This window comes from Pongo abelii, chromosome 1 (assembly GCF_028885655.2).
Source record: "Pongo abelii isolate AG06213 chromosome 1, NHGRI_mPonAbe1-v2.0_pri, whole genome shotgun sequence".
Taxonomy (NCBI): domain Eukaryota; kingdom Metazoa; phylum Chordata; class Mammalia; order Primates; family Hominidae; genus Pongo; species Pongo abelii.
In genome coordinates, this window is record NC_071985.2 from 179906158 (window position 1) to 180022874 (window position 116717).

Below are 116717 nucleotides of genomic sequence, written 5' to 3' on the forward strand. Positions count from 1 at the left end.
AGTGAGCTCAGATTGTGCCACTTCACTCTAGCTCGGGCAACAGAGAGAGACTTGTCTCAAAAAAACAAACAACAACAACGACAACAAAAACAAAAAACAACTAAAAACAAAAACAAAAAACACCTGTATAGATTATGGAATAATAGATACATACAAAAGAGATGCATGTTGCATTTTATGAGAAATAAGTTGGCCAAAATCATTTATTATCTACATTAGGACCTTTCTGAGAAAGGAAAGGCTTGCACTGAATAATTATGTTGAGACAATAGATATAAACCAAGATTGTCCTAGAAACACCAAATGTATGGCCATCATTATGAAGCATTGTAATAATGAACACCTTTGAACCCAACTTCAACATGAGAGCATGACCAATGCTGTGGGCTTCTTCCTTGTCCCATTCCCCTGCCTTCCCTACAGAAGTAACTACTATCTTAAATTCTGTGACTCATTTTCTCATTAAAAACAAACAAACGTACTTTTATCACATATGTATGAAAACCTAAACAATATCATTTAATCTTGCTTGTTTTGGAGCCTTACAAGTGTTGAATCCTGTTGTATGCAGTCTTCTGCAACAGGCTTTTCTCACTCCACATTATAATTCTACGATTCCTTCTTGTAGCCAGCCACAGCTATGTTAGACTCATTGCCACTGCTGTATAGGATTTCATTATATGGTGATGCCACAATTAATTCATTTTACTGTTAAGGACATTAGGGTGGTTTCTATGTTTTTACCATAATAAACAGCACTGCTATGAATATCCTTGCACCTGTCTCTGGGTGCTTGCATGCAAGTGTATCTCCAGGGTTTACACTTGGTAATGAAATCGCAATATTCTAAAGTGGTTGCAGCAATTTACACTGCATTAGGAGCATATAAGGATCCCTGTTGATTCCTGCCTCTCCAATACTTGCCACTGTGGGACTCGTTTTCCATGGAAAATCTTCCTGTGGTCTTAATTTACATTTTTCTGATTTCTATAAGGCTGAGAATCTTTTCTTGTGGTTTAGTTTTCATCATATTTTTCTGCTATGAAATGCTCATTCACATCTTTTGCTCTTTTTTAATTGAGTTGTCTTCTTACTGATTTGTAAGAATTCTTTATGTATTCTGGAGAGTAATGCTTTGTGAGTTATTTGTGCTATAATATATTCTCCCAGTTTGTGGCTTGTCTTTTCAACAATCAGAAAAAAAAATTAACTTGAACAAAGAAGAGATTAGGCATGGTGAGAAACACTTCAACAGAAACAACAACAAAACATTACTAACATCCTCAAAGAAATAAGAGAAAATATCGCATCCATGAGAAAAGAACGAGATACTCTAAAAAAAGGAATAGTCAAAGAACAAACAAAAGGCTTTTGGAAATATGATAAGATAAATTTTTGAAAAACGACAAAAAACTGTTGAAGAGTTGAAGAAAATTTCCAGAATGAAGAGCAAAACGGGATGAAAAATAGGTGAAAAACAGATATAAGAAATATAGAGAACTGGTACAGGAGGGCCAGTATTTGAATAATTAAGGAGTTCCTGAAAGAAAAAATAAAATCATTATAGAGCTACTTCTTTTAAATTTTCTCCAAAATGAAGATGATTAGTTTGTCCGTGAGGACTCACTGGGTACCCAGCACAGTGAATGGAAATCGATTCACTTCAAGACACACTAAGGCTGAGCAGGCATGGCGGTATGAGCCTGTAGTCCCAACTACTCAGGAGGCTGGGGCAGGAGGATCCTTGAGCCCAGGAGGTCAAGGCTGCAGTGAGCGATGATTGTGCCACTGAACTCCAGCCTAGGTGGCAATGAGATCCCTTCTCTTAAAAGAAAAGACGCACTGAGGACACAGCTTCCAGAAAGAGAGAACAGAGTCTCTATAAAAGATTAGGAAACAGAATGGCCTTAGACTTTTCAGCAGAAACTGGAAGACAATGGAGCAAGCCTTCAAAATTCAGAGGGAAAAATATTTCCAGTTTAGAAATTTATACCTGGTCGAACTATCTGATTAAATGTGAGGCACTTTTAGAAATGCGAGGTCTTAAGATTTCACCTCAAACACATCCTTTTAGAAAAGTATAGGTATATATGGGGCCAGGCGCAGTGGCTCATGCCTGTAATACCAGCACTTTGGGAGGCCAAGGCGGCTGGATCACCTGAGGTCAGGAATTTGAGACTAGCCTGGCCAACATGGAGAAACCCCATCTCTACTAGAAATAAAAAAATTAGCCAGACATGGTGGCACGTACCTGTAGTCCCAGCTACTTGGGAGGCTAAAGCAGGAGAATTGCTTGAACCTGGGAGGTGGAGGCTGCAGTGAGACGAGGTCACACCATTGCACTCCAGACTGGGCGACAGACAGAGACTCCGTCTCAAAAAATAAAATAAGATAAATAAATAGGTAAACAAAAAATAAAACAAAAAGAAAGCTATGGGTATATGTTCCCCCAAATAAGGTAGTCAACCCAGAAGGGGAAGACATGGGATCTAGGAATTGAGGGGTTCGACCCAGGAGAAAAGTGCAGCATAGTCTCCAGGTGACAACCAGGGCAGCTGGCCTTGCCATCAACCAGTCCAGGACTCAGCAGTCAGAAATCCAAAGGGAATTCTTCAAGAGGAATAAGTTGGTAGAATACAGTAGTCCCCCATTATCCTCGGGGATGTGTTCCAGTACCCCCAATGGAACCTGATTGCCATCAATCAGAACACGTTTCTGTTCGTGTCTTGCACCCACAAATTTAATGGCTTTTCCATCATTACTAAGCACTCATCACACACAGGTGTTGTAACTTTTGCAGCTTGAGGTGCAACAGCAAAACTAGCACAAATTTCTTTCCTTCTTCACGATTTCATGAATAGAATCATTCTTACTGTAGATCTTAGCAACCATAGCATACAATTTTGTTTTTCAAATTTTCTTATTAAGTCAAGTACTTTCACCTTTCTACTTAAAGGAAGTACTTTACAGCTTCCCTTTGGCATATTGGAATCACCAGCAACACTCCTCTTGCGCTTTGGGGCCCTTAATGAAGTAAAATAAGGATTACTTGAACAGAAGCACTGCAATCCTGTGACAGTTGATCTGGTAACTGAGGCAGCTGCTGAGTGACTGATGGGAGAGTAGTGTCTATAGCGCGGATCCACTGGACAAAGGGATGATTCACATCCCAGGTGGGACGAAGCCGGACAGCACGAGATTTCATTGTGCTACTCAGAATAGCATGCAACTGAAAACTTACAAATTGTTTATTTCTGGAATTTTCCATTTAATATCTTTGGACCGTGGTTGACCTTGGGTAAATTAATCTGCGGAAAGTGAAACTTCGGATAAGTGGGGATTACTGTATTGAATGTGGGTGATTGTAGTAAGAGGAGATTTACACAAATGAGGGAGAGTTTAGGGAGGAAAGAGAGATAAATACATAGAAAGCTAAGAAAGAAATAAAGCAATAAAGCAAAACATAACAATTATTAATTCCAGGGAAAACACAAAGGAAAAAAGTATTAATCATGGCACACTACAAATAGCATTTATTGTATTATGATCACATAGAAGTATGTTCAGAATATGACACCAAAAGCACAGACAACAAAAGAAAAAATAGATTAAACTACATCAAAATTGAAAAATTCTGTGTATCAAAGGACAGAATCAATAGAGTGAAAAGGCTGCCAATGGGATGGGAGAAAATATTTGCAAACCATATATCTGATAATAGCTAAATTATATAAAATTATAATTATATAAAATAATATAATTATATAAAATAATATATAATTATATAAAATAATATAATATAATAAAATAATATAATAATTATATAAAATAATATAATTATATTAAATATAAATTATATTTAATAGCTAAAATATATAAGAATTCCTACAACTCAACAACAAAAAACTAAACAACCCAATTGAAAAATGGGCAAAGGACTTTAATAGACATTTCTCCAAAGAAGATATACAAATGGCCAAAAAGTACATGAAAAGATGCTCAGTATCACTAATTATCAAGGAAATGCAAATGAAAACCGCAATGAGAAAAAAACCTCACATTCATTAGGATCTGTGTTAAAACAAACAAACAACAACAACAACAACAAAGCAGAAAATAACAAGTTTTGGCCAGGACATGGAGAAACTGGAACTCTTACACATTGTTGGTAGGGACGTAAAATGATACAACTGCTGTGGAAAACACCATGGTGGTTCCTCAAAAAATAAAAACTAGAATCACAGTATGATCCAGCAATTCCACTTCTGAGTATATTCAGAATAACTGAAGGCAAGGACTGGAAGAGATATTTGTACACTCATGTTTATAGCAGCATTATACACAGTAGCTAAAATGTGGAACCAACCCAACTGTCCCTTGATGGATGAATGAAGAAACAAAATGTCGATCAGACATACAATGGAGTATTCCCGATCCTTAAAAAGGAAGGACACTGTGACACGTGCTACAACATGGATGAACCTTGATGATGTTATGCTAAGTGAAATAAGCCACTCACAAAAGGGTAAATATTGTATAAGTCCACTTCCATGAGGTGCCTAGAGTAGTCAAATTCATAAATACAGGAAGTAGAATGGTGGTTTCTGGGGCTGGCGGGGAGGAAGGAAGGGGATTTCGAGGTGTCTCAGGCCTGTACTCCCAGTACTTTGGGAGGCTGAGGCAGGTGGATAGCCTGAGCTCAGGAGCTCAATATCAACCTGGGCAACATGGCGAAACACTGTCTCTTTAAAAAGACTTAAAAAAAAATTAGCCGGGCGTGGTGGTGTGCGTCTGCAGTCCCAGCTACTCAGGAGGCTGAGGTGGGAGGATTGCTTGAGCCTGGGGCTGGTGGAGGTTGGGGGTGGGCAGAGGTTGCAGTGAGCTGAGATGGTGCCACTGCACCCCACCTTGGGTGACACAGCGAGACCCTGTCTCAACCAATCAATCAATCAGTCAATCAATAAAAATATAAAAAACAATTTAAAAAACAAAAACTAACCCAAAATAAAAGCAAACAGAAAAGTACTGAGTCTGCCCCCGAAGGCCATGTGACTCAGCGGGTGGGCACCCAGGGCCTGAGCCACCTGCAAGTCACCTTGAGGAATGCCTGTCATCATGGGCAGAGTGGTCAGGGCTCCTGCCCTCCATCCGTCCTGGAATAAACAGGGAGCTCAGAGCTGATGGCCCTTAGGGAAAAGAGACACATCTGGGTGCACAGAGGCCCATTGTTTATGTGAATAGCCATAAATTTAATTTAATATGTATTGGAAAAATATAATGAGTATATCAAGCCTGTGATTTCATGGAGATTATTGCTTAGGATGAAGCTAAATCTACTAAGTGAAAAGATTTAAGGGGAACCCTGGGATGACAGTAGCAGGTAAGGCGAAATAGAGAAAGTCACTCAAGCGGATGAGAATGGCTGCAGTTACGGGATATACTGACCTAGTTCAGCCCCTCAGGTTAGGGATGGACACCCCAGGCCTAGAGAGGGAGAAGGACCCACTCAGTCTCCTACATAAGACAGTGGAGAAGGAGGCAGTTGTGAGCCCACCCTCCTGAAAGCACACAGCCAAGAGGCAAGAAACCAAGGCTGAGTCTGTCCTGCTTTTCTACAAACCCCTGAACCACCTTCATCCTCTCCTTTCCTCTGCAGAATGAAGGGATTGTGCAGCTAATAGCAATAATGCAGCTAATATTAATGGTAACTGCAGATAATTCTTACAGAGTTCTTACTATGTGGCACAAACAACCACAAAGGCAATAATAATAGCAATGACTTATATAGTGTGTACTTAAGTTCTTAGAAGGGTTTTTAGCACGTAGTACACACTATATAAGTGTATACATAGTTGGCCCTCTCTATCCATGGGTTCCGAATCCTGGATTCAATCAACTGCAGATCAGAAATATTCAGGAAAAAATAATTGCATCTGTACTGAACATGTACAGGCTTTTCATCCTTGTCATTATTCCCTAAACAATATATCATACCAACTATTTACATAGCATTTACATTGTATAGGTATTATAAATAATCTAGAGGTGATGTAAAGTATACAGGGGGATGTGTACAGATTATATGCAAATATTGTATCATTTTCTATCAAGGACTTGAGCATCTGAGGATTTTGGTATCTGCAGGAGGTCCTGGAACCAGTCCCCCATGGATACAGAGGGAGGACTGTATTAATTCATCCTCACAAATCCTATGACACTGTGTGGCAGCCAGCCTCCAAGACAGCCCCCAGACAGACCTCCTGGGAGTCACAATCCTACGTAGTTCCCTTCCACATAGAATAGGGCTGATCTATGTAATCAACAGGATATTGCAGAGATGAGGGAGCATGACTTCCATGGTCAGGTCATACAAGACATTGTGACTTCATTGCTTTCTCTTTCTTTGATCAGTCTCCCTAGGGAAAGCCAGTTATGTGATGTGGACACTCAAAAACAGTCCTCTGGAGTGAGCCACATGGTGAAAAATGGAGTCCTCCTGCCACCAGCCAAAAGGGACTTGCCAGCCTTATGAGTGAGCCGGCCCAGACACTCCAGCCCCAGTTAAACCTTCGGAGGACTGCGGCCTCGCCAACATCTTGACTGCAACTTCGTGAGAGACCAAGAGCTACACCCATGCAACTAAGCTGCTCCCCAATTCCTGGTCCACAGACACTGGGAGAGATAATAAATATTTATTTCTGTTTGAAGCTGCTAAGTTTTGGGGTAATTTGTTTTGCAGCGATAGGTAATTGATAACATTAGGAAACATTAGCTAATGCTAACAATGTTTTGCAGATGAGGGAATTGAGGCATAAAAGTAACTTGCCCCAGGTCACACAGGTAACAAGTGGTTTAAACCATGGCAGTTTCGATCTATGTAAAGTTCAGTAATAAATTAGAATCTCTCTTTTACAGGAATCAGGACACTTTGCCTGCTCAGAGGGAGAGAGGGAAAGAGACAGAGACACAAACACAGACAGTGACACGGAGAAGTGCGCCATGGGCTCACAGTACCATATGAAGGACTGGGGCTGCCCTTGCGTAAAGTGAAGGCGGTGGAGAAGTGAAGTGAAGTGTAAGTGAAGCGGAAAGTGAAGGATGGTGGAGAGCACCCTTGCCCTTGCAGCTTGGCTGTGCTTGGCTTGGGTCTGCTGGTCTCTGACCCTAGCTGGGCTGGTGACACAGCCTAAGGTACCTGGGGGTGGAATCTGATGCCCCTGAGCAGACCCCTCCCTGGCTCTTTTCCCCCTGTGCTGACACTGTCTGTCCCAGGCTCTCTCTGCCTCCAGACCAGAGCTCCTCCAGGGAAAAGGTGGAGTCTTGTTCATCTGTGTCCCTCACCTAGCACAAGGCCTGCCAGAGCAGGCTGGGCGAGGTGAGCACAGAAGTTCCTCTGGCCCTGGCCCTGGAGAGGCATCATCACTGGGGACAGAGTGAGAACCAGGATGATCCTGTTTGTGACCGGAGGAGCTCCCATTGGATGGAGGAGCCAACAACGACAGTCCAGTGTGATCAGGGAGATTGGGACACACTGTGCCGTGGGGGCTCAGAGGAGCAGGGAGGATCTCTGTGGAGGAAGCTAGAAGGCTTCCCAGAGGAGGAGGCATTTGAGGTGAGGCCCAAATGGTAAACAGAAGCCAACCCATGCAGGAGTGTTCTAGGCAGAGGGCACGGCCTAGCAGAGGGCACAGCCTGGCAAAGATCTGAAGCTCCAGTTCCTGGGGGGCAGTGTGAAAGAGTAGGCTGCTGGGGCTCCCATGGCTCTGGAGACCAACATGGGACTTGGGAGTGGCAGGGCGCCATATTGACAGCAGGTGAAATATCACCTACATCTGTCTCATGGGGAATTGATTACATTTCGGGTTGGGTTTGGGAGTTTTCTTTGGAAACTCAGGGTAGGCAGGGTCTGTAAGCTTGAGTCAGCCCAGGCTGGAGAGGCAGGCTAGGGGAGGACTGGAAGTCACTGGGTGGCAGAAGTTTTACCAGGACCTCAGTGGCCATTTGGTGTCTTGTGTGTTTCAAGGACTGAGCTTTCTCCCTTTGCCCCTCACAGAAATTAACCAGTTTATGTACCCTGAAAAATTCCCACTTCCACCCTCTGGGTTCGCACGCTGGCTCAGTCACTTACTAGCTGTGTGACCTCTCTGCTGCTTAGTTTACTCGTCTGTAAAATGGGATAAACACAAAACCTGCCTGATGGAGATGTCGTAAGGATTAAAGAGGAAAAATAATTTAAAACATTTAGAATGGTGCCTGACCCCCAGCAAGTATACAATAAATATTGGCTATTGTTGTTATTTTATGTGGTTTTCTTTTAACTTTTTCAAGTAAATATAACTTACCTAATGCTTATTATGTGTCAGGCCTTGTATTTATCCTCTGAAGACAAAGATGAGGAAGACATAGTCCTCCTAGGGGTATAAAAGCCTTCAATAAAGGCAGAAACAAGCATTGGTCAAATGTGCCCTGTGGCAAGAATCCAGGAATGCAGGAGAGCGGGCTCCTGTCCTCCGGCAGCTCAGAGTGAAGAGGGAGACAGTTGCATGAGCAGACTGTGGCAACACAGGGTGGTCAGGGCTGTGACAAAGGGAAGCCCAGGGACTGCAGGAGCCCAGGGAAGTGGCCCAAAGTGGGTGGAGGCTGAGAGGAGCCAGGAGGACCTCTGCTGAGGGAGCTGTTGAGAAACAAGGATTTGCCCACTTTGGCAACTGGCATCCTTCTCCCTTGGGGAGGTCGGGGGATGCCTGGGCTCAATCTTGATTCTGGGTATTGGAAAGCCATCAAGGTTTTGTGAACAGGGAATTATGTTTGAATAATAGTAACAATAACTAACATTTCTCATGCAGCTACTGTATACTGTATGCTGTGCATACACAATCTCATCTCATATCCTCACCACAACTCTGTGAGGTGAGTACTGTCACCTTTCTCATTTTTCACATTTACAGCCACAGAGATTGAGTTGCCCAAGTTCACATAACTAGAAAGGGAAGGAACAGACTCAGACCCAGGCAGTCTCACCCACAGGCCCATGCTCTCCATCTGTCTCTTTTTTCCTTCCTTCCGTCCTTCCTTCCTTCCTTCCTTCCTTCCTTCCTTCCTTCCTTTTTCTTTCTTTCTTTCTTTCTTTCTTTTTTTTGAGACAGAGTCTCATCCTGTGACCCAGGCTGGAGTGCAGTGGCGCGATCTCGGCTCACTGCAAGCTCCGCCTCCCGGGTTCACGCCATTCTCCCGCCCCAGCCTCCCAAGTAGCTGGGACTACAGGCGCCCGACACCACTCCCTGCTAATTTTTTGTATTTTATTAGAGACAGGGTTTCACCATGTTAGCCAGGATGGTCTCAATCTCCTGACCTCATGATCCACCCGCCTCGGCCTCCCAAAGTGCTGGGATTACAGGTGTGAGCCACCACGCCCGGCCTCTTTTTCTTTCTTTTCTTTTCTTCATCTGCTGCCTCTAAACTTCAGCCCACATACTAACCTTACAGTTGGAATGAACCTCAGAAATTCCTTATCTCTTCCATTTCCCAGATGAGAAAGTGAGACTCGGAGATAGGACTGACTTTCCTAAGACCACAGAGTGGAAGAGGAGGAGCGACTGAGTTGGATAGGTCAGTTTGGGCAGCAAGACGGGCTTCTATCTTTGTCCCACAGTCCCAGGCACCAAACTCCCAGCTACGGCCTACAAAGCCCTGCTGATCAGGGCCTTGCCAACTCCCTCAAGCCTCACCTGAGGCACCCACTCCTTCCCTGTCATCAGGCCCCGGCCCACCTTGAGGCCTCTGCATTGCCATTCCCTCTGCCAAGATTGCCCTTCCCTCTGCCAAGATTGCCCTTCCGCCTAATCTTCATGGGTCAGGATCCATCTTGCCATTCAGTGAAATGTCACCTCCTCCATGAGGCCTTGCCTGATCACCTCTACAGTTACCCCCATTGCTCTCACCGGAGTCTGTTTTGTTTTTTCCATAGAAGTTATGATGGCCTGAAATAATCTTTTGTTTTCCTGAGTTTGTGTGTATCTCTTCCAACTAAGACATAACTGCAGGAGAGCAGGGAGGGACCTTATCTGTTTCCACCGTATCCTAGAGCCTTGAACAGGGCGTTTGGCACGTATAGGTGAACGTACGCCTGCATTTCATTGTCTGTGTGCTAATGGTCTGTCTGCCCACGGGTCAGGGACCTCTCTGGGGCTGGCACCACGCCTGATTCACCTTGGCACCCACAGGCCCAGCACAGGGTTGGCACAGAACAGGGCCTGAAATGCTTGCTGAATGACTGAATGAACAAGGGACAGAAGGGGTGATGATGGCAGGACCACCGTGCCGGGCTCTCTGTGGGTCTAAGTCCCTTTCTGTTGGGGTGGCCACAGACATTGCCACTGGGCTGCCCTTTGGGGGACTAGGGCTCAGGAGGCTGCTGAGGAGACAGGGTGGTTTTCAGGCCAAGGGCTAACAGCACCTGCCCATCCGCGAGGGAGGTAAAGGGGCAAGAGGGGAGGGAGGGTGGACCTAACACTGGCTCTTGGCACCTGCAGGCCGGTTGTTTTGAGTGGCCAATGCCCTGGAATTTATTCTCTAAAGAAGGTTGTGTGGGTTGGACCCGGCTCACAAGTCTGAGGCTGAAATCGAATCCCAGCTCTGCTCTCTGCACCCATTCTCCCCAGCGTGGGTGAGGCGGGCTGCAGCCCTCCAGAGGAGGAGGCGCCTTCTCCTTCCTGCAGAAGACAGCAGGGGCGGACAGCGCGGGCCTAGGTGCGCGGCCCCTAGCGACAGGGATGCATCCCTTCCGTGCCCTCCCCTTCCCCCCCCCACCCCCCCCGCTCGGCCCGCCCCACAGACCTTGCCTTTCTCCATCACAGCAAGGATTCCTTGTCTTCCCTGCGGGCCCCGCCTAGTTGCCCCTCTGCCTAGGCTCCTGGAGCGTACTTAACGACGATGAATAGTCTGTGCACAAGGCCCAATCCACCTGCCTCACGTCCCCATGATCACATGAGCGTGCAACATGCACAGATGCACATGGCACGGAAACCAAACCAGCCACAGGGATTTATAATATCCCAGCCAGAGCCCATGACCGGTGCAGGGGTCCAGCCCTGCGCCCCCAGCTTCTCCCTGCTCATCCACATCTTGGTACCTCACCCCCCCTCCCTCCCTCCCCCGCCCCACGCGCACACTGCACAGGCCTGTTCGTCCTGGAACATCATTTCCCCTCCCGCCCAGGCTCACTCCTAGACATCCCTCAGCCTCTGATCGGCCTGTCACCTCCTCCAGGAAGCCTCTGCTGCTTCCTCTGGACCTGCTACCTCCGTGGTGAGGGGCTCTTCTGGCCCACCCCTGCGTCTGCAGAGCCCAGCACTCAGGCGAGCCCAGAGCAGGGCCGTGGAGCGCCCGCTGAGAGAAGAGTGGACGAAGGACAGGAGGGAGGAGGGCGAGGAGGCGGCGGCAGGGGGAGCGTGGGGCGGAGGCGGCAGCGAGAGGGAGCGCGCGCGCTGGCGGCGGCCGCCCAGGGCCGGGGCCGCGCGCCCAGCCTGAGCCCGCCCCGCCGCCGAGCGTCACCGAACCTGCTTGAAATGCAGCCGAGGAGCCGGGGCGGGCGGCAGCGGCGGCGGCGGCGGCGGCGGGGGCAGCGGCAGCCCCGGCGCCGCAGCAAGGACTCGGAGGGCTGAGGCGCGGCGGCGGCGGCGCGGGGAGCGCGGGGCGCGGCGGCCGGAGCCCCGGGCCCGCCATGGGCCGCCCCGAGCCGGGCGCTCTCCGGCCGCTGGCGCTACTGCTGCTGCTGCTGCGGCTTCAGCATCTCGCGGCGGCAGCGGCTGATCCGCTGCTCGGCGGCCAAGGTGCGTGCGGCCGGTCTCTGACTCGGCTCTGCTCCGCCCTAGCCACCAACAAAGCGCGGCCCGGAGGCCGGAGGAGGGAGGGGGGGTCCCGAACCCGGGGCTATCGGGGGCGCCGGGGAGGACAGGCTCCACGCGAAGCGGCTATTCTGAATTTGCCCTCGGCCCCCCGCCCCCGCGGGCCTCGGTGTTGAGGGCTCTACCCTCTGGGCAGCGGCTCTTGGGGGAGGGGTGCAGGGGGGCTTGGCCAGCGGGGAACTTTGCCGGAGGGGCGGCCATTCATGGTTCCGGATGAGCTGTGTGATTCTCGCCGTTGGGGTTTATTTGACACGCGCGATCCGCAGCGGTAATGAGCAGAGCCGGGCGGCTTCTCCGCTTGACAATGCGTTTCCGCAGACCCTTGCGCGCGGCGGAGAGAGAGGGGGCTGCCTGCCAGGGTGATGTGCCTGCGGCTCCCACTGCGCGTGGCGCGCGGGCGCGGGGACTCCCTATGGGCTGTGTCTGCGCGGATCTCTATGGGTCGCGTGTGCGGGTGAGTGCGTCTGAATGGAGGGTATGCCCAGGTCGTGTGACACTTTAAGTAGGTGCCTGGTCTCGCCGTGCCACCGAGCGGCCCGACATCCACGGAACCCCTGCCATCGTGCCCTCCCTTTGGATGGAGTGTGCCTGAAGCCCCCGGGGTCTCCATAATCGCCCCCTTTCCTCCTCCCCAGCGGGCTCTTCCGGGTGGCCCGGGCTGCATGGTGGGGAGCGGGGCCGAGTCCGCTGATCCAGCTCACGCTCCCTCCCCCACGCAGGGCCGGCCAAGGAGTGCGAAAAGGACCAATTCCAGTGCCGGAACGAGCGCTGCATCCCTTCTGTGTGGAGATGCGACGAGGACGATGACTGCTCAGACCACAGCGACGAGGACGACTGCCGTGAGTGGCGGGCCAGGGAGCTCAGACCCGGGGAGAGAAAAGGAACGGTGGGGGGCACCATGCTTGGCGCGCACGTGGCTGCAGCCGCGGCGCTGCCACCTGTGCGGGACTTGCCGCCGGAACCTGCGACCGGGAAACCGCCTGGGCACCGCCTCCCTCGGGGCCGGGTGGCTCTTAGCAACCCGGAGCGGGCAGGAAAGCTGGCGTGTCCTGGTGGGGCCGGGGCGGAGCCCCGGGCAGTGTGCCGGAGGAGGAAGGCGCACCATGCTGGGGAGACTGAACCCGAGCTGTGGGCGGGGACGCGGCAGTCCCTGCAAAGGTCTAGCTTCCAGAAACACAGCCCTCTTGGACTCCTGCCTCGGCCCCGCGGGACGCGCGCGTGTTTCAAAGTTCCACGTAGCTCCGGGCCACACTACGCTCCTTTTCCTGCTCAGTTTTTGTGAATGAATGGGCTCCCCAGGGCCCCTGATTGGCTGGGCAAGGACCACCCCATAGGCCCCCGTGGCCGGAGCAGCCAATCGCGGAGCAGACGGATGTGTAGTATTCGGGTTCCCTGGGCGCGGGAGCACTGCCCTGCCCCGGCCCCGCCCCGGCCGCACCCCTGCGCACATCCTCAGGGTGGTAGGTGCAGGCGGGGCTCGGGCGCCGCTTTTCTGCCGAGTCACAGTGAAGAGCTTTTTGAGCCACCCTGGTTAGCAGACCGCGCTTTCCTGCTAGCACTGCCCGGCTCTGAGTCATGTGGCACACCAGGAAGGAGGGTACCAGGAGGAAGAGTTTGTTTCCTGGAAGGGGCCCGAGAAGCCCGAGGCCACGCGTGAAACGGCTGCCGGCTGCCTTTGCTGGGCGTGCGCGACTGATTTTGAAGTTTCTTCTGAGAGTGCACAGACTCCCGGTCTGTGGGACCGGGAGCTAGTTAGCAGGCAGTTGCCACGATGGAAGAAATGTAGTGCCGGGAACAGAAAAAGAGGGCTCTCCTAGAGACATAGACCCAGGCAGTCATTCATTCATCATTCGGGAGCATCTGCTGTGTGCCAGGCACTGGGACGCCTTCCAAGACAGGCCAGCCCTGCCAGCCAGGGAGCACTGACAGGGTCTGAGGGAGGAGGGCGACAGGTGGACAGACCCACAGCCCCACACTGCACAGGAAGGGTCGCGGGACACTTGGACAGGCACCCTCTCTGTTGAATCGTTTTGGTTTTTGACTGTGTTTGCCAGTCACCCTCCCGTTCATTTTCAGACCTAACTCAAAGTTGGCTTTGTGTCTTGTGCGTGGCAGAACTAGACTGCCTGAGTCTATGTCTCTAGCACATCTTTCCCTCCTGCCTCAGTTTCCTCACCTGACCACTTGGGTTCACATAATTCCTGCCCCAGCAACCTCATTGGACTGTTTTGAGGACCAGTTCTAGAAGTGAAATTGGAAGTAAAGAGACTAACATGTGCTGACCATTAACTGTGCCAAGCACTGCAGTAAGTACTTATCTTGTATAAACTCCTTTAATCTTCATGACAGTCCTATTTTAGAGATTAAAAAACAAAACAAACAAACAAAAACTGAGGCACTGAACTGTTAAGTTACCTGCTTAGCAGCTACTGGGTTGTTAAGTAGGAGCCTGAACTGAAGCATCTGACTCTAGAGTTCTTAGTCTAATCATGACCCTGGCCCATTTCCCAGTGCTGTTGAGGTTATGAAAATGGCTGTGCCTTGGTAAAATGTTGCAGTGAGTTTCCTCACTGGGAGTTGTTCTGTGATCTCCTTAGAGTGGGAGTACTGAGGATGAGGCAAGGAATAGAAACTGTGCGTTTCTGGGCTGGTTATGCCTTATCTCCCTGGCTCTTTATAACAACTGTCCTTGTGAGGATGGCTGTGAAAAGCAGAAATTTTCTTTTCATTCTACTTTCTAGATAAGGATGCTGCCTCAGAGAAGTTGAGTGACTTATGCAAGGTCACACAGCTCAAGATGACAGAACTTGGTCAGGATCTCTGCCTGCCTCCAGTTCAGGGCACTGTCTGCTGAGGTGGGGAGCGTGGTGCGGAAAGCACCAGGAGTGTGATCTAGGAGCTGGAAATACGGGCTTTAAATGTTAGGCCTGATGCGCTTCAGCTCCATGTGAGGCTTTGGACAAGATGGAGGAGTAAAGTAGCTGGGTGCTGAGTGACGCTCAGGTGGGCCAAGAGAGCTCCAGTGGCCAAGCTGGGCTCCTGCATGGCTCTGAGATGCATGGGGTAGAGTCATAGGCAAGGAGTTATTAAACAAAAGTGAATGATGTCAAGCTTCGAGTGGAAAGGGTGGTGGCGCTGCTGATAGTACCAAGTAGCAATCACACATGGCTTGGCTTTTCTGAGCTTGTTTCCTCATCTGCCAAACAGGGGCAGCTGTCCCTCCAACGCTTGCTGTGCATGTAGACACACAGGGCTGGCAAGAAGGGAATGGATGGATGAGTGTTCCCACCTCCACGGCCTTTAGAAACGGACTCCTGGTAGCCATAAAGGGTAACTAAAGAAACGGAGTGGGGCTTACGTGGCTGTGTTGGTGCCAGGTGCTGGAAAATGTTCTTTCCTCAGCCCTTCCTGCATTCTAGGCCACCTGCCCAGACTGAATTTCTTTGAACTGTTCTCCCTGCAGGAGAGAGAGCTGTTGGCTCATCCCTGAGGAGCTCTTTATTAAACCTGGGATGGAGGGGTGATAGGTGCTGGGATAACAAAAGCTGCTCCTCCCTGAGCAGTCTCCATGCCTTACCCCTGAGCACCTCTTTGGCACACCACCCTGCTAGAGGGCTTGAGCTGCCCCACCTTTGTACATCTCTGGGCCTGCAAAATGGGGGGTGGAATTTGTAGATAGAGTCTGTGTGAGGCAAAATGAGTCCAAGTTCCCAAAGGGGCCAGAATGCAGCCCCTGAATACCATGAGGCTGGAAGGAGGGAACTTTTAAGGAAGCCAGGGAAGGCTTCCTGGAGGGGGAGACAGCTGAACTACGCCTTGAAAGATGGTAACTAATAGCATTCCCCCAGAGTTTACCATTTAAAAACAGGTGGTATGGTTCCTATATTATAAAGGACATAGGCTTGGAGAGGTGAAGTGACTCCCCCAAAGCCACAGAGCTCCTCAGGGTTGGAGCTGGAACTCAAACTGAGGCCTTCTAAGTCCCGAGCCTCATCCACAGTGGCTGGGACTTGGCTCTTTGGAGACACAGCTGGAGCTTGCAGGGTGGAAGAGGGAAAAGCTCCTGGGGCTTTAGTTCCCAGCTCAAACAACCTTCAAAGTGGAGGAAGGAGCTGGAAGCCAGAGAGCCAGGCCCAAGGAAGCCCAGCCAGGGGAAGTCGGGTGGGATTCCTGGCTGTGGGCCTGGGTCACGTAGGCCAGTTGGCCCCTGGGCCTCAGTTTCCTGTTGCTCCCTAGTGTCTGGGGGCAGAGGCAGAGATTCTGGTCTCTGGCCCAGCCTTTACTCCCAGAGTCACAACTACAGTAACCATAGCGCCGATGAACGCTGACTGAACACTTGTTGTGGACCGGGCATCGTGCTGAGATTGTCTACTCATCGCCCCTCGTTCCTCTATTCTATAAAATGGGGCAACACTATGAAGTACCTGAATTAGTCCTATCTCATCGAGGCACAGACGGGTTATGTAACTGGCCCAAGGGTGTAGAACTGCTGGGGTGTGAATGCAGGTGACCAGCTATGGAACTTGTACTGTCTCAAGTACTGGCTGGTGACCTTAGGTAGGTCCTTCCCAGGCCTTCATTTCCCTATCTTGAGATGACATCTTAAGGCTATTCCACCTTACTTCCTCCTCTAGGAAGTTCTGTGCTTCTCGCGGAAAGGCTGGGTGGACAGATGGACCAGTTTTGTGCTCACTGACCTCGACTTTGTTCAGGCTGCTTTGGACTCTTTTGTTATCCCAGCACCCATCACCCCTCCATCCCAGGTTTAATAAAGAGTGGCCACAGGGAGGTCTCCCATGGCTGAGAGTTCATTAGCTGGGCAAGGCCAGGCTGCAGGAGTGCTGACGCTTGCTGGGAAACAGCCTCATAAATAATTAAAGCTCGGCCACAGCTCCCAGCCTGTGCCGTAGCCCTCATCTGGCCCTCAGTGTGCGGCCTGGACGTGTGCTCCTGACACTGGACCCAGCCTCATCTCCTTCATGGATGGAGCCATCTGACAACAGTGCGGCTCCTTTCTGAACCTCCCCGTCTTCATCTGACCAGGCAACTCCACCATCCAGAGTCCTCCTGGGGCTCCCAACTATCCGGAGGATAAAGTCAGTGTAGACTCCTCTGTATTTGGCCCTCTGTGACCTGCTCCTGTTACCCACTTCCCTGCAACCTCTTCCCGCCTCTTCCTGTGAGCCTGTGACACCAAACTAGCTTCTGCCACACTCTCACCTTCCTGCTGCTTCTCACCTCCAGGCCTTTGTGTGTGCCATTCTGTCTGCCGGACACCCTGCTCCCTCACTGGCTAGATTCATTTTATCATCCTAGGAGATCTGGTGCAGGTGTCACCTCCTCTAGGAAGCCTTCCCTGACACCCCATTGCCTCCAGGCTGAGATACAGGATTTGAGATAAGAGACTTAGAGACCCATGTCAAAGTCACAACTCAGACACACCTCATTTTTACATCCCAGCTGTCGCCTGGATGAATGGCCGTGAGGGTGATACTAGGCCCTTCTTTTCAGAGATTAAATGTGAGGATTAAATGAGGTCACGTGCCTGGTAAGCAGGAGGTGTTCAGTGAATGGCAGTGGATGAGGTTGTTCTTGGTGGGAGGGATTTCACTGAGGTCTCTAGGTACCTGACTCTGGTCTTTGCAGGCCACCCCAGACCCCCTGCTTCCCCTGCTCCTGCCTGCTTAGCCAGATGTCTGAGGTTCCTGCAGCTGGTGCTCGCCTCAGCCAGGGAGTTGCCCAGCCACCGCAGAGGTGACAGAAAGCTGCTTGGAAAGGAGCTGGGAGAAGAAATGAGTCAAACAGGCCTAGGGCCCTAGGAGGGGCAGTGGATGGCTTCCCTCTGGCTGTTTGCTGGTCCTAGAGGCTGGCTTCTGTCCTGTCTGCTCCTTTCCTCTTGGCTGTGCCTGGGGAGGAGAGGAGGGCCTGCATCCCCCATGGCACTGCCCAGCAGGCCCTAGCAGGCCTTGGGAGTGTTTGCTGAAGACTTTCCCTTGGGCCCTCCCAGGTCAAGTTCCCCTGTGTGAGTCCCTTGGGCCTCAGGGATGGTTGGCTTCTTCCTCCCCAATTGTCTGCTGGTGGCCAACTTGACAGCTTTCCTCCTTGGGGAAATGCTGGTAGCAGGTGAAGCCAGAGAGAGAGAGATCCCCAGGGGGTAGTGAGGAGCCAGCGCCCAGAGGGCGGATGGAACAGGCACCCCCTCGAGGGAAGTAAATGCATGCATGCTCTCCCAGCACCAGGTTAGTGGTCTGCTCCCTGGCCCATGCTGTCCAAGGGGGCCAGCACTGGGGTCTGTGGGAGGGTGTGGGGTTGTGTCCTTAGGGTTGTGGAGCCAGGCCTTGCAGCCCCAGGCCTAAGTAACGTTGGTAGCACCTGCCCCGAAAATACCCACACATCCAGATCACCCAGGCTCTGAAGGCCTGGCAGGGATGCCACCTCCTCCAGAGATGCCTTTCTAGACCCCTGTCCTCCAGCCCCTCAGGCCCTGAGCTCCCACAACGTGTCCTTGTCCTTCCCACAGTTGCAGATCCTTCTCAACATCATGCGCTCTGCCAGCCTTGTGCTGGGCAGTAGGAATTCCAAAGTGGTTTCCTCAAGGGGTAGCTAATAACAGCTATTGGCTGCCTATATCCCATGCCTGGGACCACGTTGGACAATTCACATCCTTTAGCTTCACTACACACAACCCTGGGAGGGCCAGTTTTTCATTATTCTCATTTCGAAGATGATGAAACTGAGGCTCAGAAAGGAGACGGGACTTGGCCAATGTCATGACCGTTAAGTGGTGGAGCCAGGATCTGACCCAGGTCTGTCTGGTCTGGAGCCCAGACTCTTCTTAAGCTGTTCCCCGCTGAGCGCTGTCTACCCTGGTGGGGTCAGAGGCTGGTGCTTGGAGGGTATGGGAGGAAGTAGGGAGCAGCTGCAGGACTCAGCAGTGCCTCCCTGGGCTACCAGTTTCTGACCTGGGGAGTGGGACTGGGGAGGGACCCTGTTCTCTGGAGACCCCGCAGAGCCCTCACACAGGCCTCCCTTTTCCAGCTCCCATGGGGATGACATTCCAGTTTCCATAGGCTTCTCTCAGCCTTTGCCTGTTAGATGCTGATTCTTCTTCTGACTGTATGGAAGGGGAAACTGAGGACCTGATGATAGTGATGCAGATGACCTCAGGGAGTGTCAGCCCAGGGTCATCTCTTTTACTCTCTGTAGTAACACAGGGCCTGGCTGCCTCCTCGCACCCAGGCTTAGAAAGGTGAAACCACGGCTCTGATGGTCGAATTGGCTCCATTGTCAGTAGGGACCCATTCTCAGAACTCAGGTGTCCTCAATTCTGGGCGGGACTGGAGTCAGAACTGTATGTGCTTCCCCCTCCCACCCCCACCATCTCTGTTCTCTTCTGGATCCGGGAACAGGGTGCTCTCAGGCTGAGGGGTGGACACAGGCCTTGTGCAGTACCGAAGGGCTTTGGGCTCCTGACTGGGGACCTCAGGTGCATCACCCCACTGGGTCCTGCTTGCCCACCTCTGGATTGCCAAGAAGTCATCTAAAATACTCACGTTAACACTAAGAAGAGTTAGGGAGCGAGCTAGTGAGGGGGCTTTCTCATGCAAAACCTCCTTCAGCCGGTGCCTTGAGGTATCATGACTGCATTTCACAGAGGAGAGAGCCGAGACTCTGAGAGATGAAGTCACTTGCCCCGGGTGGCCCCGCTGGTCAGTGGCAGGACTGGGCCATGCCTGTCTGGCTGCAAGTCTGAGGCAGCTGAAAGGAGATATGCATTCTCACATCCCAGTCACGATGACAGTCAAGTGTGGCTTGCGGGCTGTGCTGGGGCCGCTCTTCCTTTCCAGGTGTCCCTCTTTGCCAGCACCTGCCAGTGGGTGTGCCAACTCCCTCCTGAGCAGCCCGGCCCCTTGGGCGCCCTCCAGCATGAGGTGGGTCCCCTGGCAGCAGTTTTAATTATCAGCCCTGCTCACCCCAGCTCCTCTCACAAGCTGCCATATGTCATAGACTCCAGTAATCACCCCGCAGCCGGAGTGGCACGGGAGGGGCTGAGGGCCTTCAGGGGAATCCTGCTTAGTCTTGACCGAGTTCCTCACTGACTGCACCACTCTGACCTCTTTGTCTCTAGTGGGACCCAGCCTAGGTACTCACAATGGGAGAGCCGGGCCTAGCTGCTTTGGGGGCATAGAATGCAGCGTGCTCTCAGTCACCATGGAGTGTCCTCGGGTAACTGAGTCGCCCAGCAAGCCCAGGGCTGTGGGGCTTATGTGGTGCACACAGTTCCCATGACCCCTCATGGCCTCCACATGCCTGCCCCTTGGAACGTGGCACGTGGCAGGACAGACAGCCCAAAGCTGTCTGCCAGTCTGTCTAGGAGTCCACAGGAGTGGTCATCCTCCCCTGGTCACTGGCCTTGAGGTACCACAGGGGACTTCATCCCAGCCACTCTGGAGGGCATCTTAGTTTCCAGCCCTCTCAACCTGCCATAATCCTTGGATTGCTTTTCAAGTTGGTGCCTCACAGGCATGCTCCTGGGAGGCAGGCAGTGCAGGAGTTCATTATGATCCCCATTCCCTGATGAGGAAAACGAGGCTCAGAGAGGATAAGAGACTCACCCAGTTATTGGTAGTTCTGGAGCTAAAACTCACTTCAGCTGATTTTACTTATTTAGTTTTCCAGGGTAAATAACTTCTGATTAGCTGAAAGTAATTTTATACTGGTAATGAAAAACACAGTTAATAAAGAACAGGAGACGAAGGTTGCAGTGAGCCGAGATCGCACCACTGCACTCCAGCTTGGACGAAGGTAGTCCTCACCCTTGCTAGTACCACTATGTAAGCAGCATAGCCTTCTAGAGATTTTTCTCTGCATGTGAGCTCTTGGGCATGAACGTATGTATTTTTTTTTTTTTTTAACAAAAATGAGGCCATGTTATGCCGGTTGTTTTCACATATGGCTTTCTATGGCAATAACAGTAGTTCACATCCTTGTTTTAAAGGGCTAGATAGTATTCTATTGTGTGGCTCTTCCATAATTTAATGACATTTTCTCCCATTGATAGATGTGTGTTTGGTTGCTTCCATGTTTTTCCCTGCTCTATGCAATGCTAGGATGGACATCCTTGAACTCCATCCTTGTGCATTTGCTTGGTCCTTTCCTTAAGATAAGTTCTTAGGAAAGGAGCTGCTGAGTGTGTGCATTTTCATCATTGCCATTCTGCTCTCTAGAGGGGAGAACCTTTCTCATCTCACAACTCTCTCCCTGTATGGCCCCACGGCTCTCCTTTCCAGTGAGGCAGGCAGCTGAAGGACTTCCCTCTTCTCTGAGCACAGGGCCGCCTCATCCTGGTCCCACGGGACAAAGTAGCCATATCCAGGCCACAGAAAGCAAAGCCAGGAGAGAGGACAACAGTGTTCTGGCCCCAAGGGCTTTCACCCCCCCCCAAAAAAAAAAAAAAAAGCAGAAGAGTACAAAACTGTTCCTTCATTCTTCTCAGGATATTGGTAGAAGGCATCTCCTCCATAGCATTCTAATTCTTCTATCTATGCCCCTAACTTGCTGTGTGACCTTGGGCGAATGGCTCTCCCTCTCTGAACTTCATTTTCCCTTCACTCATTGGTCCTTATTCCACCTGCACTGCCCCCAGCACTCAGAGCAGACTGCTGTGCCTGGAGCTGGGTTCAGGGCTGGAGCTGGCCAGTCCTGGCCTAGGGCGGGGATCTGTGCCTTACTACCTGGTGACAGTGTGGGGAATATAGCTAGCTTGGTGGGCTGGATTCTGGGCAGGGAAACAGGGCAGCTGGACTCCTTAGCTCCACTTCCAGAGCTCCACCCTGAGGCCCAGGTTCCTTGGGTGACTTTCCCTTCTGCCTTCCTCCTGCACTCACAATTGGGCCGGATGCAGTGCAGTGATGGAGAAAAACGGAGTGAGGCCCACCAGCTTCATGAGACTTTCCGAAAAGGGGAAAATGAGCCCATATTCCAGAGGTGTGCGGGCTGAGGAAAGTACTTTGCCCAGAGCCTGGCCCTGAAAATGAGCGTTTCCCTTCCCTTCCTAAGCCTGTGATTCCTGCACAGGGAATGGCTGAGTAAAAGGAACCGTCCTCAGCTTTCCTCCTCCTCCACCAAGGACACAACAGGAGGGCAGCGGCGAAATAGCAGCAGGAGGGATTTAGGTCAACTGGCCAGTTGGGAGGACTTGGCTGCCTGAGAGAACAGCAGCTCCTCGGGCTGGGAGGGACTGTCGGAGCCATCTCATCCCACCCCATCTGTGCTGGGGTCCCAGGGTGGCTGCTTCCTGAGTGGCCCGGGGGGCTGGTTAGCCAGCCGGGCCTGCCACGGTAGTTAGCCATGTGGGGCCTTGGTTCCCCAGTGGGTCCGGGCTAACATCAGAGACTTGGCAGCTGATGAGAGGCAGGAAGGTCCTATCAGGCCCAGGTTAAGCTGCCCGATTGAATAGCTAGAGGCCAAGGGTGGGCTTTCCTGGTGGCCTGAATCCAGGGACATTCAAGCCAGCACTCCTCCCCTCCCTCCCTCCCCCACTTCCTGGACCCTGAGCTGCCATCTGCTGCTCTACACTCTCAGAGCCCCTTCTCGGCCATGGGCATGGGTACATGTGCGTGTGCTTGGGGTGTGTGCTTCAGAGGAGGGGGTGTGTACCAGGAGGGAGGTGACTATTCTGGACCCGTGGAGGCTATGGGGCCAAGATGACACTCTTCTCCCATACCCGCTAAGTCTGCCCAGACCAAGCCAGAGCTCCCCCGCCTCCCTACCAGGCCGTCGTGGTGGGGAATGATTTGTAGCTGGAGACGCGCCAGCAGTCTCTCTTCCCAGCCTGCCCCCTGCTACAGCAGCCTCTCCTCCCAAGGCCACGTGTGCTCTGGCCCCACCCGGAGGGCTGCTTGTTATAAACAGCAGCCTTCCTCCTCTGCTCCCACCTTGCCGAGTGGCCATTTGGCAGATGCTTGCTCCTCTTGGGGTCTCTGCCCCTTGGGAGTGGGGCATCTCCAGCCCCTCTCAGTCCCGTTCTGTGGAATTCTTTTGTTTTCCCCTAAGAGTCAGGGATTCACATGGTGGGAGTCTGCCATGGCCAGGCCCCAGGTACGGGGTGCTCCAAGGAGCTGACCCTGTTCTCTGAGGCCCAGGGCTGGAAGCAGCGGGGCAGGGGCTGTGAAATCCAACCCCATGGGGCCCCAACAGGAGACATGGCCTAAACCATACAACTGTTTATTAGCAGAGCCTGCATCTACTGGAGGCTTTTTCCGCCTGCTTATTTTTGTGCTGAGCTCTGACGGGGCTGATTTTTTAATACCTATGAGCCAGTGAGAGCAGACTCTACATCAGCTGCCTATGCGACGCTCTTTTGTCTCCCTCCCCTCCCCATTCCCAGCCTGCCTCTACTGCCTGCTTCTCCACTGTAGGGCCAAGTGGTACATTGGCCAGCGTGGCCTCTCCAGCAGCAGCCAGACCTGGCTTCCAGCTGCAGCTCTCCCACTTCCTGGTTGGGAGGCCCCGGGGCAAGTCCCTTGAATGGAACCCCAGACTCCCGCTCTGTACAACGTGGGTAATAAATAATTCCTGGCCTATGTAAAGTACCAGAAACCTCCTTGGCCCTCAGTGTGCGAGTCCCATGAGCCAGTCGGTTCTTCTTACACCAGTGAATCGGACCAAACCAGGGCAGAGTGGTCTGGCAGCCCATGTGGCTTGAGCCCCTGTTCTCTCTGCCGCCTCCCCCACCATGCCTTGCCCTCCCGTCTGGCCCTTGGTGTCTCCCACCCTTGAAGATCCTATGCTGATGTCTCCCCTCTGCGACAGAGGCCTGATTCCTTGTTGCTGCTGGCTAACTGACCTACCTGGCTGGCTGCCCTCCAGGCTGTCAGCCTCACCTTGTCCCCAACATGCCATGTGACCTGGGTATATTCCTGCTCTGGGGCTCTGAGAGACTGATCAGTGGTTTGCGTCACTTGGGACAGCTTTTGAAATTCTGCCCCAGCCCCTTCCAGGCCCATTTGGTGCGAAGCCAGCTGGGAGGTGTAGATGTGCAAGTCCCCAGGATGGGCCCCTACCTCATCCGGGAGAGGATCTATCATGACATGGATAACAGCAGGGCCCTACCCAGCCGCCTGGGGTCAAGTCCACACCTCACCACTTCCCCGATGTGGGGCCCAAAGCAAATGATTCACCTCACCACTTCCCAGATGTGGGGCCCCAAGCAAATGACTTCACCTCTCTGAGCACCTGCCTCATCTGGAGGATGGAGCCGCCCCTCAAGGTGGTTGTGGGATTGACAGGTGAGTTAACTTCTGAGGCACACTAAGAGCAGTGCATGGTGCATGCGCAGTGCTCAATTCAAGATTGCCTGGGCTGCTTTTGACCTCCTTCTCTGAACCTCCCTCTCCCATCTGTCCTTCAGGAATCCCCATCCTTGCTGGGCTGCTGCACTGCGGGGTGGAGTAGGAGGAGCCAGGGAGCCCCCAGAAAGACTCTTTTATTTCCCCTTCTCCCCTGCCGCTCCAGGCTGTCACTTGCTGGCCCAGTTTAATTAGGGAGAGGCCTTCTAGGGACCTCATTAGGAAATGAGCCCAGAGCCTTAGGGACCTTCAGGAGGGGTGGGGTGCAGAAGGAGATTACATTATGGTTGGCCCTGCCTGGCCCCTGGCTTTGTGCCCTAAATATGCCCAGGAAATTATGGACACTTGGTCCTTTAGTGGCCAGGACACAGGCCTGTGACGTGGCACATGGTCAGCCAGGGCTGAAGGGACCCATGCTTCCATCTCCGACTCCCCCTTGGCTCTGGCCTCACCTCCCAGATCAGGGTGGAGAAGGGTGACAGAGGAGGCTTATCTGGTTCTGCTCCACCCAGCCCTGGTGCCCACTGTCCCCAGCGTGGCTCAGAGCAGGCCCTGGTGAAGGTGTTGAGTGAACGGATGTGTGAGCTGTGGGCAGCATCTTCATTAGGCCAAAGCGGCCTCCCCCTTCCATCCCAGTGCAGGAGTTTCCTCAGCAGCCTAGCGGGGTGGAGGTCAGGGGGTCCAATGTGTCCAGGGACTGGGCACTCACCCACTGACCAAGCAGCTCCCCGCCCCTGGACTGCTCTTCCTGTTAGAAAACCTGCTCTTCTGTCAATCCCAGATCTGTCTCCTGCAGCTCTCCTGCCCTCTCTGATCCCAGCTCTGTTAATGGGGCCTCTGCTTACAGAGTCTGCCCCCACCTTCACGGCAAGCCTGCCCCATGTCCCTTCCTACCTGCATTCTTGCCACAGCCCCCATGCTTAGGGAAGTCCAGCCTGTGACAGCTGACTTGCGGTGTGGGCTCAGATAAGGACCATCCTCTCTGGGGCCATTGCTTCTTTGGCTCCCCTAGCATGGGGCCTGGTGGCGTGCACATTCGCAGGCTCTATAAATGTTAGCTGCATCCTGCGACTTGCCTCCCAGGGCTTTGAGAAGTGGAGGGTGAGGACAGAAATGCCGTGCCTGGAGGCAAAGTTATCGTTATGGACAGCTTGCTCTCCTGGGTAGCAGGGCAGCAGCGCCCAGATCCTGCAACGACTGTAGCACAGCACATAGCACTGGGGGGCTGTGGCTGAATGTCTTCTGCCTCTTGGACTAATACAGAGCACAGGCATTGCCTGGGCCTTGGGCAGGAACCTGGGAGTCATCACAACCCCTCTCTTCCTTCCCCCGAGCCCTCACCTCAAATAGGGGAAGGAGGAAGGTCCCGACACTCACCCTGCCTACCTGCCAGCCTGGGCCTCCCCCGCCCCCGCCCCCCACTGCCATGCCCTTCCTGGATCTCAGCAGCAGCCCCTGCCTAGTTTCTGTTCTGTCCTCCAAACCCATCTTCGCTCTGCAGCTGAGTGCTCTGAGAGATGCAAAGCTACACCCTTTCCTCGCTCAGCTTCTGCAGTGACGCCCACCCCTCACAGGACCAAGTCTTCTTAGCTGACATTCGGAGCCCTTCAAGACCGGACATGCACCTGTCTCCTCTCCAGGTCTCACCTGGCACTGACCCCAAGCCCCAGGCATCTCCTGTCCAGCCACACCCCCAGGAGAAGCCTCAGGCCCCTTCGCATGCAGGCCCCTAGCCTGGAAGGCTCCACCTCTGCTTGTCTGGCCTCACCTGACCTCTGGAGTCACCATTTCCAGGGTGCCTCCTCCCCTGGGTGGGTCAGAGTCTCCTCTGGGCTCTCCCATCCTTGTGTTTCCCCACACTTTGTACCATGATGGCCTGATTTAGAGTCTGTGGTTCACAGTGCAGTCCACAAGCCTCAGGGGGACAGGGACCTGCGGAGGACAGTGGAGGAAGGAGGGGTGGAGGGTGCCTCTGGACTCTGAGTGTGCACTGTGCCCCTGACCCCTTGCTAGGTTTCCAGCCCCTCTTGCCGCACATGACTGGGTGTGGTTTTTGGTGAGTCCCTGGGAAGCGCCTGCTGTGGACTGGAGCCTTTGTGTCCCAGCTCCAACATTCACTGAGGGTTTGTTCTGTGCCAGGTGCCCTGCCAGGACCTGGGGAGGATCTACAGATGGGAAAGCAGGCCACGCCCTGGGAGCACCAGCCCCTAACTTAATGTGTGACCTTTTCTGAACCTCAGCTTCCTCTGCTGTGAAGGGGATGAGGACCCAAGACCCTTCCCTGTTACCTTGGGCACATCTATGCTGTGGCTGGGATCAGACATGGCTCCGCATGACCCTGAGGCTGCTGCTAGACTGGAACTTGCTCTCCACTGGGCCTCTGGAACCCTGGTCCAAGCTTCACAGGAGCAGGGGGTGAGCAGAGGTTTTGCTCTCTTTTCAGCGAAAACGCCCACTTCATTTGCCCAGCATGTCAGCATTGCCGTGTGCTTGCCATGCATAAATTGAACACGGCTCTTCGGCTGCTCAGAACTATCCCAGTTTTAAAACTCAACGTCCTGCATCTCAGGAACCCCTTCAGTTGTAAGCAAACTGGGACACTTGACCAGTCTAGCTGAGCCCCCAAGCCCTGGCCACTGCTCTTTCAGGTCCTCAGGAGGTCCTCCCCATCCCTTGTGGAATCTGCTAGCTGGGCATAGCTCACTTAATTAAAAACAAAGAAAACGGCCAGGCACAGTGGCTTACACCTGTAATCTCAGAATTTTCGGGAGGCTGAGATGGGAGGATCACTTAAGGCCGGGAGTTCAAGACCAGTCTGGGCAACATAGTGAGACTCTGTCTCTCAAAAAAAAAAAAAAAAAAATTAGCCGGGTGTCATGGTCCATGCCTATAGCTACTTGGGAGGCTGAAGCAGGAGGATTGCTTGAGCCCAGGAGTTTGAGGTTGCAGTGGGCTATAGTCATGCCACATGTACTCTGGCCTTGGTAAGGGAGCCAGACCCTGTCTCAACCCCTCCCTGCCAAAAGAAAAGACTGATTTCTTCCTCACCTTTTGGGAGAACTCAAGAAAGAAACAGAGGCTCTTGGAAGGTCTGGAAGAGCAGGGCCAAACATCCTGAGTGGGGAGCTGTGTGGATAGGGCCAGGAGGCCTGGCCACTGTTACAGACTGCCTCTAGCCCAGCTGTGTGATTCCCCTCCCTGGCCTGTTTCCCCATCTCTGCCCTGCTCACCTCGTATGACCGTGGTGAGAATCATAACATTAACAGGCCTGCCTGTGTTACCACCGCCATTTCTGTTCTTCCAGGCATGTGGCTGTCTGTCTATGTCCCATGTTGGCCTCACTCCTCCCAAGTGGAGGGCAGCACTGAGATTGTTGTTCTCATGATGAATAGAAAGAAGCTGGAGGCGCTGGCCACATGCCTTTTATGAGGCTCTGCAGTCGACAAGTCCCTTCCCACATGTTGCCTCCAGGCTCATAGTGGCCCTTGGGAGGTGGGCCAGCAGGAATGACTCCACCCATTGTACAGATGGGGACACTGAGCCCATAGTCCCACAGCATCTGACTCCTTAATGGTGGGGAGAAGGGAAGCCACGTGGGTGGCCGGGCTGTGGCCGTGGTGTGTGGCGGTTACGAGTGGGGTCACCGGTTGGCTGGTCCTCTTCCCCTCCCTATACCCACTCTGTCGATGTCTTCATCAGTAGGGAGAGATGGAGACAGATGGAAGAGAAGGCAGAGACAGAGGAGTAGGGAGAGAGAGAGATGGGGTGGGGTGGGGAGCACGCTGGGGAGGCTGGGGGCAGGGAGGGTCCACACAGCGTCGCTCCTTCCTCTGTGGTTCTCACAGTCTGTCTGCACCGATTCCTGACAGATGGAGGGAGGAGAGAGCTAGTGCCAAGAGGCTGTCACCACAGGCGGGCAGAGCTGGGGGAGGGCGCTTTGTGGCCAGGGCTTGTGTGGGGAGGGGAAGCAGCTGGTGGTCTGGCTGCTGGGCCTCCTTGGAGCCCACACCCCAGGAACTGGCAGGGGACAAGAAAGTGGGCAAAGGGTAAGCCTGCCACCTGCCTGGGACTGGCCGTGCCCATGCCCCTGTCCAGGCAGAGACAGCTACCCCTCCCCCCTACTCACACCCTGCTGCCAGCAGGGCCCTCCCTGTAAACTACGGATTCCTCCTGCGCACCCCTCACTCGGTGTTGGGGATGGGCAGGGGCCTGGGGACTGGCCCTGAGCTGTGATGGAGGTGGACCAGGGCAGGGAGGCCCCTGGGATACTGGAGGGCATGGCAGCTCAGAGCAGGCTGGGGCCTGGGTCTTGCATCTGCTGGCTGGAGCTCAGCCCTCACTGTGCTGCCCTGGGTGTTTCCCAAGCCCCTTTTCATGGCATAGGGCCTCCTGCATTTCCTCCAGGCTCCGAAGCATGTGCAGGGCTGGGCAGGCATGACCCGGGGTCAATTTGGCACCTTTGTCATCTCTTGTGTCTTTATAGTATGGCTTTCTTCAGTCAGGACTGGCTTTCATGCTCTCTTTCCCAACCTCCCAGTGACCATCACAGGGCCCAGCACAGAGGAGGGGCCCATTGTATGCTTGTTGAATGAATGAATGGATGCCCCTGCTTGCATACCTCCTGGGATGGAGGCCTCACTCCTTTATATGGCAATTCTTTCCAAGATTTTCAGCAACGAAATTCTTTCTGGTTCTTCCCGAGAGGCTCCATGGCTCCCAGGCCTGCCACAGGGGCCACACAGAGACCCTAGCCGATCCTGCTGCCTCAGAGCAGCCCGGAAAAGACCAGAGACCTCTGAGCCAGCCCAGCTCCTCACAGGCTCCTGCATGGCTGGGTCTCCACTGCACTAACCTCTGGGTTGTCAGTAATCATAGGTGTCACATATGGAGCCCTCATTGTGCCAGGCAGCATCTCATTCCATTCACATCAGCCTGTAAGGCAGGTAGTTCTCATCCCCCATTTACAGAGGAGAAAAATGACTTCCTCCAGGTCGTTTTTCTGTCTCCACGGCTTAGCAGGAGACAGAACGTCTGCGTCAGGAAGGTGGGAGGTGGGCTGGGGTGGGCTGGAGGAAGACCTCCTGGAACATGGGATTGTGGCAGGGCTTGGGGATACTGGGGGCTTGGCAGTACGGAGCAAGGCTGAGGAGGGGCCCAAGGGCTCCAGCCCAAGGCTGGAGGTGGAATCTGCCGCTGCCCCAGCCCCTGTCTCTTCCCTCTCCTCATGCTGTCCCCAAATGGATCCCTGACACCAAGACTCCAACTGGGGTAGTCCCAGAGGTGAGGCCTGTGGACCTGAAGCCCAGAGACTTTCTTGTCCCCCTGAAGGCCAGGGTGTGGGTATGCTCCGGGGCAGAGCTCAAGGCCACTAAACTAAAAGGAAAGGTCAGTCCAGTGACCCGAGATGTGCAGGGTTACGGCTGGGGGCGTGGGGACTCCCATCTCTGGTGAAGTGTCAGGATAGGTGGGTGGGGCTGGGATTCCTTTCTGCTGCTGCTCAAAGTTGGTTCTGCTCAGAAGCATCCTCCCATTCATATGAATAACGGCGATCACTGATAATAAATGAAGGTGTGCCTGCCCCGTGCCAGGGCTGGGCTGGGTGCCCTGGGGACAGCTGAGAGGAGTCGGAGGTGACATCCATCCCGAGAGCAGGGGCACAGCTTTCACCACCTTTGTCTCATCCCTGGAGCCTGACACAGGCTGGGCCCTCAGGGGGCACCTTAGTAATGCCTTAGTCATTGAAAAACAGGGACCTGCCCTCTCTGACTGGATGCCCACTGCCCAAGGGTACAGTGGTCCGCAGCATGGCCCCGCAGCCTGACCTCTCCCCTCACCGTGGCTCTCTGGATCCTTCAAGGGGCTCCTGCCAGTGACTGTAGTGGGCGGCTGGAGCCTCTTCCCCCAACGTCACACAGCATGTGGGCTGGATAAGCCACCTCCCCTCTCAGTGTCTTGGTTTCCTCTTCTGCACAGGGGCGTCATGGCAGGCCCTACCTCAAAGGGCTGTTGGTTGGGAAGATTAAATGAGATGATGAGCCCCACGCACCATCATCAATGACGCTTATGCTTATGGGGAGTGGGGTGGGAAGCACCTCTGCTCTCCATGCATGACTTCATGAATCCTTTTTTTTAAAAGATGGAGTCTCACTCTGTCGCCCAGCCTGGAGTGCAATGGCATGGTCTCGGCTCACTGCAACCTCCGCCTCCTGGGTTCAACTGATTCTCTTGCCTTAGCCTCCCGAGTAGCTGGGATTACAGGTGTCTGCGACCATGCCCAGCTAATTTTTGTATTTTTAGTAGAGATGGAGTTTCATCATGTTGGCCAGGTTGGTCTCGAACTCCTGACCTCAGGTCATCTGCCCATCTCAGCCTCCCAAAGTGCTGAGATTATAGGCGTGAACCACCGCGCCCGGCCCATGGATCCTTTAACAGCCCTCTGAGGGGGGATTTGTCCTGTCTCTTTACTGATAGAGATGGTGAGGCACAGAGAGGTGGGGAAACACCCAGGATCACATAGCATAGGAGTGGCAGCAGCAGGATTTAAATGCTGGTCTCTTGCACTCCAAGGTCCACGTGTTAACCAGTGCACCAGGGAAGGAATAAAGGACTTAGTGTGAGAGCTCCTTTGGAATTGGAGTTGCGGAGGCTCTGGCTTCCTGTGCTGATCTCCTGCAAGCCTCCAGCCCCCAGTCACGTCTGTCAGCAGCTCTGAGAGCCCTCCTTGGGCCTCTCACCTCCCACATGAGCAGGGAATCAGCAGGCAAGGTCCGGGCGGTGAGGATGGGGGATTTCCCGACTCACTTGAGATCCGTCACAACATTAATGTTAATTAAGCCTTGTTAATTTCAGCCCTCTGCTTACACACGGCTCCTGACAGCAAATTGCTCATAAGCGAGGCAGTAAATTTATTGCTGCTTTTTCCAAACATTTAGCAGCAAAGACGGTGCCCTGGGAAAGGCAGAGGAGAGACCTGGAGGGCCAGTGATGCTTGGTTCCTGCTAGCCTGAACCCCTCAGGATCCTCATGGCCTAGAGAACAAGGTGGGGCTCCCCGGGAGACCTGGGTGAACTCTGGTCCCGCTCAGAGCGTACTGCCTGGAGATGCGGTGAGCGCTGTCTCAGCACTAACTCTCTGGTAGCTCTGTGCTCTGTGAACATCCCGTTCCCTGTGCTGTCCTCCCACAGTGCCTTGAAGTGTGCCCTGCACAGTAGGGCTCAGCAAAGGTGTGTTTGGATTTGGATGTGCAGCCCCGAGCCCACCTCCATGTCAGGAAAGCCTCGCTGCAGTGCAGTCTGATAGGAGAGCCAGCAGCCTCCACAGGGACTGAGCGCCCTGCATCCTGAGGTGTGCACCCAGGGCCAGACCACTCTGCCAGGGCTGCTGGGAAGGGGTCTCTCCCTGTCCTGGGTCATAGGAGCACTGTTGGAACCAGGATCAGGCTCACATTCTGGGCCCGTGACCCCAGCCCCTTGCTAGGCTAGGTATCTACTCACCAGGTGAGGGTGAAGCCTCTCCTGGGTACAGTGGGACCCCCTCATCCTAGGTCCTGCTTCCCGCCTTGGCCTCGGACTGGGTCGTGCCTGGACCAATTGAACAAACCCAGGCTTTGGGTACCTAGAATTTTAAAAAATTAATTACAGCACTAAATGGCAGCCCTCTGGGAGAATCCCACCATCTGGCTGTCATGGGACAGGCAAGAAAATCTATGCATATTTGTCTGCAGTGTGTGAGCATCATATGAAGCCAACTGTGCATGTGTGGGTATGCGGTCTGTGTGCTGCAGTGTGTGCCCAGCATGACATGTGTGTCTGAGTATGTTCAGTATGTGGTGCACACCTGAGTGTGCAAGTGGGCGGTGTGTGTGCCTTGCTGTAGGCATGGGTGCCCATCTGCAAGTACATGCGCTGTGTGCATGTGCCTGAGTGTCTGCACGTCTGTCCGAACATACCTCTGTGTGTGTGGTCCATGCCCAGGCCTGCCTTTTTGGTGCAGTGAGCCAGGCTGGGCTGTGTGCAGATAGGGAAGGGGCTCGTGACTCCTGGCTGAGGTGGTGGGCACAGACAGCTGTGCAGAAGGTGGGACGGGGTAAGTGTGGCAAGTGCACAGCTGGCCTTCAGTGGGTGAAGCAGGGCAGGCATCCTTGCCCTCGTTTGACAGATGGGAAAACCCAAAACTGGAGCCTGGGCTCTGGGGCTCCCTGCGTCGTGCTCTTTCTGTTCCAGCGGGCTGCTGCCCTGGCTGGCACCTGTGCTTTTGGCATCTTTATGCTGTTAGATTTTCACGGTGGCTTGAAGTGGTTCCTGAGAGAGTACCACCCCCCCTACTCAGTATTGCTCAGGGGGCAAGGTCAGGATTCCCACTGCACATCCTGTGTTCTTCCTGTTTCATGGAGGAGATATCAGGGCTGCTGGAGAATGCTGGGCCTGATAGTCCTCTGACTGCTGTGTGACCTGGGCCCATCCTGTCCCTCTAGGAACCTCAGCGGTGATTGTAAGAACTAAATGAGGAGACATATACAAAGGGCTTCGTAAACCACGAGATGAGGTGAGGTGATGTAGACAGATGAGGGCCTGGCCCAGAGATGGCGTCACAATACGATCAGGGCCAAAGCTGAGGCCCAAGGTCATGTGTCCCAGGGTTTCCTGAGGAGCAGGCCAGGAGGTGGGACCCAGGACAGAGGCAGGTGCCCTCCCAGCCTTGCAGACTCTGAACCTGTCCTCAGAACCATCTGCCTGGTGCCAGCACTCTCCTCCAACTCCAGCCCCAGACACATGGCTCATGGCAGTGAAGTAGAGCAGGAACAGACCCAGAGAGCGGTGGGACCCAACCCCTCATCCAACTGGTGTTGACGCTGAGGCCCAGAGAGGGGGAGTGGCTTACTCAAAGCCACGCAGCAGCTCGGGGGTAGAGCTGGGACCAAAACCCAGGCCTCCTGGCCACTGGCTCTGTTCTCCTTGGTACTATACCACTGTCTTTGGCAAGAGAAAGAGGACACAAGAGCTAGTTCACATGCCTGGAGAGCACTGGAACAGACCAGAGCCCCACTTCCTGCATGAATGGAGGATCTGAAGCAAGGCTTCAATGATTACTGCTTTTCCTAGGTATGCAGAATGCTGGAGGGTAAATAGGGTTTGTGTCCTGGGCTGTACATTCTGTATAGATGGAAAAGGCCCAGGCTTCCAGATTGCCTGCATGTGATGCCTTCAGCACACGCTTCCTCAGTGCCTGCCTCCACCGAGCTGCTAGTCTGGTAGAGAAAGATGGTTGAGTGACACCAACACAGGATGATGAGGCTGTGGGTCAGAAGAGGTCTCTGATCCCACATGGGGTCATGGAAAGCTTCCCAATAGAATAGAGAAGGGGAGGAAGGTCCTCCACTCCCAACTCCCAGAGAGTGAGGAATGTGTGCGCCTCAGACACCCTGGCCCCCTGGCAGTCTGGGCCTCATAAGAGCTCATGCTTGGGCAGGCTCACTGTTCACCCTGGAATGGGTGGCTGGGTACCTTCCAGCTTCCTCCCCAGCTCCTCTCCTGTGCCAGGGCCCATGCAAGTGGGTGGAGGAGAGGCCATTCTAGAGGCCCCTGGCTCCCTGTGGGGCTTAGGAGAGACTAGTGTGGGGGCAGGGGTGGAGGTGCAGGGTGGCCAGACCTCCTGTGACCTCCACTCATTGCCTGTGTGTCCAGGTGGGCCAGTCTCGGCTGCCCTGCTTGGCGTTATAACCGTTGTGGTGTTAGCCAGGGACGAGGATTCTGAAGTAGCCTGCACTGTGAGCCCAGCTGGCTGCCAGGTAATAATTCCACCCGCCTTGACCTTTTTCTCCAAGGAACAAGCCTTCTAGTTTATACATGGAGAAAACAAGTCACAGAAGAACCAGGTGGCCCAGGATGACAGAGGCTAGGCCTCCAGATGCCCTTTAAAAATTGCAACAAAAACTTCTTAAGGACTGTGTACAAAGCCTGGTGGTGGGGCTGCCACAGTGGCTGAGAAAAAGGGAGGAGGAACTTCGGTCACTGAATATTTTCTGTGTGCCATCCCTTATGTTGGGCACTGATAGATGTGATCTAGCAACCAACTGCCCTCCGAGTCAGGATCTACCACCACATTTTTAAATGAGGAAACATGGGCTCAGAGAGGTCAGGTAGCCTGCCTGAGGTCGCTTAGCTAGTAAGGGACAAAGGCGTGATTTGAGTCCTGCGTTCCTTCACCTGTTTTGGTGGGAGAATGGCCATGTCAGGCAGCAGACTGGGATCTTCCAAACCTTAGTTCTGGGAGGAAGTTTCACTTGCAGGAAAAACCAAGGTGAGTGGAATCATCTTCAGGCAGCCGGCAGTGCTCACTGGGCAGGCTGTTTAAAAGTGGCTTCCTCTTCAAGCTGTAGTGGGACCTGTCTTATTGGGGGAGCCATGCCAGCTCAGAACCCCTAGGCTGATGGGCACCCCTCTGTAAGGGGCTCTGAGAAGTGGCCGGTGTGGCTGAGGCCTGGGCCAGGATGCCAGTGGGCAGTGAGGGTTTGCTGGGCACATGACCCCACTCCTTTCCTCTTCTTGCCTCCCACAGCCATGTCTGTCCCCTTCTGCCCAGCTCTGGCTTGAGGCGCTAAGCTGGGGCTTGTGGCCATGAACTATCCCCATACTGCTCGCCCTGTGGCTGGCCCTCAGATGGGTGGGTGGTCCCCGCCAGAGCCCCGAACCCCGGCCCTATCAGAACCAACACCCGGAGACATGGCCACCTCCAAAGGTCTTACCTAACTGCAGGGCGTGCCGCATCTAGCAGGGTCCCTCACGCACAGTAGGCCTGCTACTTGATTATTTTGGCTTCCAGCAGCAGAGACCTAAGACTTTCCAGGTAGCACAGGAATCAGCAGAAGCTTGGCCTTCCCAGAACAGGCCTTCCCTGTCCAGGAGGTGTCCTGGACAGGGCCGGGTGAGGGGAGGCTGCTGGTGGCCCCTCACTGAGCCTTTCTGCAGTGGGCCTGGGGACCCCCTCTGCCCTGAGCATTTGCCAAGTGGTCCAGTGGCTGCGCGTGGGCCTGCCTTTCCTCCCCCACTTTGGCATGGCTGTCTCCCAGGAAACGGGGAATTTTCCCTCATTCCCATCATTAGGGTGCCAGGGCAAACAAACAGTCTAATCCAGATGAGCCCTGGGCCACAATCACACTCTCTTTGGGGGTTTTCTCTTCACTTGGAGCAATGTTGAGAAGGCTGGAGTAATTGGTATTCCACCCAGGTTAATAGAACTGCTGCCTCCTCGGTATTATGCCTTAATTTCCTTTATCTCTCAGCAAGTTGGAATTCATCGCCCCTTTCCTTTCTTTTTCCCACCGAAACCTATCACCAGCCTGTCTGCTGGGTAAAGTCATTTCGTGGCAGCTCTTGGCTCCTTTCCACTACCCTGGGAATCTTTCTGACCAGAGCCAAAGAACAAGGAGGGGTGAAAAATCCATTTGTACAAAGTGGGGATCTCCTGTTGAGAGCTTATTTCCCTCCCCGTTCAAGAGGAAGGAACGTGTTCAGCCTCCAGCCAGCACGGCTGACTGAGTCCCCTGTCGCTGAGAGCATTCAAGAGGGTGAATGGCCATATGTCAGCGGTGGGAACAGAGGATTCCTGCACTGGTGGGGGTTGGGGGAAAGGGGCAGGCCTTTGCCACTCCTGGCACCTAGATTAGATTAAAGCTTCTAGGGTTTTGTTCTGTTTGTGAGTCTAAGATTTGTGATTTAAAACTGGAAAGATTCTGTGGCTCCTTGGTCCTAACGTTCGACGGAATGAGCCTAAGTACTTGTAAATTGTGTGTTTTACGATTCTCAGATCCTGAGACAGGGAGATTCTGTTCTGTGATTTGAAGACTATCTTATGATTCCTCAAGTCTCTTCAGCGGCAGTTCTGTTCCTGACTGGGTCTTGGGAGGAGTGGAACTGCTGTGCTGAGGTTGCCATGGCAGCGTGAGGCTGCTGTGGCCCCTTTTCTCATGTATGAAATCCAAGGGCTAGGCCACATGGCCTCGGGGCCCACGTGTGTTCTGCCTGCAGCCCCCTTGGCTCCACCGGAGCCTCCCACAGGCCCTGTGAGGACTGGCTGCTCCCCAGCACCTCACTGGACCCAGATGCTCTTCCAGCTGAGCCATGCCCCTTGCCTGTCTGCCCCCCGCCCTCTCCCATTCGAACAGGGAGGCAACCCAGCTCTCCCCAAAGTCCCTGCAGGAAAGCTGGAGCAGTCAGGGAGTGGTGGTGGTAAGAAATAAGCCGCATGATTGACAAGAGCTCTACCTGCTTTTGTGGGGATGTGCAATTTTACCATGAATTTCAACATTACAACCTCTCTTAATTCCCACCCCCTGAGGTGGTTAGCCCCATTTTATTGATGAGGAAGCTGAGGCTCTGAGAGGTTAAGTCACTCACCTATAATCATACAGGTTGTTCCCAGGCCCTGACTCTGGATCACCTGCTATAGTACGGCTCTAGGCCTCCTGGGCAGCATGATGAAACTGTCTCTACTACAACAACAACAACAACAACAACAACAAAAAATTAGCTGGGTGTGGTGGTGCACACCTGTAGTCCCAGCTACTTGGGAAGCTGGGGTGTGAGGATGGCTTGAGCCTGCGAGGTTGAGGCTGCAGTGAGCTGAAATACCACTGCACTCCAGCCTGGCCAACAGAGGGAAACCCTGTCTCCAAAAAAAAAAAAAAAAAAAAGGCATTGATTGGCCCAAGGTCATATGGCTTGAGGCAGGACCAGAACCCAGGTCATCTCATTCCTAATTCAGTGCAAGCAAAGGAAAAAGCGAGAGGTGGACATTCATCATAGAGTCTATAGCCAAACTGAGGAACAAGAGCCCCGAGTGTAATAGCCATAACCCAGAACAAAAGGAGATGGGTCTTGGTTAGACTCCGGGATGGTGACGTCACTCATCTCCCCTCTCTGGGCCTCAGTGCCCCGGCTGTAAAACAAGGACACCAACCTTGGTGGTCTCCAAGCCCATAGCATGTTAGGTTCCAGCCTAACATGAGCCTGAGGCCGGGAATCTGCTTGTTGGGTGGGGATTGTGGACCACACGCTCACACCTCCCTGTTGGAACCAATCCTGGGGCGGTTAAAGAGCTTCAGAAAATGGACCCCATTTCCTTCCAAATGCACTGAGAAGCCAGAAGCAGCCCTCTCCGTCTGCTTTCAGAATCCACCATTTCCTTCTGGATCAAACAGAGTTCCTCGGGGCAGGTTTCCTCAGCCCCTACTACTGCCAGCCAAAATCACCCCTTCTTTGAGGATCAGCTTAAAATGTCTCTCTTCCAGTCAGTGAACCCTCCCCAGGCCTGCCTCCTCTCCCTCCAGCAGACCTTACTCACAGGCAAGGGAGATGCGGGCTTGGAGACCACCAAGGTCGGCGTCCTTGTTTTACAGCTGAGGCACTGGGGTCCAGAGAGGGGAGATGAGTGATGTCACCACCCCAGAGTCTAATCAAGACGCATCTCCTTTTGTTCTGGGTTGTGGCTGTTACACCTGGGGTTCTCCTTTCCCCAGTTTGGCTATAGACTCTCTGAAGGTAGGTCCACCTCTCACTTTTTCCTTCGCTTGCACAGCATTCAGGATGAAACAACCTGCATTCTGGTCCTGCCTCAAGCTACATGACCTTGGGACAATCAATGCCTTTTTTTTTTTTTCTTTTTAAGACAGGGTTTCCCTTTGTTGCCCAGGCCGGAGTGCAGTAGCATGATCATGGCTCACTGCAGCCTCAACCTCCCGGGCTAAAGCCACCCGACCACCCCAGCCTCCCAAGTAGCTGGGACTACAGGTGTGTACCACCATGCCCAGCTAATTTTTTTTGTATTTTTGTTGTTGTAGAGATGGGGTTTCGCCATGTTGCCCAGGCTGGTATTGAACTCCTGGGCTCAAGTAATCTGCCTGCCTTGGCCTCCCAAATTGCTGGCATTACAGGCATGCGCCACCACACCTGGCCAGTTCATGCCTTTTAAGGTCTTTGCTTCCTAATCTCTCAAAGTGGGTGGTGGCCTCTGCCTCACACCCACCTCACAGCTGCCCTGAGGAGCCAGGCCGAGGAACTGGGGATGGAGTCTCAAACCTGTCACTCAACTCCACACCCGCTAAGGACCCAGGGCCAGTCTGCTAGATTTCTCTTGGGCTCAGGGAGTATCCCAATCAGACAATTTCCTTGTTCCCCAACGCCCCCATGATCCCCACCTCTGAGCCGAAGGTCCTCAGTAGCCCCTGGCTTCAGGGCCCTTCCACTCTCTCCATTGAGCACCTGCCCTGAGCCACGTGCTTTGCTGTCCACATCACCCAGCAGCACACCTGTCTCCCCTCCCGGAGTGGGTGCTGACTACACTGGCCCACACCACTCCACCCCACCCCCCACACCTCGAGCGCTCTCCTGTCCCTTTCACTCTCACCTTGTTAGGTAACCCAGGCAGGCCTTTGAATGGTACACATGAAAACCTGACTCCTCCAATGTCTAGGTGAGGAGGCTGAGGCACCGGAGGGTAAGGGGCGTGTCCAATGTCACCCCAGAGGTCAAGGGCAGTCTGGAGCGGTACCCAGGGCTCCTGAGGCCCAGATTACTGACAGGGTCTGGAACCCAGGCAGGGCCTTGTGGAACTCCCCAGAGAAGCCCTGCGGAGGGCTTTCTCACAGCCGAGGGCCCAGCATTTCACTAGGAGAGACCGGGAAGGGTTTGCATCTCCCTGAGCCCTGCTCTATGACAGTGGCCGAGCCACGTGTCACTGGCTTACTGAGCTGCTGGGATGACTTCTGAGCCTAGTCCGGTCTGGTGGACAGCTCCTGAGGTCTCCCCTGGCCAGTGGGGCCACAGATCTTCATCTCAGCACTGACGGCCAGGGTGGGCACAGCCTGGAAGGGGCTTCCCGTAGGCACTGCCTGGGTCTGTTTGCCAAAAAAACAGCAGCAAAATAAGCACCCCGTGGAGACTCGAGCTTGCTAACGTCCTACCTTTGGTGTTGTGGGCCCTGGCTGGCTCCGGGCTGGGATCCACTCATTTCTGCTCTGTTAGAGGTGGGGGCATTTGGATGGGGGCATCGTCGGACACCATGAACAGCTGATGCTTGAGCTGGCCATCAGGGGTGGGAGAGTTTTGCCCATGGAGGTGGAAGAGGGGCTTCTGGCCTGGTGGAGCTGCGTGAGCAAAGGCACCTGGTATGAAGGCCAGTGGCTTGTCCATAACCATTGAGTGGTTACTGGAGGCAGGTGATGGCCAGGGATGGGCCAGGGCAGTAGCAGGGCAGCTTGAACTGTTCCTGAGTGCTCTACGAAAGCAGTTGGTCATATTCAAGGGGAGATGGGAAGCCAGCAGGCAAGGAAAGATGGCTCTTTGATTATGGAGAGGCCTTTGGGAGGACAGTGACTACTGGGTCTGGATTGGTAGCCCCTGGAGCCACAGGAGTGGACTGTGAGGGGCTGGGGACCAAGCCACAGTTCCCTCCCTCTGTCAGCCTCACTCTGGGCCTGGTGGTGGGTAAAACCATACCTAAAAAGGAAAGGAACTTAGAGCTTATCTCATCCATCACACCATGGCATGAAAGAAAAGAGCAAGGCACAGAGAAGGCCAGAGACTTACATCAAGGCCACAGAGCAGAGCCAGGCCCTCCAGGCCAGGAGTGGCAGATGGCGCATTGCTAACCCCATTCTCAGTGATATTCTTAACCTCTCTCCAGAAAAGCCAGCAGACTCCCTGCACAGGCCTCAGCGATATCACAGTGATACTTTAATCTGCAGACCTTCTGCTGGGCACACAGGTGGGCACAGGTGGGCAGAGGCTCCCTAGATGACCAATGTGAGGCTGGGGGTGGCAGAGAGCTCACACCAGCCTCCTGGGCACAGCCTGCCCCACACTCCCTGGTGAGGAGCCCAGAGCCCAGCACAGAGGAGCACTCCAGAGAGGCAGCAGTCCTGCACCAGGAGAGGGATTTCCCAATAACAGGTGCTGCCCATTTATCACCAGGATGGGCCAGTGGGGCTCCTCTTAGGAAATGCTTCTCCTACCAGCCTAATTGGTGAAAGCATTTGCGTTTTTCACTTAGCCAGGGCTGCTTCCTAGTGTGTGCAGTCTCTACCTGGTGGGCAGAGGGGAGGATGCTGCAGCAACCCACTGCTGACATCAGAGGCCCGAGTGCCCTGCCTGCCTGTGGGTAGCAGCGAGGGACCCGCCACCCCTCCCCACACAGGCAGGGGTCATCACTCAATCATTCGCTCCACACAGGCAGGGGTCATCACTCAATCATTCGCTCCACACAGGCAGGGTTTATCACTCAATCATTCGCTCCACCAGAGGAGTGTCTGCGCCTCATGGGTTCTTGAGTGCCTCTGGCCTGGCCTCCTTGGCCCTGGCTGCAGAATTCTGCTCTGGGAGCCCTGAGCTTCCCACTTGCAGTTAGTGGGGGCCGAGAGCTCAGAGAGGCCTGCCCCGTGTCACACAGCGTGTTGGTGGCAGAGCAGGACTGGAATGAGATCTAGAACCTTCTCCTCAACTGCAAAAGAAGAAACAGAAGAGCTGCCCCTCCTTCCCTCAGGGGGCTGGTGGCAAGAACAGGGCCTGGAACGCAAGGGTCCTTGGCAAGCTCCAAGGTCAGCCCGCCCAAGGGAAGCAGAGCCGTGGACCCATCAGCCCCAGGGGGCCTGGCTGGGGTTAGCCAGGAAGGTCCCCTGGTCAGAGGAGGCCACGTTTCCACTGGGGTATGAGTGGAAGGGGAATGTGAGGCTGGGAGCCTGGCAATGACTGGCTGGAGGGCCTAAAGGGTCTCCTGGCCTTGCCTTCTGGCCTCTGGAAGCTTCTACTTTAAGAATGCCATGAGTTTTCTTCCAGCTGTTTCTCTGGAACCCACAATCCCAGTGCCAAAATCCAGGGTAGGGCTGGCTGGAGCCTGGGAGAGGGCAGGAACGTGGTCATCTTCTCAGCGTGCTGCCTGTTCTCAGCAGCACCCCTTGCGTAATGCTTGGTCCTTTTGCAGGCGCCAGCCAGGGACCCCTGCTGATCCCATCCTGCCCACCTCTCCCCCATACCCACCTCCTCCCAGCCCCTCAGCTGTCACTCGTTCAACACCTCCTGCAACCACAAATCACTGGGACAGGAAGACGCCTTTGTCGGTCTGTCCCTCGGAGACGCTCTTCTTCCCTGTGGTGACAGGGAGGCCTACATACCCCAGCAAGGGCTTGGGCCTCCCTTGGTGACAGTGGGGCCAGGGTCCGGCAGTATCTGAGAGCAGCTGGGATGTACTGGGGCCTGGAGGAGGTGCTTGGCTGTGGGAAGCCCCAGACGACCTCTTTGGAAGGGCTTGGAACAGCACCAAGATCCACAACCCCTCCGTGTCACGGAGTCACAAATCCAGAAGGTCAGCTGGAGGGGGCCCTTAGAGATGTGTTCACCTGAGGAAACTGAGGCCCAGAATGGGAAGGGGTGACACTCCTTCCACCGCTGGGGGCCCTGCCACTGCCTCCCATTTCGTCTTTCCTCGGGCCTCCTGATCCTTGCAACCTCATTTTCATGCCTGGTGTTTTGGGGCGAAGGTGGACCACTTGTTTCTTGTTTGGACCACTTGTTTCTTGGGAAATAAATAGATTTATGGTCTTAGGATCTGGCTTGGTTAGAATTGTGTAACTCCTTAGTGGAATGGGTTGGAGGAGAGAACCCAGAAAATTTTGAGGGAAACTTTTCCCGATATGAAAGCAAAGCCGCCCTCACCAAAAAGTGCTCCTTCCGCTGCAGCCTCTTCATTCCGAATGGGGCGAATCCTTTGGCTCGAGCCCTTCATGTGTCTCCCTCCTCCTCAGCACCTGCAGCTTCTCAGTCTCCCCAGGTGGGATGGGAAGGTGGGGGAGAGGGCGAATTTAGATGTCGCCTGCTGATGGATGATGGTGGCTTGAACCCCAGAGCCCACTGGGCAGCACAAAGCCACACACCGAGTCCCGCCCACCACACGTGGGTGCTGGCTCCTGCACCCTCTGTCAGGACACTGTGGGAACCGTTCGCCTTCTGGGAACCGCCGAGCCTTGAGTAGTCAGAGACTGTCCGCATGTGGACTTCTGGACTCAGATAAACAGTTCCTTTCAGGGAAGGCATCAGAGGCTGCCATCCACAGCTTATCCACATCTGGGACTCCGGCGGTAGCTGTCATGGAGTCTTGTCACAGGGCTGAGGGTGCAAATCAGAGTGTTACAGCCTTAGAACCGTAGGTCCCTACAGTTCTAAGCAGAGCCATGTGGAAGCTGTTTGCAATGTTATAATGGACCCACGGGATCTTTAAACTGAGGACTTTAGGAACATCACGTGTCCAGGGAGGGGTTAGGATTTGAATCCATTGCTGCTGGACCCCAGATCTGCTGGCGATGGAGGATTTGAATCCAGTGCTGCTGGACCCCAGATCTGCTGGCGATGGAGGAGTTGAATCCAGTGCTGCTGGACCCCAGATCTGCTGGCGATGGGCTCTGGGCGTCACCCCCACCCCCACTTCCAACTGTGCAGCTCCATTTTAATCTGTTTTATATGTTGGGGGTTCACTTGGGAAAAGGGTTCCTCTGCTTAAAAATAGTTTGCCAGGCCCTGTGCTGAGCCCCAGCTCCATGCCAGGACCTGCCACAGCCTGAGAGGGTGGCTTTGGTAGTGGGACAGCCATCAGGCCAGGGCCCCCGGGTGGGGTGCAGGTTGCTCTGGGCCACGGTCTCCTCCCCTTCTCATTACTGCTGTGTCGTTGCTGCAGCCAGAGAACACTCTGGATCTGTTGTCCTGTTGACTGGGGTGACAGTTTAATAGTAGCTTCCTGGACTGTCATTTAAATCTGTCTGCCAGGTTAGTAGGCCAGGGGCGGGCTGGCACGCCCCCTGCCCCCACCCCGGATCTTCATTCTGCTGGAAGCGGTCGTCTTGGCAACGCTGGGGCCTGGTGAGCTCTGTCGAAGGGTAACTGTTGGTGGGAGCAGCCCTTTCATCTCCCTGACCTGGGTACAAGTGGCCCAACTGCCTTAGGGCTGGGCTGCAGGACCGGAGCCAGGCCACCCTGTGCTGGCCCAGGCCTGGAGAGGAAGTGGGAACAGCCGAGTCCCTTCCGTGCACCCAGCTCTCCAAGGTGGGGGCTTTACCTTTGCTCTCAGCCTCTCAACTGCCCTAGGAGGGGAAAGAACCTGCCCCAGGTTGCTGAGCAACAATGTTGAGCTGGAATCCACCTTTCTTAGGGGTCGCTGCTCTGCCTTCAGAGAACATTCTCTAGAGCCCAAGACCTGTTCACAGAAACCAGAGATCAGTCAGAGCCTGTAAGGCTGACAGCTCCCTCATCTCCCTGTCCTAGGTGGCTGGGTACCAATTCTCTCTGTCCTTTCCTGGGCCTTCCTCTAGACGTGTCCCTGCCCTGAGGATTGGGGTCTCCAGTGGGGTCCCTGCAGCTTCACTCTGGGCTCCATGCTCTGTGAACACTTTGTTCTATTTTTTATGGCCTAGTGGGGCTGGCCTAGAGACAGACGGCTAAGTATAACTACCAGGCTGCTGTGTGAACGTGGGCCATTCCCTCCCTTCTCTGCACCTCATCTAATCATCTGTAGGATGAGAGGCTTGTGCCTCAGCAGTGTTTTCCTAGGTGTGGTTCATTGGACCACTTGTTTCTTGGGAAATAAACAGATGTGGCATCTGAAAAAGGAGTTCCTTGGTTAAACAAGCTTGGAAGGCTGGAGGAAACCATCAATCAGATATCTTTACTGCAGTCCTTCCCAGGGCCTTCATAAACTGTGGGCATCATGCATCTCCAAGGGGGAAAATAATAAGTGTCTATCCCAAATATCCTGGTGTATGGCCACCGCTGGGCTCTGTCCTGCCCCTTACCCCTCTCCTCCTCTGCTAAGGGCCAATTTTCTGTCTTGCATGGCCTCACGAAATCCCAAAGGAAGCTCTGGCAGCCTGGAGCCCTGGGTTTTTTTGGCTGCTGGAGAGCAGCCCTGTGTTTAGCAAGAGGCTGGATGGGTCCCTGGGCGAGCTCAAGGAAAGCCAGGCCCCTGTGCCGGGCCTCTGCAGGGCAGCTTGGTGCACAACTTGGTGAACAACTCCACCAGGGCGAGTTGTTCCCTGGCCTGGTGGAGCTCCAGGTCGCTTGCCATTTGCCTTGTCCCCAGCCCTTAATGGTCACTCTGCTCGCTCCTCCATGCCCCTAAGTCCCATTATCCTTCCTCCTGGAATGCTCTTCCCTGCTCTCTTCACTCCCACAGTTTGGCTGACTCCTCTTCCGTGAACACAGTGGCCCTCCTCCGGGAAGCCTTCCCTGACCCCTGGGCCAGGTCAGGTGGCCCTCGCCTGGCTTGCTGGCTACAAAGTGGGACTGGGAGTCATTACCTGGGTTCAAGTGCAGCCCTCCCACAGACATGTGCTGTGGCTTTGAGCAGTCACTTCTCACTAGGCCTTGGCTTCCAGGCATGTAATGGGAGACCCAGGTAAGGGGCCTCAAGACCCTGGAATCCAATGCGGCAGGACATTCGGGTTGCTAAGAGGAAGCTGCAGAGCAGTGCCCCTGGGCAGCCCGGACTGATCTTTATTTTGGAGCCTCCTCTCTGCACCGGGGCTCCACGATGCGTGTGGGTGAGGAGCAGCATGGGAAGGATGTATACTGTCTCAGGGAAGGATGTCTCTGGAGGCGGGGGAAGCCAAGAAGTGCTGAGTGATTCTAATAATTTCACAGGATCACAGACACTGAGTGTGGAGAGGGCCTTAAGACTTAGTCAGCGCCACACCTCCATTTCCTGATGAGGAGGAGGCAGGCTCAGAAGGTTTGACGGATGGGCGCAGTGTTACACACACGGCAGCTGGGGCCAGGGCTGTGACTTCACACACCTCTAACTTGGCGCCTTTTTGCTTTTCAGTTCATAAAGCCCTGGGGCCATCCTTAGCTTATTTGCTTCTCACAACGACCCTGTGTGTCCCGTGAAGCAGGGATGGTATCCTTGAGTGCAGACGAAGAAAGTGCGGCTCAGAGGAGTCGTGTTACTTGTGTAAGGTCACATAGCCTACAAGGGGCAGGGCACAGTTTGAGAGACCATGGACTGTCTGGCACTTTCCTTGGCCCGTGTTCTTGTTATAAATAGCATTTCCCACTTCCTTTGTCCTGGATTTCCCACTCTCCCCTACTCTACCCTGGGGTCAGCCCCTCCTCACTGCCCCTAGAATCCCCTAGTCCTTTGTGGCAGCCCATCTGTTGCCATGGCACCAGATTATGATGTCGCAGAGCCTGGTTGACTATGTCTCACTCCTGGGCTGAGGGACTCACAGAGGTGGGCATTGTCCAAGGGGCAGACTGGCATGGGGGGACATAAATCCCTGGAAACAGGGAGCCATGGCCTTGAGCCCAGCTGGGGAATCACCCTGGGAACCAGAGCCAAGGCCAGCAGAGTAGGGGTCTGGCATGGCTTGCTCTGACAGTCTTAGAATGGCAGCATGGCCCTCATCTCATGGCAGGGCTGATATGGTCTCTTCATGAGGGACTACTGGGCTCATTGCACTGAACGGCCTGACACTGGGTGTTCACTAGGATCCCCCAGAAGAGTCTTTTTGCCTTTTGTCCTTGTGACAGAGCTGCATGGGAAAGCCACATCCCCACCTGCCCAGATTCACCCTGAGGTGGCTATGCCAGGAGTCAGTCTCCACTCTGACTCCAGATCCTTCCATATGGTCACACTCCCGATGGGGCCCTTCAGCGTGCTTTAGTCTAGTCCCCACCCTGAAAGTGCCATCCATTAGCGGAGCAAAAGCCATCCCAGGCCTGGGTTTATTATGCTGCACACTTCTGGGCACATTCCAGGAGACCTGAGAGGTGTTTCAGTACATTTGAGGACTCTCTGGGGTCCTCATTCTTAGCCTGGTAACACTGAGATGGCTGAGGGTCTGAGTGGAAAGAGATCAAGCTTTGGCAGCTGCCACACAGAGTTGAAATCACACTTCTGCCACCTAACACCCTCATCTCTAAGGCTTAATTTCCTCTTCTGTACAATGGGGTTAATAACAACAGCTACCAAGATAGCTGTGAGGAGTCACTGGGATATTGAGTGAAAGGTGCCAGGCCAGAGCCAGAGTGGAAAATCTCCAAGCTGGTCCAGCCAGTGAACAAATCTGTTTCCAAAAACACCACCAAATCTGTTCCCAAAAACACCTCTCTCCATGCAGCTGCCATTTCCTGGGCGGGGCTGACCTCAAAGCTGCCCTTTGGGACAGCAGTGGTGTTTTTGGCTGCTCTGGCCTCCTTGCCCAGTGCCTGCCAGGGCTCGGCACATGGAGGAGGACAAGCTCACCCCCAGGCTTTCAGAATCCCAGGGAGGGCAGGGGTTTTTGGGGGTATCTGGTTGTCCTGTGCCCAGCGACAGAGCCCCATCATCACCTTCTTCTTCAAGCCTGCCCTGCTGTTTTGGGCACTGTCTGACCACACATCCTTGCCAGACTTGCCTACTTGCTCTTAATTCCCAGAGACTGGGCTGGGCTGATTCTGTGTTCTCAGTGCAGAACATAGAACAGAAGCAAGGTTCATTGAATGTGGAACTGAAGCTTGCACAGGGCTTTCCCACCTGCTGTAAGGTTTTTCTTCCACATCTGGTACTGCTGAATGTTTGACTGGGGAGCCATGGTGGAGATGAGCAGGCATCTGACTGTGGGTTCAGTTTTTGACCCTGCTCCCACCAGCTGTGACCTTGGATATGTAACTTAACATCTCTGGGCCTGGATTTCCTCATATGTCAAATGAGTACATAGCAGGCCCCCTGCCATGAGGTTTCTTGGGTAAAAACACCTGGCAGAGACTGGCACAGAGGAAGCACCCAGTGAGTGTTAAAAGAAGAAAAAGAGAAAACTAGGATATACGTTTCTTTTTTTGGATGCTGAGCTTCTTGTGGGGGGAAAACCACTGGTGTTCACATTAGGAAATTCCCCAGGTTCTGTGGTTCATATTGGTACTTACTTTAAGATGATTACGGACTATGATTTACCAATAGGTGGTATTTGCATCTGTCACTGACGATGACCTCTCAGTGCAGGAAACAGGGAGGGCCTCTCCAGAGCCCTGGGCTGAGAGGCAGGAGAGCTGTTCTTATCCCTGCCATGCTGTATTTCCCTAAGCCAGCCCCTTTCCCTTTCTGGGCCTCAATCTACCCATCTGAAGGTGGACTCTGATTCCTCAGGTTTCTTCTAGTTCTGCACATACAGAGGCATTCTTCTAAGCAAAGTGTGAAGAAAACTCATCTTAGAATGCAGATGTACTACAAAGATTCCACTGAAAGGACAGACATGGAACAGATTCAGAGACACAGTCTCTCTTACCAAATCCCTGCCAGGCTCCCCAGAGGAGGGGGAGCAGGCCTGCAGCCCCAGAAGCACCCAGAGGGCCTGTGGGTAGATTTGAATAAAGGTGGTCCATGGGAGTGGCTTCCCAGGGAGAAGGCAAGCCCCAGAGCTGCAAGTATGGAGTAGACGCTGGGTGGCTGTGCTCACATTTGGCTCAGTGTCCCCCACTGAGACCTACCCCAAGCCAGATTCTTGCTGAATTTGACAGTCTCTGTGCTGCAGGGACAGGGAAGAAAGCAAACCATGTTGGACTCACCATCAGTGATGATCTAGAGCAGAGGTCATCAAAATACAGGCCACAGGCCTGGCCCGTCACCAGTTTTTTGTAAATAAAGTTTTATTGAAACATAACCATGCTCACTCATTTATCTAATGTCTCTGACAGCTTGTGCCCCATAGTGGCAGGGTTGAGTGGTGTGACCGAGACCATTTGGCCCTCAAAGCCTGAATAGCTACTATCTGGCCCTTCACAGAAACAGTTTGCCAACCTCTGCCCTAGAAGGACATTCAGGGGATTGTAGGAGCTCAGGAGAGGCTACTGACCAAGACTGGAGGTGATACTTAAGCCCAGTGTGTAATGGAAAGAAGGCAGGAGGTGGGGGAAGGGGCTTTCAGACTAAAGACAGCTTGGGCAAGGTATGATGGTATAAAAAGCATGGAGTATGTGAGGACCCACCGGCAGTTGAGGTGGGGCTAGATTGGGAAGTATGAGAAGGGGAAGATGAGGGAGCGGGGCAGGCTGGGGCCACGGGACTTCTAAGCCCCTGGGGAGAGGCCACATCCTAGTGGCCCCTGATGTTAAATCCATCCCAAGCTCATTCCAGGGGAGGACTTTGGTGGTCTGAGTGCCCCAAGGCCTGGGGTAAGTCACTGCTGTGCTGAGGTATCCTCTTTTAGGCTGAAAAGAGACCCCCCCACCCCGCCGTCTTCATTTCTGGGCCTCCTGATCTCGAACTACCACACCTGAAAGCTTATCTCTCACCAGATCACCCTCTCTTTTCCTGATGAAGAAACTGTGGATCAGAAAAGGGCCATGATGTGCTTGAGGGTACAGAGCGAAATAGCACAGCAGTGACTCAAATCCAGACCTCCGGACTCCCTGCCCAGTGCTCTCTTCCTCACCTTGTTCTGTAGCGGATCCTGGACGCTTGGTCCAGCAGGAACAGGGCATGTGTGAGTTCAATGCAGATTTGATGCAGATGAGCCCCAAATAATTCAGAGGCCTAGGGCTGCTATGGAGGCTGCAGGGTGTCAGGGGTGGAGCATTCAAGGCCCCTTCCCGGTCTCCAACACCCCCCCGCCCCCACCACCTACTGGGGGTAGCCAGGCATCCTCAGTTCCCCCATGGAAGTCCTGACAGGGCAACTGCTCTCCCCCGGGCCTGCTAGGTGTGCCCAGTGCTGTGCTGCTGCTTGGGAAGAAGCTGGGGCACCTTATGACATGGGCAGCCATCTCTGTTTCCTCTCCTTGATCTGGAAACTCTAGTTCCTCGTAGGACAAGACACAGAAGGCAGTAAAGAACTGGGCTGGGGATGGTACCCGCATTCTTATCTCAGCTCTGTTACCAGCTGTGAGCTCTCAGCCTGCTACATCCGCAGTGTGGACACAGAACCCCATTCCTTCAGCTTCTAATTAAGACTCAAACCCTGAAAACAACAGTAGCTGCCACTTCTCCAGCATCTGCCATGTGCCTGAGTCTGCTGCAGGTTCTTCATACATTATGACTTCTTGTTGCTCCTCCTCACCGCCTTTTGTCTTCTTCTCCCTATTATATAGATAAGAAAATGTAGGCTCAGAGATTAAGGAACATCCTCAAGGTCACACAGATAGGAGGAGGAGGAGGAGGAAGTGGGATTGAGATCCCCAGAGCAGTGTGGAGGTCACCCCGCAGGCTGTAGGCACCGGGGGACAGGGACTGATTTGGGTGTCTTGCCCAGTAGATCCTCTTCCCACTGCTCCGAACACAAAATACCTCATTCATCTTGCCACAAAGGAATCATCTATGTGTAGGATTCGTGATCACAAACTCCCTGGCCCCTGCAGAGGGGACTTTGACTTCCAGTCCAGTTGGGGAAAGTGGGACAGGCAGGTAAAGGGACTGAGAACTGGCTGAAGGAGCTAAGGCAGCTGCTGTAGGGTATCAGGGAAGGCTTCCTGGGGACAGTGGCAGTGGAACTAGACATTGAGGGGAAGCAGGAGTATGACAGGGTATGATAAATCTTGTCATGCTTGCTGGATTTGAGCTCTTGGACTTGGAGGGCAGAGCAGAATGTCACCTGTCTTCACGCAGTGTTCAGATACCTAAGGAATGAAGAAGCTTGTCTCTCCTGTCCTCTGCCCTTGGTCAGCAAGGCAGTCCACGGCCTGGTTTGCAGACCAAGCACATCCTGGTCGGCCCACTGCCCTCCTGACTGCTCCCAGGCTCACCACGCTCTCTTCCTTGCTCTGCAGCCAAGAAGACCTGTGCAGACAGTGACTTCACCTGTGACAACGGCCACTGCATCCACGAACGGTGGAAGTGTGACGGCGAGGAGGAGTGTCCTGACGGCTCCGATGAGTCCGAGGCCACTTGCAGTGAGTCCTGCCCCTCAGTCTGGGTGGGGGTGGGCCTCAGTTTCCTCCTCAGATCTTCCTTGAGAGGCTGTGAGGCTCAGGAGAGGTGACCAGTTGAATACTCTGTGCCACGCACTCAGGGCGCTCCTGGTAAACAGGTATGTTTAGTTGCTGGTTTCTACTGACCTGTTTCTGGACTTTCTTCACAGCCCTCTCTCAGGTTGGACCCTGTTTCTGTGGCAGCAGGAGCTAGAAACAGCCTTGTCAAGCCCTTCTGCCCAGAAGGAGCCCTAGCATGTCCTCCAGGCCTCCCTGCTGCTGTTCTTGAGGACCCCGACCATAATTCCAGGAGTGCCAGTGGCAGCTGGTGCTTCTTAAGCCTTTATCGTGTGCTAAGCTCTCTGTGTGCATTAACGCCTTTTATCCCCACAGCAGCCTCGTGAAGCAGATACTGTCATTTTCTGAGTTTTGTAAAGGAGAACACTGAAGCTCAAAGAGGTTGAGTGACTTGCCCAAGGCTAACCAGCCAAGACTTTGAGGCCCTGGCCCGTTTCTCTACCCTGGGTGGGCAGAGCCTAGGAGCTTCTGCCTCCATGGCCAGCTGGGTGGTGGCAGAGGCAGGCAGGGGGAGGTAGAGGCCAGAGCTGAGCCCCAGGCCTGCCCCCTACACTCAGGGCTTTGTCTCTCCATGATTTATTTTCCAGGCCCTAATCCTCAAAGCAAACTTACACCCGGCAGGTCATTCCGTGACATTTGTTAAATTAAAAAGGAGATGAGAAGGGGGCGGGGAAGGACCCAGCAGTCCAGAGGCAGAGCTTCAGCAGCGTGAGCCCGAGACAAAAGGCTCAGGCGAAAGCATGTAGAGGATAGTGGGGCTGGCGGGGACCCAGGAGCCCCTCTTTAGGGGTAACAGTCGGCCCAGAGGCAGAGGTGGGGACAATGGAGACCAGAGTCCCATCTAACGCCGTGGCTGGTGATAACTGGGTTTCCTTGTCTCCTAGCAACAGAGCTACCAGTCTCCACATAAGAGAAAGAGAAAGGGAGAGAGAGAGAACAGAGCAAGAGCGGCCCCCACCCGAGACAAGGAGCCCTCATTTCCTCGTACAGCTGCTCCTGGCCTCCCCAGCCATGCCGCAGGCCCCATCCTTTCCTCACCCACCACGTGGCCAAACTCCATGCCGTCCTGAAGGCTCCCAGGCAGGAGGGAAGCCCAGTGCTTTGTCCTGAGCTTCAGAAGGAACAAAGCCCCGCCACGCCCACTTGTGACTTTCATCCTCTTGGCAACCTAAGGAAGGAGGAGGATCCCCATGTAGAGAGAAAGAAACTGAGGCTGGAGTCGGTTCTCCCCCTTGCCCAAGGCTGCCCCGCTAACAAGAGGCAGAGTCATGTGCAGCCTGGAGTGTGTGCTTGGGGAGGGGTTGTGGCCACAGGGAGCTTTTCCCTCACTGCAGTCAGCCAGCCCCTCCATCCGTACCTCACTCCAGCAGATACTCCGACAATGGGGGCGGAAAGGGAAGGGAGAGGAGCCTCATCGTGGTTATTAGAGGGGGCTGCCTTGCTACCTGAGGGCTAGGCTCCCCTTCTCCCCCTGCCCCACCCCCACCCCTGTCTCTATCTCTTTGTGTGGATGTCCCTTTTCATCTTCCTTTCTGTCCCCTTCGGGGTCCCGCCCACCCCGGCCCTCTTGGGCTGCCTCCCTTCCCTGCTCATCTCCTATCCTCACCCTCCCTCTCGCCATCTCTCCTCACTGCCCTACTCATGTGTCCCTCTGTCTTTTTCCCTCTTGCCCATCCCAGCACCTGCTGCCTTCCCATCCCCTGGGCTGCCTCATTCCTCCTGCCTCCCAGGCCCACTTTTCACAGTTGAGGGACAAGAAGAGGCCCAGAGCAGTTGATAGACTTCCTTCAAAAACACACAGCTTATTCATGGCAGGTCTCCCTTTTATGAAAAAAGGCTCTTCGAGCTCTCTGAGGTTTCATAAGGCTTCTATGGGAGCAGTAGCCAAGGCAGCACCCCAGGAGACAGAAGCCCAGCTCTCCTGTGGGCTCTTCCAGCTACTCACCGTGAAGCCCTGCATATCTTCCCACCTCCCTCTGGGCCCTGATCAGTAACACTCCAGAATTCCAGAATCTTCTCCATTCCTAGATTCCAAAACTGTTAGTATTCTGAGACCCCCTTTCTCCCTTGCTTGTGCTAGCTGGGGTGCAAGAGCCATGATACCCACTTCCTGTGTTACACTGGTCGGGTGTAGGCAAGGCAGAAGACTGCCTGGAGGAAGTTGGCTAGAGTGGGAGCTCTGGTCAGGTTCAGGCAGAATTTGGGGCAGCAGGACCTGATAGCAGCAGGCTTGCTCACTGCTTCCCAACTGAATGAGAACCTAGCAGCCAACCTGCTATCCATTTAATTGGTGTTGCCATAGCAACCTCCATGGCCCACCAGGTTCCTGGGGCTGTGCCAGCTCCCAGGATGGAGCCCCATTCCCTACCCCTAAAAGAAAGATTATAGGCAGTAAAGTGTAGTGAGTTTGGAATTGGATATAGTTGGGTTCAGGTCTTTTAACCTGTTAGACCTCAGGCAAGCTGCCCAGTCATCCTGAGCCTCAGTTTATTCGTCTGTAAAATGTGATAATGGTACCTGCCATAGAGGGATTGTGAGAATCAAATGAAAGAATGCAAGTATCATCGCTGGAGTCAATGGCAGTGTTATTTGTATTATTATATTTTGGCTGCAAGCCCTCTCTCCCCAACACAACAGTTTGTTAGATATTAAGATGTTAGATTCTTATAGTGTTAAAATAGTGTCAGTGAAGGGAGTTGCACTGAGCGGGAAAGGGATTTGAGAGAAGGTCCCAATTCTTGTGTTTTCCCCAATTGTGTTGTTTGTCCCTAGCTGGCTGGGATTTCTCCCAGCTCTGTTTCCCTCTGGTTCTGGGTTCTGTACCTATCAAATGTAGCCAGGAGTCACAATGGAAAAGCCCAGAACATTTGCCTAATGGCAATAGCATTTCAGCTCTAATTATAGCTCACTTGATTGGGGACGGCTTCTGACCCACCTTCAGGCTTCTGTTGGGAGGGGTGAGGGTGGGGGAGGGGAGGATGGTTCAAGGTGAGTTATAGTTCTGGATGCTGTTTATTTGAATATGGAGGCTTTTTCATGCATCTTAGAACCTTTCCACCTGGGAGGGGGGCCTCTCTGATTAACCAGGCTCATCTTCCTATTATAGATCAGAAAATGGAGGCCCAGAGATTTTCTGAGCTCACTCAGTAAGTTAGGGACTGACCCAGCTAGCAGCATTTTGCCTGGCCTTGACTGAAGGAACTTGGTGTAACTCCCACTTCTGCACCTTGGGTGGCCCCATGCTGTGCTTCCTGTGGATTGAGTGACACTGGCGGTTCTCACCACCTGAGCCTCTGGTCCCTTAGAGCTGGCAGTCCCCATTTGGAGGTTATCTGCCCCTAAAACTCACGTGGGTTGACACTGTAGATGTGCTCCCTCAATGAGCAGCCGCCAAGTACTTTCATTCTTTAACAGACATTTCCCTTTTTGTTAATTTGTGAATTTATGAATTGGAGAAAGTACCAATGGATTTGAATTTCTGGGGCAGGATTCTCTGGGAATTTAAATGCCTTTAAATGCCGTGAGCCACTCCAGGATAGAGTTTCATGAAAAGCCCCCTTGCCAGCTTTGGAGGGTTCCTGTTTTCTGAGAGACAGTGGGATTCTTCACTCCTGCCTCTCAGAACCTAGGGTACTTGGAGAGCAGGCCAAAGGCATATGGTCCCCTCTGGGGGCATCTGTCACAGAGGGAGTGGCTGTCCTGGGATGGGGTCTGCATCGCGATGGACCATGTGGACTTATAATGTGCATTCCCCAGTGGTGACAACAGGCACGTCCGCAGCCATTGGCATTTGCACTTCATGAAATAAAACAAGGGCAAGTGTTTTCTGAGCTCCTAGTTTGTTCCAGGCTCTGAGTGTAGGGATTTCCATATGTTTCCCCTTTTAAGCCATCCACCAACCCTAGGAGATTATTCAACCCCATTTTCAGATGAGGGGAGCCAGAGTGCAGAGAGGTTCAGTAGTTGCCTAAGGACCTTAGTTTTGGTAAATGAAATTTGGACCCCGGTCTGTCTGACTCTAAAACCTAGGCTCTTTCTCCTACATCATGCTGCTGGGGGCCCTTGGGCTTCAGTTATCCTGAGAGTGGACATCAGATGGCCATCGTGCAGAACCTGCCCAAAGGCTCAGTGAGCCCCCTTCCTCCAGTGACCTCTCTCCAGGCCAGAGGTGCCAGGGAGACCAACAGGGTCTGCTTTTCTCTTGTGCAGTGGTTAGGTGCAGTAAGTTAAGCAGTGTGTTTGGACCTGGGATGGAAGTCCAGATCTGCCTCTCATCACTAGCCTTTGAACAAACAACTTACTCTCTCTGGGCTTTACTTTCTTCATTCATAAAATGGATGTAAGAATATCCACTTCATAGGGTGATACCATGTGTCAGTAATTACCCAGACCAACTTCCCAGGACTGTGGAGTAGAGAGGCCTGACCTGGGACCCTGCGAGCCAGGCTCGAGTCCTACCTTTGGGGGAAAGCTACATCACAGGAGAGACCGTGAGGTTCCAGGAGAGACAGGAATTGGAATACCCAACTGCCAGTAGCTGTGTGACCCTAGGGAGGTCCCTTCCCCTCTCTGGGCCTTGGTCTCCTGCCACTCCAAGGGATGTTCATCAGTGTGACCTCTGAGATCTCTCAAGTCCTGGCATTCCAAGAGCCTTGGCTCTTTGAGGGTGGAGGGCTGTTATCAGACACTGCTGAATCCTCGAGAGCCTATAATTAGAGCTGTCTATTTAGGGACACAGCAAATGTCTTATTAATTATAAAGAAAGGAACCAGACAGATTGTTTAATCATTGTCCTTGCTGAAAGGTTATGCAATTAACTATATAAATATTCATTAAAAGTTCAAGCAGCCGCTTGCTGCACTGGGGTCTGTAGAACCCAGGCCCCTGGAGGTGGAGCATACAGCCAAGGGCCCTTTCTGTCACCTGGGCTTTTGTGAGGAGAGTTTGGGGATGGTTCTGGAGCATGCAGGGTTTGATGGAAGGGCAAGGCTCTAGTCATAGGAACCCAGGCTCAGTCTCTCACCTGCTGTGCATCTTTGGGCCAGTTACTTGGTCTCTCTGAGCCTCAGTTTCCTCATCTATAAAATGGAGTGCTTACGTGCAGGACTGCTGCCCTGCTGTAGTGCAGTAAATGCCCCAGGTATGTAGTAAGTAAGTGGCCCAGGTATGCCACTTATGTGGTGACCTTTGTGAATGGCACCCCTGGAATTTGCACTGGCAGCCCGCAGGGCCTGCTTACCTTACAACAGACATTTGTTGCTCACAGTTCTGGAGGCTAGGAAGTCCAAGATCAAGCACCAGCAGTTTCTGTGTCTGGTGAGGACCCATTCCTCATAGATGGCACTTCCTTGCTTTATCCTCACATGGTGGAAGGGGCAAGGAGGCTCCCCCGACCTCTTTTATAAGAGTACTAATCTCATTAATGAGAGCTGTACCATTATGGCTTAATCACCTCCTAAAGGCCTCACCTCTTAATGCTATCACATTGAGGATTAAGTTCCAACATGGATTTTCAGGGGATACCAACGTTCAGACCATGGCAGAATGAAATGAAAAAATATAAAATTTTCAGCACAGAGCAGCCTGACACAATGCAGGTGTTCAAAAACTGGGACTCCCCTCCTCCTCCCCTGAGAGGTTCTGTTTCCTGAGGCCTGGCTTAGGGATAAGTAGTTGCTTTGACCTTCCATCCCATTGCTCTCTTAGGGGCTTGCAAGTGTATGGAACATCTGTATCGCTTTTATGGTAGTGAATTGAAAAGAGATGAAACATCCCTTATCTTATATGCTTGCAGAATGTTAACCAACCCAGGGGTTCCCAAATAGAGGTGCATGGGAATCACCTGGGTTTTGGTGGGAAGTTACTAAAATGCAGATCCCTAGGCTCTGCCCTAGAAGTCTAGATTCAGTCGGTATGAGCTGAGGCTCAGGAACCTGCACTTTGAGTAGCTCCTTCACCCCCCATCCTTTGATGAGAGGACCCCAGCAAAGCACTGGTCAGCTTCAGCTTCCTGTGTTCCAGTGGGGCCCAGAGGGGAGGTGCTTACCTGGGGTCCTGCAGTGTTGGTGATAGAGGTACCCTGGAAGGACCCCATCTCCCAACTCCCAGTTTCCCTTCACCACCCTGCACTGCAGCCCCAAGGTGGCCTTATATAAAAGGCCTTTGAGGGTTAGTACTTTCCAGAGCTCAACCTGACAGTTATTTGCTTATCCATCCCACAAGTCTGCCAATCCTCAAGCAAGGGAAATTTCTGTGAAAATGAATCCCAGGAATCCTGTATTCCCAAGGGATTGCCCTGTACTCATGAAATGCATTCCTAGGGATAACGTTGGGGACCTCACTTTCAGGGGCCTAAGGTGCTCTTCTCCCATGGCAGTAGTGGTGTCCGGGGACCTTGACTCAGATACCTGCCCCCCTCCCCAACTCATCTGTGCCCTTTTCTGTATCCCTTGTGGTCTCTCATCCCAGCTATAGAAATGGGAAGAGGAGAAACTGGTCTGAGATCAGAGAGCAAAATGGAGGGCGAGGGATGAGTAGCCCACTGCCTTCGGGGGGAAATGGATTGTGCCGGATCTCCGGCATCAGACACAGCTGACTTTTAGTCAATCCTAACACTGCCCTTTACCAGCTCTGTGACCAGAACTTAGTGCTTACCACCATGTTTGTCACACAGCAGTGCTCAAATACTCAGTGAATAAGCAAAATTCAGAGTCATCTGGTATGTGTGGATAATCACAGTAGGTAACATTTAGTGAGCACTGGTCTGGGTGTTCTTCTAGGTGCTTGCTTTACAGACATTAACTTAGTCATCATAACACTCCTATGAGAGATAGTATTATCCCCACTTTATTGGCACAGAGATAAGGATTGTTGGCCAAGGTCACATAGTCAGTGAGTGATTGAACTAGGATTTGAACCCAGGCAGCCAGGCTCCAGAGCCCATGTTCTCCGCCTCTGTGCTGGAGGCCAGCACATAATCCTCTCACCCTGCTAGCTTATTGTGAAAATTAAATGGAAGTGTCTAGCACCATGCCTGGCACATACTAGAGACCACGGAGATCGGGCCTCCTGCACACCCTGGAAGGCTGAAGGGAGCCAACCACGGAGGTCTGAGATGCATCTGCCTTGGCTGAGCCTGTCACATGGGTCCAGCAGAAACTCACGATAAGAGCTGTCCCCAGCCTTGAATAGGGTTCTCATTCTTTCTTCCAAATTGAGATTCAACCCTGGGGCTTCAGGCCCCTGATTGAGTCAGCCTCTGATTGCGGCTGCAGTAATTATAGCTATGCAGTCCCGCTGGGCCCTGCCATGCAGCAGCTGCTCTCAGCAGCAGGATCAGCACCATCACTCGGGGAGGGGGCTTAGAGGCGGGCCAATTGGAGCCGTTGGGGCCTTGGTGAGCCCTCCAAATTTACAGGTTCCAATCATGGAGTCACTGCTCTGGAAGGCAAACTGAGGCCCAGCTGGGGCATATCTCACCTAAGGGCACACAGCTGGGAAATGGCAAAGAGTGCAGGGCATGGTGGCTCCATGTTGCCGGAACTTAAAGTGGAGGTTTGGAGGGATGGGAGGTGTGGCCAGGAGGGGCAGGCAGAAGTCAATGGATCAAAGAGAGACTTGAGGGCCAGGGACCGGGGGCCATGAAAGATGTTATGTAGAGAAGTGGTGGGGTCAGATTTAGGATTTGGAAATTCCTGGGGCAGACAGAGGCTTCTTCTCAGCTGATGAAACTGAGACATGGGCCAGGAGAGCCCTGATGGACTCCTAGGGCCTTGGACCAGGTGGCTGGAACAGGATGGTAGGACTGGTTGGCACCATACCCTGTGTCCCCCTTGGCTAAGCTATGCATGGACGTCTGTCTCCACAGCCAAGCAGGTGTGCCCTGCAGAGAAGCTGAGCTGTGGACCCACCAGCCACAAGTGTGTACCTGCCTCGTGGCGCTGCGACGGGGAGAAGGACTGCGAGGGTGGAGCAGATGAGGCCGGCTGTGCTACCTGTGAGTCTGGGGTCAGATCCCCAGGGTCTGCCAGGCATGGTCAGGCAGCCTCAGGGAGTGGCAGCCACTTCTGGGGAGGGGGCCCAGTTCCCCGTGGGGCTTGGTAGGTGGAGAGGAAAGGATAATGATCAGGACATTAGTAATGGCTAGATTCTATGGAGACATTTTCTTCTTTCATCTTCACAAGCACCTCATGAGCAGCCATTATCATCCCAATTTTATAGGTGAGGAAACTGAGGCTCAGACAAGGGAGGAAAATTACCCAAGGCTGAGTGATGAAACCAAGATTCAGATTCAGGACTGGACAGCAAAACCCATGAGCTTTTTTTACCATGTCTGACATCTGCTCATCCATCCCACAAGTCTGCCAATCTTCGAGCAAGGGCAGGGGGACCAGGGAGGGTGCTGCATGGAGAAATGGTGGTGGTCTGAGCCAGGGTGCCGGCAGTGCTGGGGGGAGGGGGACGGATTCCTGAGGTGTCAAGGACGACTGTTGCTGAAATCTCAGATTCGAGCACAAACGTCACAGGGCAGAGAAGACATTCTCAGCAGCCTCAGCAGGGACAGATGGAAGTGGTCACTGGGACAGTTCCACATCACTGAGCTTCAAACACAGGATTATCTCCTTCCCAGGGAGCAGGCCAGCAGGGCCTGGGCCAGTGGGGAGCATGGCCAGGCCTCACTTTTTCAATTCGAGGGGCACCTACTGTGTGCCAGGCCTGAAGCCAGGCTCTGAAAGGGACAGTGAGGTGAATCCTACACAGTCTTCCCTCTGGGAACACGTGATTAATGGGGGAGACAGACTGGCTGTCGCTACTAGGCTGTGCGGCTGGGCTGAGATACGGGCGGTCACCCTGGAGGGCTTGCCAGGCACTTGCCCATCACTGCTGCCTACTCCCCTCTGCCAGCCTCTATATTTGCATCCTATCCATCTTTCCTGGCCCAAGGAAAATGCCATCTCCTCCAGAGGTGTCTGAGTCGTCACACTTTAAGATTCTAAGTCTGGAATTTGATGTGTCTGAAGCAGGAAGCATCTGGGTATGGAGGAAGATCCTGGCTGGGAACAGTAGTTTCAAAGTCCCAGTGATGGCACTGGCTCACTTCCTCAGCTGTGATAATTTTTCTGGGACTCACTGGCCAATGAGAATCCTTTTTCCTCTTTACCAACCCCCATAATCAGGTGATTCCTCCAATATGAAGGCCGCTACTGCAAGGGATGGGAGTCTCTCCAACTAGGGCATGTTGGAATAGGAACATTCCCCATTAATTATGGGAGAGAGAGGTGTCAGAAGGTCTTACTGGGCTTCTGTGCTACAGCTTCCACCCTCCTAGGCAGAGGAAAAAGAGTCCTCCCACCCCTCATCTCTCAGAGCTTGTTCCGTTTGTGAGTGCTAGGAGTAGGGTCTCTCGGCCTACGTAGGCCTGAGAATATGGATCTTAAATTTACTGTTGGCTCCAAAACCTCAGAGAAAACCAGTATGAAGAAGCACTTCCTTGCCATCCAAGTCTTCAAGTAAAATTAAAAATTAGGGCCGGGCGCGGTGGCTTATGCCTGTAATCCCAGCACTTTGGGAGGCCGAGGCAGGCGGGATCACAAGGTCAGGAGATTGAGACCATCCTGGCTAACATGGTGAAACCCCACCTCTACTAAAAATACAAAAAAAAAATTTAGCCGGGCGTCGTGGCTACTCGGGAGGCTGAGGCAGGAGCATCACTTGAACGCAGGAGGTGGGGTTGCAGTGAGCTGAGAGCACACCACTGCACTCCAGCCTGGGCGACAGAGTGAGACTCCATCTCAAAAAAGAAAATTAAAAAAAAAAAAGCACTTCCCATCAGAACTCCCAGAAAGCAGTGAGTCCACCCTCCCTGCACATGCACAAGCTGGGTGGGGACAGGCAGGAAGGGAGCTCATCTAGGTGTCAGCGTAATCTTGAGGGGCAGTGGCACTGGCAGCACATGCTTTTTCCACCAATGCCCCAGTGTCTCAAAAGCCCAGGAAGGGAAAAAAATTCAACTGTCAGACACTTGGTAGAGCTGTCAGAAACGCATGACACGAGCTACCTACCTGGTGAAACTGAAGACATCACTCTATTTTATCTTCAATAACAATGAAAATTCACATTTTTCCATCAGAAAATGAAAACACAGACTCTGGGCGCCCCCACGTGGAAAGATCTGGTGCTGCCACCACCACATCACCTTTGGCCACAGCCACTGCATCCGTGCCCCACCGGGGCCTACCCCCGCCCGGGGCCAGGTCTTGGCCTGTGTGTGGACACACAGGAGGGAGGGAAGTGAGGTCACTGCTCTGAAAAACAGCTGGAAAAACTCCAGGAAGGGAGGAGAAAACCAGAAAAGCCAAGAGAAGGAGTCAGAGTAGGAAAGAAAAGCCCCAAACCTGAGTTCTGGTTCTCTTGTTGTCATGGACTGTGTGACCCTAGGCAAGCTGCTCCTCTCTCTGGGCCTCAGTTTCCCCATCTATAAACTGGCAATACGGCTGGCTGGCCTCTAAGTTCCTCCCGGCCGCTGAGCTCAGACTAGCCTACCAGAGAGAAGCCCAGAGCCCCAGGCAGAGCCATGACGTATGTCCTTAATTACTGCACATCCCATAATTACACCTCATACCGGGCCAGACCAGTTCCATCCACTCCACACCCATTCACTACAGGGAGCTCTGTACCAGGCCCTCAGGACAAAGGAGGGACACCCCCAGGCAGTGTGGATTCTTGGGGCAGATTGAAAAAGACATGAAATTCAGACGCCTGCGCGACTGAGGGGCTCAGAAACGAGGGCAGAAGCAGAGATTTCCCAAGCGGGGAAACGCCAGGGTGTCATGGAAGAGGTGGAATTTGGGCCCTTGGAAGATGAGAGCTCATCATTGCAAAATGTAGAGACAGTGGTGGGCAAGAAGTAGGTTCCCAGCAGATGGAGCGACTTGAGTAAAGGCTTGGAGGTGGGAGCCTGTGCACTGGGCCCAGCAAATGGTCTAGCATGGCTGGAGCTGCGAACATTCAGGAGTGAGGTGATGGAGCCACAAGACTGACCCAAGAGACGCCTTGGATACCAGGCCAAGGGACTCAGGTGGAACAGTGCAGGTTATGCTATGCATCGCTGTGCTATGAGGAGCCAACCCCAGACCCTGGTCCCTGGGAAGGGTCAGTGTCATTTAACAGATCATGTCCTGGGACCATAGCAGGGTCCTTCAAGACAGGCAGTGCTGTAAGGTTTCAGAATCCCCCTCCTAGTCCCACCATGCTCATGCTCATTTACCCAGTGAGGCCTGGGGGGCTCACAAAGGGCAGGTGTGTTGCCCCTCACCTAGCATGTCCGTGTTGGAAGCCCGCGTTCGCTATGCCTAACTGCACGTCCACCATTCAGCCCCCAAAGGGGACTTGTTCTGGCCCCCGGGTGAGGGTCGGAGCCCCTGTAGCCGGACCAGCGGGGCCCCAGGTCGTCCGGGGAGGGGGTCGGCGGGCCGACCGGCTCTCTGTCCCGCGCAGTGTGCGCCCCGCACGAGTTCCAGTGCGGCAACCGCTCGTGCCTGGCCGCCGTGTTCGTGTGCGACGGCGACGACGACTGTAGTGACGGCAGCGATGAGCGCGGCTGTGCAGACCCGGCCTGCGGGCCCCGCGAGTTCCGCTGCGGCGGCGATGGCGGCGGTGCCTGCATCCCGGAGCGCTGGGTCTGCGACCGCCAGTTTGACTGCGAAGACCGCTCGGACGAGGCAGCCGAGCTCTGCGGCCGCCCGGGCCCCGGGGCCACGTCCGCGCCCGCCGCCTGCGCCACCGCCGTCCAGTTCGCCTGCCGCAGCGGCGAGTGCGTGCACCTGGGCTGGCGCTGCGACGGCGACCGCGACTGCAAAGACAAATCGGACGAGGCCAACTGCCGTAAGCCCCCTCCATACCGCCCAGCCCCGCCCAGGGATTGCGGATCCGCTACGCGATCCGGATCCGCCAGGTGCAGGCTTCCTTTCATTGCCTTACCTGAATATATTACCCGGGTTTACTACAGAGGAGACCGAGGCTGGGAGAAGTGAAGTGACTTGTTTGAGTTCACGCAGCTGCCGGGCTGCGGAGCTCAGGTCTAACTCCAGAAGCCTCCACTGGTACCTGTGTCCCTGCTGTGAGCCCTCCCAGTCGTACTTCCCACCCCCATCCCCCGAACCCCTCTACCCAGAAACCTGGCAGGCTCAGGAGCTCCCCCCCGTCTCTTTACCTGCTAGGCCTGCTCATTCCTCAAGGCCTGGCCTAGATTCCTCTGACCTTCCCAGCTGGGCAGGTCCCCAGCAGCCTTCTCTTACAGCTCATCTCACACTGATGTCCCCATCTGAGCATTCCTCACCCCTACTGTGCACCCTGAGCGCCTAGAGGATGAGGAGACTCTTAGGAGTCTCTGGGCTCCCACCCCCACCTCCACCCCTCCCAGCACAGCACCTGGCACAGGAAGGTTTGCCAAATGGATGAAGTCATTAAGTAATGAGCACCAAGACTCAAAAGAAGGCCGTGTGTCTGTTCCGAGGAGTGGCCCTGGAGAGAGGCAGGGACAGGGAAACAGGAGATCTGGGTTTAGTCCTGAATCTGCCAGCCAGAGTGCCGTGTGACCCTGGGCAAGGCCTTCCCCCTCTCTGAGCTTCAGTCTCCCCATCTGTACACTGAGGTGCCTTGGCCAGGTGTCCTTTGAGGACTCCTAAGTTCAGCCACTGGTTCTGTTTTTGCTGGGGTGGCTATGGCATGGGGATGGGGGTGGTGGGGAAACTGTCCTAGCACCACACTGACTCTGATCCTCTCCCCTTGCCCTCTCCTGGCAGCACTGGGCACCTGCCGTGGGGACGAGTTCCAGTGTGGGGATGGGACATGTGTGCTTGCAATCAAGCGCTGCAACCAGGAGCAGGACTGTCCAGATGGGAGTGATGAAGCTGGCTGCCTACAGGGTGCGTGTGGTCAGGGCACAGAACACATCCTCTGTGAGGATGCCCTAGGCTCTGGTGACTCTCCAGAGGGCAGAGTTGGGAGGAGTTTCCCCTTGGTCCCCAAGATGCATTTTCCCCCAGAGCATCACTTGCCCCTAAATCACCTGGCTCCCTTTCCGTGGGGTCCTAGTGGCACCAGAACTGGATTTGTAAGGACTTTGCCAAAGCTGAAAGACGCCTAGGGGGACATGACAGAGCACTTGGGAAGTCCAGCCCCCACCACTTGTCCAGGTCCCAGCTGCTGAGTGGCTTCCCTCACTAGTTCCCAGGCTCAGCAGAGGCTGAGTCTTGCTCCCCAGGGAGCCCCTTTAGTTCTCAGATGGTTCTTCTGGTCACCACCTGCCCTCTGCAGGAGCAGGGACCCTCATTCACTAGTCATCTCGGGGAATGGATAACAGGCTGGGCAGTGTGGCAACTTCCCCTATCCGGGGTCCACAGGGCACAGGTCCCCCCAGGAGATGGTCAGTCCAGCCTCTAAGGTCTCTCTAGAGCTGCTGCCTGGTCCCTCCCAGGACCTGAGTCCTGCAAGATGAGACGCAGATCCCCACAGCCCTGCCCAGCTACATGAGGCTTAGCCTCCTAATCATCCCTGGGATCCTGTCCTGTGAGCAGAGCTTCCTCAGGTCCTGGATTTACCTGTCTGTCCTGGGCCACCCTCCAGGGACCTGTGAGGGACTGGAACTGGAGCTCTGCTTGCCTCCTGTGGGCCCCAGCCCAACCCTTCTTGTCCAAGATCTCACAGGCACTGTCCACTCTCTTGTCCGGCCCAACAGAGTCACCTTGTGAGGGTCCCCGCAGATTTCAGTGTAAGAGTGGCGAGCGTGTGGACGGCGGGAAAGTGTGTGATGTGCAGAGGGACTGCCGGGACTGGTCGGATGAGCTTCTGAAATTGTGGTGCGGTGCCTGTCTACGCCCACTGGCTGGACTCAGTCTCCTACCATCCCCCTCCTGGTATCTGGGCTCGAGGCCCTCCAGTGCCCCCTGCCCTGACACTTTCTGCTCTGACCCTCTCTTTGGACTCATGTGCCATCCTATGGCTTCACATGGGGCTTTTCGCCCCCAGGCCTCTGGTCTACATCTCTACAAAGTGCTAAGAGCTTGTCCATCCCAGGTACTAAAAATTTATGTCTTCTCTCACAAACTTGGCCTTTCCTCATTCCTTCCCCGTTCAGACCTCTGAGACCTTCTGGAACTTTCTCTCTTCCTCGGTGTTCCTGCTCTGCTGACCCAGCCAAGGCCCTGGGCTCTGAGGTCTTTTAGCCCCTTGCAGAAGACCCAGCAGAGGGAGAGGTGGGCACAGCAGGCAGGCAGCCAGGTGAAGCACATCCCAGGACCACTGCTCAGGCCATACCTGTGTGGGAGTAAGGCAGGCCTTGCAGCAGGAGGTGGCACCATCCTAAGCCCTGAGGAGTTCGGACCTGATGGGGAGACCAGACTTGCAGGCCAGACTAAAGCGAGACCTGGATGGAAGTGGCTGCCCTGATGTCGGCTACAGCTGTCAGGGTGGGTTCCAGGCTAAAAAGAACAGAGGCTTCAGGCTGTAGGTAGGGTGGGCATCCCAGAGAACATGCTAGAAACCCAGTGTGGAAGGTTCATGAGTTTTTTTTTGTTTTTGTTTTTGTTTTACTGTTCTCAGGTCAGGGCTTGAGGGAGATTTGACAGAGAAGCCCTGGGAGGACAGAGCCTAGGTCAGTCCCTCCCTCTCCTGCCTCCTGGCAGACTGTTTCCCCAGCACCTCCCTCCTGGGCACTTAGAGGAGGTTCATCCTCCTGAGCTTCCCAGGAAGAGCATATTTCCTCCCCCTTTTGAAGATTAAAAAACTGATTGTGAAAGGAAGAGTAGCTGAGTGAAAGTGACTCAGCTTCTACCTGAGCTGGCAGGAGACAGACACTCCCTCTGCCTCCAGGCCCTGCCAAGAGAAGTCCCAGAAGGAACTTGTGGAAAAAGAGACAGGGAAGCCAGAGTTACTGAGCCTAGCTCCCCCCACACCCAGATTTGGAGTAGCCAGGGACTACTGTCCTACTAATCCCTCTCTTCTCTCTCGTTGTTTGCATGACACACCAAAGAGGAGTATGTACACACGTGCTTGTGTCTGCGTGTGGCCTCTGTCTCTGTGTTGGTGAGAGGCCGGTGTCTGTATCCATGTCTTCTTCTCTGAGTAAAGCAGGGGAACTGCATTGATGCATCTATGTGTGTGACCCCATGTATGTGTGAATGTATCTATGGAGTCCATGGGATTGTTTGTGCTCTGCACATAAGCTGGTATGTGTGCATGTAGTTGTGTGCATGCTGGTGTGTGCATGTAGGTGTGTGCAGTGACACTACTTCTTCCATGGAAGGAAGCCGCAACTACTACTCTGGCCTCTGCACCACTCTACCCCATCCCCCTCCTCTCCTGGCTCCCCAGCGGTATCACACCCAGGATAGGTAGAATTAAGAAGGACTAAAGACTTCCCTGCAGGCATTTGGGGAAAGGCTACAGGGACAGACAGGTGCAGACCTGCTCTCCTTTCTCTTCCACTCACCCACCTGAGCCCTGGAGGACTCTGTGCCTTCCTTCATCAGAAGCCAGTCACTTTGAGCTCTCTCCTTTCCCCTTCCCCCTTTCAGGGCCATCCCACCTACACATGCCACTTCATCAAGTACTCAGTAAATAGAATTATTGAGTTGCTGCTACCTGCAAAAGGAGAGGAAGGAGGCGAGTGGATGCATGATGGGGGCAGTGGGTGAGTGGGAGGACAGATGAATGAACGGTGCTCAGGGAATAACACATGAAAGGAGAGGTCAGGGAGGGCTCTGAGTGACTGAAAGATTCCTGGAGGTGGGAGCTGCCATGGCTCAGCCCACCTCCAAGGGTCTGGGGCTTCCCAGGGCTGGGCCTGGCTGAGTCATCCCTGGGTCCCCCAGTCATGGGGTTGCTGTGGTCTTGTTCTTTCAGTTCCGCCAACATTCCTGGGAAACAGGAGGAGGCCCAGGGGTAAAGGGGTTATTCCCTAAGCATGGCTCAGGCTGGAAGTGGGGGCACCTTATAGCTGTGCATGGCCTGGGGTGGGCAGCTCAGACCAGCTACATGCATGGCCATGGCTGGCTCAGTTCAGCACTGCTTGGCTTGGCTGGAGTGGCGGTGCATGAGCCTGGGGGGCAGAGGGGGAGAGGGGCGTGGCACCTCCTCTTGGCTTGTGGGATTAACCTTCTGTGACTCTAAAGCTCAGGAGATGCTGTAAGAGCATTGGTCCTGGATTCCCTGACCTCCCCTAAGACCCTGCCAGAAGGTAGTGAGGGAGTGGAGGATGGGGAACCAGAACCAGATGACCTCCGGGCATCCCTTCACCTCTTGCAGCAGGTGGTAATCCTGGGACCGGGCCCATGACAAGATGGAGGAACAGGGACAGGTGCTGAGAGGAGAGGAGTTAAAAAACCCATCATATTAGTTCATGATAGGAGAGAATTGATTTAGCAATGGCTCCATGTTAAAAAAGGCCCAGGAGTCTTAAATAACCACAAGCACATTAGGGGGCATCCTGTGTTGTTCAGGTTCCTTCTGGGTGGCAAACTAGCTCTGGGCCCTGTCCAGAGAGGGACATGGACAGATGGAATGAGTCCAGAGAAAGGCACCCAAATGGCAGGAGACCGGATATCAGTGTTTTAAGGAGGATCTGAGGGAGCCTGTGCACCCTGGCCAACCCCACACAGCAGAGCTGGGAGCACAAGCAGAAGCCTCAGCAGGCAGTGCTGGTCCACAGTGGAGCCGGCTGCCCCAGGAGGGAAGTGGGCTCCCTGAGGCTGGAGATATTTAAGCAGGGGCATTTTGGAAGGGATTCTTAGGGTATCCTGAGGGTTGGATGTGACACACGCAGGCCCCTTCAACTCTGAGGTCACGAGGAAGGAGGTGCTGCGAGAAACATGTTTGTGAAAGGAAAGACCTTGGGCCACTGGGGAAGGCCTAGCTGCCTCCAGCTTGGTGGTGGACAGAGCCCTAGCTGGGAGGCTGGGGACCTAAGTTCTGGTTCCACTCTACCCTGTCTCTGTGTCAGGCCTTGAGTAGGAACCTGCCCTCTCTGTGCCACCTCCTGCCCAGAACACCTGGTAGATGAGGCTGAGGCTCAGTGAGGTTGTGGAGCCCTCCTGCCTCTGTGGGTGTCCCACTGCCCTGAGGCTCTGCTTCTGCTCTAGGTCCTACCCTGCCCTGCCCCCACTCCTCCTGGGCTCCTAGACCTTCAAGAGCCCATGTCCCTCCCCAGGGCTGAACGAGTGTCTGCACAACAATGGTGGCTGCTCACACATCTGCACTGACCTCAAGATTGGCTTTGAATGCACGTGCCCAGCAGGCTTCCAGCTCCTGGACCAGAAGACCTGTGGCGGTGAGACCTTCTCCCACACCCCCAAGCAGAAGCAGATCCTCCTGCCAGTTCTGACCCCTGCTCCTCCCCACAGACATTGATGAGTGCAAGGACCCAGATGCCTGCAGCCAGATCTGTGTCAATTACAAGGGCTATTTTAAGTGCGAGTGCTACCCTGGCTACGAGATGGACCTACTGACCAAGAACTGCAAGGCTGCTGGTACGGACACCCCAAGGGCAGAGGGGCAGCTCTGAAAGGGACACAGGAAGCAGCGTGCTTCCACATGTGAGGAGTGGGTGCGTACAGGTGCGCACACACAAGAAGGCAGGTTGTGTTACTGAGAGGTACAGGAACCCTTGGTCCCTTGTCTAGCTTGGGAGAAAGAATTCAGCCAAGAGACAATTAGTAACATAAGCCAAAGGTTTATTAAGGAGATAAGAGTACAGTCTAAGACAGGAGCAGGCTGACCCAGCTGGGAGCAGCAGCAATAGCTGTGTTTCTTTAAAGGGACAGTGCACTCTGAAAGGTGAGGCAGAGTGGGGCAGGCTGCTAAAAGAGAATGAACCAGCGGCAGCCCTAAGAGTTCTGCATTGGGTTTTTTTCTTGAAGTTCCTGTCTCTGTCCTAAATCTCTGCCTTTTTCTTTGTCTAGTTTTCCCATTCCTTCTTTAAGTCCCTGCCTGTTCCTCACCTAGTTCCCACCCAGGCTTGTGGGACCTCCCCTTCCTATTAGCTTGTGCGCATGCCCAGCTCTGGGCACAAATACTACCTAATGGTGGCATCACTCATTACCACCACCCTAGGAAGGTGGTATAGCGGTCAAATCTGATTGGGCCTGCATATTTCTTAGGGATTTCCCCTTTGCCCTTCCCCCCCTCCTCAACATGGAGCTAGCTACATTCTGATGGGAGAACTGCAGAGTGAGCAGTTTCTGGGCATCTTAAGGGGCATTCCTTTCTGCACAGGTATTTCCCCTCCTCTCTGCTCATATCTAGCATGAATGTTTTGGGTGGTCTCTAGGTGTGAGATTTTCTAGATTTCCCTTTTCTCAGGGACTCCCCCTTCTGCTCATGTCCAGCTGTCTGCCTACTCTAACAGTTGTACACACAGTGCTCAAAAGTGTACATACACATCACACACACAACGCACTGCACACTAGCACCCACACAGACACTGTATAGAGCCACCCAATATAGCCCACAGAGATGACACTCATACAACAGAATATATAGACACAAAACTGAACCACACAGAGACTACACACACAGCATAGGGAGTCCACACAAAGAGCACAACCTGGGCAGACCTACACATAGATCAATTCAGCCAGCAGAATTAATTCATTGTATTCAGTTGTTTATATTGGACACCTAACATTGTAGTAGACACTGGGGATTCAGCAGTAAGCAAAACAGATGCAAATCCCTGTCTGCCCTCAAGGGACTTATATTCTAATGGGTGAGCCAGGCTAGAAATCAGATAAATAAATAAAATATAGTGCATGGCAGATGGCGATAAGGGCTAAGGAGAAACAGAAAGTAGAGAATGGGAATAGGGAAGTCCAGGTGAGCAGGGGGTTCTAGTTTTAAATGGAATGGTCAGGGAAGCCCTCACTGAGAAGGTATTTGAGTAAAGAAGGTGAAGGGGGGTGGGTGTGGTGGCTCACACTTGTAATCCCAACACTTTGGGAGGCCTAGGCAGGAAGATCACTTGAGGCCAGGAGTTCAAGACTAGTCTGGGCAATGTAGTAAGACCCTATATCTAAAAAAAATTTAAAAACTAGCCAGGTATAGTACTATGCACCTATAGTCCCAAGCTACTCAGGAGGCTGAGGCAGGAAGATCCCTTGAGCCCAGGAGTTTGAGGTCACAGTGAGTTATGATGCCACTGCACTCCAGCCTGGGTGACAGAGTGAGACCTTTTCTAAAATAATAATAATAATAAATAAAAAGGGAATGAGGGAGGTGAGATAGTGAGCTACCACGCAATTATCTGCAGGAACAAGCATTTCAGGCTGTGAGCTACCATGCAATTATCTGTGGGAACAAGCATTTCAGGCTGAAGAGACAGAAACCGCAAAAGCCCTAATGCAGGAGCATGCCTAGTATGTTCAAGGAATAGCAAGGAAGCTGGTACAGTTGGAGCGAGGAAACTAGGAAGAGATGCAGCCAGAGAGGTGGCTTGGGGCAGCCCAAAGGGCCTTCTAGACCATTGTAAGAGCCAGCTCTGGATTTCACTCTAACTGGGGGGAAACCATTGAGGGCTCTGAGTAGGGAAGGGACATGGTGTGACATTTTATTCTGACTGCAGTATTGAGAACAGACTGTAGAGGACAAGGGAGAAGGCAGGGAAACCACTTAAGAGGTCATTGCAATAATCCAGAAGCGAGGTGATGGTGGCTGAACCCTTATTCCCACATTATTACTGTGGGAATAATGAGAAGTGGACAGACTGCAGATATAGTGCAAAGGCCAGCCAACAGGATTTGCTTATGAATTGAATGTGGAATGTGGACAAAAAAGAGTTACAGCAACTGAAAAAATAAGATTGCTACGTATGGGCTTGAGAAAGATGGTGAGGGAAGCAGGTTTGGAGGAATCTTAGGCTGTTTTGGACATGTTAAGTTTAAGAAAACTGGTTAGGTGTCCAAGTAGAGATATTGAGAAGGCAGTTGGATATATGAGTCTGGAGTTCATATGCAAGTTAAATACAATATACAACATATAAATTATAACAATACTGCAGCCATAATACTGACATGTTGCCCATAAACCCAAAAAGTGTAACACCCAAACTGTACAATATGTAACTCATACATTAGTATATCACATATAACATGTAACCTGCTCTTGCCCCCATATAGAACACATGTAATACATGACACAGATTATGTACATGCACTGGAGACAACACGCAACTACCCATGCATATACAAAATCCACACACATAAAATCTCAAATCATAAACACAGGGGGTTCCTGTCACAGTCACAGTCACAGCTGTCATTTAAAATCACTCCAACATGCCCCTTTAACCTGGCTCCTGCCTTCAGGGAGGTGAAGTGTCATTACTGTCATTTTGGGGTGAGGGAAATCACAGCTTGTCAGTGGCAGAGCTGGCCTGGAACTCAGCTTTCATCCTTGCCCCTTCCTGCACCTTGAGCCCATTCTCCATGCTCTCTATTTGTACCACACTTCTGTCTCACTCCCACCCTGCTTTGAATTAGTCTCCATCACTACACACAGGTCACACACACAGCCCCAGGCCCTACACGACTCTGTGCTGGTCCCATCCTCCAGGGAGCACATTAGCTTGGCAAAGATGCACAGTGACAGGGACTCGTGCCTGCAGAAGTGTCAGCTGGAAAACAAGAGAAGGAGGCACAGGGAGCTTGAGGGGCAGGTGTTACTAGGAGCAGCCCCTCAGACAGTGTTGGTGCCTGAGAGTGGCCCAATACATCTAGAAACAGCCTGTGGGAGCTGGTGCTAGGCCCTCAGAGGCCCATGGGACAGTGTCCTCCCATATGGAGTAGCCAGGAAAGTCTAGGTCACTTATTTATCATCTTAAAATCTAACCCTAAATCTAAGAAAAAAAACAGGAAACAGGTTTTGTGTATACATGAGCAGTTGTATGTTGTCTCTACTGCATATATATAATCTGTGTTGTATATCATATATGTCCCATCTCTGCCATTGGCTTAGGATAGAGAACAAACTCACCCAGCTCATAGGACCCTTTGTGATCTGGCCCCTGCCAGTCTCTGAAGCTCATCTCTTGCTATGTCCCCAATACTTTCTATCCTGAATTATCTTTTTTTTTTCCTTTGAGACAGAGTCTCTGTCACTCAGGCTGGAGTGCAGTGGCACAATCATGGCCCACTGCAGCCTTGACCTCCTGGGCTCAAATGATTCTCCCACTTCAGCCTCCTGAGTAGCTGGGACTACAGGCATGTGCCACCATGCCCAGCTAATTTTTTTTTTTTTTTTTAGAGATGGGATTTTGCCATATTACCCAGGCTAGTCTCAAACTCCTGGCCTCAAGCGATGTGCCAGCCTCAGCCTCCTAAAGTGCTGGGATTACAGGTGTGAGCCACTGTGCCTGGCCCCTAGTTATCTTTCTAAGACACTTACTTGCTCAGGTAGTTCCTTCTTGAACCACAGCAGTAGGGCACAAGCAGAGAAGGTGGTAGTTGCTGGAAAGAAATACATAGTAGGTAGAAGGGACAACCTGAGCAAAGACCCTGAGGCAGGAAGCCCATCCATGGCTAGGTAATGGTATCTGGTAGCTGGAATCAAGCTATGTTGGAGGGGCGAGTAATGAGGCTGGACAGGGAACTTGGGGTCACACTGTGGAAGACTTTCAGTGCAGGCCTAAGGAGAAAATGGGGAGCCATAAAAGATTTTGGAGAAGTTTGTATCTAATAAAAAGAATAAGAATCCTCCTGCTGTGCGTGGTGCTCTGCATCTTCTGCTTTCTGTACTCATTATTTCATCTGCTCCCGCAACCTGTAAAGTAGGAATTGTCACTAGTATTTTAAGGAAAATGGATGTGTCAGCCAGCAAGCCAGTGGCAGAGTCTTGGTCTCCAGGCTCCCTGCCTCTTGCACTGACTCTTTCTCTTTCAACCTCCCTGCATGGCAGCTGGCAAGAGCCCATCCCTAATCTTCACCAACCGGCACGAGGTGCGGAGGATCGACCTGGTGAAGCGGAACTATTCACGCCTCATCCCCATGCTCAAGAATGTCGTGGCACTAGATGTGGAAGTTGCCACCAATCGTATCTACTGGTGTGATCTCTCCTACCGTAAGATCTATAGGTGAGCAGCCATATCCTCTGCAGCAAGGCATGAAGGGTGGGGGTGAGGGGTGGTGACAGGTGAGGGGGGGAGGAGTGGCCTCTGCCTCTAGAGCTCCTCAGGACAGAGTTGGGACTTGGGAAGAGATGCAGGATCACAGTGGATATGGAACTTCTAAGACTTTACTGGGGCTGGAGTAGGCTGAGGGCTCCCTTGGGTTAGCAGCTTTGAGCCCCTAACACCTGGGATTTGTCTGACCTCTGGAGGCCTAATATGGAAGCACAAGACACAGGAACTGTTTGGCCAGGGCAGAAAGGAAGAAATCCTGGCTTTGGGGAGGACTTTCCAAGCAGCTCACATCCCTGTGTGTTGGAACCTGGGGACTTAGACCTGGTCCCTGCCCAGAGGATCCCACTCATAACACAGTGACATCCATTTGTGATGATCATGAGAAAGTACAGAGGAGGCCTCCAAACCCACCTGGGCATCTGATCTGGCATGCCTTCCTGGATGGCATCACCCCAAGGCCAGCTTTTCACTGTCTTTGACGCCACAGTCAGTGGACCTGGTGCTTGGGAAGCTCTTCACACACTGGAGGAGGTTCTCTCCTAGGACTTTCTCAGATGCCAGCAGCCTGCCTCCCTGCATGTCTGGGCCCCCTTTAGACAGTCATGTCCTTTCTTTGTCCTGAGATCCACTTGGCAGGAGTGCTGATGACCAGGCGCTGGGTAGACACTGAGTCACTGATGAAAGAATGATGGGATAGATGGGTGGAAGAGTGGATGGAAGCAAATATAGCAAGTGCTACTCACTGACAACTAGATTCCTGCCTCCCTGCAACACAGACACTCAGTTCACACACACCCAAAAACATAACTAGAACAATGCCTGTCCAAGAGTTGTAACTGAAAGAGGCAGGATTTGGTGACAGACTAGATATGGGGCTGATAGAAGAAATTTACTCCTTCATAGTGAATTTTGGGAGTTTCAGGTTTTTGGCTTGGGAGGTTTCATGAATGGTGGTGCTGTTCTCTGATGTGTGAAGCAGTAGAGGAGGATCAGGGCTCAGGGGTTGGGCCGTCTGGTTGGCTGAGGGGAGGGGAATGGGGATGAACAGTTTTGGACATACTGAGTTCAAGGTGTCCATGGGACATCCAAGGGGAGCTAGTTGGCTTTGCAGTGTGGATCGTAAGAGAGCTGTTGGGATTGGAGACTTAGTTATTGATGGCAGTGGACACTAAGGAACTAATCACCCAGAGAGAGGGCAAGAAGAAGAAAACCTCTGGGGAAACAGCATTTGCTGTTTTGCTAATGTTGCCTCCTGAGTATCTACTGTATTCTTAGCCCTTCTCTCCATTGTCACTGGCACGGTCATTCTTCAGACTCTCTTAATCTCCCACCCAGATGCTGTAACGTCCTCCTAACCAGTTTCTGTGCTTCATTCCCTCTCCTTCCAACCCATCCACTCCATAGATGCCACAGTGAACTAACATGCTTATTGGACTATATCCTCTGGCCTGTCCAGTTACCACTGGGGATAAATCCTAATTCCTTGGCATGGTACTCAAAGCCCATCAGGATGGGGTTCCTGCCTACACCTGCTTGCAGTCTGACACCCACATAAGCAGCTCCCCTAAGTATCTCACTGTTCCAGAGCAGACTCACCTCTGGCCATTTGCACAAGTCTTTCTTGTTCCCTAATGGCTTTCTGTCCTGGTGAATTCGTGCTCCTGGTGAACTCGTCCTTCAGGACTCAACTATAAAGGCTTCTCCCGCCCTCTGGGATGAGGTAGTCTCCATGCCTCTGCTGCCATAGCCTCTAATGCTTTCCATAATCACATTGTATTATGTGATTATGAGCTGTGGGGCAGCCCCACCTCAGAAAGCCAGAGACCGTGGCCCATGTAAGTCTGTACCCCTACCCTGGTACCCCAGGGAATGTATAGAGTAGAAATTATCCACGTTCCTCTAAAAATCTATTGCCATGGCCCAGATGGAAGAGAGAGAGGGGAAGGGTGCACAGGTAGCTCCAGATGAGCCCATGGGCGGAACATCTGCCCCATGGTCATCTCTGTTTTCTCTTAAGCGCCTACATGGACAAGGCCAGTGACCCGAAAGAGCAGAAGGTCCTCATTGATGAGCAGCTGCACTCTCCAGAGGGCCTGGCAGTGGACTGGGTCCACAAGCACATCTACTGGACTGACTCGGGCAATAAGACCATCTCAGTGGCCACAGTTGATGGTGGCCGCCGACGCACTCTCTTCAGCCGTAACCTCAGTGAACCCCGGGCCATCGCTGTTGACCCCCTGCGAGGGTGAGTGTCCCAACTGAACTTCCCATTCTCCCACCATAGGTGCTCAGTCCTCTTGTGTCTGTCACAAGAGCTATCTTGAGGGCTCTAGAAAGCTGTGGGCCACTTAGACACAGGCCATGGGGAAGAAAGTCTTGTTAATCCCCAACCAAGGTTCTCTGGGCATTGGTCACCAAAGTTCTCCCTGGACTCTCCCACCCACTCGTTATATCGTAGAATTGGAGCGTCTCAGAGCAGAGTAGGGCTCTAGAGATGGCCTGATAGAAGCTCCTGGGGGAGGAAGCCTTTCTTCAGGCTGCTGTAGGTGGGCATCTGGCAGCTGCTCACATACTTCCAAAGACAGGTAGCTCATTACCTCCCATAGGGCCTGTTTCACTGTGGGGCAGCTCTGCTCATTAGAAAGTGGGTCTTTTCCCCTCATAATGCCAAATCTATCTCCCTGCAATTTCCTCCATTGGCCTCTGGAGTTACATAAAACATGTCTATTCCCTGCCCTGTGGGAGAGCCAGCAAGATTTGAGGACCAAGATGACTGGTCTGTTCTGCTTCAGACTGCCTGCCTCCATCCCTACCCCTGTTGCCTATGGTCTCTGGGCCCTCACCACCTAGGTTGCCCTGCTCTGGCCACCCCTCAATTTTGGGAGTTAGGGATTCTGAACAGAACAGGACTCCCTCTCTCCCTCAGTGTGGATATCTTGAGATGGTTTTTTTTAGCGTTGTATCATGTTAAGTTTAACAGAATCAACAGCTGCTTCCTACTGCTATTTCCTTGTTAAACAGGGATAAGAAAACCCTCTTCTTCGAGCAAGGGCAGCTGGTGAGGGGAGTACCACATGGGAGGTTATGTGAGGCCTTGGGAAGTGACTGATAGCTGCCATTCACTAAGCACAGGTCAGGTGCTTCCAGCACAGAACTAGGCACTCTGACGGATACGGAGCCTCTCCTCTCACCCTCACTTCATCCCTGTTCTCTGTCTGTTCTCATGCAGACCTTGTGTTGCACCTGCCACATCCTGTCCCTCACATCATAGAGTTACACCCAGCCCAACCCCAATCCATTGTGGATCTGTCAGGGTCCCAGCAGGAAACCCACTGCATACTCAAGATAATCGGAGGAGGGTTTAATAAAGGGACTATTTACAAAGGAGTGGGTTAGGTCTAATTTACTACCTTGGATTAGTAACAGTGGGCTGCTACCGGCCCTAGTAGGCCTGAGGAGACAAAAGCAGGGAGGGTTACCTGAGTTAGGAAGCTCATCCACTTTCTCCTCTGAAACCAGAAAAGAGAGGGCTTACTAGGGCCTTCCCCACACTGACACCCTAAGGCTCTAGTTAGCACTGCCAGAAGTGGGAGAGATGGGGTCACAGGCTATTCAGCTGAGTCTGGGTGCAATCTCGGAGAATAGTTTTCCTCAAGTTCTCAAATGAGGTGAAGGCTAAAGTGCCTGCTAATTCTAAGATTTGATGGTTCAAAAGAACTTTAGAGGTCTTCTCAGTCCCTACTAAACATAACCCACAACTAGTCAATGGGTTATTGCGCTCTTGTGACTCAGACTACCCCGGTCATGTCCCCAGCAAGAAGCCAAATTGGGTTATTTTGTCTTTTAGGTTCATGTATTGGTCTGACTGGGGGGACCAGGCCAAGATTGAGAAATCTGGGCTCAACGGTGTGGACCGGCAAACACTGGTGTCAGACAATATTGAATGGCCCAACGGAATCACCCTGGGTGAGCCCTGCCTTTCCTGGGTTGGGGGCCTATTCTAGTGCCTTGTCCTGATCACTGTCTGGAACTCCATGAGTCTTGTTTCTGGGTCCTCTCATGGTGCCAGTGACTTTGTTTCCTAATGGTTGCCCTAGGCTGGCCTCAGTGTGAGGCCTAGAAATGTGGGCAGGAGGGGTACAAAGGAACAGAGCTCCAGATTGGGGTCCCAGGTTCATGACCTGATCCTGCTTCCTTCCCAAGATCTGCTGAGCCAGCGCTTGTACTGGGTAGACTCCAAGCTACACCAGCTGTCCAGCATTGACTTCAGTGGAGGCAACAGAAAGATGCTGATCTCCTCCACTGACTTCCTGAGCCACCCTTTTGGGATAGCTGTGTTTGAGGTGAGTCCTGTAAGGAGAGGCATGGGCCCACTAGGAAGCTGAAGCCTAGAAAATGCTTGTTCAAATAGGATGAATCCCTGAGACTTGTTCAAATGAAAACAGGAACAGGGAAACCAACTGATTTGTTTGTAAACAATCTGTGAGCTGCCTGCACATAAAGGTTCTGCAGCCCACTCTTCACCTGGCAGCCTTTCCCATGCTCTCTTCTCAAGACCCCTCTCCCAGAGCACTTCTCACAGGTGAGTTGCTAGGCACGTATGTTTCCTCTCTGTGCCCTCAGCACCCAGCACTGTAACCCATATACAAAAGGTACCCAGTAAAGGGAGGAAAGGAAGAAGGAACATACATATCCTTAGAATCATTTACTGGAGGAAATAGCCTGAGAGATGCTGTTCAATTCTGCACACTTTTATTGACCTCTGCCAGACCCTGGGGTCACAGAAGTGAATCAGACACTATCCTAGTCTCAAGAAGCTCCCAGCAAAGCAAGGAGCCAAGACCCTCCTGTGCCCTGACCCTAATGACTTTTCTTCTCCGGGAATGAAGAAGCCAGAACCAACCAAGGTCTCACACCTTCACCTCTTCCCCAAAACTAACTCCACCACCAAGGGGAGGGAAAGCAAAGGGATGATGGTCTGTGGTGGGCATTGGCAGGATTTGCTTGCAGCAAAGTTACTCAGCACTGCTCTGAAGTTGTGGGCAAAGCTCCACCTCTAAGTCCAGCCCCTGCTTTAAAGGACAGATGTGTTGGTACACAAGTGTTTGTGCTTGTTTATATACACGGCATGTACATGTAAAGTATGTGTATGTGCATGGGTAAATATAAATGCATCAGAATAAAAGTGTGCATTCCTCTAAGTGCTGGTGCTTATGTGTGTACATAATATGCCAAGATGTATTTAGACTGCATATTTAGGGGCAAATGTAGCTTTTTGTGTGTGGATGAACATTTGGGTATGTGTTTAGATCTGTGTATGAGGATGCACAGTTGTACCTGTACGTGTGGATTTGCTGACAGATGCACATCTAGGCTTATATGGACTAACCATGTGGACTTGTGTGGATACCCAGAGGCTATAGGAAGCCCAGCAGGGCATAACCCTCATAGCTCACACATCCCTTCCAATCTTGGTCCCAGGCCCCAATAATGATAATGCTATAGAGATTTAACCTTGGGTTTCTGCTGGGCTCTAGCAAGCAGGCTTAGTTCAGCATGAATGAGTAATGTTGTGGCTGTCAGTTCAAAGCACAGAATCACTGAATAATCCTCTAAGATAGAAGGGAATGAGGAGAGGTGCATCACAGATTAGAGGCTGAGAGCCCCACCGTGAATCCATAGACAGGACAGATCAGGGGAGATTTCAGGGCAGTTCTTGTGACTATGGTTTGGGGCCAACCCCTCAGATTGAGGTCATGGATTTACACTCCAGGCCTCCCATCCTCTGCATCTATACCCCACAGGACAAGGTGTTCTGGACAGACCTGGAGAACGAGGCCATTTTCAGTGCAAATCGGCTCAATGGCCTGGAAATCTCCATCCTGGCTGAGAACCTCAACAACCCACATGACATTGTCATCTTCCATGAGCTGAAGCAGCCAAGAGGTAAGCTGTCTCTGGTCCTAGGTCCCAGGTCCCCTGACTGTGTCCTCTCCTTTCACCAGGCAGGCTGTGTTCACATTCAGGTCACAACTCAGCAACCCCAGGAATAATAACAACAATCCCTCTTGTTGGTAGAGGACTTTTTCATCATATATTTTGTCTCATTTTTGTCAAGTTCTTTGTGAAATAAGGCTGGGTATAAATGAATACATAACTGTCCTGTTTTTGCCAATCCTACAAAGTGTGGGTATTACTCTTCTAACAGCTGAGGAAACGGAAGCTCAGAGAGGTAAAATAATGTTAGCAGGTGGCAGAACTGAAACCTAAACCCAGGTCTATCTGGTTCCACAGCTGCTTTCACCATGACACACTGCATCTAACTTGCTATTTGTAGTCATTCTGCAGTAGTATAAGCTAATGTATCCGAGGGCCATATAATAAGTCAGCTTATTGGTTGGAAATAGAATCTAGGAATCCTACTACTAGGTTGTCCCCTCCTCTATCACTAGGATATACTAATTCTAACTGTAACTGAAGTGTTGGCTGCCAGGGTGAAAGAGGGAAAGCAAGGGAGTGTAAGGAGATAAGATTGGTTCCTGATTCTAGACCTAGAAATTTAAATGAGAGACATAGTATGTGGCACAGGGAAAAACAAAAACCACCAGCATATGGGCTTTGGAGCCCAGCCGACCTCAATTTAAGTTCTATCTCTAGTCCAGACATGGTGGCTCATGCCTGTAATCCCAACACTGAGAGGCTGAGGCAGAAGGATCCCTCGAGCACAGGAGCTCTGGGCAGCAGTAGGCTATGATTGCATTACTGCACTCCGGCCTGGGCGACACAGCAAGACCCCCACCTCTTAAAAAAAAAAATTCCTAGAGTATAGCTTTGACGAGTTTGTTCTCTTTGAGCCTAGGTGTCTTTATCTGTCAGTGTGGGATGTAACGTCCCCACCTCTCAGAATTGTTGCAAGGATTAAATGAGAGTGTAGGAATAAAACACTAGGTATGATGCTGGAAAGTACCCAATAAAAGTAGTAGGAAGGCCGGGCATGGTGGCTCATACCTGCAATTCCAGCACTTTGGGAGGCCAACGCGGGAGGATCACTTGAGCCCAGGAGTTTGGGACCAGCCTGGGCAAGAAGGCAAAACTCTATCACTACAAAAACTATAAAAATGACCCTGGTATGGTGGCATGCGCCTATAGTTCCAGCTACTCGGGAGGCTGAGGAGGGAGGATTTCTTAAGCCCGGGAGTTTGAGGCTGCAGTGAGCTATGATTGCACTGCTGCACTTAGCCTAGGCAACAGAGTGAGACCATGTCTCAAAACATAAAAAATAAAAACAATTTAAAAAGTAGGAGGGCTTCACAATTGCAGAGATGTGGAACCAACCTAAGTGTCCATCGACTAATGAGTGAATAAAGAAAATGTGGCACATATACACCTTGGAATACTACTCAGCCATAAAAAGGAACAAAATAATGTATTTTGCAGGAACTTGGATGGAGCTGGAGGCCATTATTCTAAGTAAAGTATGATAGGAATGGAAAACCAAAAACTATATGCTCTCACTTATAAGCGGGAGCTAAGCTATGAGTACACAGGGGCATACAGAGTATAGCTAAGCTATGAGTACACAGGGGCATATAATGGACTTTAGAGACTAAAAACAGGGAAGGTAGTAGCAGGGCTAGAGATTTAAAAAAAAAAAAAACTACACATTAAGTACAATGTGCACTACATTTGGGTTACAGGTGCACTAAAGTACCAGAATTCACCACTATATAATTCATCCATGTAACAAAAAACAACGTGTATCCCAAAAGCTTTGGGGGAAAAAAAAGAAAGGAAAAGAAAAAAATATGAAAAAAAAAGTAGTAGGGCAAGCTTTTTGAGCAAGCCAGGTGGGAGAGGCCTCATCCTCAGGAGGCAGGAAGACCTGGCATGTCCTGTCTGTGCCCCAGCTGTCTCCCTCTCTGCCATTAGCTCCAGATGCCTGTGAGCTGAGTGTCCAGCCTAATGGAGGCTGTGAGTACCTGTGCCTTCCTGCTCCTCAGATCTCCAGCCACTCTCCCAAGTACACGTGTGCCTGTCCTGACACAATGTGGCTGGGTCCAGACATGAAGAGGTGCTACCGAGGTAAGCAGACCTTCCAGGAGGGATGGCCCCTGGCAGTGTCAGACTCTACCCTGCTGAAATCTTCCCTTGGCTTCTGGGACACAGTATGCTGCTGGTTTTCTTCCATCTTCCTGGTTACTTGTTGCCTTTCTCTTTTTTACCTTCCTTGAATGCTCATGCCCCCAGGATCCTTCCAAAGCTTTTTCTCACTCCCAAGGAAAAAATGCACATATACAGAAAACATTTTAAATTCAGTTTCAGGGAGTTTCTGGAACCCTTTAAAAACCTCAAGTTAAGAACCCTTAATCTCCGTGGCTTCAGGTACATGCAGATAACTATGTATTTGCCTTTTTCTCACCTAGAACTTAACAAACACTACACAGAAGCCCTTTTGCAATATAATTGGGACTAATAGTTAATACTTCAACCGCATACACAGATTCATGTCCCAATCTTGATGTATAGCCAAGGCCTTTCATTTGAGCCTAAGTCTACTGCATTATTAATAATTTACAGGTTCAATTGTTTAAAGTGGAATAAGAATTTAAATCTATTGGTATAACAATATGAGTGTAAAATCCTTCTAGATTTATCTGATTTCCCCTCCCTATAGTCTTTTTATTGCTGGTCTTACTCACAACTAATTCCACAGCAATGTTTTAATGACTCATCTTTACTGAATCAAAGTGAAGTGCTTAGCATTCAGCTAAAGAAAAGATCATACCACACCGGGGAGATTAGGAAAGCCTTCACAGAAGTGGCATTTGAGCTACGCCATGAAGATAAGTTCCTAAGTATATCTCAGAGGCAATAACTTAGGCAACAAAATTATCTGTCCAAGTGACCTCCATGGTATTTCCCCTCCAGCACCTCAATCTACCTCAACTACGACGTTAGCCTCTACCATGACGAGGACAGTACCTGCCACCACAAGATCCCCTGGGACCACCGTCCACAGATCCACTTACCAGAACCACAGCACAGAGACACCAAGCCTGGCAGCTGCAGTCCCAAGCTCAGTTAGTGTCCCCAGGGCTCCCAGCATCAGCCCGTCTACCCTAAGCCCTGCAACCAGCAACCACTCCCAGCACTGTAAGGAAATGAGTTCTGCATTCTTTCATGACATGGGAGGGCTCCTAGGGAAGCCAGGATGGGGGTATGTGATAAGAGAGAACCTACCAGAGCTGAATACTGCATATCTTTGAGGAGGTTACTGCATATCTGAGAGGGAGGTAGAGTACCAGCCTGCGATTTAGGACTCCTAGGTGCCCCTACCTTACAGAGGGTCTCGTAGGAAGCTGAGACCCTGGAGCCTCAGTTGCTTCTCTTACAAAGTGGAAATAACCACCCTTTCACAACCTGCTTCACAAGATTGCCATGATAGACAAAGGTGTAACTGGTGTAACTGGAGGTGCTCATGCACACAGCCATTGCTGACTCTGCGAGGGTGTGTGTGTCTATGTTTCACAAAGTTCTGAGGTGTATATGAGGAGGTGTCCGTTGTGTTTGGAAAGCTCTGATCTCAATTCACAGCAGGTCCCCAGATAGTAATATCTACAACCATGGTCTCCTTATACCTCTTTCCAACCCTGGGATGAAAATAATTAAGTTCACCACTTATTAAATCATTGGGAGCAGTAATTATCACTGCTAGAAATGTTCTATCTCATTAATCAGCAAATACATTTTTAATTGAGTTACCTGCCAGAGGGAGTTCATTTAAAAGGATAAACTATCTTTTTAATTTTTTCCCCTACATGGACAGCCCAGAAACCAAGCTGCTTGGCAGCATCTTCCTAACTGGTCTTATTTGCCAGCAGAAGCTGGCTTTTTGGAGTGGAGCACTTACTCCGAAGTTTGCAGAGGCAGACGGAGCATGTGTGAATTCCAGTTCCTCTCATCTGAGGGCAGAGCCTCTCACCAGCTTCTCCTCACTGGCTTCATCATGCTCTAGGTTTTAATATCACTGTCCAGTGTTCGCTGTGGCCCAGAGCAGGGAGGACAGCAGCATTTCCACAGTTAGCTCTGGAAGCAAGCAGTGCAGCTTTTTCTCCCCTTAACTGTTAGATTCTCTTGGAGTAACATGGATAAACAGTCACATTGAGAGAGGATGGGCCTTGGGCCATTGCCAGGACAGTCATCTCACCTGCAGCAAGTGTAGTTGATAGCTCCTTTTCACACCACAGGGAGCTGTCAGGAGGATCTAAGGGAAAGATGCTTTCTGAACTATAAAGTGCTTCACAAATGTTACAATGAAGATGGTTATAAGAGTGAGAAAGGTGGCACGGCATAGTTTTTCAAAAAGACAGTAAATTTTCTAAGCACTTTTCAGTTTAAAATGTGCTTTTACATATCTTTTTAAAATTTAGACTGTATTCAACAAGCCCATCCCACTCTCCACCCTCTTAGAACTAGGCAAAGTTGTGCCAAGCATTTTATATTCATTTTAGATAAATTATTTCATTTAATCCTTACCATATCCCTAGGAGGTAGGTAATATCACCATTTTAAAGATATAAAAGTATAATACCATGTGCTGTATTTATAATATATAATAATTTGCTCAAGGTCACATGGGTAGTGAGTAGTAGAGCTGGGACTTGAACCCAGAAGTCTGACACAGAAGCCTGTGCTCTTGATTCCTCTACACTATACTATGTCCCATTTCAATTACTTATGAAAAATAATCTGATAATGCAGATGGATGGACAGACAGCTCACCAAAAACCATACTGGCAAAGCAACAGATACTGATGGAAAAAGGCAAATGACCTAGTCCGTCAGCAACATAAAGACCTAAGTGCTCACTTTGCCATGCACAGCCCCCAGCTTCCTACCACCGTGATGCTGTGGAAAGGGTATGGGACTTGGGACATGAGTCCTGGGTTCAAGTCCCAGCTCTGCTACTTTTCTGTGAGTCCCCAAACCCCTCAGTTAAGACTCAGTTTCCTTGCCTGTAAAATGGAGATAACCTCTGTCCTGCTTGCCTCACAGGAGTTGTGATAGGATGTGGAAAGACTGAATTATTAGGCAACAGCCAGGATCATCATTTTAGAATGAGGATGAGAAGCAGTTGGGTAGTTCTTACCACTTGAGGCCAGTAGGGGCTTGGACACACAGTGATAGAGCATCGTTCTGCAAACGTTTGTGTTTTGCAGATGGGAATGAAGACAGTAAGATGGGCTCAACAGTCACTGCCGCTGTTATTGGGATCATCGTGCCCATAGGTGAGTGTGGCCCCCAGTCACTGAAGAGAAAAGAGAGACCCTGCTTAGGCCTAGGGAAAAGTGCTAGCAGGGTAGAGAACTTGGCCTGCCCTATTGACTTGTTCTGCCCTTGCAGCCTTCCTGCCTACCTCCCAGTCCTGATTTAATTTGGTTTTTTAGCCTAGCACACAAGGCTCTTCGGGACCTGGCCCCAGGTGACCTTCCAGGTACATCCCCCATCTCCCCACCCCTCGATTCACACTCTACACTCCAGCCATGTGAAGTGCGACTGTATGATCCCCAGGAACATGGCTGGTATCTCTTGCTCACCATTCTCCCCAGCTCCTGGCAATGTCTGGCACATGGTAGGAAATCAAGGATTTGTTGAATTAGTGAATAGAGCTGCTTACCATTCCTTTAATAGGTCATACTGTCTTGTTTTCTTTCTGTTTGGTTTTCAACAAGTATTTATTAAGCAGCTACTATGTGCCAAACTCTGTGATAAGGGGAGGAAAGGCAGTTAAAGATGAATAAGACATAGTTCTGTCCTACAAAAGTTTATAGTCTTGTTGGAGAGACCCACATAACACAGATAAGTTCGTTACGACCTGGTAGGTCCTAAGGTTAAGCTGCATGCACTGACTTCAGAGACAGTGCTGAGGAAACACTTAATTTGGGCTGGGGGACGGGGAAGAGGGAAGAAGAGGTTTCCTAACGGAAGTGATATTTGAGCTGGGTCAGCCAAGTGAAGGAGGATCAAGAGCAGTCCAAGCAGTGAAGACAGCATGAGTAAAGCCAGGAGTAGGAAATGGCCTGGAAGGGTCAGGGTCGGGTGGGTTTAGAGCTAGAAGGAGACCAGTATGGCCCGAGTATAACACTTTGTTAAGACGTCACAGAGAATCATGGGGGCTGATTCATTCTCTTCCACCCCGACATCCACACGGTATCCTGTACACCCCTCTCTTAGCAGTCTCATCTCTTAGCAGTATCTTTGCATTCTAATTGTCCATTCAGAGCTTTATCTCCCTTACTTGGCTATGAGTACTTCAAGGACAGGAACTTTGTCCTTTTATCCTGGGAATCTTCAGTATGCCGAGTTAGTCAGCAAATGTTTTAAAAACTTCTCCCTTGTGTGAGACACTGTGCCAAGTGCCAAGGATCCAGGGAAGAAAAAAATAAAGACTTTAAGAGCTTTCAGTCTTTAATCAGGCAAAAATAAAGTCCTTTAAGGTAGATGTTAATACATGTCATAATGTGCTATGATAGGAGCATGTTGGATATAGATAGAGACAGAGGAACAATGTAATAGTGGCATGATACTCCTGTGAAGGGATGGTAGAAGGAAAGGTAATTCCAGAGTAAAAGTGGCACTTCTGGAGAAGACAGCATTTGAATTGGCCTTGAAAGGCTTTACCAGGAAAGATGATGGTGAGGTGATTATTCCAGGATTATTTTGATTGGAGTGGAGAAAGATAAATCTACCCCTTTCTTGCCATCCTTTGCCCTATAGAAAGAGGCAGATATATGCTGTTTTGTTGACATAACTCACTCTGAAATATTCAATATTTTTAATTTCTGCTTATCTGAGGAGTGAAAGATGAGTATTATTTCCCTGACATTCCCTGTGAGGTAGAGTATCTTTTCGTAAGCTTATCAGCCCCTTATATTTTATCTGTTATGAATCGCCCACTCACAGTCTTTTCTTATTTTTCTATTGGCTATCTTTTTCTTATTTATAGAAATATTTATACATGACAAATATTAAACCTTTAAAATATATGTTACAAATATTTTCTTCCAGTCTGACATTTGGTTTTAAAGTTTGTTTATGGTATCTTTTGCCATGCATAAATATGAAACTTTTAAGTATCAGATCTGTCAATCTTTTAAGATTTCTGGGTTTTGTGTCTTGCTTAAGAAGGCCAGTCTCACTCTAACTTATTAAAATATCTCCTGATGTTTTTCTTTTCTACTTTAAACTTTTTTTTAGTATTAGGATATTAATCTATTTGGAATTTAAATTTTAGAGTATGGTATGAGGTAGAGATTTAACTGTTTTTTCTCTATATACCTGTCTAGTTTCCCCAAAACATCATTGAATAACCCGTACTTCTCTCCTGACTTGCACTGTCATCTTTATTATAAACTACATCCCATACATACTTTGATTTGCGTCTAAGTAGTTCATTTTCCTTCACCGATTTATATATTCCTACATACTATTAGCACAACTTCATGATATGTTATGCTCACAACATCTTCTCAGCTATTTTTATTCAGTTTCTCTTCTAGGTGAACTTCAGAATGATCTTATCAATTCTATAAAAATTTTGGTGAAGTTTTTATCAAGATTGCTTTAGATATATGAGTTTATGTAAGGAGAATATACATTTTTATTATATTAAAGCTTCCCATCCAGAAATGTGGCCTATTTATTTCAGTCTTCTTTTACGTCCCTCAGCAGAATTTTATAGATCACACAGGACTTGCATATTTCTTCTTAGGTTTTCCTAGGTATTTTATAGCTTTTGATGGGCTATTATGAATGTATTTTTATTCCATTACTTTTTCTTTTTCTTTTTCTTTTTTTTTTTTTTAAGAGACAAGAAGCTCTTGCACTCTTGCCCAGGCTGGAGTGCAGTGGTGCGATCACAGCTCACTGCATCCTCGAACTCCTGGGCTCAAGGGATTCTCCCGCCTCCGCATCCCAAGTAGCTGGGACTACAGGCATGCACCACCACACCTGGCTAATTTTTTAAATTAATTTTTTTGTAAAGACCAGGGCTCACCATCTTGCCCAGGCTGATCTTGAACTCCTGGGTTCAAGCAATCCTCCTGCCTCAGCCTCCCAAAATGTTGGTATTAAATGTGTGAGCCACTGTGCCTGCCCTCCGTTAAATTTTCTAATTGGTTCTTGCTGATTAAAAAGATGGCTAATGATCTTTTATGTTGATTCTTGATTAACTAAAATTATTTCTGATAGTTTTTCACCAGCTTCTCTTAAGAGTTTCTAAAAATACAAATAGCTGTTAATAACAGTTTGGTTTCCTCCTTTCTCATATGTATTTATTTATTTATTTACTTTTTTTTTTTTTTTTTTTGAGACAAGGTCTCACTCTGTTGCCCAGGCTGGAGTGCAGTGGCATGATTGTGGCTCACTGCAGCCTTGACCTCCCGGGCTCAAGCAATCCTCCCACCTCAGCCTTCTGAGTAGCTGGGACTACAGGTGTCCGCCACCATGCCCAGCTACTTTGTATTTTTTGTAGAGATGGGTTTTCGCCATGTTGGCCAGGCTGGTCTCGAACTCCCGGCCTCAAGTAATCTGCCTGCCTCAGCCTCCCACAGTGTTGGGATTACAGGCGTGAGCCACCACACCTGGGCTCCTTTCCCATATTTATACCCTTCAAGTTTTTTCTGGCCTTACTGTATAGCTAGATTTCTAAGACAATAAATATTAGCAGTGATAACTGCCTTGTTCCTGTCTTTAATGCATATCAATTATTGTAATCTTACTAAAACGGAAACCCCTTCCATAGCATCCTAGATAGGTGATCATTCAGCCTCCACTGGGATGCTCAGAGTGACTGCTAATCACCTTACAAAGCTACTTGCTCCATTTTTACCCAGCTGTGTTGGAGAGAGCTTCCTCCTTTAATCATTAACATAGTCATTTATTCTAAATCAGAGCTTGTGTTGCCCTCTGTGTCTCCTTCTAGAGATGTTCTTCTTCAGGTGGAGCCTCACCTTTGGAAATAAACACTCTGCCTAGGCCCATCCCACTCTCCACCCCCCAGTTTTGGGATAGAATTGTTTTCTTAGAGAAATCTAGGGAAGCAGCAGCATTAGGGCAAAGGTGTGGTAAAATTCACTCATTCATTCAGCACATGTTACCAGGCACCTATTCAGTGCTAGGAACTGGGCGTAGAGAGTTTATGGGTGTAGAGAGTTTAAAAAAAAAAGACACAGTCCCTGCCTTGAAAGAGCTATCTAGTTGGGAGTACAGATACATAAAGTAAGATACTGTGTGTGATCTGGGAGCACACATGAGAGAGCAACTGACTCTGCCCACAGGTGGGGAAGACTTCACATTTGAACAGGATCTTGAAGGATGAATAGTTAGTAAAGGAAAGAAGGGATGAGAGATGGGCTTTCAAACAGCAGAAAAAGAACATGCAGAAACAGAGCCTGAGGAGCAAAGGGCAGTAAAAGTGGAGTGGTGACAAGCCTTGCACTGATGTCTGAGCAGTGGGTTGGAGCCTGCTGGAGGTCCAGTGTCCTGTGTCCTTCCTCCAGTGGTGATAGCCCTGCTGTGCATGAGTGGATACCTGATCTGGAGAAACTGGAAGCGGAAGAACACCAAAAGCATGAATTTTGACAACCCAGTCTACAGGAAAACAACAGAAGAAGAAGATGAAGATGAGCTCCATATAGGGAGGACTGCTCAGATTGGCCATGTCTATCCTGCAGTAAGTATTTCTCACTGGAATACTTTTTTCTGGCCTTACTGTAGGAATAAGTATTCCTACCTTCCGACCATCTTCCCTTCCATCCTTTCTTCCCCTCCCATCCTTTCTTCCTTCCCATCCTTTCTTCCCTCCCTTCCTTCCTTCCATCCTTCCTTCCCTGTCTTTTTTCTTTCCTTCTTTCCTTCCTTTCCTCCCTCCTTCCCTTCCTCCTTCCTTCCTTCCTTCCTCAAACATTTATCAAAAACATACCATGTATCAGGCACTGTTCTAGGCCCTGGGGAACACAGAAATGCTGGGGTAGGTGGTTAAGGTAAAAAGGTATCAGGACCACTTTGTACCTAGAGGCTCTTCCTGGCAGTAAAAAAGCCAAATGTCTCTCTTTCTGCTCAGTAAATTTTCAGAACCTTTAGCCTGGAAGGGTAACTGTGGCCATTTAATTCAAATGTATTCATTTCAATACTGTATGCCAGTTATGTGCCAAGCACCACATTAGATATCAAGTATTCAGAAGTCAATAAGGAATGTGCTTGCTCCCAAGAAGCTGGTAGGGAGTTAGAGATACTAACATACAGTGGTATAATTGTGTGCTGAATGCCATGGTGGAAGCTCAGGAGTCCCCTCTTCTAGAAAGCTATCCTTGGCTTGCTTTGTTCTCCCACAGTCGTCTGGGCCTCTCTACCTCACAGCCCCTGTCACACTGTAGTCCACTTGTCTTTTACTCAGTGGTCTCCTCACTAAACCATAAGATCCTTGAGGGCAGAACTGTCTGATTAATCTGTTTTCCTGATGCCTAGCACAGCATGGCTGACTCCCAACAAATATTTGTTGAACAGATGCCATGGAAACATCAACAAGGGAGCTATTAATTCTGTCTGGGGAATCAGGCAAGGAATGCCTCACAGAGAAGGTGACAGATGGACTATGTCCTTGAAAGATTAATAGCAGTTTTCCCGGGAGAGAAGGAGGGAAATGGCATTCCAGATAGAGGCATGTGCAAAGGCTTAAAGGTATAACACAGCATGGCTTTTTGGGGGAATGAGGACCACGAAGTGGCACAGCAGGTGTCACTGTTATACAGCACAGTCAGGGGGCTGAGTGTGACCTCAGAGGTCATCCACAGTGCCATCCCCCTGTCAGGCAATCAGCAGCTTTGATCGCCCACTGTGGGCAGAGCCCTGTCTTGGGGAGACCAGAGAACTGGAAGACCCAGCCCCTGCCCTCAAGGAGCTTTTTGTCTTGCCGGGGGAACCAAGGTCACAGCTGCACCAACTCCCGAAGAACCCTCTTTCCGAGCTGCCTGTCGTCAAGTCCAAGGTAGGGCAGTGCCACTCTAAGTCTGAGGGGCTGGTGAGTGAGGGCATGAACCAAGGCAGGCGCAGCCAATCCTAGAAGGCTTTCTGATTTGGGAAGGCTGCAAATTGTAAGCTGGGTGTTGGGGCAAAGAAGAAAAATGGGTTAGTCACAGACCAATGAATGGCATGTGGAAGAAAGCAATCAAGTTTGGGGCAGGGCAGACAGAATTGCTGCTGAGGCAAACTGTTCATGAAGGGGAGACATGGGAAATGAGATGGAGCAAATGAGGAGGGTTAGCAAGATGGCCTTGAGGATCGTTAACCTCGGCCAGTCCAAAAAAATAGTTGCTTGACCAGTTGTTGAAGATCAGAGGGAGCACAGTGGAAGAAGCACTGAACTTGGAATAAGAAAACTCCCAGTTCCATCCTTCCACTGCCCTGTGATCTCAGTCACTTCTTTCTGCTCACTGTTATTTGTAAAATGAGAATAACAACCCCCATTCTACCTGCCTCCTGAGTTTATAAAGTACAAGTGAGATAGCACATGTGAGAGCACTTTGTGACTTACAAAGCACTCTGCACATGTAAAGTGACATTATTTCCAGAGAAAGAAATGACTCAGGGGGAGTTACTCCTGATGAGCCTAAGGACCGAGTAATAAGCTTCTGCCAGTTGCAGAGAAATAAGGAAATCAACATTTAGTGAGCACCTACTGTGTGTCAGACACTGTTCCCAGTGTTTTACATACATTTTCTCATTTAATCTTCATAATAACCTTATCAAGCTGATATTATTAGCCCCATTTTGCAGATGAGGAAACTGAGACTCATAGAAATTGAATAACTTGCCTAAGGTCATAGCCAGGAAGTGGCAGAACCAGAATTCAAACTCCAGTCTGTATATACACAAAAGCCCATGCTCTTTCCTTTATATCATGAGGTAAATAGCCTTGAAGCTCTGGAAATCAATATTCTCAACAACCTGTCTCTCCTCTGTCCATTTCTCAGATAACTGTACCATCACTACTGGGGCCTATCTTTGGCCTAGAGATCTGTCTTGGAGAGAGTGGAAGGGTAGCTAGACTAGAATAAGATAGTCTTAAATATCTACACTGGTGGAGGATGGCCATTGCATTCATAAAAAAACTACAGATAACCCAAAGATGACTTGAAAGGCAGCAGAGTTACTTTTTATCATATGTAGAATGTCCAGAGATGGGAGATACTAGTCTGATTCTATTTTATGTTGGTTACGTTGACCTAGGATACTCTGGGCCCTATGTGTTGTTAGGTACTATGCTAAACACTCTCTGTGCATTATCTCATTTGATTCCTCAACAACCCTGTGAGGTAGGTCCTATTACTATTCCCATTTGATAGATGATAAAACTAAGTCTCAGAGAAGTAAAGTGGCTGGCCCAAATTCACATAACTATGAGGAAAAGTACTGAAGCTGGGGAGGGTCTTTCCAAAGGAGGGAAATGGAAAAGAGGCAAACAAGATTACATCAGGACTAGTTGGGGAAAGTTAGATGTGTATCCTGGAGAAGAAAACACTCAGAATGAAGGGAAGGGAATTCAAACACCATCTATAAATTTCAACGGTTGTCCTATGTAGAACTGTCTCTGAGTCTGAGAGATGGAATCAGGGAATGTCAGAAGATATAAACAAACAAATTTCACATTAATATAGGAAAGAATTTAAATCTGTTGTCCACAGTGGAATAGACTGGCTCAGGGGTTAGTGGGCTCACCATCTCATGGTCAGCCATTTTTGGCAGACAGGAGTCTAGCATCTACCGAATGACTGGAAAGCAGGGGTGAGGGAGAGAGTGATGGAATTTAATTAACCTGCATTGCCTCCCAACTCAGTTTAATCTGTTGGGAAGGTGCAGTATATTACCTTTCTAAATGTGATTAGCATGCTAGAGACAAGTAACCCCATAGCCTGAAATTTAACATTTGCCAAAGCTAACCCACTGAAATTGACCAAACCTAAAATCCTATAAGGGAGGATTGAGAAAATTTAGATCTGTGCAACTCTTCCTTACAAAGATACAAAACAGAATGATGAAAAAATCTACAGCTTTGGATTCATACAGACCTGGGATCAAATTTTAGTTCAGCCACTTGCTATGTGATCCAGAACAAACCCTACTTAAGCTCATTGAGTTTTTTTTCTCATCTGTAAAATAAATAGGATAAATCCTGTCTCTTAGGATAGTTTGAAGATTATGTGAGCTAATACCTGTTAAAGTAACGTAAGTCTGTAATTTGTCAATACTCAATAAATAGTAACTCTTATGGATCTAATGATGAATTCTTTGGTTTGTCTCCCCAGCGAGTGGCATTAAGCCTTGAAGATGATGGACTACCCTGAGGATGGGATCACCCCCTTCGTGCCTCATGGAATTCAGTCCCACGCACTACACTCTGGATGGTGTATGACTGGATGAATGGGTTTCTATATATGGGTCTGTGTGAGTGTATGTGTGTGTGTGATTTTTTTTTAAATTTATGTTGCGGAAAGGTAACCACAAAGTTATGATGAACTGCAAACATCCAAAGGATGTGAGAGTTTTTCTATGTATAATGTTTTATACACTTTTTAACTGGTTGCACTACCCATGAGGAATTCGTGGAATGGCTACTGCTGACTAACATGATGCACATAACCAAATGGGGGCCAATGGCACAGTACCTTACTCATCATTTAAAAACTATATTTACAGAAGATGTTTGGTTGCTGGGGGGACTTTTTTAGGTTTTGGAGCGTTTGTTTTTTGTAAATAAGATGATTATGCTTTGTGGCTATCCATCAACATAAGTAAAAAAAAAAAAAAAAAAAAAAAAAACACTTCAACTCCCTCCCCTATTTAGATTATTTATTAACATATTTTAAAAACCAGATGAGTTCTATAAATAATTTAGAGAAGTGAGAGTATTTATTTTTGGCATGTTTGGCCCACCACGCAGACTCTGTGTGTGTATGTGTGTGTTTATATGTGTATGTGTGTGACAGAAAAATCTGTAGAGAAGAGGCACATCTATGGCTACTGTTCAAATACATAAAGATAAATTTATTTTCACACAGTCCACAAGGGGTATATCTTGTAGTTTTCAGAAAAGCCTTTGGAAATCTGGCTCAGAAAATAGATACCATGGTTTGTGCAATTATGTAGTAAAAAAGGCAAATCTTTTCACCTCTGGCTATTCCTGAGACCCCAGGAAGTCAGGAAAAGCCTTTCAGCTCACCCATGGCCGCTGTGACTCCTACCAGGGCTTTCTTGGCTTTGGCGAAGGTCAGTGTACAGACATTCCACGGTACCAGAGTGCTCAGAAACTCAAGATAGAATATGCCTCACCCTCAGCTACTCCTTGTTTTAAAGTTCAGCTCTCTGAGTAACTTCTTCAATTTCTTTCAGGACTTGGGTTGAATTCAGTAAGTTTCCTCTGAAGCACCCTGAAGGGTGCCATCCTTACAGAGCTAAGTGGAGACGTTTCCAGAACAGCCCAAGTTTACTATAGAGACTGGCCCAGGCACTGAACATCTAGGATATGCTGTGGATGAGGATAAAGATGGTGGAATAGGTTTTATTACATCTCTTATTTCTCTTTTCCCCTCACTCTCTACCATTTCCTTTATGTGGGGAAACATTTTAAGGTAATAAATAGGTTACTTACCATCATATGTTCATATAGATGAAACTAATTTTTGGCTTAAGTCAGAACAACTGGCCAAAATTGAAGTCATATTTGAGGGGGGAAATGGCATACGCAATATCATAGTATATTGGATATTTATGTTCACACAGGAATTTGGTTTACTGCTTTGTAAATAAAAGGAAAAACTCCGGGTATATGTATAGATGTTCTTCATTATAGACACCTTCTTTGCTTTTCCTGGCCTTGGGGGAGGAAGGGAGAAGTGCTCTTTTCTACTTGTGGGGTCTCCCATTGGAAACATAATCCTATAGTCCCAGAAGGATTCAGTCCCCAATGGCTTTCCCATCCAAAGAGAAAGAGTTTGAGTTTCTTAACTCTGCTGTTCTGCCACTTACTCCCACTAGACAACCAGGGACAAGGTGCAACATGGAAGTGTTTGACTTAAGTAGGAGCAGAGGAGATGCATCTAATCTCATCATACCTGGAACTTGACACACTTAAGCAAATGCCTTCCCATCCCTACCTGCCAGATGCCCCCAACTCAATGAAGTTGGATATCTCACCAGCTTGATACCCTTTGAATTTTCAGTCAGACATTCTGGAGTTCTAGCATCCTGTACCTAGGACCTTCCTCTGCGTCACTCTTGGCCTCCTAAACTCTAAGAAAATAACTATATTCTGGAGGTTGGACCTGTGTTTTGCATAATCCAGCAATCTCCTCATGACATGCATGTGTTGATAGTCCTGAAACATTCATTGAGAGGGTAAATGCAGTTGACCTAGAATGACCAATACCAAACAGAATTTTAAGAACAGGTGGCCAACTCCTATGGAGCTTACTCACATATTACTATTCTTTTAAGAACGGAAAGTAAAATTATTTTTGACTGAAGAAAAATGATGACAGTGAAAAACATGGAAATGTACTCAAAACAAGTGACTTTTTCTGTAACCTTCTTCCAAAGAAACTGAATTTTCCAAGGAATTAAATGATAACAGTGGCTTAGGCATAGTTTCTAAACTTTCAGTCAGATCCTGGCATTCACAGAAAAAAATAATGAATGGGGTCTGGACATACAGCCTGAGATCTCAAAATGATGATGAAATTCACAACTTTTCTCAGAGACATTCATGTTTCCTGCATATGCTACAACTGCAGTTTGAAAGAGGCAGCAATGGGAGCAACCCTTTACAAGAAACAAATTGTGAAATATTCATGTTTTGGATGGCAGTACATAAGATGAAACCTGAGGAGTCAGATCCACCTTCTCCCATTCATAGAGGCTTTTCAGCCTCATTTTGAGGTATAGTTACATATCTTTTGCCTTTTGCCCCCTTTGCATAGGTATCTACAGCCAATCACAGATCACAGAGTCACTGGACTATAGAGCTGGAAGGAAGCTCAGAGACAATGCCAAGAGGGCAGAAAATTTATCAGAAGCCAGTCCCAGTGCTTTTCCTCCATTTCCTTCCGCAGGAAGACTATTTTGGGCTGCCTGAACAGTGTATCAAACCTGCTACCTATACTATGGTCTACCTTTCCTCCAGTGGAATTACAAAGGCACTAGCTGAAATGCCTTCTAGAAACAGAGAAAATGAAACTGTACTTATTTACTCTTGATAGCACGGATTATTTATAAAACAGATTGAAGTAACCCGTTAACTGGCAAAAAGAGAATGAGATTGGATTTAAATGTATGGCAGTAAGTCCTATTGATCCCTCCAGTTATCTCAGTATGACTACAGTATATTCATTCACTAAAACCACTCACTGGATACCAACTACACACCTGGCACTGCAGATGTAAAGGTCAGTCACACATGTTCTGACTTTACAGAGTTCACAGTAGCAGTGGAGGAAGATATATGTGGAAACAAAAAAGGCACTGATTCTATTCAGAGCACTGTTAGGGCTCAAAGGAGAGAGGGGTCTTTCCACCTAAGGAGATGAAGAATAGGGTCATCATAGAAGTGACCTTAAGTCTTAAAAATTAAGAAGGGGATTCCAAGCTGCTTCAGGCAGAGACACATCGAGCTAAAACACAGAGGTATGAAAGAGCATGGGGACTTTAGGAATTGCACACTTCATTCTAACAGGAACAAAAGGCTCAAGGGGGGCAAGAAATGAGGCTGTATGGAAAGAGGTTCAATGTAAGCACTTTATAAAATAGTTAGATTAATTTCTGATTCAATGAAGCATTTCTTGATCATTGTGTACAAGGCACTAAATGCATCATGGAAAATTCATTAGGATGCATTGCCAGCACTTTGCAGAACTGATATTATTCAGCCTCAAGCTTTCCAGTGGCCAAAGGGAAATGCTGACTGCTTTTCATATATTTGAGTCAAAGATTTTTTATATGGTCAACGAAGACTAATATAAGGGCAGTGGGATTTTCACAGAAGCATGCCATGTTGTCGAGAGCCTCTTAGATTTTCTCAACTGTGAGAAAGAAAAACGAAAATGTTGAAGACGTTGAGTCTGGAGAGGGGATACCAGTCACTGTCCAGTTGGGCACTGGTGGGAATGGGGAAATGGCACAGGAATGCAAGCCTCTCCACCCTACCCCCCGAACTCCAGCCATACACTCATCATTTCACAAAATATAAATGAGTTAGCATTAAACGTTTCAGAGTAAATAATTCCTTTTCCCAAAATGCATGAAGATAGAGTAACAGACTTCTCACACTGTATTTTTAGGGTATGGAGAATTTAGAAGGTTAAAGAATTACTGCTTCAATTTTTCAGTTAAAAAAAAAAATCAGGAAGCTCTGTTCATTCAGGCTATGCACCATGTGCACAGTCAAGAATTAGCAGAAACCCTCTGCATTTACAAACACTTTGTGCTATAAAAAAGTAATTTTTAAAAAGCCACTTGTGTATATACGTATATATACACGTATATATATATACGTGTATATATATACGTGTATATATACATATATATACACGTATATATATATATATTTAAAGCCAAGGTTTTGATACTTTTTTACAAAAACTACAAGAGAAAAAAATACCTGTCCAAACCATATACTTTTAAAAGAGCATTTTTTTTTCCATACAAGCAGTTGTTAATTTGGGGGTAAAGTGCTGGTTTGCAAACTTCATCAAATTGTTCCCAAGTGGATTCTCCTTGTTTGTCTCCCCCCACCAACCCCCAAGTTACCATATTTGATGTAAGAATCAGGCATGTTAGAATGTTGTGTCACACTAACTGGTTCTGCTCTTTGTCTTGTCATTCAAGTTCCGTTAGCTTCTGTACGCGGTGCCCTTTGCAGTCTGGTGTCTCTTCCAGAGGCGAGGGGGCTGAAGATGGTGTGCTGCATCTCACTAGCTATACTGGCATCATCTTGGTAAACTGAAAACCAAATGTGGACATTTGTAAAATCAGTGCACTGTTTCTAGAGAGAGATTAAATTCATTTTTAAAAAATCTTTTTGTTTCATTGTAATACTTTAATGAGGGGGAGTGAACTATCACTGAGTCCCTAATGTGTACCAGTATTCTACATAAATTATCCCAATCTTTGTCAACAATTCAGTGAGATAAATACTATCAATACTATCCATTCCCATTTTATAGATGAGAAAATGGGCGAAGTAACTGCCCAAAGTCACAAGGTTATTTTTAGTGCCCCCAAAGAGCAATTGTACATGTAGCATTCTCTGCCTAAATTTTCCTTCTCTGCCTCCACATGACTAACTCCTATTTGTCCTTGAGTACTCCACTTAGGTAATGCCTCCTCCAGGAAGCCTTCCCTTTTCTCTAAGACTAGGTTAGATAACTCACCTCTGTACTTCCATAACAATTTTTGCCTACTTGCATCCCAATACTTCTGCCCTACCATTCATTCCTATGCCATTGGGGTTGCTTTTGCCAAGGTCATCCAGGACCTCCTCGATTATAAATCTGGTAAACATTTTCAGTCTTGATCTTCCTTGACCTGGAAGCAGCAGTTAACACTGTTAGCCACTCTTTTCTTGGCATACTCTTATTTTGGCTTCCATGATACCATTTCATTGTTTTTCTCCTATCTGTCTGGCCACATCTTAGTCTCCTTTGCCTACCCCTTAAATTATGGTATTCCATCTCAAATCCACCCACTTTTTTTTTTAAGAGACAGGGTCGTACTCTGTTACCCAGGCTGGAGTACAGTGGTAGGATCATAGCTCATTGCAACCTCCGCCTCCTGGGCTCAAGCAATTCTGTCTCAGCCTCCTGAGTAGCTGGGGCTACAGGTGCACGCCACCCTCCCCAGCTAATAGATTACTTAAACTACTTATCTGAATGTCATACTTCTAGTCTTTTCATTTTCCAATCTAACCTACAACACTGCAGCCAAAGTGTCTTTCTAAAGTACCATAGATGAATCACCACCACTTCTTTCCACTTTCCTGCTTAAAGCCCTTCAACTGCTTTGCTGGCACTAAAATCCAATATTCTTGGGTTTGCCCAAACTCTTTTAATATGGCTTATAAAGCCCTTCATGATTCTGCTTCTGCCCCATCTCCAGCTTCATCACTCACTATATTCTAATCACACAGTTCTGGGCCTCCGTCTGGAACATTTCCTTCAGGAACATTTCTCTAAGGACCCTACACTGGATTAAGAGTCACCTCATGTGCTTCCATAGTCCTCTGTGCTTCCTTTATTGGTAATCTTATCCTTACATTGTAATTGCTTGTATGCTCCTTAACTGCCTCCTCTGCAAGCTCTGTAAAGAACTGTCTTGCTCGGCATTGTATCCTCTCTGCACATGACACTCAGTGGATGCTCAATAAATGATGCTGAATGCAGGCACTGCAGACACACAGACCATGCTCTTTCAGTTACACCATGTCTCATATCCAGAAACCTGGATTACTTCACAGCCTGACTGGAGTTGTGTGTCCTTTAAATTTCTCAACACTTTTGTTATTTGCCACATCTGAAGATCCCCAGATTCACTTATGATTTTCATTTTACTCCTGGAAAATAACCTTGTAGCAATTGCTTAATTCCTCTACATACTTAACTCTAATTACCACCTCAAGATTGTTGTGATGATTCAAAGAACAAGCACAGGTAATCCCATTGACCCTAGGGGCTGACATTTATTAGGTGCTTGATACCTGGTGGTTCCCTTTTCTTTCTTTCTCTTTTTTTTTTTTTTTTTTTTTTTTTTTTTTTTTTTTGAGATAGGGTCTTGCTTTGTCACCCAGGCTGGAGTATAATGGTGTGATCATGGTTCCCTGCAGCCTCGACCTCCCAGGCTCAAATTATCCTCCTACCTCAGCCTCCCAAGTAGCTGGGACTACAGGTGTGCACCACCACACCTACCTATTTTTTAAATTTTTTGTAGAGACAAAGTCTCCTATGTTGCCCAGGCTGGTCTCAAACTCCTGGGCTCAAGTGATCCTCCTGCCTCAGCCTCCCAAAGTGCTGGGATTACAGGTATGAGCCACCCTGTAATCCCAGGGTCTAGCCCCCTTCTCTTTTATACAATTCCCTTGTTACCACCATATCCAGTGTTTTGTAATAAAAATGTCTTATGGTTTTACAGCAATTTACAGTTTCCGAGACATCACTTCTTGTAACGGTTCGGCTAGGTGTACATTATTATGCTCATTTTAAAGAGAAGGAAACTGAAGTCTAAAAAGTTGAGTCAGTTCACCTTTGGTTACAATGAGTCACTGTTACACAAGGGATTATTTTAACCTGTGTCCAATGATTTTTCCCCCACCACACCTACTCTACACTCTGCTGCTAATGCTTTTTCAGGGAGAAAAGGACTCAGTGTTAAGGATGGGGGCTGGGCACGGTGGCTCATGCCTGTAATCCCAGCACTTTGGGAGGCCAAGGCAGACGGATCGCCTGAGGTCGGGAGTTCGAGACCAGCCTGGCCAACATGGTGAAACCCCGTCTCTACTAAAAATACAAAATTACAAAAATTAGCTGGACATGGTGGTGCATGCCTGTAATCCCAGCTACTTGGGAGGCTAAGGCAGGAGAATCACTTGAACCCAGGAGTTTGAGACCAGCCTGGGCAACATAGGGAGACTTTTTGTCTCTACAAAAAATTTAAAAATTAGGTAGGCGAGGTTGCGGTGAACTGAGATCACTCCATTGCACTCCAGCCTGGGTAACAAGAGCGAAACTCCGTCTCAAAAAAAAAAAAAAGACTGGGAATAGGAATCAGAGACTGCTGTCCCAACTTACAGAATCGTATACAGTTCTAGCTGCCAGGACCCAAGAATGATGTCATCTCAGCACTGTCTCTAGAACCATTCATTCTTTCTAAGCCTGGAACTTAGATGAGTGAAAGCAGGTTCCTATTACATAATTATGATCTTGATTGCCCTGGGCCTACTCAACTGTAAATTTTTTCCAGAGCCAGAAAGTCTTCACAGAGGACAACTTTGCCCTGAAAAGAAAGAGCCTCTTTGGTCAGTGGTCCTCAACTCTGACTCACCTGAAAGCTTTACAAAAAGTACCAATGCCCAGGTCCAGCGCTGGAGATTTTAACTGGCTTGGGGTAGAGCCCTGGCATCAGTATTTTTAGAGGCTTCCCAAGCGATTCCAATGTGCAGCCAGGCAGAGAATTACTGCTCGGTAAGTGGGATGACTGGGGAGTGGGAGATCAAACACTCTAACGTCTCACAGCACCTATTCTAGAGATCAGTGGGGCAGAAAGGTAGAAATAAAAGGTGGAAAGGGATGAAATGGGTAAGTGTGGGTGAATTAGTTCCAGGGAAACGGCAATCTCCACTGTGGATTCAAGGAAGGCGTCACTGAGGAGGGCTTTCTTAACAGTTCAGGTCAGTGGAAGCCAACTTGAGGCACACATCGTGCGCGGCATCCTCCGGGGAGGTCGGGTCATTTCACCCCATTTTACTGCCGAGATGACCCAGGTCCAGAGACGGTAAAGAGCGGTGTACGACTCACACAAGTCGGGGGTCCTGTGAACCGAGGTTGAGCCTGGCGGGCCTTCGGCCCGAGGTCTTTAAGCGAAGTCACCAGACCCGGCGTTCAAAGCCCAGAGGTAGGCAGGCGGCTGGCTCTCGGCCTCAAGCCTGGAGAGAACCCAGGGGTACGAACCTCAACCTCGCTCCGGCGTCCAGCTGGAGGGGCGGAGCTGGCTTCCCCCGCCTCCGGGTTAAACAACTTTTGTAACAGAATAGGCGTGAGGGGGTGTGGCAGTCTTGTTGCCACTTCCGGGCGAAGAGGTTAGCGAGAAGGAACACCTCCACGACGCGACGACGGGACCTGACGTCACTTCCGCGCGCCGCCGCAAACGTCAGTGTCGGGCGCAGACGGCGGCAGTGCGGCTAGCTCTTGGAAGTTTAGGCTCGGTTGTTTTTTGGGAGCCATGGAGAGTGACTTTTATCTGCGTTACTACGTGGGGCACAAGGGCAAGTTCGGCCACGAGTTCCTGGAGTTTGAGTTTCGACCGGACGGTAAAAGCAGCCTGCCGCCCGCCGGGAGCGGGGACCAGGCCTGGGGGCCGGCGAGTGGGGAGGCCGAGGGTCGGAAATCTGTGGGGAACTAGAGGAGGGAGGGACTGAGACCTGTGCAGTGCAGATCTGAAAGGAACGCCACTGTGTGTGCTCCACGGGGTCTTTCTATCCATTCAACAAACGTTGACTGAACGCCCACTGTGTGCCAGGCTCTGTTCCACTCTTTGGGGATACGGCAGCGAAGGTAGACAAACTTCGCCTCTCGTGGAACTTGTGTTTTACTGCCGGGAGAGAGATCATAAACAAAAAGATGATTCCAGATAGCAGTGAGTGGTCAAAAAATAACATGGTAGAATAATTGCTGGATGGGCTGCTTTTAGATAGGTTGGCCGTTAGAGAGCTCTCTGTAAAGGGTATATTGCAGCCGAGTCCTAATTAACAAGAAGGGCTTAGCCTTGTGAAGCTCACAAGGAAGACCATTCTACCCAAAGGGAATACCAGATGTCAAGGCTGCAGGGCGGGAATGAGCTAGGCCTGTCTCAGGTGGTCAGTGGTGAGCTGGGAGATAGCAGGAGATGATGTCGGATAGGTAGGTAGGAGCGGCACCTTGTAGGTCTTTATAGACCACGGTAAAGAGTTTGGACTTGGAAGGCTTTTTTTTGTTTTTTGTTTTTTGTTTTTTTGAGACGGCTTTCGCTCTTTTTGCCCAGGCTGGAGTGCAATGGCGCGATCTCGGCTCATTGCAACCTCCGCCTTCTGGGTTCAAGCGATTCTCCTGCCTCGGCCTCCCGAGTAGCTGGAATTACAGGCGCCCACCACCACGCCCGGCTAATTCTGTATTTTTAGTAGAGACGGAGTTTCACCATGTTGGCCAGGCTGGTCTCGAACTCCTGACCTCAGGCGATCCGCCCGCCTCGGCGCCCCAAAGTGCTGGGATTACAGGTGTGAGCCACCGCGCCCGGCCGGGCTTGGAAGGTTTTAAGCAGAGAAGAAATGTGATCTGTTCTTGAAAAAGCATTCTGGTTATTGGGTGCGGAATGGGCGAGAGTGGAAACAGGGCTATTGATTAGGAGACTGTTGCAGTTGTCAAGACAGGAAAGATGTTGGGGGCCGGGCGCGGTGGCTCAAGCCTGTAATCTCAGCCCTTTGGGAGGCCGAGGTATGCGGATCACTTGAGGTCAGGAGTTCGAGACCAGCCTGGCCAACATGGTGAAACCCCGTCTCTACTAAAAATACAAAAATTAGCCTGGTGTGGTGGCAGACGCCTGTAATCCCAGCTGCTTGGGAGGCTGAGACAGGAGAATCGCTTGAACCTGGGGCGGAGGTTGCAGTGAGCTGAGATAGTGCCACTGTACTCCAGCCTGGGTGACAGAGCAAGACTCTGTCTCAAAAAAAAAAAAAAAAAAATTGGTTGGGACTGCAGAGATAGTAGAAATGGAGAGAAAGATTTAGGAAACTGTTGGAGGCAGAACCAACTGGACTTTGATCGTTGATAGGATTTTGTTGGCAGAGGCACTGTGGTGAAGGAAAGAGGAATCAAAGATGACAGAAGATATCCACTAAGTGGGGCACAAAGATGAATCTGACAGGCCCCGACTGTGAGGGAGATAGATTTGTAAGTGGTGATAAAACAGCATATTAGGTGTTGTGGTAAGAAGAAACAGAGGAGGCTCGCAGCAGAGAAGGGTGCACCTAACCAAGCCTGAGGGTCAGAGGAGGCTTCCTACATAAAATGATGGGAGGAGGGGATGTGAGGAATTGTTTAGGAGACCAAGAAGAGTCAAGAAGGCATTTTAGACAGCATGCAAAGAGGCCGAAAACCAAAAAGTGCTTGGGATGTTTCAGGCAGAAACCAAGTAGTTTGACTCCAGCTGTGTGAGAGAAGAATATTGCAGGAATGAGGCTGGAAAAGCAGGCAGGGGCTTAGCTTAGCTGTATGCCATGTTGAGGAGTTTGGATTTTACCAGGAAGGCAGTGGAAAGCCCTTGACTTTATCAAAGTATTAGAGTAACCTAATCTGATAGATGTTACCACATCACCTTGTCCACTGTATGGACAGTGAACTGAATGTGAAGAAACTTGAGGCAGAGAGACAGCACAGAGGCTGTTGGAATAAACTCATTGGGCTCATCTCACATGTATGTCTTCTAGTCTACATGTCTTCTATTTCCTTCTGTCTTCTCCTCATCCCCACCATATACTCACATTAATCTGTCAGATGCACACATGGGCAAAGGGTCTTGTGTACCAAATGTGCTCAGTGATAAAAGCAGCAGCTTTTCCATCACAGAAATAGAGTGTGGCACAGTCACATGATAATATATGTAAACAGCATCCTACAGTTTTCAAAATGTTTTCACAGCTCATTTGAGCCTCAGGAGGTCCTATGTGCCGGTAAGTTATCAATTACTATGCCTGGTTTCAGGACATTCACCTGCAAAACTGTGATTCAACAAAGTCAGAAAAGAGACTGCCTGTGTTTATACCTCACCTGAGCTGCTTTTTGCGGTAGTTGAGTGTCAGCTGTATATTTGGCTGTTTAAGCCTGAAGTGAAGAACTGAAAAGACTAGTATTGTTGAAATACCTTAAGAGTAAATAATAAATCTGTTAGACACTTTGAGCAAGTTAGATACATTTTGGGCAACTGCTGATGCCTTGGTATGGTATTGATGCTTTATTCATACGTATTTATTATACGTTGAAATTGTTTTTTACCCCCACAGGGAAGTTAAGATATGCCAACAACAGCAACTACAAGAATGATGTCATGATCAGAAAAGAGGTATGAGCCTTCTGCCTTCTGAGAGTCCTTCATTTGCTACATTTCAGCTTTTTGTCTTGCATTGTTTTTATTGTTTATAGTAGTATTGAAAGATAAAGAACAGGGAGAGAGACACATGTCTGTAGACAGCTTCTGGATTATTTCCCAAGTCATCTTTTAGTTGGGGTTTTTTTATTTTACAATGTGGAATCAATTACTGGTAACCTTTGACATACCTTGGTTTGAACCCTGAGTCTGCTGCTTACTACCCCATGTGACCTTGGGCAAGTTCCTGGCTGAATTTGATAAATCTCTGTTTCTTCACCTGTAAAAACAGGAATAATAAAAGCTACCTCCCACTCCCAAGTGCTGTCATAAAATTAAATATGTTATATTTAAAGTGCTCTGTATATTCCCTGGCACATAGTACACAATGGAAGCTATTTAATTTGCATCTGAGTGGGAAAGGGAGCATGGGAAAGCAGTTGACATCATTGAATGCATGTTAGATGTCAGGCGTGGCATCTTATTTAACCCTGATTGTAAGCCCGTGTGATGGGGGAGAGTATTATAGCCCCCTTACAAATAAGAAAATAAAGGCCCAGATATTATGAGGCTTGTTCAGAGTTACCCCTGCTAGTAAGAGATACAGCAGGAATTCCCAATTCCTGCCCCAGTAAAGTTCGTATTCTCCGTTCTGTGATTTCTACATCATTAAGGCTTCATCAAAGCTACTCTTTCCTTTTAACCACTTTGCCACCTTTGAAAATGTCTTAGCATATATTTTCATACTGTTATTTTAGCTATTGATTTTATGCTTATTCACACATGTCAGTATCCTCACTATTTTTTTACACAGGCATGTCTTTTAAAATACATTTTGCTCTTCAGGAGTGTATTACCTAGTTAAGAATAACTGGCCGGGCGCGGTGGCTCACGCCTGTAATCCCAGCACTTTGGGAGACCGAGGCAGGCGGATCACGAGCTCAGGAGATCGAGACCATCCTGGCTAACACGGGGAAGCCCTGTCTGTACTGAAAATACAAAAAAATTAGCCGGGCATGGTGGCGGGTGCCTGTAGTCCCAGCTACTTGGGAGGCTGAGGCAGAAGAATGGCATGAACCCAGGAGGCAGAGCTCGCAATGAGCCGAGATCGCACCACTGCACTCCAGCCTGGGCGACAGAGCGAGACTCCATTTAAAAAAAAAAAAATTAATAACCAGGGCATGTGGGTGTCGCAGTCTCTTTTTTGCTACAACAAAATGCCTGAGACTGGGTAATTTGTAAGCAGTAAAAATATATTTCTCACAATTTTGGAGGCTGGAAAGTCCAAGATCAAGGCGCTGGCAGGTTCGGTGTCTAGTGAGGGCCCGGTCTCTGCTTCCACAACTGTGCCTTGTTTTTGCATCCTCCAGAAGGGATGAATGCTGTGTCCTCATAGGTGAAAGAACAAGAAAGGGGCCAGCTAGTTCCCTTAAGCTCTCTCCTGAGGCACTAATCTATCCCTGGGGCCTCTGCCCTCAAGGCCTGATCACCTCCTAAAGGCCCTATCTCTTAACACTGTTGCATTGGGGATTAATTTCAATATGAATTTTTTGGAGGAGACACAAACATTCAAACCACGGCAGGGGGCACTCACAGATCTGTTTTGGGTTTCGTTGTGAGTTGGCTATGTGGACAGGCAGAAGGGCCATGTGAACAGGATGTACCAGGAGGTAGTAACAGCTAGATAGGGGACTGAGGTGCAGTTATTGGATACTTCTGACCCTGTCCCTCACCTGCACCATGCCGAGGTTGAGCATGAATGTGTTCCCACTTAAGGAGATGTCAGAAATAAGTCTACAGGAACAGTTATTTTTGTCTTCCATCACTATCTGAGTCAAAGCACTGCTTAAGGATACAACATACATTTTGTTTTTTAACTTGCTTTCAGGCTTATGTACATAAAAGCGTGATGGAGGAACTGAAGAGAATAATTGATGACAGTGAAATTACCAAAGAGGATGATGCACTGTGGCCTCCTCCTGACCGAGTGGGCCGGCAGGTGTGTTTGATTGATTATCCTGTAGTGCAGAAATCTTACAAATAAGATGAGGTTTAGTAATCTGCATATGATAGTGAAACTGTGTGTGTGTGTGTGTGTGTGTGTGTGTGGTGTTGGTGGTGGTCAGCCCTGCAGAAAGCAGATTGCCAGTGCTTTGGTCTAAGGAAGCATTAATCCCATGGGAAGGAACAGAGATAACAAGTGCTGCTGGCCACCAAGAACCCAGCCTTGAATTTCTTCTTAGGACCCCCCACACTCCCTCCTCCACTTAAAGCTTTTGCTGCCTATCTCACTTACTAACTACTATGGACAAAGCGTTGTGGAGATACAAAGAGAAATGGAACATAATTATTTCAACAATCTAATGAAAGGAAAATCATACAAATAATTCAGTGTATGTATTTAAATTCATGTATATTTATATACATTAATGTATATATTCATTCTGAGCACCATTTTGGTAACTAAAAAATAAAAGCCACTGTCATATTGAACTGAATTAACAGAAAAGGTATTTTCACTCTGACTGCTACCATCCTGATCCAGACTTCTAATAGATTTCCTTGTTTTTCCTCTTGTTCCATACCATCCATTTTTCCATCCTGAAAGCCAGTGTGATTTTTTTTTCTGAGATGGAGTCTCGCTCTGTTGCCCAGGCTGGAGTGCAGTGGCATGATCTCGGCTCACTGCAACCTCCGCCTCCTGAGTTCAAGCGATTCTCCTGCCTCAGCCTCCAGAGTAGCTGGGATTACAGACACACACCACCATGCCCAGATAATTTTTGTATTTTTAGTAGAGGTGGCGTTTCACCATGTTGGCCAGGCTAGTCTCAAACTCCTGACCTCAGGTGATCTGCCCACCTTACCCTCCCAAAGTGCTGTGGTTACAGGCGTGAGCTGCCGCATCCTACTGGTCTGATCTTTAAAAATGTAAATTTGCTTATGTATTCCACTGATTTAAACTCCAGTGGCTTCCCACTGTACTTAAAATTCAAACTCCCACCTTATCTTTTACCATGTTTCCAATCTGTCATGGTGTTCAAACCTTACTAGCTTCATTTCTATTCCTCAGACATACCTAGATGGGTCTTACTTCAGGGTCTTTGCACTTGCCACATTCCGCCTAAAATATTCTTCCTTTAACTCTATACAAGACTGTCCCTATTATTGAGGTCTTCAAAAGTCACTTCCTCAGTGATGTCTTGCCTGTCCATCCAATCTAAGAAGTCTCTTCCCATCATTAAGAAAAAGATCTGTTGTGTTGTCTTTTTGTGTGTGTTTTTTTTTCTTTTTGCTTTCAGTTTCATCACAATATGTGTTGTCTTTGTAGCACTTATTATGGTCTAAAATTGTCTTGCTTTTCAGTTTTTTTCACTGCTATATCTCTAGTGACTAAAATAGTACCCATGTATAGTAAAAGCTCAATAATAATGTATATGTTAAATTAATATGAAAACCCATATAAACTCATTCCTAATAATCTCAAAATGATGGACCAACCCTTGAAGAAGAGTTTTTTTAACAAATCCACCCTCAGTACTTACTAAAGTTAACTTTAATTTATGTTCAAGGGATCTCAGTAATATCATATATATGTATTTTGCTTTACCATTTATAAAATTTTTATTTCTGTTAACTCGTTCTACCATCACAACAATTCTGTAAAGAGAGAAGGGCATATTCCTTTGTACCAGCAATAAGCCATTGGATACTGTAATTAAAATCAATCCCATTAATAATTGCAAGAAAAGTTATAAAGAACTTGGGAATGCATTTAACAAGATGTACAAAACTTGAAAGGGCTTTATAGAAGGACAAAAATATGTATCGTTTTTGTGGATGGCAAGATTCAGTATCATAAAGATGTCAGTTTTCAACAAAGTAATTTATAAATTCACTCTTAATTCAAACAAAAATCGCAGTAGGATTTTTTTTCCCTTTAGAATCTAATAGAATGAGCATTAAGTTCATGGAAAATCAGAGGCAAGAGTAGCCAAAATGATACTGGAGATTTCTTATAAAGCTATGGTCATTTGTAGTATGATATTGCCTCGGGAATTGACAGCTAAACCAATGGAACAGAATAGAGAGCCCAGAAACCAACCTATGAATATATGGAAACTTGGAAAAGTGTACTACAGAGGTGGACTTTCACATTAATGGGAAAAAAATGAATTATTTAACAAATTGTACCAGGACAGCTGACAATATATTTATGGAATATTTTTTAAATTAGGCCATAGAAATTAAAAATTTTAAACAGAATATAGACTTTTATTATTTCTGGGTAGAGAAGGAGTTTTTAAAACTCCTTAAGGGGTAAGATTGGTAAATTTGACTTCTTTACAACTTAGGTTTGACAAGGGTGGCAAGATAAAGTTGAAAGATAAGCCATAGACTGGAAGAAGATATCTGCAAAACATAAAACTGGCAAGAGTTCTCTATCCAGAATATATAAACAATTACAAATTAATAAAAAGACAGTCCCGTGGCAGAATGTGCAAAGGTTATGAATAGATAACTTACAAGATCAAACAAGTGGCTAATATGAAAAGATTTACGGCTTCATTTGTAAAATGAAAGGACAACAGTGAGATACCATTTCAGACCCATTAGAATAACAACAGAAAAAAATCTGCCGAATTTAAAAAATGATATGAGAAAAGAGTGAGAATAAAATTAGTATAACTGCGTTAGGGAGTAATTTTGTGGTATCTGGCAACATTTAAAATACTAGGAATTATATGGAGACATTTTCACATGTACAAGGAGATGTATAGAAGAATATTCTTGCTACATTGTTTATAGGAATAAAAATTCAGAACTTAAGTTTATTTCAGTAGGGAAATGGAATACCATAAGCATTTAAAACTAATGAGCTAGATCTGTGTAACTCAACATTGATAAATCTCGAAAACAATGTGGAATGAAAAATGTAAAAAGTATGTATAATAAGACCATTTTTGTAAAAATGTTAAAGCACACTACCACATCTAGGCCAGGTGCAGTGACTCATGCCTGCATTCCCAGCACTTTTTTTCTTAATTGGGAGGCCAAGGTGGGAGGATGACTTGAGACCAGGAGCTCAAGACCAGCCTGAGCACAGTGAGACCTTTTTTCTACAAAAAAAAAAAAACAAAACAAAACCCTAAAAATTAACTGGGCGCGGTGGCGCATACGTGTAGTCCTAGCTATTCGAGAGGCTAAAGGTGCAGTATAGCATGAGCCCAGGAGCTCAGGGTTACAGTGAGCTATGATCCTACCACTGCACTTCAGCTTCAGTGACAGAGTGAGATCCTGTATCTAAAAAGAAATAAGTAAAAACATACTACCAAATCTGAAACAAGAGTGGAACAAATCAGGGGATACAGGAGGGAGAACAGAATGGGAGATGGACATAAACTTTGTAATATTTTACTTCTTTTTTAAAAAAAATCTGATACAAGTGTGGCAATAATTTATAAATCTGAGTATTGGAAACATCTCAGTTTTTTCTATTTTCTGATTGAATTATAACAAAAAGTATATATGGATCAAAAAGAAGAAAAAGTAAATAGGGCTCACAAGAATATAAATTCCACAGGGCAGAGATCTTTGGTTTGCTTGGTTTTACTTATCTGTCCAAAGCACTGAGAACAATACCCAGCACCCAGTAGGCTACACATAGATACTTTTTGAAGGTTTATGGTACTCATGTCACTGTTTGGAAATTGAGATCCAACATCATACAGGTAGGGAGTGACAAAGTGGGGATGAAACCTAAGGTCTGGAAGTTGCCTAGATAGATTAGATTCTTTGGTTTTTGTTTTTGTTTGTTGTTGTTGGAGACAGGGTCTCACTCTGTTGCCCAAGCTGGAGTACAGTGATGAGATCATGGCTCACTGCCGCCTTGACCTCCTGCGGTGAAGAGATCCTCCCACCTCAGCCTCTCTAGTAGCTGGGACCACGGATGCATGCCACCATACCCAGCTAGTTTTCGTATTTTTTGTAGAGATGAGGTTTTGCCAAGTTGCCCAGACTGGTCTTAAACTGCTGGGCTCAAGTGATTCTCCTGCACTGGCCTCCCAAACTGCTGGGATTACAGGTGTGAGTCACCACACCCAGTCCAGTTGTTTCGTATTTTAAAAACATAGATGTATTCATGTTACTCCACATTGTTGACAATGAAAACTCATACAAAATACTACATAGGCTGGGCGCAGTGGCTTATGCCTATAATCCCAGCACTTGAGAGGCCGAGGCAGGCGGATCACCTGAGGTCAGGAGTTCGAGACCAGCCTGGCCAACATAGCGAAACCCTGTCTCTATTAAAAATACAAAAAAATCCATCCTGGCTAACACAGTGAAACCCTGTCTCTACTAAAAATACAAAAAAAAAAATTAGCTGGGCATGGTGGCGGGCACCTGTAGTCCCAGCCACTCAGGAGGCTGCAGCAGGAGAATTGCTTGAACCTGGGAGGTGGAGGTTGCAGTGAGCTGAGATCATGCCAGTGCACTCCAGCCTGGGCAACAGAACAAGACTCTGTCTCAGGAAAAAAAAAAAAAAAAAAAACCTACATAGATTTTTCCCAAGTCTGAGAAATGGTAGAGCCTTAAGGGTACAACTTCTTCTAAATATGAGCTATATTTATCTCTTGTTTCTAGTGCCCAGCACAGTTTAGTGCTCAGAGTGAACTGCCCTTGTTTTTATGGCCATCTGTAGTCACGTTTGTGTGATTTGGCAAATGATTAATCCTTCTGTGTGCTTGATGAATAATCCAGTTCTACTTGACTTGGATTTTCTAAAATGTTTCTAGGAGCTTGAAATCGTCATTGGAGATGAACACATTTCTTTTACAACATCAAAAATTGGTTCCCTTATTGATGTCAATCAATCCAAGTAAGTGTGCGTAATCCTTATATCCAGTTGTGTCTGTTTTGGAGCAGATTGATAAGAAACCTTAACCAAATTGGGACCATTATGGGAAGATCTGGGGCAAATGGAAAATGCAGGTGGGCAGCTTTTTCCTCCTTGTTAGGGAGGGACCCCAGATTATTTTTGAGGACTTGCTCCTATTACTTTTGGTTTTCATTCAGCCATTGCTACTGCGAGCTGCTTGTTGACACACACATACAGATTAATGCATAGGAGCAGCCAGAACAAAAAATGGAATATGCCAAAAAAGTGCTCATGATAAACCGTAGAGTCACTGAGTCTGAATAGCTTTCTCAGTGTGACTGTTGAGACTGGCACATCTTAAAATCTGAGTTCGGTGAAACTTGACATTTTTTAGGATCTAATTTTTATTTTATTTTAAATTTATTATTATTATTATTATTATTATTATTATTATTATTATTATTATTTTGAGATGGAGTCCCACACTGTTGCCCAGGCTGGAGTGCAGTGGTGCAATCTCAGCTCACTGCAACCTCTGCCTCCTGGGTTCAAGTGATTCTCCTGCCTCAGCCTCCTGAGTAGCTGGGACTACAGGCACCTGCCACCACACCCGGATAATTTTTTTGTATTTTTAGTAGAGACAGGGTTTCACCGTGTTGGCCAGGCTGGTCTCGAACTCCTGACCTCGTGATCCGCCTGCCTTGGCCTCCCAAAGTGCTGGAATTACAGGCGTGAGCCACCGCGCCCTGCCTTAAATTTATTATTTTTTGCAAAAGCATTGGTTTGGTGAAAAGGGATCAAGATTTTAAAATTCATGTTGTCAGTGGGGCAGATTATCAAGTTGAGGCACGAACCTATGTGCTGCAAAGAATCCTTAGAATTTGGCAACTTCTTTGGCTCTTAGGTTTTGCGGATTCGGGTTAGGTACGGCTCACTTTTGGCAAACGTTGGGCATAATTGTCTTCCTTTGGACACTCTTCTTAGCCAGTGATGCCACAGTAATCTTCAACCTTTTGGTCCTGCTTAGTACTACTACTTTTTTAAAAAGTTTTCCTAACTCGGGCCGGGTGTGGTGGCTCACGCCTGTAATCCCAGCACTTTGGGAGGCCGAGGCGGGCAGATCACCTGAGGTTGGGAGTTCAAGACCAGCCTAACCAACATGGAGAAACCCCGTCTCTACTAAAAATACAAAAAATTAGCCAGGCGTAGTGGTGCATGCCTGTAATCCTAGCTACTTGGGAGGCTGAGGCAGGAGAATCTCTTGAACCTGGGAGGCGGAGGTTACAGTGAGCCGAGATCACGCCATTGCACTCCAGCCTGGGCAACAAGAGCAAAACTCCGTCTCAAAAACAAAACAAAACAAAACAAAAAAAGTTTTCCTAACTCTGAAAGTAATACGTGCTCATTGTAGAAAATACAGGAAATGTAGAAAAGTAGAAAGGGGAAAATCATCCACAACCTTATCAATCAGACAACCATTAATTAATATCTTGCAGTATTTCTTTTTAGTCTTTTTTCTGTGCATTAATAGAATATATACTTTTTAAGAAGCATACAAAATACAGTTGAGATTAATAATTGTTATTTTAATTATATTTTTTTCACTTAATGTAAGCATCTCCCTATATTAAAAACTCAGCATATTTAAATTACCTCATAATATACCATTTTAATATATAGTCTTTTCCTTTTTAGGGACACTTGATGGGTCAAAGTTTTAATGCCTAAACTTTTTTCCTTTTGCATTTTAGGGATCCAGAAGGCTTACGAGTATTTTATTATCTTGTCCAGGACCTGAAGTGTTTGGTCTTCAGTCTTATTGGATTACACTTCAAGATTAAACCAATCTAGATTGAATATTGGTGTGGACATGGCGGGGGGGTGGGTGGGAGTAGAAAATTTTGTGTATATCAGGGCAGTATTTTTTTATGAACTATAAATGATTGTCTTTAATAAATATGTGATAAAATCCAATTTTTATTATTTTATAAAGACCTGAATATGTGAACTCTTCTCAATTACTTTGTAGAACACTAACATTCTATGTGAAGTATTGCCCAAAAATCAAGTCTAATCAACTCTCTAGATATACTTAACCATTTTATAGGAAATAAGAGAATACAGAAACATGTTTTAAAAATACAGTGGGACTTCAATCAGCCATATTGAGAGGAAATTCCAAGGCAAATGACCTGGTTTCTTCAATAAATTACAAGGGAAACAGATGGAATGGGAGCTTATAAAGGAGACTTAAGAGACACATAACAATGTTTGGACCCTATTTGGATAATGCTTCAAAAAAATGGAAAATTAGGCCAGATGTGGTGGCTCACACCGGTAATCCCAACACTTCGGGAGGCCGAGGCGGGCGGGTCACGAAGACCTGCCTGGCTAACATGGTGAAACCCTGTCTCTACTAAAAATACAAGAATTAGCTGGGCGTGGTGGCATGAGCCTGTAATCCCAGCTACTCAGGAAGCTGAGGCAGGAAAATCGCTTGGACCCGGGAGGCAGAGGTTGCAGTGAGCAGAGTTCGTACCACTGCACTTCAGCCTGGGCGACAGCGAGACCCCATGTCAAAAAAAAAAAAGTAAAATTAATACCATTAAGGAAATTTAACACTGGTTTGATGGTTTAGGTATGAAATAGTATGGTGGTTGGAGTTTTTAAAATCACCTTTTATAGATACAGATATTTTAGGTTTTAGTAGGTATTTCAGTGTAGGGGAAAATGGTTTCTTACATGATAACAGGATAAAATGTCTGGTCTCAGAAAAGTTTTCCATTAATCCATTTTAAAATCCGAATACCAACAGCCATTCAGGACCAAGACCAAGTTGTATAGTGTGGGAATTTGTTCAGCAGGTAGACCTGTAGACAACTTTTTCTTTCTGCTAAATTGCGTGGCTTCTTTAAGCACAGTACTGGTTGAACAGATTGCACCTGCTGAAAGGAACCAGGCCTCACTAAGCCTCATTTGAAGGGAAGTGATTAGCCTAAACTCACCCTGCTAAAAACAGGCCAGCTTGGGACAAGGTCCCAAGTGTCCTGACTCCTGGACTCATTCTTTTTCCACCACACTCTACTCCTTCAAAGACTATGGGGCAAGTTAACAACAGCACTGAGATGTCAGGGTTCCTGACTCCAGTGCACCTCCTCCTATAAGGGTGCTTGGGGCAATGAAGCAAGTTGGTAGTAAAGTAGACATCAAAAAAAGTCACTCTAAACTTTAAAGAAGTGACGGGACCTCAGGTGATAAAAGAGTCTTTTTTGTTTTGTCTTCTGAGGCAAAAAAAACTTTAGTGTAGAAAAGTATTCTTGGCCAGGTGCAATGGCTCACCCTATAATCCCAGTACTTTGGGAGTCTGAGGCGGATGGATCACCTGAGGTCAGGAGTTCGAGACCATCCTGGCCAACCTGGTGAAACCTCATCTCTACTAAAAAAAAAATTAGCCGAGTGTGGTGGCGCACGCCTGTAATCCCAGCTACTCGAGAGGCTGAGGCAGGAGAATCGCTTGAACCCAGGAGACAGAGGTTGCCGTGAGCCGAGATTTCGCCACTGCACTCCAGCCTGGGCGACAAGAGCAAAACTCCATCTCAAAAAATAAAAAATAAAAAGAGACCGGGTGTGGTGGCTCACGTCTGTAATCCCAGCACTTTGGGAGGCCGAAGCAGGCAGATCACCTGAGGTCAGGAGTTTGAGACCAGACTGACCAACATGGAGAAACCCCATCTCTACTAAAAATACAAAATTAGCCGGCATGGTGATGCATGTCTGTAATCTCAGCTACTTGGGAGGTTGAGACAGGAGAATTGCTTAAATCTGGGAGGCAGAGGTTGCGGTGAGCTGAGATCATGCCATTACACTCCAGCCTGGGCAACAAGAGTGAAACTCCGTCTCAAAAAAAAAAAAAAAAGAAAAAGTGTCTGGCTGGTCTCAAACTCCTGTGCTGAAGCCGTCCTCCTACCTCAGCCTCCCAAAGTGCTAGAATTACAGGTGTGAGCCACTGTGCCCGGCCTATCTATCTCTATCTATCTATCTATCTTATATATCGATATAGTTTTTTTTTTTTTTTTTTTTTTTTGAGACAGGGTCTTGCCCTGTCACCCAGGCTGGAGTTTAATGGTGCGATCTTGGCTGATTGCAAGCAACCTCCGCCTCCCAGGCTCAAGCGATCCTCCCACCTCAGGCTCCCGAAAAGCTGGGACCATAGGCATGTGCCACCATGCCTGGCTAATTTTTTGTATTTTTAGTAGAGATGTGGTTTCACCATGTTGCCCCAGCTGGTCTTGAACTCCTGAGCTCAAGCAACCCACCTGCCTCGGCCTCCAAAGTGCAGGGATTATGGGCATAAGCCACTGTGTCTGGCCCCTATTTATGTCTTATACTGTCTATGTTTTGAAAAGTTATTATTTTTGATAGGTTCACCTTTTAGTCTTGCTACTCAATATATGAGTAGTTTACACACAATTAGTGTTAAAATCTTTTGCATTTGTCTGTGTAGTTACCATTCCCATTGAGTTTTGTGCCGTCAATTTCTCATTGCTTAACATCCTTTTCTTTCAGACTGAAGAATACTCTAGCATTTCTTGAAGGAAAGGTCTGGTATGTTGACAAAATCCCTCAGCTTTTGTTTGTCTAGGAAAGCTTTATTTTTCCTTCATGTTTAAAGGATATTTTTGCTGGATATACTATTCCAGGATAAACGTTTTTTTCCTTCAGTACTTTAAATGTCATGCCACTCTCCTGGCCTGTAAGCTTTCCACTGAGAAGCCTGCTGCCAGACGCATTGGAGCTTCTTTGTGTGTTATTTGTTTCTTTTTTCTTGCTGCTTTTAGGATCCTTTCTTTATCTTTGACTTTTGGGAGTCTGATTATTAAATGACATGAGGTAATCTTATTTGGGTTAAATCTGCTTGGTGTTCTATAACTTTCTTGTACTTGAATATTTATACATTTCTCTAGGTTTGGAAAGTTCTGTTATTCTTCCTTTGAATAAGCTTTCTATCCTAATTTCTCTCTTACCTTCTCTTTAAGGCCAATAACTCTTAGATTTGCCCATTGTCTAGATATTGTAGGCATACTTCATCCTTTTTTGTTATTTTTTCTTTCAATTCTTCTGTGTATTTTCAAACAGCCTGTCTTCAAGCTCACTAATTCTTTCTTCTGCTTGATCAGTTCTCATGTTTAGAGACCCTGGTGCATTCTTTGGTATATCAGTTGAATTTATCAGCTCCAGAATTTCTATTTAATTTTTAAAATTATTTCCATCCCTTTGTCAAATTTATCTGGCAGGATTCTGAGTTCCTTTTTCCATCTTTTTGTTAAGTTTATCTGGCAGGATTCTGAGTTCCTTCTCTGTGCTATCTTGAATTTCGCTGAGCTTCCTCAGTGACAATGAATTCTCTGTCTGAAAGGTCACATATCACTGTCACTGGGATTGGTCACTGGTGCCTTATTTAGTTCATTTGGTTAGGTCATGTTTTCTTGGATGGTATTGATGTTTGTGACTGTTGGTCAATGCAGAGCATTGAATAAGTAGGTATTTATTGCAATTTTCACAGTTTGGGCTTATTTGTACCCATCCTTCTTCAGAAGGCTTTTCCAAGTACTCAAAGGGAAATGAGTGTTGTGATGTAAATATTTGGTCACTGCAGCTGTAACTGCATTAGGGGGCACCCCAAACCCAGTGATGCTGTGACTCTTGTAGACTCAGAGGTACTGCCTTGATGGTCTTGGGTAAAATCCGAGAGAATTCCCTGGATTACCATGCAGAGTCTCTTGTTATCTTCCCTTACTTTCTCCCAAATAAATGGAGTCTCTCTCTCCATGCTGAGCTGCCTGGAGTTGGGAGAGGAGTGACACAAGCACCCCTGTAGCCACCACTGCTGGAACTGTGCTGTGTCAAACCTGAAGCCAGCACAGTAGTGGGTCTTGCCCAAGGCCTATGGTATTGCCTGGTTATTGCTGATGTTTATTCAAAGCCCAAAGGCTCTTTAGTCAGCAGGTGGTGAATCCAGCCAGGCTTGTGTCTTACCCTTTGGGGTGGCAGGTTCCCTTCTGGCCCAGGGTGGGTTTAGAAATGCTGTCCAGGAGCTAGGGCATGGAGTCCGGGCTTTAGAAACCTACTTGGTGCTTTATTTTACTTGTGGCTGAGCTGGTACCTAAGTTGCAAGACCAACTCCTTTTTAACTCTTTCCTCTCTTTTCCTTAAGCAGAAGGAGTCTCTCCCTGTGGCAACCATTGCTGGGAAGGCACTGGGTCACACCTGAAGGCAGCACAGTACTGGGTCTCACCCAGTACTGTGGCTATTACTAATGTTTATTCAAGGCCCAACAGCTCTTTAGTCAGCAGGTGATGAATCCTTCCAGGACTGGGTCATTTCCTTCAAAGCAGCGAGTTCCCTTCTGGCCCATGGTAGCTCTAGAAATATCTGGGAGATAGAGCCTGGCAAGGGGGCTTCAGGACTCTGCGTGGTGTTTTATTCT

General features: G+C 49.6%; 2 protein-coding genes and 3 long non-coding RNA genes across 26 annotated transcripts; 2 read left to right on the plus strand and 3 right to left on the minus strand.

The window, feature by feature from the left end:
* Positions 1–11652: 11652 nt before the first annotated feature.
* Positions 11653–93302, plus strand: LRP8 (LDL receptor related protein 8). Of its 16 annotated transcripts, XM_054534654.2 has the most exons (20): positions 11655–11831; positions 12626–12745; positions 50031–50153; positions 58117–58245; positions 61746–62132; positions 63053–63175; positions 66153–66191; positions 67456–67575; positions 67649–67774; positions 72195–72369; positions 74435–74662; positions 76265–76383; positions 76621–76760; positions 78222–78363; positions 80347–80499; positions 81346–81570; positions 83637–83705; positions 87978–88150; positions 89288–89464; positions 91782–93302. In XM_054534654.2, exons 1-20 carry the CDS (start codon positions 11723–11725, stop codon positions 91818–91820), a joined length of 2916 nt encoding a protein of 971 aa, XP_054390629.1. In that variant the 5' UTR covers positions 11655–11722; the 3' UTR covers positions 91821–93302. The 16 variants fall into 16 exon arrangements, with proteins under 16 accessions (XP_054390648.1, XP_054390649.1, XP_054390655.1 ...); XM_054534673.2 differs by lacking the exon at positions 81346–81570 and having other exon boundaries at positions 11653–11831; XM_054534667.2 differs by lacking the exon at positions 89288–89464.
* On the minus strand, positions 34468–36746 carry LOC129050931 (uncharacterized). The gene is made up of 3 exons (XR_008514841.1): positions 36652–36746; positions 35001–35093; positions 34468–34628 (listed from the first exon to the last, which is right to left on the minus strand). It is a non-coding gene; the product is annotated as an uncharacterized LOC129050931 (long non-coding RNA).
* On the minus strand, positions 49124–52580 carry LOC129050930 (uncharacterized). 2 transcript variants are annotated; one of them, XR_008514838.1, is made up of 4 exons: positions 52195–52580; positions 50007–51417; positions 49552–49880; positions 49124–49344 (listed from the first exon to the last, which is right to left on the minus strand). It is a non-coding gene; the product is annotated as an uncharacterized LOC129050930 (long non-coding RNA). The 2 variants fall into 2 exon arrangements; XR_008514837.1 differs by lacking the exon at positions 49552–49880 and having other exon boundaries at positions 51288–51417.
* Positions 68894–100359, minus strand: LOC103892585 (uncharacterized). 5 transcript variants are annotated; one of them, XR_008514832.1, is made up of 6 exons: positions 99562–100331; positions 96326–96468; positions 83567–83725; positions 82328–82681; positions 72829–73091; positions 68894–72059 (listed from the first exon to the last, which is right to left on the minus strand). It is a non-coding gene; the product is annotated as an uncharacterized LOC103892585 (long non-coding RNA). The 5 variants fall into 5 exon arrangements; XR_010135863.1 differs by having other exon boundaries at positions 96277–96468; XR_008514835.1 differs by lacking the exons at positions 82328–82681; positions 83567–83725 and having other exon boundaries at positions 99562–100329.
* MAGOH (mago homolog, exon junction complex subunit) lies at positions 100360–112238 on the plus strand. 2 transcript variants are annotated; one of them, XM_002810806.3, is made up of 5 exons: positions 100360–100546; positions 103271–103329; positions 105242–105352; positions 110148–110230; positions 111982–112238. In XM_002810806.3, exons 1-5 carry the CDS (start codon positions 100459–100461, stop codon positions 112079–112081), a joined length of 441 nt encoding a protein of 146 aa, XP_002810852.1. In that variant the 5' UTR covers positions 100360–100458; the 3' UTR covers positions 112082–112238. The 2 variants fall into 2 exon arrangements, with proteins under 2 accessions (XP_002810852.1, XP_009248435.1); XM_009250160.4 differs by lacking the exon at positions 105242–105352.
* The last annotated feature ends 4479 nt before the right edge of the window (positions 112239–116717 follow it).

Coding starts and splice junctions, on each gene's coding strand:
- LRP8 (XM_054534654.2), top strand. CDS start 11,723: ATGGGCCGCCCCGAGCCGGGCGCTCTCCGGCCGCTGGCGCTACTGCTG. Junction 12,746..50,030: donor CAGCGACGAGGACGACTGCC/GTGAGTGGCGGG, acceptor CTTGCTCTGCAG/CCAAGAAGACCTGTGCAGAC. Junction 88,151..89,287: donor TTGGCCATGTCTATCCTGCA/GTAAGTATTTCT, acceptor TCCCCCTGTCAG/GCAATCAGCAGCTTTGATCG.
- MAGOH (XM_002810806.3), top strand. CDS start 100,459: ATGGAGAGTGACTTTTATCTGCGTTACTACGTGGGGCACAAGGGCAAG. Junction 105,353..110,147: donor CTGACCGAGTGGGCCGGCAG/GTGTGTTTGATT, acceptor AAATGTTTCTAG/GAGCTTGAAATCGTCATTGG. Junction 110,231..111,981: donor ATTGATGTCAATCAATCCAA/GTAAGTGTGCGT, acceptor TTTGCATTTTAG/GGATCCAGAAGGCTTACGAG.